Source organism: Equus asinus, chromosome 9 (genome assembly GCF_041296235.1).
Source record: "Equus asinus isolate D_3611 breed Donkey chromosome 9, EquAss-T2T_v2, whole genome shotgun sequence".
NCBI lineage: Eukaryota > Metazoa > Chordata > Mammalia > Perissodactyla > Equidae > Equus > Equus asinus.
In genome coordinates, this window is record NC_091798.1 from 8484795 (window position 1) to 8626855 (window position 142061).

General features: G+C 51.5%; 1 protein-coding gene across 2 annotated transcripts; it reads right to left on the reverse strand.

Moving 5' to 3' along the window:
* Positions 1-5545: 5545 nt before the first annotated feature.
* CPLX2 (complexin 2) lies at positions 5546-85134 on the reverse strand. 2 transcript variants are annotated; one of them, XM_014860033.3, is made up of 5 exons: positions 84923-85134; positions 73598-73678; positions 10233-10351; positions 9911-10086; positions 5546-9145 (listed from the first exon to the last, which is right to left on the reverse strand). In XM_014860033.3, the coding sequence occupies exons 3-5, from the start codon at positions 10261-10263 to the stop codon at positions 8948-8950; spliced, it is 405 nt and encodes a 134-aa protein (XP_014715519.1). In that variant the 5' UTR covers positions 10264-10351; positions 73598-73678; positions 84923-85134; the 3' UTR covers positions 5546-8947. The 2 variants fall into 2 exon arrangements, with proteins under 2 accessions (XP_014715519.1, XP_014715520.1); XM_014860034.3 differs by lacking the exons at positions 73598-73678; positions 84923-85134 and adding an exon at positions 17358-17588.
* Positions 85135-142061: the final 56927 nt, after the last annotated feature.

Sequence of the window (142061 nt, forward strand, 5' to 3'; positions counted from 1 at the left end):
TCAATTTGAGGTCTCGGCTGGAGCTGCTGATTAGGGCTGGCAGAGCCAGGGAGCCTCTGGCTGTTGGAGCCATAGCAAGGCTCGGCCAGGCCTTGGAGGAGGTGGCAGGCAGGAGCCGGGTCCGGCCTTGGGGCCCAAGAACCCAGCCTTCTCTTATGGGGCAGAGGAAGCCTAAAGGCGACTGCTGGCCAGGTTTGGGAGTGCGATCTCCATTTATTTAGAGCTGTAATATTAATAGTATTAGTCGTCATTTATTTCTAACTTGCTGTGTGCTGGGCCCTTTAATACACTGGTTGCAATAAGTAGGCAGTGCAGGTATTGTTATCCTTTTGTATGGAGGCCCTGAGGGGAAAATAATATGCTCCAGGTCAAATGGCTTCAAGGTAACAAGGCAGGCTTGGAACCAGGTCTGGGGAAAAATCCAAATGTTTGCTCCTGATGCCCTGCTGTGCGTTGGTTTGCATGTCTGGACTCTGAGCTCCCATGACCATGTCACACCCAGGTCTGAAAAGCAGCACCTCACCCAGGGTTTGGGGTGGGGACGGCTCTTGGGAAGGGTTTGCTGAAGGCTGGAGGGAAAGAGGATGTGCATAGATGAGTGGAGGAGTGTTTGCTGAGTAGGGGCTGCAGGTGGGCTGAGGTAGGCATTGTGAGGTGGCAGCCTCCACGATGGCCTCCAACCCCCAATGATCTTCCCTCCTGGTGTTAATGCCCTGTGTAGTGTCCTCCCACATTTAATCAGACCTGGTCTGTTAACCAACAGAACACTGTGTGGAGGTGATGGCGTGTGGCTTCTGAGGCTAGCTCTTAAAAGATGTTGCAGCTTCCACCTTGCTCTCTTGGATTGCTCAGTCTGGGGCAGGCTTGCTGCCATATTGTGAGGACTCTCAAGAAGCCCTCCAGAGACGCCCTCCTGGAAGAGAGCCTCCTGCTAGCAGCTGGCACCAGCTTGCCAGCAATGTGACCAGGCCATCCTGGAGGTGGATCCTCCAGCCCCAGTCAAGGCTTCGGATGAGACTGCAGCCCCAGCTGACATCTTGATGGCAACTTCATGAGAAAGCCCAATCCGGAACTACCCACTCAAGCCACTCCAGAATTTCTGACCCTCAGAAACTGTGAGAGAAAAGAAATGTTTATGGCTTTAAGCCGCTAAGTCTTGGGGTGATTTGTTATGCAGCAACAGATACCTAATAGGCATTGCTAAGTCTCTTTTGAGCTGAAGAGAGCTTCCTGGAAGAGACAGTTATTCCCTTCTGTCCCCCTTCTCTCTTGCAACCCTTGCCTCTCAGCTTGCCTTGTGTCACAGCGAAAAGACAGGAGACAGATTTGGTTTTAAATTCAGGCTTCCCAATTTACTGTTTGGATGACTTGAGGATTTTTATTGAAACTAATCTTCTCCTTATCCTTTCCACATCTTCTCTCTCCTTTCCTCTACTCATCTGGTCTTCAATCTTGCCATAGTAATAGCAGCATTTCATAGTAATGGCAGTCATGTTTTAAGTACCTGCTATGTGCCAGGCACTGTGCTAGGGGATCTACAGACATTATTTTATTTAATAACCTCAACGACCTTGGTGGTGGTGCTGGGGTTAGACATTATTATCTCAGTGCTTTTTAAAAAGATAAGGAAACCAAGGTTCAGAGCAGCTGAGTCATCTGCCCAAGACCAGACAGAAAGAATCAGGATTCAAAGACAGGTTTGTCTGAAAACCAAAGCTTATGCTCATTCCCATTTTATGCCTCTACTTCTGAGCCTCGGTGTTCTCATGTGTAAAACGGGCATAATCCTGACTTCACAGATTCCTGTCAGGATGGACAGAGGTGGGGCCTTTCAAGCAACAGCCCTGTGGATGGCCTATTGTGGGGGCCTAGTAAGTGGAGGCCCCCTTGCCCTACTTCCCTTTGCTCCCCCACTTATGAACTTTAGGGTGGGCCTCTTGACCCTCAAGGAGGCAGGGTCATGCCCAGTGCCTCTCATTCCAAGAGCAGCCAGGGGTTGATGTGGCTGAGAGCTGGAGACCACTGGGCCTGCCCCGGGATGGGGTGGGCACCCTGGACCTGGATCCAAGGAGAGGGTAACATCAGTTCTGGCCCCACCCAGCAAGTCTGTACCATGTGCCATCTCTGTGCCTGAGCACACATGGAGAGGAAAGGAGGCAGGAGTCTGCATTCACACTCAGGTCAGTGCCCACAGAGAGGCTGGTGTGTAGCAACGGCTCCTGCTGGAGGATCCTAGCTGAGAAAACACTGTCCTCGGGGGGGTATCAAATCATCTCTTAGATCAGGCAAGAAGCCCCAATTAATTAGAAGTGCTAAGTGAGTGGTCTGGAAGCAAGGTTTTGCAGTCAATTAAAGAGATGCTGGAGGAGGCTTCATTAACCCCCTGCCTCCTGGCAGCTTTTGCTGTAGGAGTCAGAAGGACCCGTCCGATGGCCAGGAGCGCCCCCGCACTGTGGGGAATCCAAGCAGAGTGTCGTCCACCAAAGACGGCGCAGGAGGGGCTCCTGGGCTGCATGGGAGGGTGGATTCGACTTCAAATCCTCTCCCCATTCCAGGCATCTTGATTTCCTGTGCTTTGATCCCTGTGGTGAAGTAAATGGTCAAGACACCGCTCCATTTGGGGGCTAGCCCACGCAAAGCACGGATTGTGCTTCTTCTGTCCTTCTCCAGCGTGGAGAGAAGACAGCCCACTGGACTCTCTCCAGGCACCTCAGTCCTACTCATTATCTTCCGCTGAACCTGTCTCCCACCAGTGTTCCGGATCTGGGAGAACCGAGCCTGATGGGGACAAAGGCAATGGCCCTCTCCCTCCTCCTCAGCTCCTGCCAGTTTGCCCCCCTGTATAGCTCTCCAATCCGCCTACTTCTCCCAGTCCCTTCACCACTGCCTGAAGTCAGGCCTCACCACCTCCAACCTTGACCTTGCACCAGCTCCTCCCTGGGCTCCCGGCTTCTAGCCTCTTACTCCCAGTTCATCTTCCTCACAGCCCTAACAATCTTCCTCAATCTGCACATCTGATCATGTTACACCTCTGCTCAAGAGCCTTCAGTGGCTCCCCATTGCCTGCAAGTTGAGCCTGAGCTCCATTGCCTGGCACCCTAGTTGATGTGCCCAACCTCTCGGCTTTTCACCAAGAACTCAGTCAGTTCCTGCAGACATCCCCAGCTTCTCCCTCCCCACTCCTGCCTCCCATGTTAGACTACTTTTGTCTCCTCCAGCCCCTCTGCCTGGAGTACCCTCCATCTCCACAGGCTCACTCCTCCCTTTGCACACGGAGCTCCCTGACTCCAAGAGTCTGGGGACCTGCTGCCCCAAGGGTGCACTGGGCCAGGGCCATGGGCAGCTCTGGGAGAACAGGCAGGAAGGGCGATGTTAGGGCACAGAAGAGGGAGGGGTCAGCTTCTGCCTCTCTTCCCCCCACCATCCATAGGCGCAGAGAGCTGAAGGGAAAGTGACTGTGGCCACTGTGTAGATGAAATGGAGACTGACTGCTTGGGCCCTGAGTCAGCACTGGGGTCCTGAGCAGCCACTCAGCGTGGGCTCGACTGTGTGGTGATGCTGGGAAGCAGGGGGCATCAGCCAGCCCCACCCTTACAGAGCCCCCAAGTTAGCGAGGGTCTGTGCAGAGATGTAACTCACAGTAGAATCTGCAGAGGGCCGTTCACCGAATGCTTGGCAGGCAGTCCTAAGAGGGTGTGTGCAGGACCCCGCTGCCTCCCCACAGCTGCAGAGGTCAGAGCAATGACTACTATTCCATTTCAGTTGGGAGCAAACACTCAGAGGGGTTAAGTGACTTGTTCAAGACCGCTTGTTTACTCTGATAGGTGCCGGAACCCACCAGCAAACCCAGCGCTATCCTAGCGCTCAGCCGTGGTGCTCTTTGTCATATAAGCACAGCAACAAACTGCTGTGGGCAGGGGCTGGGGGCTGTGTTGGGGTGGGCTTCACACAGGAGCTGATGCTGAGCTGAACCCTGAGAAGTTAGAGGGGTGTACCAGGGAGGGGAGGGCGACATTCGTTCCAGGCAGAGGGGACAGAATATGCATCACGAAACAGCATGGCATGTGTGGGGACCAGGGGTGCTTGGAGCAGAGTTGGGTGTGGGTCTGACCTAGCAGGCTGGGGTCATGTCACATAAGGCCATTTGGACAGTTTTGATGTTATCCCATAGGTCATTGAAGGGTGCTGGCTGGGGAGTGAGGTGGTTAAGTTTGTGTTTTAGCTGTTTCTTTTAGGAGAGGTGGGGTGATGGGGAATGGGTGGGGTGGGGAGAGCATGGAAGGGAAGAGGTGGAGGCTGGGAGACTAGTGTGTGGGGAGTGGGGACTACCTAGCCAAACAGAGGGAAGATGAGCCGCAGCTTAAGGCAGGGCAATGGTGTGGGGCAGCCAAGAGAGGAGGGGTATTCTGGTCTGGTCCTGACTCCTTAGCAAGGCCTGGGAAGTGTCTGTGTCAGGACCCATGCTGAGTGGTGTCCTCTCTTTGTGTCCCCAGCCTGCTGCACACTGCCTGGCAGAGCAGGAACTCCACTGACGTTTGTGGGATGACCAGTGACAGGCCTTTGCTCATCCATGTCACTTGGCAGCATGTCAGGATGCCACACCCTGAGGAGCTTTGGGGGAAGGTGGCCAGAGATGGGGTGTGGGGTGTTGTGACCAGGCTGGACCACCAGCTCCTGGAGTGTACTATTGGCTTTGGAGGGTGGGAGGTAAGTGGGCCTCAGCCTCTGGAGCCAGCTCCCACTCTAGCCTTGACTGATTCCTGGGGTTGTTTCCACAGCGTCCTGGCCAGCAGTGAGGGTAAAACTGAAGGTTCTCTGGGGCCTCTTGAGCTCTATGGGTTGCGCCCCCCCACCGCCAGTTGGTGCCCCATGTAGCTGTGGTGGTGCTGACGGACAGAAGAGGACAGACAGACAGAGGGCTGCTGTACAAGGTGTTTTCTTTGTTGTCATGATTGGTTTGGTACATCTTAGCATCTGCGTCATACAAAGGGGGAGCGACAGCCATGGCTTTTGGTCAGGTTCAGGGGGCATGAGGGAGTGTCCCTCCCCTCCCCCAGGCACTGACACATTGAAAGGAAGCAGAGCAACAAGGACACGGCACAGGTGTAGGAAAGGGATTCCCCCGCAGGAGCAGGATGGTCGTCCTCACCTGAGTCTCTCTAGGACCCCCACCCTACCCCGGGCCTGCCCGAGCACCTCCCATTCTGTCCCCGGCAAAGAGGGTGGGCAACAGGAGTGGGGACCAGGTGCAGGGAGGTACGTCCTCAGGCCTGGGAGACGTGCCCTTGTCTGAGCCAGTTGGACCCCCAGGTCCCCTGTCTAGTAAAGGCCTGTGGGACCCCAGAAAGACGGAGCAGTTGAGTGGTGGGGGTAGGCAACCCTGCCAGCTGGGTGCCGGGGGCTCTTGGGCTAAGGGTCTGCCCCATTTTACTCTAGACACAAGCCTTCGGGGAGGCTGCCTTGCCCACCAGCTGCCCCACCTGAAGGGGCCTGGGCCGAAATACTTCTGTTCTGTCTCTTTCCCCTCTGCTCTCTTTCTTTCACACACACACACACACACACACACACACACACACACACACACACACACCTCTTGACTTCCTGCGTTTGGAGGAGACCCCACACAGCTTTGCCGGTAAGGACCTTCCAGGAGCTTCTAGACCTGGAGTGGAGAATGTCCACGTGTGGAAATCCTGGCCTGTTGCCAGTGCCCAGTGTGGGAGATCCAGAGAGGTCCTGTCCCTTTGCTCTGGCGGTGAACTCCAGGCACACAAGCACGGCAGTGGCCTCCCCGGCAAGCTCACACGCCCACACTGGGTGGTGCGCACTCCCTTGCATTTTGTCCTGTTTTCACCCATGCACAATGACTGCTCCTTCCTCTCTCCCTAGCCTGGGGATGTCTCCCTATGTGTTGTGTGTGTGTATGTGCATGCTGACTTCTGGGCTCGCTCCCTCCCTGCCCCTGACTCCTAAGTGTGTCATGTGCATGTTGCCCCATTTGTGGGTGACACACTCACCCCCCTCCCACCCAGTGGATCACACTCCTCCCACCCCAGGTACGTCCTGTGAACATCCCTTCCCTGCTAGAGCATCCCACACATATTTTGTGCCCCCCTCAAATGTGCTGCACACGACATCCTCTCTGGGCCATACATTAGCTTCTCTCCACAGTCAGGTCTGTGTCAGGAATGACAGTCATCGTGTCCCCCTGGACCCAAGAATGATCACCTGGCAGTGGTTGGAGCCAGGTATGCTCCAGGCAGAAATTCCTCCCCTGTTCCCAGCTCCAGGAAGACCGCCAGTCCTGCTGCTTGAGAGTAGGCTGGAAGAGTCTGGAGGAGTCTGGGACTTGCACCAGACTAAGCCAGTCAGTCTGGAGGGCGCTCTCACATGGGTAAAGCCCTGAGCCTGCTCTGAGGGTGCAGAGGAACTGTGGAGACCACCCCCAGGGATGCCCTCTGAGGGTCTGGGGTCCCTCAGGCCCACCTGGGATATCTTGTATGGCTAGGTTCCCCTGATCACCTGAAGCTCCCTGGGCCTTAGTCTCTGCTGCCCATCTGGCACTCTCTGTGCCCTGGCACCACCTTCGAGGTCTGTGGGCCCTTGTCAAGGGGGAGACCTTTCTGAACACTTGCAATTCACTCCTGTGTCCAGGTGGGGCTCACATACAGGGTCTGGGGAGGTCTGGGGTCCCTAAACTAGGCCCTGCCTGTCTCTGCCCCAGGGCTCTAGAGAATGACCATCCTGCCCAGGATAACAGACACAAAGAGACAAGCAGACAACAGGGGTGCAAGGTGGCTCCCCATCACAGACACAGGCACAGACACAGGCCCCCTGCGGGGCAGGACACAGGGGCACAGGGGAGGGGACGGGGCGTGGGAGAAGGGCAGGTCTAGGGAGCTGGCGCTGTTGAGGCCCTGCTCCCTGAGAAGGGATAGACCAGGGGACTTTTCTGGTTCCCTAAACATATGGATTGTTTTGTCTCGTCTTTGAAGTATTGCAGTCTAACTGATATGGCTTTAACTATTGGAAACGGACAGAGGAGACACACATCTCTCTCTGAAATAAAAGCATAAATCCACTAAAATGGAAAACCTGCAGAATGCAAACTGGGGCCAATGGAGCAGGGGCTCTGGGGGCAGGCAAGTCGCCCCCTCCCTGGCCCCTGCTTTTGGGGTGGGCCCTGGCAGGGGCCCAGCATGGCTTCTTGGGGCACTGCCTGGGTCTGTCCCAGTAGACTTCTGAGGACCCAGGCAGGAACCCCTCAAGGGCAGGAGGACTCTAGGTCAAGGACAAGGTCTCCTGTTGGATGTGGCAACCTGTGACCAATGGTCTTGGGGCCCAGAGGGGGCATCTTACTCAAGTTCTTTCTCCCCAAGCACATGTCCTTCCACACAACTGCCTTTTCAGACCCACACGCATGCACACGACAGTCTCAGCACATCTCACAACTCTCTCAAATACACACATCTACAACATCTAACACATACCCATCACTCCTGACACACATGCTGTTTTGCAAACACATGTAGATACAAGCTAAAATACACGAGATGCCTAGCACACATGTATGACACAGTCTCGACTCATACACACCACCTTGAACAAGCCCACATACACAAGGCTACCTAGCGTACACAGTCTCTAACACAGGGATATGATGACCAACACACATACACAATCTCAAGACATACACACACTCTAAACATACACATATATGTACAATCTCTGGACACACAATTGCGGATGCAGTCTCTGCACTACAGACTTGTGCATGCATGGACACACACTTTCCTCTCTCATGTGCTCCATGGCCCCCCAGTTCTCACACAACTGACTGAGCAGGAGGCCTTGAGAATTTTGGGGGTGGGGGACAAATGCTAGTCTCACACATCCCAGAGGAGAGTTTGTTCTTGGCCAAGGAGATGAATGGACAGATGCCTCTGTTGAGTGGGAACTGGCTTCTCCCCAAAGGCTTAGGGTTTTGGGCAGGTAGGGTCCTCCTGGGGACCACGGGGCTCTGGAAACACATGGATAGGACAGGGTAGGAAAGAGGGGTGGATAGGAATGGGGGCAGCTTGGCTGCGCCAATGGGAGGATCCCACGGCATGGGCCATTGCTGCCCAATGGCTCCGAGTGTTTTCTGGGGGGCCTGGGCAGCCCCTTGGCTGGGCAAGCTGGGCCCAGCCTGGCAGTGGGGTCCCAGGACCTAAGTGGAGTTGGGGGGAACAAGGGGCTGCCCTACCCTGGGGCCCCTCCACAGATGAGTTAAAGTCCAAAGAGGATCCATTTGGAGGGACTGGCTTGGCAGGGGCTATGCCTCATCAGCTGGGGGAGGGGTGCTCCTGGGCTGGGTGTCTTCAGGGGGATGGAAGAATAAGAGCCCCAGCCTCCTGCCCAGACCCAGGCCTGGCCAGAATACAGTGGGGCCTCTCAGGCCGGGGCCCTCACAGTGCAGGCTTGCCCTGACTCCCTTCCTAAGAGCCAGGCCATTCAACGCCCCTGCCCTGACCTGAGGGTCAGAGGCCCAAGGTCAGCATGCTGGGCAGGGCTGGAATGTGTCATTACTTTGGCTGGCTGGGGACAGTGGTCCTCCTGGCAGTGGGGCGCATGAAGGAATGTAGGGGGGTTACCGCACTAGCATAGACCTTAGGCTTCTGGAGGGGGCCCCCTGTGCATCCCGCTTTGGGTTCCACGCCCCCTTCTGGGGAAAAGCTGTCTTCACTTTTTCTAGCGACTTGGGAGTGAGGTGGGGGCTGGATACCCTGGGATGAAGGGGGTATGAGGAAGTGCTCAAGGGGGGAGCCCCTGGCCCGGGAAGGAGGGCGGAGGCCAACTGAGGTTTTCCCCTTCAGAACTGAGACTTAACTGAATAAAAAGAAAAGAAAGAACCAAAAAAAAAAAAAAAATTAGTAACAAGTAGAGTGGGTCAGGGCAGGAGGGCCAGTTACTTCTTGAACATGTCCTGCAGCGGCCCGGGCAGGTACTTGAGCACCGTGTCCAGGATGCTCTCCTCCTCCTCCTCCTCCTCGTCCCCGCAGCCCGCAGGGATGGCCTTCTTGGGCCGAGTCAGGCTCCCCTCGCAGGGCTGCTCCAGGGCGGCCTTCTCCTCAGCCTCCTTCTCCTCCTTCTTCTTCAGCCCATACTGAGGAGGGGAGGGCAGAGAGGAGCATGAGCGGGGGCAGACAGCTGGGTTTCAAGCTCATGCAGACTTGGCTGGGGCAGCTCATGGGAACCCCGGAGCATCAGTCCTCTCATCATAAAATGGGGACAGGAACCCCTTCCTTGTAGGACTGCCCCATCCTCAGGAGGCGCTCAGTCAGAGAGACAGCACATAGCGTTTCCTTTAAAATTGACGCCTGCTCATAATAACTTCTCTGCACTTTTGAAATCCCCCGAGATCTGAAAGCTGAAAGTTCTCCCATATGTTTGCGGCCAAATTTCGGTGACAAAACACGACACGAACCATGGAAGACTACTTATAGCCGTGATTTATGGCAGTGGTGGGACCAGACACGCACTGAACTGTGTGGCACAGCGCGGCAGCCCCAGACCCACCGGGAGTGACGCGTAACTGTAACGGGTGCCCAGGGCACTATGGTACTTTCCAAAAGTCCCCAAATTCTGGACTCTAAACATATTTGGTCTCTAGGGTTTCGGGTATGTGATCGTGGGCCCGGAGCCGCAAACATTAGGGAGCACTTCCTATGTGCATCATCTTATTTAATCCCACAACCATTCTTGAGCGAGGTGTTCCTGCGACACCCATTTTTCTGATGAGAAGAGTGAGGCTCGGAGAGAGTTAGGTATAATGTGAGGGCTGGGATTCAGAGCAGCCCGAGGCCCGGGCTGGGGGGACCCGTTCTACCTCGGTGCTCCCCACTCTCTGGCGAGGGCTGGCGGTGCTGACCTTGTCTCGGATCTGCTGCCGGACCTTCTCCCGCTCGGCCTCCATGCGCGCGTGCTTGGCCTTGCGCTCTTCCTCCTGCTGCCGCAGCGCCTCCTGCCGCTCCTCCTCCTTCTTCTGCGCATCCGGGTCCTTCTCCTCCTCTCCTCCCAGCATCTTCCCCATGTCCTTGGTGGCCCCTGCGGATGGGTTGGGAAGGGAGAGGGCGGGGTCACGGTGGGCCAGGGCTGGGGATAGAGGGGCCAGGTGCCCTGGGGCATCCTTCCACCTGGGTTGGAACCCCACTTGCGGGTGAGGGGTGGGGGGCGCGGGGCGCGGGTCTCACCTCCGAGGGCCTGCTTCATGACGAAGTCCATGCCTACGACTCCGGTTAGTGTCCCCTAGCCTGCAACCAAATTTGCATGCAGCGCTCCCGGCAGGCCTGCCTCAGGGAGATGTGGCAACCTGCAAAAGAGGAGTTGGGGGTCAGGTGGGAGAGGCCTCTGCGCAGTCAGGGCTGTGGCGTTACACAGACGGCGGCCGCACCGTGCTTCAGGCACCGGCACCCTCAGTCTGGGGCCAAGACCCAGGAAACGAGACGGCAGGGGGCTGTTTCCTGAGCAGCCGCTATGTCCAGGCACGTACGTGCTGCCAAACGGCGTCTGAGTTGAAAACCTTCGTCTTGACCGTACTGCTTTAACTGGATTGAAGCCAGCAGCGTTAGAAAGAACCTGGAATTGGAGTCAGGCTGAGCTGGGTTCTAATGCCACCCTCGCTGCTTGTTTGCCATGTGACCTTCAGCCCGTTAGTGAGCCTACCCCGAGCCCCAGTTTCCTCCTCTCTAAGGTAGAAATGGCAGTGCCTCCGTTCCCAGGGCTGCTGTGCAGACTGGAGAGAATCCAGCCTGGGCCGCTGGACGAGCCCCTGGAGAGGACCAGACTGTGCTCAGGGCCCACGCACATCGGCGCGGGGGGTGGGGAAATGAGAACAGCCAGCGTGCAGGAGCACATCCAGACTCCGAAATTAGACAAAGGGAGAAATCAGTTATTTTTATTGCAGCGTACTGTAAGTTTTGTGTTTTATAGCTTAATATTGATTTTTATTTTGAATTACACATGGGGGAGGGGTTGGAGACGTGATAATGTTCTTGGGGCTTAGGGCCTTGAAAGTCCCAAGCTCGCGCCTTAGAAGCACTCAGCTTATGTTAGTTCTGCTTCCCTCTCCCTAAATCACTGACTTTCCGTTTTTATTGTATTTTTATTATTTTTTTGCCTCTGAAGATTTTCTTCAAATAAAATCTTAATGGAAATCTCAATATGCAAAATGCATAACCGTGGCACTATTCCAGTGTTGGGGGGAGGAGGGCAGAGAGCCCGGAGCCTCCCTCCCCCCAGCTTCCTTCTTCCCCTCTTCCCCATCCCTGAGAATTTGAACCATGATGTCTGACTCTTAGAGATTTCCTTTTTATTTTAACCATTCAGTTTCACTGGTTCTCTCACAGGCAAAGCCACCACAAATCCCTTCTCAGCTGTGGATGGGGACAGCCATAAGCTATCCAAAGTGTGACGTGGCTTGATGGTCAACTGAGGCCAGGCCTACCCCCCAAGGCCTTTCATTCCACACAGTCCTGGGGTCTTTATGATTTGGGAGGAGGAAAAGGGGGTCCTGGGAAATGGGGGCACAGAAGCCAGGCCAGATATTGCAGCTAGGTTGAGTTCAAGGTCACTGGGTGTTTGTTGATGGATTTTTCCTCATTTCTTTCAAAATGAGAAAATACATTGGCAGGCTGAGATCTTTTCATAAAATGGGTTCCAATAGTTTATTTGATTCTACTCATTTGATTCTATTGATAAATATTTATTTATTCCGATATTTATTTGAGGACTTCTAAACCATCAGACCACCTGATAGGTTGTTTTGAGGAGGAAAAGTCATGATGGAAGAGAAAAGCATCTCCAGGGACTTTGACGTCAGACACCTGGCTTCGATACTCCTGTGGCTGTGGCTCCCTGGGAGAGCTTCAGTTTCTTCCCTGCAAATGGGGAGTAGTAAGCCGACCCTCGTGTTGATGTTTGAAGGAGAAGGGAAGAGACTGGTCAAGTGCCTGGTGTGTAGCAGTGCTCATTACTGTTAGCTGTTGCTGACTGCATTTTTATGAGGACATGCCAAAAGGGAACAGGATTTCCAGGAAATGCAAGAGAACCCACTCTGACCCAGAATTCTGAGTTTGAAGGCGGCTCAGCTCAGTCAATCAAGATGTTTTCATTTGATTCAGAACGTTGCAAAGAGACTGCATTTCTAAGAACAGGAAATGAACCATTTAATAATCAAATGATTTCAGGAACTATTGGGTTTCTCCTCTGTGTGTACACGCAGCTCAAGGAATTGCCAGGTGGTAGTGGAGGATGCAGGACTCTAATTTGAGATGTTTCAAATTGGTCCACGGGGCACCTGGGTTTTAGGTCCAGCCTCCTCCCTGACTTGCTGCTCTGACGAGTCTCTGCTGGGCCAGATGATCTTCTGGGCCCTTTCTGCAGCACTTCTGTTAGAGCAGTTCTGCAGCTCTTGAACTGCTAGCCGCCCCACTGTATCCTCAAATGCCTCTCCTCTCCTGGTTCTGTGACTAGTTCTTTCACTTCCCCATGTCCTATTGTTCTCTCTCCTCTCCTGCTGCCTCCTCTCCCCTCCTCTTCCTCTCTCTCCCTCCCTCTTTCTCCCCCCCCCACCCCCCCCCCCCCCCCCCCCCCCCCCGCGTTTGCTGGCTCCTTTTCTTCCTCTTGTCTCTTCAATAAATGTGTTCCCCAGGACACTGACCTCAGTCCCTGCCTCTCTTCCCACACTAACCTTTCCTTGGGGGAACACATCCTTTCTAAGGGCTTTAATGGCCGCTGACACTGATGACACCTAGATGTCTTATCTGGGCTCCTGGCTCCTATATTCATTCATCCAGCAAGTAGTAGTTGAGCACCTACTATGTGTCAGGCACTGTGTTAGGCTAGTAACACGCTGGGGATATACTAGTAAGCAAGACAGACAAAGTCCTGCCCTCATGCAGATTACATTCCAGGGTGTATGTAGTGTGAGTGTGTGTGGAAGGAAATAGGCAATAAATAAGTCAAGAAGTACACTTGCCTTCCCCTTGCACACCTCCCCCTGAATGTCCCATGGGCACCACTCAAACTCAGCATGCTATCTCTCTATCACCAAGCCACCTCCTTCTCCAGACTTCCCTGCTTCCATGCATTCATTCAGCACACGCTGATTACCACCACCACCCCCGTAGGCAGAGTACATCTACTCAAGGGCTGAGTCTTCTCAGTGCTCACACCCTTATATCCCTGTTGCTCTAGGTGCCTCCTACTCGGGGCCCGCTGGGATTCTTTGGCCGAGCTTCCTGGGCCCACCCCAAAGTCCTGCTGCTGACTCCCAACATGGGCCCCTCAGCTCTTAAGCAATTTGTTCATCCTGTCAAGACTGCCCTAACCAGTTTCTCAAGGCCGGACCTACTCCAGTCCCATCCCTTTCAGCAGGTGAGTTCCCTCCCACTTCATGTGGTGCAGTGGAAGGCTCATGAGCTAGGGGGTCAGGCACGTCTGACTCGGATCCTGAATCTGCTACTTTTTAGCTGTGTGATAGTAATTCACTTAACCTCTCTGTGTCTTGGTCTTCTTTACAAAGTGAGGATTAGAGTACTACTTTGAAGGGTTAGAAATAATCTGTGGAATGTGTTTGGCACATGATAGGGGCTCAATAAATGGTGGCTATTGTCATTATCAAAAGGATTAATGCCAGCTAGTGTGAGCTCCCGGGACCTCCCCTCCTAGCCCCCAAGGAAGAGGTCTCCTTTCTTCCTGTTGAAGCCAATCCTCTGCTTGTGCTCCAGATTTTCTCTCCTCATGCCTCCTCCTTGACCCATCATCACTTCCTCTTCCTCACGTCTTCAATTTCTTCTCCATAGGTCTCTTTTATCCCCTTCCTTCTCCAACTCCTGCTCTGAACCCCACCTTTCCCTTAATCTCTGCCCTCCAACTTCATGATGGAGGGGTTTCCACTTGCTGCCTCCACTCCTTCGCCTCCCAGTCAAGCCCTCCAGCCCTGTGAGATCAGAGATCTGCTGCCTCTGCACTGCCACTGAAACTGCCCTAGTCAGAGCTGCCAGAGGCTCCTGAACGCCAGACCAAGGAGCGTTTCGCAGCCTCCTCGTCCTCCATCCCTCTGTGGCATTGGATGCTGATGATGACCCCTACCCCCACCCCTTCCACCGTCCAACCCCCATCCCAGGCCTTCCTGCTTTTTTCAGCCTGCTTCTTGAACCTCTTGAATTCCATTACATAGCACTCTGTGGGCTTCATCCTAATTTTCAGACACATCCTCTCTCTCTCCTTGGCTGACTCCTTTCCAAAATGTAGGTGTCCCCCAAGCAATCTTTCCCTCTCCTGCCCCTTCTGCTGCCCCTCCCTCTCCCATTGTCTCCCTTGGGAACCTCGCCTACCGCTATTGGTTTAGTGCCCTTCTTTAGCCATAGACAGCTCTCTCTGTCTCCCCAAACCTGCACATTTAACTCTGAAGGATACTGTCACATGGATAATCTCAAACTAAATCTGTCCAAAGATCAATTTCATACTTGCCTCCCCTACCCAACTGTCTTTTCCTCCAGCATGCCTTGTTCCAATTGCCTCAACCAGAAACTCCAGAGTCAGCAAATTCTTCATTCATTCATTCATTCACTCACTCGCACTGCCAGTATTCTTTGAGCACCTGCTCTCTGTCGGTCCCAGCATTTGCTCTCACAGCAGTCAGTGAGCTGGGAGGCAGACACTGGACAAAAACCACACAAGGAATTGGTGAGTTACAATTCATCCGGGGTGCTGAGGGAGAAGTCTGGAGACTGTAGCTTCACAGTGCTTCCTGCATTCACACCTCACTCTCCTACAGCTGCTGATGCCTTTGTTCAGGGCCTCGAGGTTCTGGATTTGTGCATAACCTCTAACTCTGTCCCTCCTTTAGCTCTCATCCATCCTCCACGTGGCTGTCTGATTAATCTTCCTAAAGGGCAGATCTGCTCATGCAAACACGCCCTGCAATGGCTCCCCGTGGCCTTGTTAAACCAGCTAGAGCCCTTGTGCTGACCTTCAAGTCCTGCACAGTCTAGCACCTGCCTGCCTTGCCATTCATTTCCCATCCCTGGCCCGTGGCTCTGCTTCAGCTACACCTCAACACATATTCTTTCCAAAAACCCCTGGGTATTTGTTCATGCTATTTCAACAGCCTTGGAACTTCTTAACCTCATCTCTGCCAGTTGAAATCCTGGCTCCACTACTTACTAAGTGACCTTGAGCAAGTGACTTAATCATTTCTCACCTGTAAAGTGGAGACAATAACGCTATGCCCAAGGTGTGTGTGAGCATTAAAGGAGAGAATGCATTAAGTGAGAGAACGCTCAGCCCAGTGTTTGACACATAGTAGGTGTTCAGTACCTATTAACTATTGTCATCATCATCGTTGTTATCATTATCGGCAGCAGCAGCAGTATTAATTTTCGAAGATTTCTCTCAAACATCACTCCCTCCAAGAAATTTCAGGGATCTCCTCCATGAGATGTGATGGTGCCCTCCTCTTCTGAGACCCATGGCACTTTCTAGAGCATCCTTGCCTGCCTTCAGCTCCTTTGCTCTGTCCAACTATGTGTCTTTCCTTTCTTGGTCACTCTGAGCTCCCTTCTGGGCAGGGCCTGTATCTGGTGCATTTCTCCTATCCTAGAGTCTACAATATTCTTGGTTCATGGTAGATCCTCAGGACATATTTGCTGGATTGAATTTAATGTATGTCAGCGAGTATGTGAGAGTGTACGCATTCAAAGTGTGATCCTGCGTATCTAACTGAACTTAGGCATCGTGTGAGTCTGCGTGAGCGTGTGTGCAGGCGTGTGTGTAGATATTTTGCCATATGGCTGTAGGAGTGCTGAGGGCCGGCAGGTTGCATACGGTTGAGGATTTTGGCCAGACCGCCAGGAGGCGCTCCTCAGCGGGTCTGCGGGAAGACTTGGTCTATCCCTGCGCGGGAAGGGTGGTGGTGGTGGTGGTGGTGGTGGTGGTGTTGGTGGGGATGCTGGGTTGGGGGCGGGGAGACGGAGAGTGGGCGGGGGAGGGATGCTGCAGCGGCACCACGTTTCCTTGCCTTCGGCGTGCCCGGGACTCAGGGCGCGTCTTCAGCTTCTTCTCCCAGACTCTCTCCCAGCCCATCCCAGCCTGAAAGCAGCGGAGGCACCTCCTCAGGCTAGGCCGTCTGAGCCCCAGGTGGTTTTCAGGACTGGGCCCCACCATCTGACAAGCAGACTGGGGCACCTGCAGTGTTTGTCCTTGTGGCTGTTTTCCTGTTTTTTATCGCTCAAGTCCGGGCTATATTCACTGCAACTCAATTTAACACTCATTTGCTTTTTGCAGGGGACCCTACGCTAATGGCGGTGGCAGAGACAGGGGATGTCCCTCTACCCCCACCCCACCCCCCAGCACGCCCCTGGAAGGGAGAAGAACTGGGGGAGGGGAAGGGGCAGTGGAGGATGGGAAGAGGTAGGGAACCGGCTCCCGCAGAAGAGCGGAAGTGGCGGGGGCTTTGCTGTTTCCCTTGCTGAAGAGGGGACAGGAATTCTGACTCCCCTCTCCCGGTCCCCCGCGGAGACCAACACAGCCAGCAGCTCTGCCCCGGAGGTGTCGGTTGGCCACTGAGAGCTCCCCTCCCCCCAACCACAGAGCTCCAACCCCAAGACCCAGCCCGGTCTCAAACTTTGCCGGGGGAGGGGGCAGAGTGGGTAGGGCGAGGGTATAAAAGAGATCGTTCCTAATGACCCCAGGCAGCGGACGTGAGCTGCCCAAACCTCGGCTCCCCGTCCTCCGAGGACAAATACTCTCCCTGGCCCCCTACTCCCAATCGACGTTTAGGTTCTCCTCCCCTCCACCTTCGGTCTGTCCGCCCCCCCCCCGCCATCCTCTGACTCACTCCTGGAGGCCGACTGTACCCCTCGGGGGCAGCTCCCTCCTCTGGGGCGAAGAGCGCCCTGGTGGCTCCGGGTTAACTACAGCCTGAGGTAGCTTAGATCGACGTCCCCCCACCCCCACCCCCGAGAGCTCGGAGTTGTTCTCTAGGTTCAGACTTGAGTCTCCCGCCGCCCTCGGGGCGGTCCTCGCTTCCCGGGAGCCGCGCTGTTTCGCGTTTCTGTCCGCGGGTCTCCGGCTGGGGCCCGCTCCTCCCTCGCGGGGAGCTGTCCTTTCAGCACCACGGCGAGCGCGCCCGGGAGGGTCCCCGCCGCTGCCGCGCAGCCTCCCATTCCCGCGCCCGGGGCAGTCTTGGGAAGCTGTCTCCCCGAAAGCGGTACTCCCCAGCTTCCCGGGCTGTCCTGTGGCCTCGAAGAGAGACCCAGGACCCTGTTGCCCACAACCCTGCTCCGCCCTCCCAGCCTGCGGCCAGCACCGACCTGGCGGTCCCCGCAACCGTCTGAGCCACTGCAGGGCTCCGGCCGACTCAGCGAGGCGGTTCCTTCTGCTATTCCAGCTCCCGCCGCCGCCTCGTGCAACTCCGCCGGGCGAGCTGGGGCCGTGGCTGCTGCCGCGGGCGGCTGCCGGAGGCGCCCTCCAATCACGCCCCTCAGCCAGGCCCTGACGTGCTACCGCTCCCCTTCCAGATGGGAAATTCAAATCTCTCTCTCTCTCTCTCTCTCTCTCTCTCTCTCTCTCTCTCTCTCTCTCTCTCTCTCTCGCTCTCTCGCTCTCTCTCGCTCTCTCTCGCTCTCTCTCTCTCTCCCCCCTCCCCCCCTCTTCCCCTCTCCCCTTCTCTTCGTCTCTTCCTCCTCCCCCTCCCTCTCCTTTTCCTATTCTCCCTTCTTTCCCCTCCTCTTTTCTCTCTCCACTCCCCTTCTTCCTCCACCTTTCACTGTCCCCTTCCACCCTGACAACCCCTCCAGCCCCCACAACCGTCTGTCCTGGCCACAGCTCTTAGGACCATGAGCTTGCTGCTTCAATGCGCTGAGGGGCACTGGGGCTCAGGGATGGAGGAAGGGTTATTTGAAGCAGAAATGTAAGGTCACCTGCTCAGGAAAGCCCCCTATTTGATTCCTCCAGGCAGGACTGATCACACTCTCCTCAGAGCTCCCACTGCCCCTAGACACACCCATGTTTCAGGGGCGCCTGTTCCTCTGCTGCATGCCTCTTGCCTGTGAGCCCCTACAGAATGGGATCACCATCAGATCATCTTTGAGGCCCTCAGCATCGTGTCCTGCCACAGGAGCACTCAAGAAACACTGATGGAACACTCATGTGAGTAAGGCCTGGTAGTGGGTAAGGAGACCTCCATGTGGACCCGGAGGGAGAAGACTGCTGCAAAAGTGCCGTGGGGCTTAGATGAGTCACTTGACAATCCCTTCTAGATCTCATATTCTGTGACGAATAAGGAGTCCTTTAGCAAACTTTATTCTAGAAGGCCATTTCTTTCTCTCCTATGGCCAGGGAATAAAAAGGAACACCGAGAGGCAAGGCAACATCTACCCCCACCCCTGCCTTTCCTCCTCTTCTCATACTCATTTTTCACTTTATTACTCTCTCCTAATGAGCCTCTCCATTCTGCCTGCCACCTTTGGGCTCTAAAATACTTCCTTTAATCCAGCCTGATGTGTAGGAAAATGGCTTCGGAGAGAAGGGACCTTGTACCAGGCCTTTGAAAGATTTGCAGGAGCTTATGCATCAATCAGGGTTATGTCAGAGTGGAGATGACTTCTGCTTCTGTAAGGGGATGGCTTCCTTCCAAGAAGGGAGCAGCAAGAGCTGCAGAAGGACAGGATCTGGAAGAGGAAGGAGGCGTGATTTTGTTCCAGCCAGGGGAGACTATTCCTTTACATATGTTCACAGCAGAGGCCTCAAAGTGGGGGACCCCCAGCAGTCACAAGCCATTGGTGAACCCACCCTCCTCACCTAAAGAGTCACCTTCTGAGGCTCATCTCTGATCTTCCCGTACAGGCAGTGGGGCTTGGGATTGGGAAGGCCTTTCCTTTATGTCTGAGTTCTCTGTTTCATGCTGTCTTGGCCTGTCAGCATGCTCATTCTTTGTTTTTCTTCTCTTTCCTGAAGCAGACACTAATGGAGGCGGGCAGAAGGGAGGCTGTTTGATTAGAGGGACTTGGACTCGCCACTCATGCCTGAGGGGAGTTCTGGGCAGGAAAACCTGACGTCGTGCCATTTCAAAAATCACGGTCCTCCTCTCCCTCTCCTTCTCTCTCCTTTCTCCTTGTTTCTAGAACAGAAGCTCTGTGAATGGGGCCTGGCTGGCAGCACTCTCAGTACATTTGGGTTTTTTCCACAACGGGCCTTGCCTTTGACATGGACGTCGAAACCCAACTTGGCCTTCAGAAAAATACTGGGCTCTGTTCTGGGCACCACAGTTTAAGAATTTAATAAGCTTGAGTATGTCTAGAAGAGAAAGGAGTGGTTTGGTGGTGGGCATCTGGAAATCAGGTCAAAAGAGGGAAGGTTGAAGGATTTGAGGATATTTCACCTGGAGGAGAGGATGCTGAAGGGGCATTAACCTTTGGAGGGCTGGCAAGTTTTCTCAACTTGTACTTCCAGCACTTAGCTTGGTGCCTGCAAAGTAGGTGCTAAGGAAATGCTTGTTGAGTGAGTAAATGTCCATTGCAAGGAAAGAGGAGTACTATTGTTTTACCAGTGCTGAAGACAGAATTAGGGCAATGGGGGAAAGGTAAAGGGAGGCAGACAGAAGCTCTAAGAGGAAGACCCTTCTACCAATTGGAGCTGTCCAGCCCTAGTATGGAGTGCCTCGTCTGAGGAGGTGAATTTCCCATCCCTGGAAGATGGCAGTTGGGTGATAGGTGACAGCTGAAACCCCTTTTGAACCCAAGCTTCTATGAGTCTATAAAAAACTGCATGAGCTGACATGAATCGTGTCTAGCTGCAGAAAATCTTACTGGTGAATAAAAAGACAGCTCAGTCAAGTTTTGGTGGCTTCATCCTTTTGAATGATTAGGGGTAAATCATGACATCAAGTTATTGATGCTTCCTGTTGAAGAAAGATGATGGGGAGATGAGTACTTGCTCCCTGTTCAGTGTTACCAGCCTGGACATGATTCCCAAATACTCTATTATCATTGCAAAGTCACTAAATATTATACACATTTCTTAACGATTGTAATATTACTAAACGTAGCAACCATTGGGGCCCCATCGTGTCTTAGGCACTCATTTTGGTGCTTTGCATGAAGTACCTTCTCCCCTTTAGTTCACATAAACCCCTATTTTCATGATGAGAAAGGAAAGGCCCAGGGAGATACAGTGAAAGAACCATGATTCCAGCCCAGGGCTGCCTGACCCTGAGCTCTGGGGTCCTTCCGCCATGCCGGGCTGCTTCTCTTCTGACACATCCCACGGCCTATGGAAATGTAACTTTTGCTCTGCAGATTTTTTTTTTATATTGACATTTATCATCTTCCCTGTTCTCCAGTTTCTCACTAAAAAAAAAGCCTACCATGAATTCACACCAGATCGGGGTCCTCATGTCACGTGGGCTGTCAGCATTTCCTTCATCTCCTGCATCTCTAACCCAGCTGCAAGTCCCCCTACCCCAGCTCGGGTCCTTGCAGAGCCTGCTCTGCAGACAGCTTCTACGAGTCACCTGGTAAAATATGGATGTGGCTCTGCTTAAGGTGTCTTACCCCGGTTGGTGCTGAATTTCCACTTTTATTTATGAGCCGGAGGCTGGGGCAGGGGGCCATATTTGAACAGATTTTTAAATGATATGTACATGCCTTGAATGTTCACTAGGAAGCCAATCGAGAGAGCTAATTTCGGTACTCTGTGTGAGGATCAGGGAACAGTGTGTGAGGAATGACAACTGTCACAGACCATAAATGCAGTGATCAGCGAGAATGGTGCTCGTACAAAGGTCAGCCCACTTCTTCCCTGCCTTGCGTCCATCCAGAGGGCATGCTGCAAGCCACTTGGAAGCTGCTGCGGGGCTGACCTCAGGTGGGAGCTGAGGTGGCGGGTGCAGGGAGGCCCTGAGGGCTCCAGACGCCCGCTCCACATCCTACCATTCTAGCTTGAGCCTGGAGGGCAGAGCTGGTCTCCGTTTGAGGGAGCGGCCACGTGCCAGGGGCAGAAACAGAATCGTGGAGGTGGTGAACAGGTAAGGGTTCTAGGCCACCTTGCTCACCTGATGAATGCCTCTCCTCTTGTCACTGATAATGGCTAGGTTGCCATGACTGTCAAGGTATGAGGTCAGGGTCCCAGTCTGTCTCCTTCAACATGGAATGACAGTGTGAAGGCAAACCTGTTGGAACGCAGTGGTGCGTTTGTGTGTGTGCCCACCAGTGCCGGACCATGCAGCATCCATGTGGAGGGACACAGGTGCTGGTAGGGCAGGTATGTGTCTGTCACCATGTGACTCTCAGTGTTTGCTGGTGTATCCCTCCTGATGTGAAGTGACTCTGATGTGAGTGTATCGTCAGGTGTAGAGCTAAGTGGTTGTTGTCACAGTGGAATGTCAATGGCAGTTTGTGACGGTTTGGGTGTAAGGCAAAGGTACCACGTACAGCTGTGCAGGTTGTGCAGTGTACAACCACAGAGGGCGCCATTTATATAGACTGTGTCATACGCAAAGGCTCTGGGAATATGTCGCCATTTCTGTGTAACGGTGTATGTGTAATTGTTGCTGTCAATGAGAGGTGACATAGGTGATAGGGTGTTACCATCAATATGAAATGGCGCCACCATTGGTGGTAAGGGTGCAGGTGTAAGTGTGTCATGATGAACTGGCACATGTCTCACTGTCATTGTGTGAGGCAGAAAGGGTGTTTATGTGCAGCCAAGAGTGTGTCATCACCACTGTGCAGGCATTCAGGCTAAATGTGTCACCAAGAGTGACTGATCCCTCCTTTTCCATTCTCCCCCCACCAGAGAGGCCCTTGGCAATCAATCTGCTGGCTCCTGCCCCACCTAGGAAGCTGCAGAAACCTTTCGCTTCTCCATTCTCCACTTTTGTTTCTCACAAAGAGCGTCCCAGGTTCCCCATCTGAACCTTACTCATTGATGGTGCATGAAGTGTGTGCGTGGGACCCTCCTGGGGAGCCCCTCTCGATCCCAGAGCCCCTCCCCAGCCCAGCATCTGCCCACCAGCCTTTCAGAGGTCCTCTGCTGCCCTTCCTCCCATTCCCACCCTCCCAGATCCAGGCACTTATTAGCATGTCAAAGCAGTCCTCTTCCAGCCCACACATTGTACCCCAGGATATCCCCGCACAGTTAGCTCGCTCTCATCTTGAGCTTTCCTGAAACCTGGCATTTTCATGTCTGCCACACCAGTCTGCATCCCCCACCACCCGGCACAGGGAGGATGTTCTGTTAATAAATCGCTTCTCCCTTGCCTCTGGTTCCTTTTTGAGCTCTCTGCTGTGATTTCTGCCTCCCCTCCTATAACCTCAGCCCTTCCAACTCTTCAGGAGGTGGTTGGACCTCCCTGTCCATCAGGAATTCTTCTCTGATGACCCCAGATGCTCATGTCACCCCTGAGCCAGCTAACGCACCTCACCAAGCCTCCTCGTTTCTGAGTCCTAGAGCTGACCTGCTCAAGAGCAATTGGTGTGGCATCAAAGTTTGATTTTTGCGCCCTCAGGAAGCTCCCCTTCCAGAATGTCCCTCCACCCTCATGATACTTCGTCCCTTTTCCCCTCCCCATGTGAAACCCATGCTCAGAAATATAGTCTTTACACGTTAGAATCCTCTCCTTAGGCGCATGGAGACAGAATGACAGAGTTCCAGAATGCTAGACTCATAAGCAGAAGGCCATTTTAGAATCACATTTAGAATCACATTTAGAATGACAGGCTCTCTACGACACTGTATGTCCAAGAGGGGCCCACGTCTACTCAGAACCACTGGGGTAGGAGATGTTAAAAAAGTTGCAGATTCTTGGGTCTCATCCCACACGCAGTGAACTGAAATCCCTGAGCCAGGAGCCCAGGAATGTAGCCCAGAAATGGCTTACTAAGCCCCAAGGTGCTCTTGTACCCCCACTGGTTGAAAACCCCTAGCCTTTAGGTCAATAGAATCTGAGAATCATGTGATCCTGGGCCCTTATTTTATAGAAAATCTGAATCATGGAATCAGAGGACATGTTAGGATTAACAGAAGCTGACTCAACTAATTGCACACATTCACTCACAACTTTAGAATCTTAAATTCCACGAACCTTCATGTCTAGACTTGTGGGTTTGTAAATGACCCTGGCGTGTGATTTTGTTCCTGTTCTAGGAGGAATTTTTCTTTTTCAGCCTCGCTGCTTCTTCTGGAAAGGAAGGCTTTTTCCCTGGTCCCTTGAAGGGCTGCCTCTATGGTGTCGCCTACATTTGTGAAGATAAATGTTCTTTCCATCTTGGCATTTAGGGAGCGAGCGAGGTGGAAATGACTTCTTTCCATTTAGGACCAGCACACCCGGCCCACAGAGCAGATCATGCTCTTTGATAAAATAAATCTGAGGGGACGTTATTGCTGTTTTATTAAAGCAGGCGTATCTGAGGAACGTGGACAACAGAGGTTAATAAGCTCATGGAGCTTCTGGTCAAGGAAATGAAAGAGAGAGAGCGCCCAGGGGCAGCACGATGCTATTTTGGAGATTGGTGTGTGTGTGTGTGTGTGTGTGTGTGTGTGTGTGTGTTGGGGAGGAGTGGAGTGAAGGGAGATGAAACATGCATACAAAGCGATGAAAATGCAATGACCATGAAAAGCAATGGCCTTTCTGATCATCTAAGCCAGTGTCCTCAATTTACAGATGGGGAACAGAGTCTCGGAAAGGGGAAGGGACCTTCTCAACGCCACACAGCGAGATAGTGGCCTCATCTCTCCTGGGCAAGGGCTTCCCAGTTACACGCGGCACACGGCTGCGCACTTCTTAACATGCCTCCCGAGGGCCAGGCCTTGGTCTAGGGATGTTACAGCTGTCGGCCCTTTAAGCTTCACCACAACCCTATGTGATGGGGAGTTTTTCACTCAACTAGTCACTTATCAAGCATGTATGGAGGGCTGAGGACACGCCACGCATTCTCCCATGCAAAGATATCTAGGAAGTTTTGGCGTTTCTTTTCCTCTCTTTACTCCACAGCGAGAGATGCAAATACTCCATAGAGAGATGACATGTGGACCAATTCATGCGCTCAAGATCCCTTCAGGTTGGAGCCTCTGGTTCGAAGCTCTCAGAAGGCGAGCGGGGGAGAGACGCCCGCAGTCCACAGTAAAACAACACGCTGAGTGCTGTCCTGTTGAAGAGGCAGCTCTGAGGAGCAGAGTCGATACACACAGTTTGCAAGCCAGATGGGATTGGAAGCCCAAAGCAGGGACGGGGCGGGGTGCCAGTGGGGCTCTGGCCACATAGAGATGTGGGTTATGTCTCAGCAGCCTCTGCTCCGTCCAGACAGTATGACTTTGAGACTCAGTTTCCTCCTTGATGAAACGGGGGAGCGACCCTGACCTCCCGTGGCGACCATGAGGCTCAGATAACGTGGCGTCTGGGACACAGCAACACCATCTCAGGGGGCACTGCTTCTCTTTCCCTCCAACACCCGAGCAAGGCGGGGTTTCTTATGGAGTTTGGGCCAGTGGGACCCTTAGGCAGAACCTCCTTTCCTAGCTTCTCGGTCAAGGAACTCTGCCTTGTGATTCCCCCAGCTTCCTCTAAGCTCGAATCAGAAATGAAAGAATGGAAAGCTTAGAGGAAAATGGAGATGTTTCTTCCACTTCTTCACTCCCCTTTTGGGCTTCCTCACTTCCTCTCCCGCTCACAAGGGGCAGGGAGATTGTGTCCCCAGATGGGAGCCGCTCAAGGGAAGCCCAGAGGGGGCTGAGACTGCAGGCCAAGAGCAGGAGGAATTTTCCACCCACAAATCTGAACGTGGCTGCTCCGCGTCGCTCAACCTCGGGTGTTTCTTTCTGGCAGAAGCACAAAATAAAACAAAACCACCCTTTATTTGGCAAACAAACAAGGGGTTGGAGAGGTCTGGGGAAGGTGGAGCCAGGGGAAGCTGAAAGGGCTGAAGAGGAAGGCATGTTCATTGACTGAGCCTCTCACTGCGGCGGCTGATTCATAGTCTTTATCTGATTTAATCCCCACACCAGCGCCTCCGTTACCTTACATGTCGTCACCTCCACTTTATATTCAGATAGAGATATTCAGACTCAGAGAGGTTAAGTGCCTCGTTCAGGGTAACACAGCCAAGAAGCAGTGGCATCAGGAGCATTTGAACTTGGTGTGTCTCTATGGGTGGCCACATTTCCAGAGGGGAATTAGGTGGGTTTCGGGAAGCTGAACCTGCGTCTGCAGCTTCAGGACAACCGGTCCCAGAGTTTGGGTGACCCTGCTAGGGAACCTGTATGGGAACCTCGCCATAGGCTGGTCCTTAACGGGCTGAGTATTCCAGACCTGAAGATGATCAAAAGTGAGGGGGGCTGTAGGTCAGGGCCCCGGAACTCTGCCCCAAGGATTTAAATAAGAAACCCCGTCTGTGGCAGCTCTTCGCTCACTTCTGCTCTGTTTGGCTCAGCCTGGCTCTTAATACCAGCCACCTACCCATTGCTCCTGACTCTGCCCCTGCCTTCGGCTTGACTTCCTGACTGGCGTCCAGATCTGTGGGAGCATCTTAGCTTTCTGAGACACGGGTCTGACTGCATCATTCCCCTCCTGGAAACACTGTGGTCACAGCTTATTTTGCCACCCGGCACCCACTCCTCACTCGTGTGGCATCAGCTTTGGAGGAGCCAGCCTGTGGATATCCTTTGGACCCATGGGTGGATCACAAGACCTGGGCTAAGCCAATCAGCACGTGTGGTCCCCCGTCCCCACAGATCAGTTAAGGGATAGGCACACCGCCAAAATCAGACCAACTGGGGCCAGAGAGACTCAATTCTGGGACTTCTGCTTGAGCTAAGGGAAGCAGACCTTCCTTTTAACTCCACTGTGATGTGATTGGGGTTCCCAGGAGCTACCACACGGAGCCTCAGAATGAGGACCAGCTCAGAGTCAGCAGAGCCAAGAAAAGAAGAGCAGGAAATCCTAGCCTCATGACATTGTTTACACCTTGATCAAGCTGTGCCTGCAGCTCTTCTAGGTCTTGTCATTTTTATGAGCCAATAACTGCCCTTTCCATTTTGTTCTTGTTAAAGCCACTTTAAGTCATTTTTTCTTTTATTCCCAACCAAAAGGATCTTAACTGATACAAAAATCCTTTAATGTCTTCCCATTGCCTTCAGGAGAAAGTTCAAGTCCTTTAAACTGGCCTTTGAGGCCCTCCATAGTCCCTGACCGCTGTCTCCAGTTCCATTAATAGCCACTTCTGCTCCATGTCGTGCTGGACACGTTGTCCTCTGGCGATGCTGAGCCTTTGCGCATGCTGTTTGCTCCTGGAGGAGTGGCCTTGTCTGCTCTGTTCACTTGCCCAGTCTTCATTCGGACCGTCACGGCTCAGCTAAAGCAGAAGAAATCCCTTCTGGGAGACGGGGCTGAACCAGGGGTTTCCTCTGTGCTCCCACGTGGACCTCTTCATTGCGGCACTGACGACCCTAAGCCTGACACTGAAGGTAGGTTTCCTCGCCTGGCTTCCTCTCTAGGTTTGAGCCCTTTGGCGATGGGGACTCACGGAGGAGGAGGGATCCATTCTGTCAGTAACACGTCCTGAGATCCACCACAAGCCAGGGCCTCCTCTGGGTGCTGGGGCAGGAGTGAACAAATATGCAAATTCCTGGCGTGTCTGGAGGGAGGCAGACGCCGCTCGAGTAGACACACGTGGGGCCGGGTCATTTCAGAAGGGGGCAGGGCTGTGACGTACTAAGACAAGGGCGTGCCTGCTTCACGTCTCTGGGCTCAGGCTGAGAGGAGAGCGAGGCTCAAAGCAGGCCCTCGGTAAGCGGCCCTTTAATGAACGAAGAAGGAACATCCCCCGACGCCCTGGTGTCTTTATGACTGCCACTCAGGACTTGCCCAGAGCCTCTCAGTGATGTATTCCCCATTTCCAGGCTGCACCCCATCTTGGGGTTCATGGTTATATAAAGGGCATTTTTGGTGGGTGGGACACTCACCTTTCCCAATGGGAGTTGAGCAAGGCAACATTCTCTTTGCACGATGCAGCTCCAGCCTCGCCTCGGTCCAGCTGAGGAAGCAGTGTGCTCCTCTGCCTGACTTTGATCAAGGCTTCCTTGGCCTTCATCTTCCCAGTCCTCACTCCTCCATCTCCCTCCACAGCCCTTTGATCATCTCTGTGACTCTCCTCTGAGCTTTATGTGGCTCCATTAGCACAATGAAGCTCCTTCTTGCTTGTGTCACTCCCATGCTCAAAAGCCTTCGATAACTCACTGTTGCCTACGCATCATGTCCAGACCCACGAGGGCCTCCCTTGACCCACCTTCTGCCCCCTTTGCAGCCTGTTTACCACGACTCGTCTCCTCCCAGCACTCACTGCTACAGAGCACCCAGCACCACTGACGTTAATTTCGTTCTTTTGTTAATTTGCACATCCAGTTGTCTCCTCCCGCTAGATCACAAGCTGCTTGAGGACAAGGACTGTGTCTTGCTCTCCCTGAATCCCCAACATCAAACCCAAGGCCTTCCCTGTTGGGAAGCTTGACGAATATTTCCAGAAGTGAAATCTGTGCATGGCATTGCCCCACCTGTTTGGGGGTGAAATGGCTTGTCCTAGCCCATGGGCCTTGAGGTCCCCACCTCAGGAGTGGGACTTGCAGACATAGGCCCCTGCTGGGCCACAGACCACAAGAACAGTGCTGGCATCCTTGTTTAAATCTTGTACTTGTCTCTCTTTTTTTTTTTTTGCATTCTCAGTCCATACGCATAACCCCACTATTTCCTGCCAAGCTTAGCCCCATCACTGTGGCATTTTGTCATTGGGATGTTTTTGGTGTCATTTGCTGTGGTGACACATTTTTGGCCTGTTTGGTCTCTCTCTAGAGTCCCTGTCCTCCCCTACTCTCAGGCTTTATGGTCTGGGTGGAGCTGACTCCACACCCCACTTCCATGGGTGGGCGTTAGATCCGTAGGCAGCCAATTAGAGCACTATTAGTTCTGGCCACAGTGACTGGCCATAAGCTAAGCCAATGAGAGTGAGCCCTGGGACTTTAGCTTGAGCCAATGGGAAAGAGGCTTTCTATTTCTATGGGATTTGTGGGGCTGGCAGAATCTCAGCCTGAGCAGCTGGACAGCTTTGCCACCACCCCGGGAGAGCCTGCCCGAGGATGACGCCAGCACAGGGAAGAGCAGAGCCAAGAGAAGGGAAGGAGACAAATTCTTGACAGTGTTTGAGTGCCCAGATCCTGATGTGCCTTTCAGCCTCATCTGCTCTCGTACTTTTCCCTCATGTGACCGATAAATGCTGCCTTTCTCCTGAGTTTGTTTGAACGAGGGTTCCGTCTCTGCCATCTGGGGATCTGTAACTTTGGAGCTGTGTGTCCCCCTCCTCCTGAAAACTTCTGATCAAGCCGGCCCTGGCCAGACGCCCGTTTACTGTTCTCACCTTCCAAGAAGGAGCTGATCCTCCTGGATTCAGCTGTCCGTCTCTAAGCCACCTCCTCACCCATGTGACACGGTCCCCACGGACACGCTGACTTCACTTGGGTCCTCACTCAGAGCTTTGCCCAAGCTCGAACTTCATGTCCACAGCTCCCAGTTCATATATCCACATCCCCTCAAAAATGCACATATTTTTGGCCCACAGCTCTGCAATTTCACCCTTGAGTGGCATCAGCGTGCTTGGGCGGGTGCCATCCGTTCCTGGCGATTTGTCTGCATCTCGTTTGTCAGTTGGAGTTGGAACATTTGCCCATCAGAGCAGCGCCTTTGGAGCCCCTGCTTCTAAGAGACAGTTTGGGAGCAGGAATTGCCCTGAGGTCCTCCTCCCTCAGATGCTCCAGGTACCTCTTTCTCATCTCTGAGCTCTCCCAGAGCTGTGATCATCAAGCATCTCGCCGGCCCTTTATCTGACCTCTTTCCATCTGATGGATTTGAAAGGCCTCTGATTTTTGGTCCGACAGTCCTTCTCAAGGTGACTTCCAGGGTGTCTCCAGACTGCATCGTTTCAAGGCCTCACTGCCCAGGTGGGCTTCCTGATTCTAAGGCATCAGTTTTTAAAGGTTTCCAAAAGCTGCCCTTTTCCTTGTGACAGCCTCTCAGATGTCTCTCCTTAGCCTGTTGTTTTGTTTTATTTTGTTTTGTTTCTCACTCTACTCGTCAGACCATGCTGGGCTGTGGTTGGAGGGAGGTGGTTCTGTGCTCTCTTCTGATGCCACCATCTCAACGTGTGGCTTCCAGGGTCACTGTGGTAGGAAGAGAGGTCCCCATGGGCCCAGCTGGGAGGTGATCTCGTGGGCTAGCTTCTGTTTGCTCCTCCAGATCCACTGCCCCCTCCTGGCCCTGCTCTGTGCCCAGGAGGCTGACCCGTATGGGCCAATTCACAGGTTCCCCTCATCCTTGGGCTCCTGGGTGGGTTTTATCAATGGGAGGCATGGGCAGGGAGTAGAGGCAGGAGGAGAGCAGGATGAGCGTGTCCCTTGGCTGAAGGCCCCCACTCCTGTCAAGTGGGCCTTCCCTCACTTGCGCCCTCTCCAGGCTTGGCAAGCCCTCCCTCCTTACCCTTCAGGCTTAGCGATGGCAATGGCTCCCACTGATGCTGGCCCTGGGCAACTGCCCTGTCCCTCGTGGGACCTGCCCGCCCAGCCCGGGCCATCAGAGAGTTCTCCTCTAATGGACCATATGGAGCGTTCCATGTTTCCTGCCAGGATTCTCACTGATATCCACACTTCTGCTCACCATTCATTGGCCAGACCTAGTGCCTTGGATAGGCCGACTGCAAGGGACTGGCAAGTGTGTGCTGCTTGAGCTCAGGGAGAGCAGTGAGCCGGGCGTGGGTGTGCTCTGGCCACCTCCACCACAGGCACACAGCTCCAGTCCTCGGCATGGTGCACTCGGGACCCCGGGAAGGTCTTCGCAAATGAGTCCTCACACCTGCTGTGGCCTACTGCTCGTCACAGCTCTGCTCCCAGGGCATGGCAGAAGGAGGGAGCTTTGGGTTCCTGTCCTGACTTGGCCAGGTCCTCACTGTGTGACTTTGGGCAAGTCAACCACCCTCTCTGAGCCTAAGTTTCCTCATTTGCATAGTGGGTATTGCCACTTTCCTTGCAAGCACACTGCAGGGCTGAGACAGTACACGCACAGGCCGTGGCATGTGGGAGGGTCGCAGGAAATGGCAGCTAGAATTAACCATCACATCCCTGCCTTGGAAAGACCGGGGTCTATACACTCATTTAACTCTGTTCCCTGAGTGCCTGCTCTGGGCTGGGCGTGTCTCGGTTCTGAAAGATGAGGTGACTGAGAGAGAGGAGGTCCCTGCCTCCTGGAGTGTCTCTGGTGGGAGTGGACACGTAATTAACACATAAATAGAAAAACAGATCATTCAGAGAGTGGCGAGTGCTCTGAAGAAGGGGAACTGGGCCATGTGAGTGAGACAGATGGGGCAGTGGTGTCGTGGAGATGACACTGAGCTTGAACCGAATGAGTGGAAGAGGTCTGAGTGAAGACCTGGGCCAGAAGGTTTGGCCTGAAGGACGCTCCCCGGAGCTGGGCGTGAGCTTGGCCTGTCCTGGGACAGGATAGAGGCCAGGTGGGGGCAGCGAGTAGAGCAGTGGGACTCACTGAGGTCAGAGAGGCTGGCGGTCCAGGTCCTGTGGGTCCTTAGCAGCCAGGGTGAGGGGCCTGGATGTTACTGAACCCGGATGGGTCCATCCACCTGGAGGCGAAACCGGCAGCAATCCCTGGTTGAATTCTCTGGTCCTCAGTCCCAAGTTCTCAGGCCTCATCTGCAAATTTCTCTAACAAATTGCCATTTTTGGAGAACTGAGAGCCTCTGTTAAGGATCCAACCTTGTTCTTCTCTCAGTTCTGGGGAAACTGAGGCCCATAGTCCCCGGGGTCAGTCCCCTCCCACTGAGGGAGACCCCCGCCGCTCCAACTCCCGCCCTGAGAAACCTGTTGTGCTGCAAGCGTGGTGCTGGCCCTGCACACACACGCGCTCTCCCGGGGAGGCTGGCGTTATCTTCTCTGTTCTGTAGATGAGGAACCTGAGGACCCAGCATCTCCCACTGCCTCCTCACCTCAGGACATCTCCCTCTCGCATGCGACAGCCCACACGGCATCCTGTAAATAACTGCATGTTCCCAACACCTCTCCTCCTTCTCCTTGGAAACATGCTCTCTCTTTGGACTCGGGCTGCTGGTTGTGAGATTCCCCGGCTTGGCTCAGCGCGGAGCGTGGCAGGAGCTCTCAGGAGCATCTGAAGGCCTGGGCACTGGCACTGGCTCTGTCGTTCACTAGCTGGGTGACTTTAGGCAAGTCACTTCACCCCTCTGAGCCTCAGTTTCCTCACCTGAAGCACAGGGCGGGTGGGCGGGGGTAGGATAGTAACTCACGTCCGTGATGGAGATTAAATGTGGGACACACTCAGGGGCTTCATGAAAGTGAGTTTCTTCTTTTCTTCCTTCCCTCATCCTCCTGTCCTTCTTTTCCTTCTCTTATCAGTTCTGCCTCCCAGGTACTTTGGGGGAGGACGGCACACTCAGATGCCTGCAGGGTCAGGCCTTGACCGACAGGGGACGCCGCTCGACTCCTCAGAAGTGTCAGGCTGGAGAGCAGTTTGGGCAGGAGCCTGAACCCTGGGGGAGGCTGGTCACGGGGAGGACGTGGCCTGAGTTGTCCAGGGGCCTCTCATGCCCCTTCTGAGGGTTCCCTCCAACTCAGGGCTGGCTGTGGCCCCCCAGACTGCAGGATCCGCTCACTTAGATTTCCTGCCGCCCCTAAATTTCACATTTACGCTTAATCTCACCAAGTGCAAGGGAGTAGACAGTGACCTTCAGCTGGATTGGGTGGATGTTCTGGAAGAAGAGGGCAGGGGCTTTGCCTGTGGGGAGGGTGAACCGACATGATCCCCAAGGTTCCGAGACTGGAGTGAAGATGACAGCAGGAGCTAAGTTCCCGGAGCTGCTCTGTGCTGGCTGCTGGTCCACGTGCTTTGTCTATACTGCCTTGTCTAAGCTGCCCAGCGACCTGAGGAGGCGGCTGTAAGTATTATACCCATTTCACAGATGAAGAAAGGCAGAGAGAGGACAGGAAATTTGTCAAGGTCACACAGCTAGAAGGTGCCACTGAGGATTTGTGTCCGGGCTGTCTGGCCCTGGAGTCTGCACTCACCTCTCTGCTCTTCTGGGACCAGGATGTCTGAGTGGGAGATGGGGCTCACTCCATAGCTGGGTGCAGGGGGAGAAGACACTGAGGGATTAGTCAGCACTGTCAGTCTGTCACTGTCTGCTGCAGCACGGTCGCCTGGTGTCTCTGCGTGATGGCCATGGTGGACACAGGTTGTCTAATTTTGTTCTAGAGCCTTTCCTCCGTATGGTACCTTCATGTTCCTTTGGGGATCCACTGTTCCCTCGTTCTCTGGCCATGTGGTTTGGATAGAGTCCTCCAATCCTCTTTGCCTTAAGCTCTAGGGGATGGCACATAAGCCAGGCCTGGTTAAATAAGTTAAGGGGTGGACACGTGACTCAAGATGGTCCAGTGAGACTCAGTCCTGGAGCTTGTTCTGGAAATGTGAGAAAAATTCTCCTTCTGTTGGAGTTACTGAGCTGAGAAAGTGTGAACCTGGAGCTGCAGGGTCATGGTGTGGAAAGAGCCTGCCCAAGAGGGAAGCCATGCCAGAGAGAAACAGAACTGATGGACAGAGAGAGAGACTGAGCCCTGATGATACTGCATGACTCCTGGATCAAGCCCTTCCTGAAATCCAAAATCTGCCCTGGAATTTTTCAGTTACACAAACAAATACATCCTTTTCTTTGCCCTTAAACCATTTTGATTGATTTTCCTATCACTTGCATCTAAAATAGGATTGACTGTTATTGTGCTCACTGCTCCACATATATTATTACACTTAATCCAAAGAGATAGTTGACACGGTGACTGTTATGCAGATGAGGGAACTGGGGATCAGAGAGCTATTATATTGGCTAAGGTGTCAGCTACTATGTGGCAGAGCTGGGATCAGACCCCGGGCGTTTTCACTCTAGATTGCACCTTGATCACTCTGCTTTCTGATAAAAGGCTGGTTTTAGCCCTGAAACAGTGAAATGTCTGCTCTCCAGATCTCATCCGACTGTCCCCCCCCCGCCTCCCCGCTCTCACCCGTTTAATCCCTGCTTCCTGGGGAAGCAGCCTTCCCCGCTGCACCCTCAGCCGAAGCTCTGTTTCCAGTCGACATTTTTATGGCACAGTGTACTTTTTCTTCTTAGCTCGACTGAACTTTAATAATGATTTGTTCCAGGTTTATCTCTTCTGCCGGGGGGAGTCCCACGGGGGCAGGGATGACGTCTTGCAGGGCTGACGCCTGGCACGGTGCCTGGCCCCTGGTGGGCACTTCATAAATGTGGGCTGAATAGTGAATCGTGCCGTTGTTTTGCTCCCACCATGGCCCTGGATCGCTGTGCACCTGTTTGCCTGCAGCGTGGGATCATCCTGATCCTGCGGAGTTTGCTCGTCCTCTGCTGCGTCGTAGGACACCTGTGCTCTTGGACGCTGACTTATATTTGTGTGCATGTGGATGGCTTTCCCTACCACACAGTGAGGTCTTGAAGACAGGCGCAGTCTCCGTAGTAATAATAGCACCAACTGTACAAGGACTAACACTGATAACGAGCACCTGCTCTCCGACAGGCGCAGCTCTAAGGCTCTGCACGCATTCACTCATGTCATCCTTACACCCATTGTGTGTGTATGTACTAGGAAGACCCCATTATACTTAAGGGCAAACTGAGGCTCAGACAGGTGAGGTGGGCTCTTTGCTTCAGCAGTCTGAGTTGGGGTTCTGTCTCATGCAATCAAAAGAGAGCCTATTTTCCCAGTGATTTTAATGGGGGAATGCCAGGCTGGGTTGGAAGGCACCAAGAGTAGCAGAAAGGCCAAAGGGGAGCTAACAGGTTGACCCACCAGATGGAGGCCTGACTGCACCCTGTTGAAAGGACAAGAGTCTTCATTGTGAAGGTCAAAGGAGGGATGAGCAGTGAGAAGAGAGGGGGAGCCTCAGGGCTTGGGAGTGGGGGTGGGGGAGAATGCAGGGGCGCTGGAGAAAGGGCACTGACATGAAGCTAGGGAGCCTGGGTTCCTCCCCCAGCCCCAGCACTTCCTGGCTGTGTGACTGGGGGCAAGGCACTGCGCCTCTCTGAGCCTCCTTTGCAGGGCTGATGATGGCAGGCTCGACAAATGCCCGGACATTGCCTAGCCAGCGTCTGACACAAGTGACAGGCACTGCGTGTGGGCACAGGCACGAGCCGGAGCTGCTGTAAGTTCTTTACCTCCACGAACTCAGGTGAGCCTCCCAACAGCCCTAGGAAGGGGGCCCTTGATGATCCCACTCTGCAGAGGAGGAGACGGGAAGAGGCTGTGCAGCCTCTGCTCAGGATCACTCGGCACGGACGAGGCCGCCGGATCTGAGCTCAGCTGTGCGGCTCCAGAACCTCCGCTTCACGTCCAGTCTTCTCAGGAAGGTCTGAGCCTGGAGGCCGGGGAGAGGAGGGCCTGGCTGAGCAGTTGCTTACTTTGTACCATTGTTGCCTCTTTTGGGTTCCAAGTTTCTGTTTTCATGGTTTTAGCCTCGAGGGACAATTCCCCTTCTCCCCAGCTCATCTCAGGGGTCAGTAGACAGACATTTGTCAGCAAATCCGTGGCAGCCTGTGCTGGCACCGGGGCCCAGAGACAAACAAGGCGGGTTCAGCAGGAGCGGGAGAGGGGACAACGGGCGGGTTTCTCAGGGGTCCCACCTGCGACGTCCAGAGATGCCGTGCAGGGCTGCGGGCAGCCAGCGTGCCAGCCTCACTCGCTCAAGTGGCACCTGCATCATTTCTGCCACAGCTACTTACCACCTCTGCCGTTTACTTCACGTTGCCCTCTAACTTCACTCGCTTGCAAAAATAAAACCCTTCCTTGCGCTTATTTAAAAAGAAAACCTCATCTTGCCACTTCACACTGGGAAAGCACGTTAGCAACAATGCACATTAGTGCGACGAGAAGGAAGCATGTGCTGGCCGGCTCGTCCAGCTCCTGCTCTGGGGGCTGAGGCTGGCCCTGCCATTGGATGGGTGGTGCTGGATTTACAGAGGGGTTGGGGACGCTCTGGCGCCAGCCAGAGCCTTTCTCATGGGTGCCACTGAGGCAGTGAAACAGGACTGAAGCGAGGGATAACTTCCTCAGCCTTCCACTCGCTGTTCAAAGAGGTGCCCGCTGACCCCTGCTGTCCCTGACGCCGGCAGACCCCCGAACTGCCCACCCTGCTTTCTCTGGGGCCATTGTCACTTCCCCTTCCGCCTGAGCCCTCCTTGGCCTCAGCTCATCCGCACGAAGGGAGCCAAAGCCTGCAGCCCCGGGGGCTGGGTGTGACACCCAGGTGGAAATGGCTCTCCTTGCAGCCCAGGGGGAGGGCCCTTTGTCTCTCTGATCCTCAGTTCCTCCATCTAGAAAATGGGGACCACAATTCCCATTGCCAGGGCTGTTTGGAAGACTAAACGAGATGCTATGTGTCCAAGTGACGTGGCACCTGGCACAGTGAGCAGGGTCTCCGGCAACATGTCTTCCTGCCCTTTGAACCTGACCTGAGCAAATTTAGAAACTGTCGGCAGCCACCATTGCCTTATTTCCACTTCCTCTCTTGCAGGCTCTTTCTTTTCCCCTGGAGAGTCTGACAGCCTCAAACTCAGTTCTCTCCTGCATCCCCTCCAGGGTCGGGTCACCTCTCTGGGCCTCAGTTTGCTCATCTTTAAAGTGGGGGTCACAGCAGCTACCTCACCAAGTTACTGGATGGGCAAGAAAATAGTTTGCCACTGGTAAAGTTTTGTACACATATAAAGACTTCTTTTTATGGTTTGTAACTCTCCGGAATGGGGGTTATCAGAGTGTTCCCGGGTTGGACAGCCTGTTCTCTGAGCAGAAATTCTGAGAGTTTGAGCCCACACTTCTGGAGTTCACGACAGGCTGCGTGCTGATGTCTCTGTTGTTGGGGGTAACGTTGTGGGCTCCAGCTGAGGCAGCTCTGTTTTTAGCTGGAATCTTTGCCGCTCAGCCCCCCGTGTGGAAAAAAGACAGAAAATAGTCCGTCCCAGGGGCTGCCCAAGAGAAGGGCTTATTTTGACTCAGGATGCTGCGGAAGCTGTGGCAGCCTTGTCAAAATACATCTGCCTCTTCTCGAGCGGCCCACGGATCCTCAGACGCGCGCCAGGATCGAAGTGCGGCCGCCAGACGTGCACATCTGGAACCCGGCCCCTGGGGGCTGACAGCCCCGGCCTCGAGGCCAGCAATAACCACCTCCTGAGCACCGGAGGGAAAGAGAGAGATAGCCTAGACCAGTGACATGAAGGAGCCCACCTTGGTCTCGAGGCATATTGATCCCTGTGGCCCCCACGGCTGGCAAAGGGCCTGGAGGGTCTGGTGAGTGGATGACGGAGTGTCCGCAGCCCTTCCTCTGTGGACCTTGCAGGGGAGGCTGCAGTGGGAGTTCTCACACCCATTTCACAGATGGGAAAGCTGAGGCCCAGGCCACACAGTGACTTCTTGTGGTGAGCCCTCACTCCAGCCATGTGTTTCCTCTCCTCTGCACCTTTGACTGCTGTGACCTCTGCCTGGGATGCCCCTCCTCCTCTTGTGATTGCTCACAACCCAGGACACACACCACCTCCCTGGACAGAGTCAGTCCCTGCCTCATTGGGACTTTGTGCAGGCTTCAAAGTGGCCCTTATTTGGCTGCCCAGTGACTTGGCACAGCTGCTTGTCTTGGAGAGGGCAGAGTCATCTCTGAGGGGCTGGGCCAAGCCGGGACCCAGGGAGGACCTGACATGTGTTTGCTGAAGGGGTGAATGGTGCTGGAGTGTTTCACTGAGGGGCTCCCCAACGCAAACCCAGGGGACTGAGGGGGCTCAGCCAGGGAAGAGAGGCTATAGAACCTCTTGCAGGCTCCCTCACCCGAGGGTATCCCAGGGAGACAAGGAAACAGGCTCATGGCCCCAGAGCGTACAGCCACCTGCCCACAGGCTCCCCCACACAAGGCACTCTGAACTGGACTCGTTCATCTCTCACCAGGACTGCCGAAGGTGGTGGCTTTGCCACCTCCTTGGTTCCTCAAGCTCAAAGCCCTGGTCAACGTGGCTGTCCAGGTCCACGTCGGACTACTCACCCCAGGCCATCTCTTGCCTCCCTCCCTCCCCGCCGCTGCCTGTGCATTCCTCAGGCCTTCCCAGCTCCTCCCTGGACCACGGCCCCCCTCCTAGTCGCGCCTCCCCGCCTGCACCTGGCTCCCTGGGCCCCATCTGCATTCACATCCCTCACAAGGGGCTGACTCATAGATCCTCTGCGAGCTCAGCTCTGACCACGCAGCTCTGACCCTGCTCAGAACGATCGACAGCTCACTCCCTTCCCTGCTGGTGTTTTTCAAAGTGGACTGTGCAGGTATTCAGAGGGGTTCTGTGAATAAGGGGGCCCTTGGTCAAGAGAGTGGGGATTTCTGGGCTAAATGAAGTCAAATAGATTTTTTCCCCGCAGGAATTCTCAGAACCTTTAATGTGCTATTGTGGATTATGATTCCCAGAGAGGCAACACAGCGCGTGGCATTTCTAGAAGCTATTTGATCACGGAAGCTTCCAGGGTGGACCATCAGGGGAAGGGGCATTCTGAGGAATGCACTGTGGGGAATGCTGGTGTGTTGGCCAGAGCCTAAAGTCCCGACCTTGGCGGTCAAGGTCCTTCACGACATGACCTGAGCCGACCTTTCCAACTGCTGCTCCAGCCAGTCTACCAACATCCAGAAAGTTCCAGCCAAAAAGAACCTGCGATGCTCGCTGTGCCTGCCGTCCTGCCTCTGTCTGCCGCCCACTCGTCCTCCTGCCAGACTCACTCTGTGCTCGCAAAGCTGCCTTGCCTTCCTGGCCCAAAGTGTCATCCCTCCCAAAGGCTTCCCAAGGTGCCGACGGTGTGGGGGACCTCCGAGAGCCCACGACCTCAAATCTGGCTGACATGGGTCATTCTGAGTGTGAGTTATTATCGGGAAATCTTTGCATCCACTCTAATTTGCTGAAAAAAAAAAATCACTTGCCAACCACAGTATTTTAATCAGCATCACTGCAGGTCCCTCTGTCACAATGCGTCTCATTGCTGACACAACTGTGCATCCCGATGCAGGGGCTGTGGCCGCCGCACAGACTGCACATTCTCCCAGGAAACACGCATGTGTGTGAGTGCCGAGCCCTCGGTTCGGGGCAAAGAGATCACACGCAAAACCATGTCTCTCATGCTCAGGATCACATGTTCGTTCCCCAAAGGACCAATTTCATTACTATTCCAGGAAGGGACTAACATTTACTGAGAGTCCACTTGGTGCAGGGCACTGAATTCGGGGCTTTATCCAGGTGATGTCATTTGATGGCCAGAGATGGGCGGGATGGGAGCTCCGAGGAGGAGCTGGAGCCCGGGAGGGGTTGAGGGACCTGCCACGGCCGACCTGACCTACGACGTGATCTCAGCCAGGTCCAGGGCCAAAGCCCAGCTTCCCCTATAGGAGCCCACCCAGAGGTCAGCTCCTCCGGGAGCCGCCCTCCCCTCGGATGAGGCTCCCGGCAGGGGCGGTGCCCCGTCCCGCGCCACTCCCAGCTCAGGCAGAGCCTCTGCTCGCATGTCACCTCCCCAAGCAGCCTGGGAGCCCCACGGGGTCAAGTGCTACTTGTTTTCACACCTCCAGCATCTCGCTGGGGTTCCACGGCGTGCATGTCGTGTGCATGAGGTGAGACAGAAACGCGTCTCAGCCTGCGGAAGATTCTGGGCCTCTGTGCGGAGTCCCAGGGTGATGGGGGCCGAGGTCCTGGGCTCTGGAGCTCACCATCAGGAGCCCCCGTGGAATCGGCAAGTGCAGTCCCTCTCTTCTTGCTCAAGGGTGGCTGGCCTGCTAGACGACAAAGAACATCGCTTCGAGCTGCAAACACCTGCCAAGAGTGGCTGGTGACGGCGGACAGGTCAGCACCACCCAAACAAGCAAACTGGCTAACTTCTGTTCTCTGTTGACACCCACTGAAACGTGGATGTCGTTACAGCATGCACAGCAACTCCAATTGGCATTAAAACACACACCAACACAGTCTCCCCCGGCATGTGGGGGAATCCTGAGAAAATGCAAATTAGATCATGGCACTCCTCTGTTTAAAACCCTTCATTAGCTTAGGATAAAACCACCACTCTCAACATGAAATCCAGTCATTTTCTGGGTCTCCAAGGCCGCCTGTGAGCCAAGCCCTCTCTCCCCTCTGCCCTCCTTGCCCACTGCTCTCCCGTCACTAGCCCCACTCCAGCCACACGGACTCTTTGTCTTCCTTGACCCGCCAAGCTGGTTGCTGCCTCAGGACCTTTGCACTTGCTCTTTCCTCTGCCTAGAACACATTTCCCCCACATCCTTCCTTGACTGGCTCCTTCCTGGTATTCACTTTTGGGCTCAAATATCCCTTCCTCAAAAAGACCATCCCTCTTTTACTCTATTTAAATTCTATTTAAATGACGACATCACTTCCCACCTCATTTAATGAGATGTCTCTGTTTAATGGTCTTCATAGCACTTGCCACTGTCTGAAATTGTTTGTTTAAATATGTTTTTTTACGTGTTTGTTGCTTGTCTCTCCCTAGGATCCCCTTAAGTCACCAGCTACTTCACTCACCATCCAACTTGTCACTAGGCCCCCCCATGTGACCAGGCCCTCTGCAGACCCTCTGGGACCATTGTCCCGGCTTCCCGGCTGGGCTGGACTTCCTGCTGCACTTTGCTCCCTTCTGTCCCCGTCATGCCCCAGCGCCCCAGAGCCGATCACTGCCCCACGGTTGCACAGAAGTCCTCAGAGCTCCTCTGGCTCTGCCTTCCGGATGAGATCTCGCCTCCTCACACGGTGGACAAGGATCTCTGCGGTCTGCTCCCTGCAACCCAGTAGGGCCTTGCTGCCCCCATGCCTCCCTCGTGAAATACTTGCAGTTTCCAGAAAACACCCCGTTGGTTCTCACCCCTGTGTCTGTGCGCCTTTGCCTGGAGCACCTTTGCACCCTCTTGTCCCCTGGCTGACGCTCACACCCTGGCCAGACTCAGCTGGCACTGCCTCAGCCCCCGGGGGGGTTTCAGCCCCAAGCAATCCATCCTCCCCTCTCTCGTGCCTCAGCCTTCCTGCATCCCATACATCCCGGGACACTCCTCGCTCTTCCTCCCCACCCCTGTACCTGCCACCCTGACGCCCAGGTCCCTGAGTGGGTATGTGGGCTCTGGGGAGCCTTCCCAGTCCCCAGCTGGACAAGATGCCCGTCCTCCTGCGGTGGCCGTGTGGGCCTCCGTCTCAGCAGCACCACCACCGCACTGCGCCTTCCCACCTCCACCGTCTGCCTGGGGGCTGTTTGAGGGCGTGTCTGAATGGCCCCGGGACCACGCCCACGGCCTGGCACAAAGCAAGCACTGGAAACAGGGTGCTGAATGAAGAGCACCATCCTCACCCTGCAAGGCAGCTCCTGGTGCGACGGGGAGCTGTGCCGCTGGCACCCATGGCTGGAAAGCCCTCTGCAGCAGGAAGGTCTGCACCTCGCAGGGCACTGCCAGCCACAGGGATGGGGACCCGGGGGGCTGGCAGCACCCCCTCCTCCAGGTGGTTGCCTGTGGCCTTCTCTTCTCCCTGCCAACTAGCGGGGCCTGGGGAAGCCGGGGTTAACTCTGTTGTGATTGGTACCGAGTAATGGGGCCTGTCAAGCTCTGCAGCCACCTGCTCACGCTCCTCCCTGGCCCAGGGGTTTGGCTGAGCAAGGCTTCCCTCTCTCATCCTGCTGAGGACTGAGGTGAGGGCAGGGGACGCCCATCAGAGGCTCAGACAGGGTTCTGGGACTGGTCCATTTCCCCTGGGGTATCTGCGACTCTGTGTGGAGGGGCACTGGACTCAGTGTCCTACAGACCTGGGTTCAAATCCCAGCTCCCCAGCTTTAGCTGTTGCCCTGAACTGGCCGGGCATGGCCCAAAGTGATGCGCAAGAAAGCGCTTTACAATTGCAAAGGGGCTCACGCAGCCCGGAAGGGGAACTGATCTGAGTTTCCCTGGAGCATGCTGGTGGCCCTGGGGTCCTGGATGCCCTCTGGGTCGGGGAAGAGGGGACCTCTGGACCGGCCCTGCTTCTCAGGTTGCCTCAGATGCTGGAGGCTGGCAGAGAGAGGGGCCTCATTTGCAAGTGTTTTCCAGGCTTACGTGCTGCTCACACTCCTCCACAGCTCCTCCAGCCCAACCTGCGCTGTACTGCCAGAAGAACCTTCCCAAAATACTCCTCACAGCATCACTCCCCTGCTCGGAAACTTCCTGCAGCGGCCTCACGTCGCCCGCATGAGCCCAACTCCTTCGCTGGCATCCAAGCCCTCCACAGCCCCACCCTCTCTGTTTACGAACTCGGGGTCCAGTCTGGAGTCTCCCTTCTGTGTCCTTTATGCTTCATTGATTCATCTCAATGTCCCCCAAAGATAAGAAGTAGCCTCTGTAGTTAGATATGAGGAAGCTGAGGCTCAGAGAGGTTGACCGGCTTGACCAAGTTTGCCCAGCTGGAGTCTAGCTGCCCTTGGACAACTCTGAGGCCGCTGAGCTCAGAGAGGCCTGCAGGGTGGAGCCAGCCTCGCTGCTCTGAGGACCTCCAGCTGTCAGGCAGCAGGTCACCCCAGCAGCCCTGGAGGGGTTCCCCACAAAAGCCAGTTTTGCAGATGGAGAAGGAAGAAGGCCTAACTCACAGGCCAGGGGCCCTTTAAGACGACCCCTCTGGCTGCTGCGTGGAGGGCAGATTGGGGGAGGGGGTGGGAGCGCAGGGAGATGAGTTCCAAGGCTCTTGCTGCTCCCCGTGAGAGACGGATGGTGGAGCATCCAGAAGCGTTCAGCCTCTTAGCGTCTCAAAGCTTGTGCTTTGTGGTCTGGAAAAGGTGACTGCCTTTGACCGCCACACAGGGCGGTTGTGAAGATAAAATGTGGAACCATACAGGAAGCTGAGCTATTGGCCGTGGAACCCGCAGCCGTGCCCTGTTGCGGGAGCCGTTGTCCCAGACCGCCTGGGAGGCCGTCTCAGGGTCTCAGGGATGATCCTCCTTAGGGGATGTGCTGGGCAGAGGGGTGGCTGGAGGCCCACCGAGCCTTGTCCCTGTGGCTGTGCCCGTCTCTTCCTTCTCTCCTAGGAGCTCCTGCTCTGAAACACTGAAACACTTTCCTAAAGCACAACCCAGCCCCGAACAGAACAGCCTCGCCTCCCAGCCCCTGCAGCTGACAAACACCGTTTGGGCCTCCTCTCGCCTGCCCACACAGTCTGTCCCATCCCCCTTCTGCAAAGGCACTTCCCCCCCACCTTTGATTCATTCACTCTATTTCGGCCTCGGGGTTCGTTCTGTTCCTCCAGGTGGGAGACGTCCATTGCCACCTTGGGGACGCCTCACCTGCTGTCCTCTCTGCCTGGGCTGTCCCTCTCCTCTTTCTTCACCTGGCAGGGGGCGTCCCATTCAGATGGAAAGACAAGCCACCCTTAGAGAGGCCTCTCTGACTTTTCTTAGTCAACATGCCACCCTCCTGGTCATGGTCGATAACGTCTCTATTTTATTTTTTCTGTGGCACTTAGTGTCCTTGGGACCATCATCAGCCTGCTTTTTGACCATCTCTTCCCACGAGACAGAAGCCTCGTGACCGCAGGCCCTGGTCCGGCCCCGTCGGCCTCTGACCCCCCAACGCCTGGGACACAGCAGCAGCTCAATAAAGGTTTGTGGAATGAATGAAGGGCCAGTTGTGTAAGATGGACACTTGTTTTCCTAAGGAAGAAACAGAAGCTTCTGGCCTCTCTGGCTGCCCCATTTCTGTTAGTGTTTCCCCCCACTAAGATTCAAAACTGTGGCACAACCATCGGCTGTTCCTCCTTGTCCCCCACCCCCGAACTCTGGCTGGCCTTTGGTCACTGCCCTCTGGCAGTGCTTTCGGCCTGCAAAGTGCTCCCGAGAGGCACTGCGGACAATGCACACTCCTGTCAGCAAGGTGCCTCAACCTCGTCCTTCAGACCAGGACATCGGGGTCAAGAGAGATGCAGGCGTACCCGAGGTCAGGAGGGCGGGGAAGGCCAGCTCTGGGGGGCACACAGGTCTTTTGCCCTCAGATCTGCCCCAATACCTCTGAGCGGACCTCAGGGAAGCAGAGATGTCTGTGCGGTCGGGGAGGGGGTCTCAGCAGTGGAGGGTGGGTGGGGCCTCCCCAGGCCTGCTCTGCCCCCCACAGCCCCTCCCCAGCACTGCTGGCCTGTCCCCAGGCCCAGGGCTTGGAGCCTGCTCCTCGAGAGGAGGGGCCACCTGCAACATCTTGAAGGGTCACCGCTTAGCGCACAAGGAGCACGACCCTGGGCCCCACAGAATGTCACCCGCTCCCTCGTTAACCATTTGCTGGTGAGGAGAGGCCTCCTTTGACCCCTCACAAGGCTTCCTCAGCCCTCTAGGTGATAGATTTAGGCGGGAAACCTGAGTGTCTTCCACACAAAAATATGAGCAAGAAGCAGGTGGTGAGTGTGCCATGGTGAGGGTGTGTGTGCCTATGCGTGTCTGAGTGTGTGCGTGTGTGGCTGTGCTTGCCTCTCTGTGGGTATGCGCATGTGTGCAACATGATACAATAAGCACATACGTGTGTGTGAGAGACAGAACACAGTGTGTGCCCCTGGGGCCATGGTTTACAGCCCAGGGGCTTTCTGGCTGATGCTCTGAGGCCCCATTAGAGGTTGAGGAAGGTCAGGCCGTCAAGCAATGCATCTGAGCTCCGTGGGTTCCCACAAGGCTGGCGGGGAAGGTGGAGATGAAGAGAGAGGCTCTGAGGAGGGTGTGAGCCGGGGCCAGCTTGTTGTAGTCTGATGAGCTGCCCCTGCCTGGCTGACTCAGAGGCGGCCCGCCGGACGCTGGGTGGCTGATGCTGTCTGCCTGGCGGACTGACCCTCCCAGGCGCTGGCCGGCTGACCCTGCGAGGCTGGTGACTCATCTGCCTCTGCAGCCCAGTCTCTGGAAAGCCTGCCCAGTCCTGGCTCAGCCTGCTGGCTGTTTGCTGTCTGAGCCTGACTCTTGACTGCGCAGACGCAGTGGGGAGAAGGGTCCTTAGACCCTTAGGATCAGCGTCCCCACGGCCTCCGGCCTTCACCTCTGGGGCCTCTGGTCTTCCTTCCCTCAGGGTCCCCCTCTGTGAAATGGTGTCACAGGTTGGATGTGTAGTGAGAACATCTAAGAAGGGCAGGGCTAGCAGAGGCTTGGGAAACGCTGCCTCAACTCTCCGAGGCCAGACCTGAGCCAGGCCACCACAGAGCCGGCGTGCCACTGCAGGTGGGCAAGCAGGGCCACGGGGGCCGAGGGCCCTCTGGGCCGGGGAGGAGAGCTGGGGCACCAGGAGCACTGCCCCCAGGGCCACCCTCTCACAGGCGCAGAGCATCTGAGGAAGCGATTATCAAGGGCCCCAGGAGGCCTACGTTCTCCACGGAAATGTGGCCCCAGCCTCAAGGTGGCTCCCGAGTCCTCCCTGTGGGCAGCCCGCTCTGCCCGGCCTCCTCTGGCCCCTACAGTGCCCCGGGGTCCCGTCCTTCACAGCACTGCCTGCTGGACACTCACTGTCTGTCCATGTCTCTGTCCTCTCTGTAGCTCTCTGAGCTCCGGGAGCGGGGGAGCATGGGAGGGGAGCTCGAGGCTGATTGCATGGTGTCAGTCTGTCTGTCTGCGGCACTGAGCAGTGAGCATTGGAAGGGCAAGGTCAAGGGGGAGTAATCAACGTTGATTCAGTTCCTACTAGATGTTCTACGTACTTTATCTCATTTCTCATTAAACCTTGCAAGGTGGCTATCATACCCCCGTTTTGCTGATGAGAAAATGGAGGCTCAGAGACAAGAGAGACTAGTTCAAGGTCACTCACAGCTGGGCGGGAGAGGAGCTGGATTCCCACCCAGTCTATGCTTGAATCATTGCCATTCTGGTCTAAGGCAAAGAAGGGAGAGCCGTGCCTTGGCCCCATGCCTGGGGCACCGAGGCGCTTCCACATGCCTGCCGCTTCAGAGGACGCCTCTGCCTCAGAGGTGCCACATGTCCCTGCTGGGCCCAGACCTCGAGCCTCTGGAGCCTGCAGGATGGAGGAGCCTTGGGGGCCCTGGAATCTAGGGATTGGAAATGGGCTTCCCCCAGCAGCAGGAGCAGGGGCCTGGGGTGCCTGCAGCACGGACAGGCTCCCTCCTCAGGTGGTCTCCACTAGCAGGCTCAGGTTGTGTGTTCCTGGTATGTGTCTCCTGTGTGTGTGCCGTCTCCACACGTGTGACTGCTCCCTGGGTGGGCCTCTGTGCGTCACCGTGTTTGTACCCACACAGGCTCGAGTGTCAGCTTCTGTGTGCACCTGCTGGCAGTTTGCACGAAGCGTGCACCTGTGCAGCCGTGAGTCCCGACTGCGCATCTGAGCGTGCGCATCCATGTGCAAATGTGCAGTTTGCGGGGATGTGTGTGGCTGTGAGGGGGGCTGGGACATAAGGTGAGAAGCCGTCAGAGGGTGTGCGTGAGAAGAGGGGCTTCCACGAGCCACACAGCTTCACCTTCCCCGTTCAAGGTCCCTGCTTCTTGAATCATTCACATAATAGCATAATCCAACAACATAGTTCAGTGCTGTCCCCGTCTCTCCCTTCAAACATTTCTGGCACAGCCTTTGTAGTTAGAGAGTTCTCAGTTCGAATTCCAGCTCCATCTGCTGTGCGGGAGCCTCGTGAGTTACCCTCTCTTCCAGGCCCCGGTTTCCTCTGTTGGACTAACGTGACGAGCGGAGATGGCACCCATGTCCCCAACGCAGAGGAGGTTCTTCGAGCTGAACGTGCTATAAGAAGAAGTCTTGTCAGAGTGGGTGCAGTCCCTCTGGCTTCCCCATGTGTGTGTAAGCAGGGGAAATTTCCCTGACATCATTGCAAGACAATCTCCCGCTTCCTGGCCGTCCTCATCCTTTTCTCTGGCACCAACTTGTGCAGAAGAGACAAGACCCCTTCAGACCAGCTGCGTCACTCAGAATAACCGCACACCTGGCACTGGGCTGACGTGGCTCGTGGGGCTTTCTAGACTGCCCTGTGTTGAACTGTGCTGGTTTTCGCCCTCTGCGGAAGGCTAGACATTAAGCTCTTAAACTAAACAGAGAGGCATCTCCTATTTTAAAATGAATGCAGTACAAGGCATTTTTGAAGCCGTGGGCTTGAGAAACTAAGGTGTGAGTGTGTTTTCAGATCTTACGGCTTCTCGGGCAGGGTTTGCCTGGTGGTGAGTCGGACATTGCAACCCAGCTCTACTCTACTTTGTTAAGGACCCAGGGGAAAAGATTCAGATTATAAAGTGCTTATCGAGTGTCTCCACCAAGCCAACCATTGCCCCGGGTTTGTCGCCGTGTGGTCTCATTTCCTCTGGTCAGACGGTAGCCCCGTATGACAGGCGCGGCACTCAGCCTGCTCGGGGTCACTTGCTATTAAGCGATAGAGTCAGAATTTAAGTCTTGGTCTCCTAACTCCAAGCCCTCTCCATGAAGACAGCTATTTTTCAATCTCTTTAAAGAAATGGAATCCTGTTTTCAGATGAATTCGATGTGGAAGCCAAATGGGTAGGAAGGTTAGAATGAAGCTGCGTGGCTGAGGTGGTAGGGGGCTTGGAGCTCCCTGTGTGGGCCCCTCTCATCCCCAAGGTGGCCCCCTGGCCTGTTGAGGAATCTCGGGGCTTCCAAGAACAGAGCTGGAAAACCACGCGTCCACAGCCCTGGGCTCCGCAGGACCGGCCTGGCTCTGTGGCCTGGGAGAGTGGGCAGCCCTGGAAACCCCGAGGAAGGGGCAAGGTGACCAATCAAAGAGGGATGTGAAAAATGCCAGAAGCAGCTGCCTCCCATGCTGGGATGGGAGGGCGGGGAGCTGCTGGGACACCATATCTGCCAGAAGATGGTAGAGTGCTCTGACCCCCCCCCCAAATTCCTCGGCCCGTGATTCTGTCCACTGCAGACATTTCCTCCACTTTGGGAGCATATCTCTGATTTCTAGATGAATGTTGCAAGAAGAGTAGGAGTCCCTTTACCACCCAGAAGCATTTTTGAGGTGCATCGTGATTAAAAAAATACGTTTACAAATAGTTTCTCAACAACCTCACTATCACCAGCTGTGATGATCTTGTTTATTTTCTTGCTATTTCTCCCTACTGTAGACTACGAGCCATGAGGGAGCGGGAACCTTGCTGTCGTGGTGGATGAGGACCCCAGGGCCCGGCCCAGGGGCCAGCATATGGTGGGCATAGGTAAACACTGGTGAACGACATACCAAACCGACGGGAACATTATTCCCATTTTACAGACAAGGAAACCAAGGCTCAGAGAGGTTCAGGGGCTGCCGGTGGTTAAGCAGCTGGTGGACAGCCAAGTCACAGTTTGGGTCCAGCTGCCGGCTTTAGCGTTAGCTGTGGAGCAACAATGAATCGGATGAATTTATTCACCCCACTCCCATCCCCCTGAGTAGGGAGGGAGATTAACCAGGCTCTCGCCCAGTGAGCTCCGAATCCACCCTCCAGCCTCCTGGTCTGGGTCCCATCAGTGTGTCTACAGAATGGGGACACAAAGACAGGATCTCTCTGGGGCCTGGGGAGGATTAATCAGCAATTAGTGTGCAAAACACTTTCCAGACAAATGTTAAGTATTATTAGTATTTAAATTTAGTTTCATTTTCCCCTGCATCCTGACAAAAGGGAACAGATGGCCCTGGCTCCAGGTGGAAGGGGGAGGGCGGGGCGCTCAGCGCTGCTAAGCGGGATGTTTTCTCGGGCTCCCAATTAGCCCCTGCCTGAGGTGGGGGCCCGGGGTGACTCGCGGTGGGTTGTGGGAGGCCTGTCCTGTAAAGACCCCGTGAAGGTCAGGGGAAAGCACAGCTTAGGGTCTGAATTCCCCTTCCCGGCTGTGTGACCTTGGCCAGGTCACAGCTCCTCTCAGAGCCTCGGATCAGCGATGCCTGCCTTGCAGGGCTGGCATGGGGAGGGACGGAGATCCAGCTGAGAAAGCCCCCGCGCCCCGCCTTCCTGCCTGACTCCTTCCGACACCCAAGCTTGGGTCTGGTTTCCTCTGGAGAGGTTTGCTGAGAACTGAAAATACCCTGGGACCTGGAACCTTGCAGACCTGCACACAAGCCCTGGGCCACCTCTTGTGTGATCGCCTTGACTCCGGATCTCGGGTTTCTTATCTGCAAAATGGGCATGACACTGGCACCGGCTCTGCCTGCCTTGCGGGGTGGACACCAGCTGAGATGGTGGCTTAGTAAACTGTAGAGGGCAGTACAGATGGGCGGCATTGCTGCTGTTTCCTGCCTGTCGTCGGCCCCAGGTCTCTGGCTTTCCGGCTCTCTGGGAACTACCACAACCCCGTTGCCTTTCGGGGGTGGTAGGAGGTAGGATGCTTGGACAAAATCCACATGTAATCCGCCCTGGCTGCACCTCAGTTCTGGGTGCCGTCCTTGCCTCTCCTCTAGCCCCTGTTCAATTAGGAGACCAGAACCCAGAACAGGAGAGTCCGCAAGTGGGCTCTGGATTCCCAAGAGCAGAGGAGCTACCCTGTGTGGACAGAGCAGTGCAGCCAAGAACGCTGTGGCACCCAAGCTCACCTCAGGGCTGGGAAGAGGCTTCAGATGCCTGGAGCACTGGGGGCACCCACGGGGCCGCCTGCTGGTGTGCAAGGGGAGGGGCTTTGGGGTTAGGCCGATCTGGGCTCACATCTGGAATCTGCCCCTTCTTTTTTCTGGGACCCTGGGCAAGGGGTTTTACCTCTCCAAGCCTCAGCTTCCTAATCTATCAAATGGAAATGATAATACCCTTCTAGAAGGGCCACAACAAGAGTCAAATCAAATGAGAGAAAATATGGAACCCAAAGTCGTAATGCCTCCTGGATGACTTTGAGCTTTCTCAGAGGAGAATAGATGGAGAAGCACTACAATTGGGTGAATCATCCCTGCCTGCCGCCATCTTCACCTCCCTGTTTTCTGTTGCCCTTCTTCTGGTAACAGCCCCTAGTTTTACTGTTTGAGGAACTTCCACAGCCCTGCCCTCCACAAGTCATGCCCATGGGATTCCTCTAGTTCACAGAGGCCACATGACCTGGGACTTCCGTGGGCATTGCCGGGAAAGGGGTCCTCCTTTCCAGCTGACTTGGAGCCTTGGACAAACACCTAGTGCTGATGGCAACATTTTGCCACCCGTGGGGCGAGTCTGCCTGAGGATGGGCCAACCCGGAGGAGAGCAGGGCTGGGAGAGGGAGAGAGCTGGCTTCTTGGGGACGTTGTTAGGAGCCCGGGGCCAGCTGTGCCTGCTTTCAGTGACACGAACCACTATTCCACGTCTTTCTTTTTACCTGAGTCAGTTTGAGTTTTTAGAAAACCACTTGCAACTGAGACTTTTTTTGGCTAACTCATCTACAGTAAATAATTTGATTCTAACAAACCTTTGGTTTCAGCAATGGGGATAGTTCAGACTTGAGCATCTGGGGCTAAAGAGCAGATGTTTGGGCTCAGTTCGCTAATGTTCTGTGAAAACGTTTGCTTCTTGTTCATGAGGGCTGTTGGTCAACGGTTTTCTTGTAATGTCTTTGGTTTTGATATCAAGCAAATGCTGGCCTCTTAAAATGAGTTGGGAAGGTTTCTTCCTGTTTTCTGAAAGGTTTTGTGTAGAATTGGTATTATTTCCTCCTTAAATGTTTGGTAGAATTCACCGGTGTAGCAGGATGCAGATTTTTGATGATATAAATTACTTAAAAAAAAAAAAAAAGAGCCATTTTGCTTACTATTCCTGTCTTATGTATTGATTGAACTATTTCCCAACATTTTGTGACCTGATTCTTGTTTGGGGCTGCACTCAGCTCCTGTAACTGGAATATGATCTAAATGTATCTGTCATGGTTTTGTGGTTTTTACTTTTTAAAAAAAATCAACAAATTGTTTGCAATCTGTTTAAAAGAAGAGAACATAATATGGTTAACTTTGATTCTTCTCCTAAAGTTGCTGTGCCCTCCTTGATTTTTAGCCTCATCTCTCACCCTTCGCGGGGCTGCACATTGGCCCCTGGGTCCCGCCTCCCAGCCTTTGCCCATGCTGTTGCCTCTATCTGGAGCTCTCTTCCCCGACCCCGCCCTGGCTCCTCCATGGGCATATCGCTTCTGCAAAACTTTTCTGGCTTCCCAGGCTGGACTAGGTGCCTCTCCTGGCTTGAGTCCTTGAGGGTAGACCCTTCTCTACTCCTTTCACTGTAAGATTCAAGCTCTGAGCAGAGAGCCTGGACATGAGCCCTTGCTGAATGCTTGCTGAGTGAATGAACATTTATTGCTGTTCATGACCACAGTGATAGCTGTAATAACCGCCTCCATGCGCACACTTCTGAACAGTTTACGAGCAGTTGTAACGTGCGTCGTCTCATTTGAATCTTCACAGCAGTTCTCTGGAGAGGGTGTCATTGCTCCATTTTATATTTGTGGACATTGAGGCCCAGAGAGACACAGTGACTTGCCAAGCTGCCTAAGTGGCAGAGCTGGCATTCCAAGGCAGGTCTTCCTGACTCCAGATACAGCAATTCTCCCCCCCGTCTGAGTCACACGCCAAGATGATTGGTTTGGGAAATGTTGTAGGCTTTACCCGTAAGCAAAATCTTGTGCTGAAACTGCAGCCAGAGAGGGTGCTCCAGGAGGAGGGCTGGGCCGTGATGGGGCTGCAGCTGAGGGCCCTGCAGAAGCCTGGCCTTCTACTTAGATGGGTCCGCAGGCGGGGAGACAAGCCGCAGAAGGCGAGCAGGGTCTGGGCAGGGTTTCCAAAGAAGGGGCGTGGCTACAGCAGAAAGGGGTGGAGAGAGTTCTCTCCAGTCTGGGGACCAACAGACTTTGGACGTGGGATCAGTTATCCACTCTTCAGCCTCCCGTCCCCACCCCAGATCCTTGTTGCCAAACCTTTCCAGAACACACTGATCAAACAGATGTGTCAAACCAGGGCTTCTAAAAGAGTCCACAGGGTGTGGTTTGAGCCTTGGGCTCGAAGCCTTGATCTATTGCTTACTATTCCTTCCCATTTCCATGTGCCTGCCTAACTTTGACTCATCCTCGCGTCTCAGCTTAGAAGTCCCCTCCTCCAGAAGCCTTTTCTGATTCTCCATGTTGGAAAAGGAGTCCTTCCTGTGCCCCCACCCCTCTACACTCTACACTTCTTTTTGTCACAGACTGAGCACCCGAGAGCCTCACGGTGTGTTCGTGTCTCTTGACCACAGGTCTTTGAGGGCAGGGACTGTGTTTTGCTCATCTCCACATCCGTAGGAGGCAGTGCTTCTCATCTGTAAAATGGAGGTGGCAGCTCCTAATTATGGGGTGGATTGTGAAGATTCAGTCATAAATGAGATTTCAAAAACCTCCCAGACGTGTAGCTGACATGCAATGTAGACGAGTCATTTTTTTCTTAGTTAATGTTAAAGAGAGTTTACTCCGGGGTGGCGGAGTGCTGAGGGTTTCCTCTGTGTGGCCTCACAGGGTCCTCTCAGTGCGCTTCCTTCTGTTGGTCTGAGCAGCAAAGAGCTCTGGGCAGAGACACATTTTGGAAGGTATGGAAGACTAAGGGGTGGAGCCATGTCCCCCCAAGATCCCCCCACTCTGACCTCACATGTATGGGGCCCACACTGGTTCCTCGGAGTGGGGATGTTTCACTCCGCTTTCTTTCAGCCCAAGGACAAACAAGCCCCCTCCTGCCTTGGGTCCCACAGCTTAGCTGGCATTTCCAAAAGGAACATAACTGAAAGCTTCAAGGACCAGTGAGGAGACGGCTAGAGGCGGAAGAACCGCAGAAACAGCAGTTTCCAAAGCCCGTGTTTCAGGTCGTGCAGGCAGTTAGCTGGGCTGGCAGAAAGAACCCAGACTCTGGAGTCCCACGGACCTGGTTCAGCTCTTAGCGCTGTGAGCAACCTCAGGTAAGTCAGTTCATCTCTCTGAGCCTCAACTTTCTTTTCTGGAAATGGGGCCACCAGGACTTAACTTTCTGCGTTGTTGTAAGGACACCCCTGGCATAGCAAGGCACTCAGTGAGCTTCTCTCCTCTTCCTCACAACCTTCTTATCCCTCACTGTGCTGAGCACAGGGCCAGCTCACAGGAAAGAAGGAGCTGCAGTGGCTGACTCAGAACTACTCCCCCCTCCTGCCCTCGGGGGCTGAGGCCCTGCTCAGCTCCCATTGGTATCTCCTGTACCGCTCTCGGGGCCGGGTACCTTTTTGGTGCCTAGGACAGACTTGCTAAAGGAATGAGGAGATTCCAGATGGTGGGAATAACAGGAGGGCAGACTAAGCAGAGTGTTAGGGTAGACCAGGGAGGAGCCGAATCTCTCTAGAACAAACTGTCAGGAAGTGGATAAGATGCCTTTGCATAAACTGTGCCCCCAACTTGGAATGCCCTTTCTCCTCAATGTCTGACATGCCTACTTGTCTCTTAAATCCCAACTCAATTGTCACCTCCTCACCAGCTTTGTTCAACCCTCTGGGCCGAATCAGTTGCCCCTGCCTTTGTGCAGAATCCTTCAGGAACTCTGTTCATGCCTCCTGTAGGCACTTTTAACCCCTTGTCATAGTTCTTGGTTTACCTGCCTGACCTCTTGCCAGGCAGTGGGTTCCTTGAGAGCAGGGACCATGGCCAGCCTCTCTGGGTTCTCCGTGGGCCCAGGGCTCAGCAGCCAGCAGGTTCGGCCTTGACTCTTCCCCCACAGCAAAGGTGCATTGAACTACTGAATGTTCTAGCCAGAGGCCAGAGCAGCTGCACTCATGTCCAGACACCTTCTCCTTCTTGGCAGCCAATTCAAAGCCCAGGCAGGATGCTGAGCCTCGCTGGCCTCACTTGCATGGAGGCAGGAAGGGAGCCACTGCCAGCCTTGGAAATGCAGCTTGTACGGGCTGACTGGGTAGACGGACTTTGACAGCCCAAAAGCAAACTGGGGTCCAGTCCTCTCTGCTGCTGGCTGAGCTTGGGCCAGTCCCTTCCCCTCTCTAAGCCGCAATTTCCCCTCTGTGACTTGAGGAGTAGGGGAAAAGGGACCGAGCTCCAGAGAAAGCTAATGCTCCTCCTACTTCTAAAATGCTATACATTTGTTTTCTGGGCTTCTTAGAGACTGACAGATGCACATAAACATTCATGTGTACACACACCTACACACAGGAACAAACAGACGCAGCTGACCCAGATGGACAGACAGACACACACACACACAAACTGACATCAACATGCTGACTTTCAGAGACACAGAGACACATGTGCCTAAATGTCACACTTGCACACGATATGGAGACAATCAGGCTGCCACAAACGTCCTTCCCCCCGCCCCCCGCCCCAATACACAAGACTCGACTTTACAACTCACAAAGATACTCAGCCTCATTGGCACCCACATTCTCTTTGAGAACCTAAGACCCCTTCCAGCTGGCAGAGTGGGGGTGACTGGAAGCAGTCACTCATCTCTTCCCCAGCAGGTGACACGTCCCCCTGCTCTCTCTCCCAGACCTGGGCCGGCAGAGGAGATGGCGGCCTCTTGGTGGAGCGGTGAGCAGGGTGAATGCCGGCCTCAGCCCACAGAGGTGAGGGTTGGCTGGGGACTCATCTCCCAGGTTACTGCCTACGGATGCAGCTTTTAAAAATAGCTTCCTGCTGCTTCCAGGAACGCTCTAGGGAATGAGGACTCCAGAGATTGGATTTTGCTGGTCCCTGGCCTCCCTGTGGTGCTATGTGCAAGGGTCCTTGCAAGAGACCACTCATGTGTGCCCAGACTCTCCGGACGTGCCCTGTGGCCGGTGGCAAAGAGGAAGAGGCTGAGTGTGGCTGGATGGCTGGGGGGTCCTTCACTGCCAAACCTCATCCTGGAGGAAGGCTGCTGGCTCCACAGTCCTGGGTGGGGGCGTCACGACCTCCTGGGGGCAGCACGATAGAGTGGTTTATACCGGGCTCTGCCACTCCCTGGCTTTGGGACCTGGGACAAGTGCTGAGCATGAGTGTTTTCTGTTGAAAAATGGGGCTAGTCACCTCTCCCTGTCTCATGAGTTGTGAAAATTGAGCCACAAAAGGTAGGTCCAGTCATCTTTCTCCCTCTTGGCTGTGCAGCCCACCCGCGCCCCCCTCCCCACCAGGGTGGGGGCAGGCCTGGTTCACGGGGCATCCCCAGGCCTGCTCTGCCTTCTCGTCCCTCTTCCTCAGCCTCCTCTGCCCACACTGCCTCTCTTCTGGACCATCAGCACCGCATATTTCTGCTTTCAGAAACTTAGATTGCACAGAGGGAGATATGCCCTGGAGGTTGGGGTCAGAGGGACCACAAGGCAGTGACCTGGGACTGGCTCAGCAGCTTTGATGGTTCAGGAATCAGACTTCAGCCACTGTTAGGAAGGGGGAGCTGGCAGCTGGTGGGGCCCGGGGCTGACAAGCGTGTCACCAGCTGAACCTCACATTTGTGAAGCCTGCAGCCTCAGGTCCTAGGCTAAGAGTCCCTGAGTTCTGGGCAGGTGCCATCAGAAAGCTAAGGGTCTGGGCCCTGTCCCTGGCTCTGTGCCTTCTTGACTGTGTGCCCTTGGGCACAAGACGCGGCTTCTCCTTTCTTCATCTGTACAATGGGACCTCTATCGCCCACTTCTCAGGCTCGTCTCAGGGTGGACAGGCCGTGGAAGATGCTTTGTCAGCCTGTGTCTGGCCAGAAAGCGTCATCCCTGCCCAGATGGAGACCTGGGAGTGAAGAGACTGAGGATGAAGGAATGCTAGAATGTCAGTGCCGGGGAGACCAAGTCTCTCCACTTACGGGTAGGGAGGTGGAGGCCCAGAGAGGGGAAAGCAGAGTTCAGAGGGCAGGTGGAAATCCAAGCTCGCCTCATCCTCTCTGTCCTTTGTCAAACACCGACAGAGAGACTTGAGGGTCTGGTCTGGCTCTTCCTAGGAGGGGGTGGTGCCTCCTTCTGGAAAGTGAGCTTCTGAGCACCCGCAGGGAATAAGTGTGGTGTGGGCAGGGGGCCTGGTCCAATACCCTCTCCGCTACTTATTTCCTGGCTGGCCTCTGACAATCATCAGCCTCTCTAAGCTTCAGATCTCCAACAAGCTGGGGATGGTAATGCCTCCCTTGCAGGGCTGTTGTAAAAATCACATGAGAGAAGCCTTAAGGCTGCTCACTAAGAGACCTGCAGGAACCGAACTTCACCTACACGGTGCTGGCGTCTGCGTCGGCCTCTGCCGTGCTTTGCCTGACCTGCTAAGGTGAGGCCAAGCCCCAGACTGGCTGTGTGTTGCGGGCCAGTCATGGGGCAGGGAGATGATGTAGCGCGAGGAGCCCGATCAGGTGTGTGGGGTGCATTCTGCCCCAGTGGTTGGTTTCCTCCCCCAGACTTCACTGTCTCCACCTGTTAGATGGGGGAGGCATCCCCATGGCTATGAGTCACAGTGTCTCTAGGAACAGAAGGTGCCTCACACCTGTGGGTTTGCTGGGTTTCTTTGCTCAGGCACTGGGAGCCTCAGAATGTGCATGGGACAAAAATCGCCAGAGTGTGCAGAGGCAGGTGTGAATGCCTGAGGCGAAGCACGTAGAGGAGGAAGAAGCTACTGGGGTATCTAGGTCACTGAGGCTCAGAGTGGGGCAGGGCTTCACCCAAGGCCACACAGCAAGATGGTGACTGAGCTAGAACTACAACCCATGGTCCAGGAATCTCCTGGTTGGAAAAGGCTGAGATCATTTGTCCAACTCCCCATCCTAGGGGGAACACTTATACACCTCCAGGGGTGAGGAGCTCACTACCTTATAGGGCAGCTTACTCGTTTTGTAATAGCTCTGGTCCTTAGATATTTCTCTTTCATATTGAGCTAAAAATCTATTTCCAGTTACTCCAACCTCTGCCCTCAGGATCAACATGCGTTGCATCGTCCACAGCTGGACGCTTGACGATAGGATCAGACGCCTCAAGTCTTCTCCAGTTTTGCAGTTTCCTATCCTAACAGGATGGACTCTCACCCTCTTAGTCAGTGAGGGAACTGCCACACCTTCCAGCACTCGGATCCAGATTGCTAAAGAATAAATCATGGAAACGCCAGAGGCTGCCCCAATGAGGATGTTCAATAAATATAATAACAATTAGGTATTTTTATTAGTGAAGACAAAATTGACTCAGAAGTAAAGGGAATTTTAAAGGCCTTTTCAATTTGTGCTTTTCATGTGAAGCAGTTAATCAAAAAGCAAATAAAAGCATCCAAGTGCCAGGAAAAATATGCAGTGAAATGTATTTTTTGGAGGGTAAGTCTGACTCTACTAAATTATCAGAGAATTGTACCTAAAATAGACTCTACTGGCTGTGGACTCCTTGGAGCAGAGGCTGGGTCTTTCTATCACTCATGGCAGCCAGAGCTGACGAGGGCACACAGGAGACCAGCGAGTACATGAATGAGTAGTTTCAGTTGTTATTTTGAATGTGCAAAAGGTCAAGTGGAACTCCCTGCTCATTTATGTCTTGGACCTCGGAGGTGTGTTGAGCAGGCCTGGGTATAAGACCAAGACATGGATGCCAAATGCTGGAAGGTATACTGGGCTCTGGGTAGCCCCAGGCTGCTGTGGAGAGAGATCAAGAGGATAGCTGGTGGTTTTGCATTCCAAACATCTATTTCCCTTTCTTTTAGTAAACACCTCCATTTCCCTTGGGGTAACTGCTCCTCCCCCAGTCTCCTTCCATAGGGTTGAGGTGGGGCTGAACCCCCAGCCTGAGGCTCCAGTAGAGGGCACATGACCAGGGTTTGACCAATCAGTGTGTTCCATTCCTCTGGCTACAGTGATTGGCTCAGGGATGGGCATGTGACTCAAAGAGGCCAATGAGATTCAGTTCTGGAACTCTTGCTGGAGCTGTTGGGGAGCCTCATTTTGTGATGGGGTGCTGAGCTAGCAGGATCTAAGTCTGTAGGGGCCACCAGGAGAAGAGAAACCAACATCGAGGAAGTCAGAGCTGAGACATGGAGAGAAACTGAGATCTGCTCTCATCATTTGAGCTGCCTGATCCAGCCGTGGTGGAAACTAACCGTTCCTTGAGCTTCTCATCACATACGCCAGTAAATTCCTCCTTTTTCTAAAGTCGTTCGCAGTGAGCTTCTTTCACTTGCAACTGGAAGTGTGTTGGCCAGTACGGTAGTACGAGAGGTAAACTTCCTCTCCAGTTTTGAGGGAGATGGCTGATAGAAAGCCCTCCTTCTCCAAGCTCTCCTGGGGCCCTGCTTTGTCCTGGACATTGGTGGATCCCGTCTCCCACCCTGAGCAGAATAGAGGGGCTGGTAGGGTCCAACAAGCAGGCTGCCATCCTGGGAGATCCCTTCCTCGCTCTCATCCCTACATCCAGTCAGCCACCAAATTCAATCCGCTCTCCATACAACCTCTCCAGCCTGGTCAGGGCCCCTCTGATTCTTGCATGGACTGTTACTCCTGCTTTGGAATGTTTGCCTCCAGTTTTGTCCTTGTGAATCTTTTTTCTACAGAGAGATCTTTCTCAAAAGCTAGTCTGACCACGGACACTCTTGTTTCATGGCTCTCCATGGCCAACAGCTGGAGTCTATTCCCTTTGGCAATGGCCTTCAAGACCTTTCACCATGTAACCCAACCTAGCCTTTCCTTTTGTCCATCCCTTGCATTCGGACAGCCTAGAGTCCTCCTTAAAATGCTCTCACGTGGTCCTATCTTTCCATCTGTCCCACTATCTGAAATTGCCTTTTCTTATCAGGCGCTGTGTAAAGGCTCATCTTCTATGAAGCCTCCCCATGCTTCTCCCCCCACCCAGTTAGCCCCAGCGTCCCCTGGGCTCCTGCAGCAGGCTGCACATCCTTCTATCACAGTCCCCGAACTGTCTGTTGTCCTAGTCTGTCTTCATGTCTGTCTCTCCCCCCAGGCTGGGAGCTCCTGGAGGGCGGGGCCAGCCCCATCCCTGAGTCCTCAGCACCCAGCTCACGCCTGGCACAGGGAGGTGCCTTACAACCCTCTGATACATTGCATCTGCCCACAGAATTGCTTAGTGCTGCTGCCCAGTTGCCAAGTTCCTTGTACTTATTCATTTAAAACCACTTCCGGGGAGGAAGTGCGAACCAGAAAGTCAATTATTCAACCTCCACATTGTCCAGAGGAGCAACTGTGGCAGGTCCAGAAGGGTCATCCACCCCAGGTGCTGGGAGCTGAGATTTCCATTGCACCTTCATTAGGCTGCCTTGGGGAAATAAATGGGGTTCCCAGAAGAGTGGTGGGAATTTTCAAGTCGTCCTCGACCCAGTGCCAACAGAAGCAGACGTGGAAGCAGATGGCGATGACCAGGAGAGCATTCACGCTGGAGAGAGCCTAGTCTCACTCTCAGCTCTCGTCTCAGAGTTACTGAACCAGAGGAGGACAGGCCATTTAATTGATAAACGGAGGGAGAACAGGGCAACGCTTTCCTAATTTACAGCCCAGGAGATCCCCCAAAGACATAAGCAATCAGATCTCTCACCCTGGCTTCTGCCGACATGGAGGGTTTTTAAGCAGGAAAGGGGAGAAGGGAGAGAGAGGATGCCATCTCTAAACACTGTGCCCCGAGCTCTGTGCTGGGGGCTTGAAACTCATTGTCTCTTCTCATCCTCCAAGGAATAAGATGCTATCCTAGTTCCCCATGTGAGGGAACGGAGGCTCAGAGAAGGTGAGATCATGAGCCAAATTCACACAGCTTGGAAGTGGTGAGCAGAACTTCAGATCTGGTCTGAATGACTGTCTCACCTTCAGCCCAGCCAGGCCAGTGAGGTAGAAAGAGTGAGAGTTTCACAGTCAGTTGGCAAACCTGCGGGAATCCAAGTCCTTCACTTTCCAGCCCAGTGGATTATGTAACCCATGGAGCCTCTTTGATGCTCAATTTCCTCCTATGCTCAAAGGGGATGATAATCCCACCTCTCAGGGCCGGTGTATGAGAACAAAGTGGGAGAATATATCTACTGGGTCTAGCGCATAGTAGGGGCACAATGGAGGCGCTGGCTATGATCACTTTTCTTCCTGCCCTGCTCTTGACTTTCGGATCCCTTGGATGACCTATCTCATCGCCAAGTTCTAAGTCAGTTGAAATTGGAGAAGTCAGGTCTCAGCCTTCAGATCCCACCGATCCTGTGACGTCAGGCAAGTCCCTTCATCCTTCAGCATCTCACCTTTTTCCTCTATGAAATGAGAGTGCTGGGCAGGATTCTTGTCCTCCAACCCGGAGTTTGGTATCAGTGGGTTTTTCCAAAGACAGTGATGGGTGGGAGATAGGGAGAGAGGGCGTCTTTCAGCAGCAAGGAGGGCCAGTTCGCAATGTTGTCATATTTCTTAGCTTTGGGTTGGAGTGATATCACCTTGTGGCTTATCTCTTGCTGATCAAAGCTCTGACTGGCAGTTAAGTGTCTTTGATTAATAAAAAATGGGGGAAATGAATTAATCATGACTTAAATGCAGTATGTTTGGGAAACAGAATCCTTAAAAATTCAAATCCACTGGGGCCAGGAGGGAAAAAAGAAGTCCTTGATGGCGAAAGGTTGAGAGCCCCTGGTGTGGGTGTCCATGGAAGCCTCCAGTTGTGGACAGAGGACCCGTGTGGCTGGGGGCCTGGTGGGTGCTGCCACTAGGTCCTGTAGGCCTGGTCCCTTTAAGGCTCCTCTCCCCCAACCAAGCCCCAGGCCTCTGCGGAGGAGGACATGCATTATTGAAAGCACATTTCAATACCTATTCACGCTCCTCCTCCTCCTGTGGGTGGCAATCACAGTTTACATAATCTGTCTCTCTGTCCTCCCCTGGCAGCTGCTCCCTCCTGGCTGAGCGGTTTGAGGAGGGGAAGGGAGGGGAGAAGGGAGAGATGTTAACTCTGTGCTGCCGCCTCAAATAGTGGCCAATAGGCTGCAGAATGAGGGAATGAGAGCAGACTTTGACATGACACAGCCCTGGGCTCAAGGGTCACTTATGTGATGTGTGACCTTGAGTGTACCACTTTGCCCTCTCCCCGGTGATCTTGATTCACTCCCGTGGCTTCCCTTACAGTCTCCATGCTAATAGCTCCTGAACTTCTGTTTCCAGCTCAGACTTCTGTCCTGAACTCCAGGTCCATCTGTCAACAGCTTGAGGGACAGATCTGTTTGTCTGTTCACAGGCAGCCTAGGCTTAGCACATCCTAAACTGATGTCACCAGTTTCTCCCAAACCATCCAGCCATCCATTTAAACGTCCATCTATCCATCAAACCATCCATCCATCCATCCATCGATTTAAACATCTATCCATCCATCCATTCATTCCTTTATCCACCCATCTATCTATTATTCATCCATCTAAACATCCAATCATCCATCCATGATCTCTACATTCAATCACTCATCCATCCATTCTTCATAAATCCATCCATCCGTCCATCCACCCACCATTTACTAAGTGTCTAGCATTTGTCAACATTGGGGGTAGGGCAAAATGCAAGACAGCATTGCCTTTGCCCTCCCAATATGTAGAGTGCTGTGAAGGAGACAGACAATAACTAGAAAGTTATAATAAATGTGATGAGTATGATGATAAGGGAAGATTAAGGTGCTGCAGGAGTGCAGAGTGGGGTACCCAACACAGCCTTGGGGTACCAACGAAGACTTTTTTGGAGGAGATGACAGCTAGGCTAAGAGATAAGAAGGAGTGAAACTTCTTTTCCCCTATGGAGGAAAAGAAGGGATTGCCCTCCACTGCCTAAGGGGATTAACACCCAGCACCCATTCCCCCGACTTCTTGTAACTTCTTGTAACAGCACCTCTTTGAGAGGACCTACTCCTTTCCCTCTCGTGGTCCTTATGGATTGGGTGGGAGGATCACGTCATTACCAGTTCCAGGGGTGAGCATGTGACCCAGGCCTGGCATAGGTTAGGGATCAGTCCCCTGAGATTCAACCCCAGAACTTTGCTGAGGCCGTTGAGAATGGGGTATCCTATCTCCATTAGGGTTGCTTAGCTGTTGGAAAGGTGGCTGCTGTGTTGACCCTCTGAGGGGAGAGCCTGCATGAGGGCGGCGCCAGTGTAGAGGGGAGTGGGAGTGGGAGGTGCAGAGTCTTGGGGCCATCCTTGGACCCCTGGATCCAGGTATGCCTGAGGCCTGCAATGTCAGACTTTCCTTTTTTACTTTAAGCCATTTTGAATTGAGTTTCTGTCACTTGAAGTCAAAAGAGCCCTCATTAACAGTAAAGAGGCTCATTAACAGGAGGAAAGCATTTTCACATCCTTTGTCTTATTTGATTTTCACAACAGCCCTGGGAGGCTGTTTACAGATGATGAAATGAAAGCTCAGAGAGTTGCATCAGTGGGACTCGGCCCGGGGTCTGTCAGACACCGAAGTCCAACGCCGACATCTGTGCTTTTTATTCAGGATATCTCGGGGGTTAAATAAGCAGGATGCTGGAGAGTGGGATTTAGATTGGAGAAGAGAAGGCACTGAGCAACTGGTCCCCAGGAGAGGACCTTCGTCCTCACAGTCAGCCCACATGCTGCCGGATGACCACGTTTCAAGGTCTGACTAAAAAGTCACCTCCACCATGAAGCCCCAGGAACCCCCCTCCTTGATGCTCTTCGGTGCCCCTCAGTGTCTCCTTTATCACCTCGGTCACTTTCAGCCTCCTTGTCTTGCTCATTTAAGTGCCTGACTCATCTTCCTTTCAGGAAGGGCCAGGCTTTACTCATCTTCCATTGGGCCGAGGCTCCTTGCCCCACGCCTGTCACCCAGTAGGGGGGCTCAATGCATTTTTTAAAAAAATAAGTATTTGAAGTAAATTGATGCCCAGATAAGAAGTACATTTAGGATGTGAATTAAAGTGACAGGGGAAAACAGAGAGGGGAAAATTGAGATGAGACACAGAGACGGAGACGTGCAGAGAAAGAGAGGATGAGTCAGTGAGGGGTAGAGCAGAGGGAGGGGAGGCTGAGAAGGAGAGATGGAGACAGAGGCCTGGCTGCAGGTATTGGGGAGGCCCTGCCGGCCGGCTGTGCCTGGGGTTGACCTTGCCCCTGGCGCTTTGTGGGGGAAGCGTCTGGAAAGGATTCTGTCTGCTCAGAATCCGGTAGAGCTGGAGGGGTAAACCCTACGACGCGGGTGGGGAGAAGCTGGTGGACCAAAGAAGACTTCCTGCGGCCCCCTCCCTGTGGCTGGGGGCAGAAGAGGCACGACAACTGAGAGGAGCCAGCAGACCTGAAAGAGCTGGTGGGACTCCACGACGAGGGAAGGGAGGGGACAAAAGAGCTGGGGGTCAGCAGCACCAGGACCTCCTGCTGCCACGTCCTGGGACCTCTCGGCCAGTGCTGGCTGTGGCGCCACCCTTCGTTCCAGGAGCTGACTTCGGAGCCCAAACCAGAGGACACACCCTCGCAGGCAGCAGGCCTGTGCGTGTCCCCACTCTGCTCCGTGACCAGGTGGTCGACCAGCTGCCTCTCTCCGTCACAGCTTCACCCTTCACCCTCTCCATGGCCCTGAGCACCCTCCAAAGTGATCCTATCTGTTGTACCCATTTGCTTGTATCTTATCCATCTCTCCCCCTGCAGGGAAAACACCGCAGGGACTGGGACCTTGTGGGTCTCCCAGTGCCCAGCACAGTAGGTGCCTGGCGTGCTCACCGAACACTGAGTGGATTAATGAATGGAAGGACCGGCAGGATGGCAGTGCCTGGCATGCGTGTGATGGGGGTGGCGGCATTGCTTGGAGGTGGCATTGACAGAGCGCTTCACCAAGCAAGGCTCCAAAAATAAAGGCGTCTGGGCTCTGAGATGAGAGCCCTCGAGAAGCGAAAGGCCCTTCTGGGGCTAATTGTGTGGCTGTCAGCCTGAGTGCGGCAGCTGCGGGGATGGAGTGCCGGGGGAGAGCACTCCTCCTGCCCCCAACACCCGCTCTCTGGCAGGGAGGAAACCCCGCTAGGGGCCTGCCCTGGCTGCAGGAGACAAAAAGATGCTGGCCCTGATGCTCAGGGAAGAGGGAGCTGGAAGACCAGGCCCTGGGCAGGACAGGGAGCCCTGCCAGTCTTAGAAGGGTCAGCGGAAGGAATGAGCACATGCCGGCTAAACTAGGGGCTATGTGGTACCAGGCACGGTGCCAGCTCACTGGCTCCTCTCCACGAGGCTCTGAGGAAGGGATTATTGAAAACGACAAAGAGTGTAAGGCCCAGAGAGGTAAAGTGACTGGTCTGGAGCTACACAGCCAGTGGTGGCAGGCCAGGATCTGACTCAGGTTGGCCCAACTCCTCCCTTCACATTGCTGGGCAGCCAGCACGATATCAGAGTTGGTGGGCACTAGGCCTCTGATGGCCGCTCACCTCGGCTAGGAGTTTTGGTGAGATGTGGGGAGAGGGGACGGAAGAGGCAGGAAAAGAGAAAAGGAGGGAGAATTTCCTCTTGGGTAAAGTAAGGAGTGAGAGAAATGCCCTCGAAGCTGCTCTTTATCTTCCCGTCTGTTCCCCTCTGTTCTGTTCCATCCCAGCCCTCGTGCTCTGGCCCGAGATTGTTGAGGAAATGAATCCACAGTCTGAGGCCTCCACTCTTGGGCTCCACTCCCAGCTCCAACCGTGAGGTCTTGGGGGAGTCATTCCCCATCTCTAAGCCCCATCCCCTCACCTGTGAAATGTTGATAACAATCTTGACCTTTCAAAGAGGCTGTGAGGTTTAAATGGGCAGAAGATCAAATGAAGCCCAGCACCTAAGTGAGGTGCTGTTGGGATCAGCCAGAGATTCCAGAGAATCCGCTTGTGCTCTCCCAGGCACCCCACTTGGCTGCCCGAGATGATTTTCTCAAATGAAATGGAGACCTTGTCCCTCCTCTTCCAGGGACATGAATAAGCAATTCAGGAAAGAGGATGTCCAATGGACCGGTCAGCATAGGCAAAGGCGTTCAACCTCATTAGTCATCAGGGAAACATAAATTACAACAGTAACCACTACATGCTCGCCAGAATGGCTAAAATGGAAATGACAGAAGATGCCAAATGTTGGAGAGGACGTGGAGCTGCTGGAACTTTCATACAGTACCTAGGGAACATAAATCAGGACTACCATCTTGGAAAAAACATTTGACAGTATCTGCTAAGGCTAACCCTGTAACCCCTATGACTCATTGGTTCTACTCCTCTGCATAAACCCAACAGGAATGTGTACATGTGTTCATCCAAAGACACATCCAGGAATCTTCATGGCGGTGCTTTTCATGAGAACCCCAAGCTGAACACAGCCAACCCAAGTGTCCGTAAACACCAGAAAGGATGAGTACAGAAGGGATGAATACCTTTTGGTGTAGTCACACAATGGAATATAATTTAGCAATGAGAATGCACAACATGAAAAAACGTAACAACGTGATGCAACATGAAAGAATCTAAACATAATCTTGAGTGAAAGAAGACAAACACTAAAGAGTATGACACTGCATGACATCATTGACGTGAAGTTCAAGAACAAGCCAACTCATGGATGGTGTTACAGGTTGAGACACTGGTTCCTTCCTAGGGGAGTGGTGACTGGGAACGGGAGCAGAGAGGGCTTTGCGTGACGTTGGTAAATTTCTGTTTCCTGATTTGGGGCTGGTTACATGGATATGTTCACTTTGTAAAAATTCATTGGGCTGTAAACTTATGATGTGAGCCCTTTTATGAAGCAGGTTATATTTCAATACAATTTTTCTGCAAAACTCCCACCCTTCTATGGCTCCCTCCTACCTGAGACTGGGTCCCAGCTCTGTGGCTGTCATTCAAGGCCCTCTGCTGCCTGCTCTGTTCCCCCTGTCAACACAGCCTGCCTTAAGCAACAGAGGACAGTGGGTAGGTCTTCCCACACAGCAGGCTGTTTCTCACCTCTCTGCCTGGCATCCTTTTCTCATCCCACTTTTGTCCACCTCCTCATCCTTTCCTGAACACCCCATCCCTAGCTGGGCCAGGTACCCCTCTTCTGAGCTCCCAGGCCCCATTCCACACTTCCCTCTATCTCAACAATCCCCATGTGGCTTTAACATTATCATCACACGCTGCCCCACTCCACCAGGTCCTGTGGCTGATTCATCTCTCTGTCCGTAGGGCTCAGCATGGGACCTGGCATGGTGGACCAACAGTGAGTGTCTGTGGAATGAGTGAGGAAACACTCATTCTTACTTTGGGCTCTTATTTACCCCTCTGTAGCTTCCCTCATTTCATCCCAGGCTGGACCTCCATCATTGTCTTATGAAGTCTTCCGAAGATTTCTCCTCTCTGGGATGAATGTCTCCGGTTCTGATCCTGTCTCCCATGTGATGGGTTTCTCTGGCTCTTCTGTATGAACCAGAAATAGACACATGTTCCCCGACCCTGAACCCCTCACCTCCTCCATTCTCACCACTCTCAGTTCCCCCAGATAGCACCTGGGGCCAAGGCAGTGACTGGTCAGCCAGTGGGGAGAGCCAGGCCAGGTGACTTTCCCTCCGACCCAAGTCCCTAGAGACCTCAGGTCCTCTCACCACAAACACCATAGGAGTGGTTCTAAAACGGAGCAGGATGCTTGGGAGGTGGGTAGTGAGCTTCTTGTCACCAGAGGCATGCAATTGGGAATTTGCTGACTACAGTCATGGGTGTCAGTCCCTCCAGCCCAAAGGCAAAGAGGAAGAGAAATGACATCAACTGAGGTCCTACTGTGCGCCAGGCCCTTTAAATGTGTAATCTCATAGACTTTTCATGATTGTTCTGGGAGGAAGGCATTATTATTTTCCCCATTTTAGAGATGAAGAAACTGAGGCTCAGAGAAATGAAGGGTCTTGCTAGGAACTTGACTTATTAGAAAAGAGCTGGAATTTGAGCCCAGGTCTTTCTGGCTCTTAATCTTGCCCTCTTTCTAGAGTACATCTAAGATCCTGTGATTCTATTCCAAGGAAATTTCTGCTGTTGCACTGCGCCCAGCTTAAGGAAGGCATGGCGAGTCCCCTTGGAGGTGCCCATTGACTCGCTGTTGGCCAAGTTCCTGGCTAAGGCTGACAGCGAGGGTCAGGACCCCTGAGCGCCCTGGCATTTGATCACCCAAGAGAGGCCCTTTGAGCAGCTGCAGTCACTCGCAGGTCACTGGGGGCCTCGACTGAGGGGCCAAGGGTCTAGGCGCTCCTTTCACTCTAAGCGGTTTGCTCATTAGCATTTGACCTCTCTTTTCTGCAACTTGATTTTCATTTCCTAGTGTTTACTGATTGGAAAAATAAAGAAAGGTGGAAAGTTCAAGCTAATGAAATTCTCTCCCCCCTCCTTGCCCACTTTTCTGGATGTCTTGAGTTAAATGTACAAATGAAGAGGTGCTTCCACGCGCTGACCATGAAGAGTCCCATGGCTACCTGTAGACGCTGGGTCCTGGCTGCCTGTGCCCTACCAGCAGCCCGAGTGCACCTCTTGGACCCTGGGGCTCCCAGCACTGCCAGCTGCAGCTCAGGGGCTGTGCTGCAGAGACGTGGACTCAGTGAATGCCATGAGCTCCCCCCATGTTTCCAGCCCCTTATAGTGAGATGGGTCATGGGACTAGTTCTGGCCAATGGGCTGAACAGAGAGCCGACAAATGTCACTTCTAGACTGAGGTACTTAAGAGTGGGAGTGAGTTCTCCACTTGCTCTCTTCCCCCGCTGCCTAATGGTGGAGCCAGCCTGGATCCCTGAGTCAGCACTTGGAAGGAAGCTGCCTGGAGAGCCGCCAGCCCCACAGCGGACCTCACACGAGGGAGAAACAGACCTTAGTTGTATCAAGCCAATGAGATTTCAGGATTAATTTGTGACCATTGTATAACCTAGCCGTCTTGACAAGTGCAGTCTCTCTAACCCCCTTTCATCGATGTCACAGTGCCTCGTGTACGTCAGGCACCGTGTGGGGCAGACGTAAGATGCAGTGGGGGCCCCTGAGGAGGCACAAAGAGCAGCAGACGAAAACATGAGCTTTTGTAATGCAGAGTGTCAGTGCTGTGATAAGGGGAAAAACACTGGGCCTGTGGGAGTCCAATGAAAGGGTAACAAGGCAGAGAGAGGGGCAAGCCACAGAAGGCTTCCTGGAGGAAGTGATTCCACAGCTGAGTTGTAGCGGGTGAATAGAAGTCAGTCTAGCGACCACGAACTCGTGGTATCTATTGTTTGGTCAGCCACAATATTTAAAATGTTTCCTGGTAGTTAATGTTTGAAAGCAAGGAGTCTCATATAAAAATCTGGATGTGGGGCTTCACTTAAAAAACCAGGGATGTTGATCAACCCTGGGGCCATATGCCTGTGTGGCAACAATTGGCTGGAGCTGGCAGTGGCATGCATATTCCAGGTCATCGCAGTTCCCTTCCCTGCCAGCCCAGCAGACAGATGGGTTTGTAACCCCTGAGTGAGTAATCCTCATTAGGCCTCCTCATCTCTGCGGGTCCTTTTCAGCTATGGGGCCGAGGATCAGGTTTGTCCAGCCATCTCCCTTCCCCAGCTGATCAGAGGCCTGAGGGGACCCTGCTCAGCTGGCTGCTGGGCCCAGCCTGGGACGGAGACCCTGGTCCAGCCAGGGTGGGAGAAAGGAAGCCCCAGGGACGGTCCCAGGGAGTCAGGCCCAGGGGACCACATCGCCTGGTCCTGCCTTGGCTCCTCTTAGCTGACATTTGCTGGTCCTGGCTGCCTGGAACTCACTCCTCCTCCTTTTAGTAACATCCCCCTGGCTTTCTTCGTGGGAACCACCCCTTCCTCAGTGTTCAAGCTGGGAGGGAGTCTCATCAAGACTGCATGCTTTCTGCTGGCCAAGAGGAGGACACGGGACCCAAGCCAGGCCCACTGGTGTCCCTCCCAGGGCTTTGAATCACAACCAGAGTGATGCAACGAGGGATAAACAGTTGTGGCTGATGCATCCTGACAGACACCTAGGAAAAACTGGCCTCAGACCCTGCTCCCAGACCCCTGGTCTGGTTCCTGTTCTTCCCTGAGTCTGATTGCCAGCCTGCCCTTTAATTCTGGGTGCCCTCTGATGAGCTCTCAGTAACCCCCGCTTCTGTTTGAGTGGGCAGATTTGGTTTCTTTTGCTGGCTGCCAACACACCCTAACTCACACACAACCCCTCTCGAAGGCTGGTGTGAACTGTGGATTCACACCAGATTCCCCTGAATTCCAAGCAGGCACAGGCTGCAGAGTGGGGGCTTGCCTGTTCCCACCCCTTAGCTCCTTCCTCTCCCTCTGCTGGAGCCCCCTCTACCAGGTCATCCTCTGCAGGCCCAGCCTTGCCGGAAACCAGAGGCCTGAGATCTCTTCCAGACCCACTCTCTAAGGGCAGCCCTGATCAGACTCACTGCCACCGGCCTCTGTCCTGGTCCCTGGGTTCCTGGCTCAGTATGGAGGCTCTGGGTCACCTGCCCATCAATCTGGCTCCTTTTCAGGATGCGGCCTCCTGTGCCCTCCCAAGGACAAGGCTTGCCCCACAGCCTGTGGCCGGGCCTGCAGACGTCCTGCTTGTGGGCCCAGCCGGGACTCTGGAGCCACGGGACACCTTGCGGTGCCTCTGCCAGGCTGGCTTTTCCCTCAGTCAAGGACCACCTTTATCTTTTCCCATGTGTACCCCTCACTTGTACTATTATTCACTTTGTACTGAACAAAAGTAACATACTTGCTTTTTAACTTTTAATACATATATTTGAAAAGGGAACATGAGATCATTCTCATAAACAGAAAATCTGTATTATGTTCTATAAATGGTAGGTAATGGTAAAAATAAATACATGGAAAATACAACATTGTTATTCAGTTTCAGCTAGATACTGTCGCCAGCTGAAGGCTGGGCATCTTTGTTGAAAAGGAAGATCAACAAGTGCTGTAGAGGGGTTAAGCAGATGCTAACCTCTGATCGAGACTTTCTCCTTGATGAATTCAAGGGGGAATTCTCTCCCCATGGTATTAATTTGCCTGAGCAACTCTTCAAATGGTCTCATGGACCACTGATGGTTGTTGCCCACTTTGTGGAAAATGCTGCCTTAGCAGCCTCTGCCTGCTCCAAGATCCTGTGGCCAGCTGCCCGCCTGGACTTGATCACTGTTGCCCAGGCTTGACCACTGCTGCCCTCCCCACGCCCACCATACACTGTATTCCAGACCGACCAGGCCTGGGCAGCTACTTCAGCTCAGTGGATGAGCTTGGTTCTAGGTCCAGGCATCTCAGGGAGTTAAAATAGAGAGAAAGATGCAAGAACTCACCTTCTGAGCCCTTCCTGAGTGACAGACACTGCAAAAGATGTTTTACGTAGATTCTCTCAATTTTCCCCATATTTCAGTCATTCATGTACCACCTTCTTGATTTCTGCCATATGAGTACTATTCATTTACTTACTCTTTTTCTTTAAATTGATTTGCTTTTAAAAAAGCATAGAATTTTATTTTAAAGTGAAATGCTATATTATTTTCATAAATCACAGAGTTTTGTGTGCCAGTTATAGTTTTCTAACATGCATCAATTGTGAGCTATTAAAATAATAATGTTCATCCATGTACCACAGAAAATCATTGTGCACACCATCAATCACACACGTGCCAGCCTTGGGGAAATACTGGAGCATCTTAGGGAATGTTTACACGTCCCTGGGAGGATGGTTTATAGGTAAGAACGCGGTGGCTCAGAAGGCTCCCTGCCCGAAGTCCCACAGGTAGAAAGGCCTGGGGCTGAGATTTCAGTCAGACAGCCTCACTCTAAACGCCTAGGCTCTTTCAACACTAGTGCTCTCCAAATGCATTTTTTTAAACTGAAAAAATCCTTTAAAAATGAAAACGTGTGTGAAAATCCAATACATAAAATACATAAAACTGGAACTTTTAAAATTTAAATGGTGTTGTTGGGTTCAGAGCTTCTTTTTGGGGGGACTTCTCTTGTCCAAACCCATTGTGTAACAGCCCTTGAGAACTCATCTCAGAAACCTGAGACTCTGAGGAACATTATTTTAAACCCACACGGCACCACCCTGTCTCTTGACTCCATTTAGTCCAATTTTTCCTGTGAGCCAAACTCCTGAGGGCCAACTTCTGGGTCTGTTATCCTTTCTGGTTGGGCTTCTCCATCTTGGACCTTTGCCATCTTGAAATCTTCAAATTTTCCATCTTGCCGTCTTGAAATCTTCCACTGGCATTGTAAGCCTTACTCTGACCTAATTATTCGTTCATTGAACACTGAGGTCTAACCTATACCCAGATTTTTAGAGGGCACCAGGGGGTACTGAAAGGAACAGATACAGTGCCTTTGAAGGATTCCCAAGCCAACACAGGAGACACACACACAAACGCAGCCAAATACAATGAGGGTTTGAGCAGCCACTGCCCCCTGAATCTCTCAGTCCCTGCCTCTCTCAGGGGCCTGGTTGTATCCTGTGACAGGCAGGCCTGACACAGGGGCAGCTGAGGGACCCTGGTGATACTGGCCACCCTCCATTTTGTGGGGCCAGGTGTCCTGTCTGATTTCCCACTCTGGTTCCTGGGTCACTGTTTTCTTCAGCAACCACTGCCTGATGAAAGTCTGGAGTTAGAGTCATACCTCACTCAGAACCCCCAACCTTCACTCCAATAAAAGGACCAATCTACAACTGTGCCGGCATCTGCAGTATGAAGTTCTTCCTGACTCCTGGCCTCAGCTTGCCTTCTCCCCTCATGGCGGAGTCTACTTGACCCCTCAAATCTAGAGATCATCTTCCACTGAAATGAGCACCCCCAAAGGACTCTTCTCTGTCAGGAAGAGAAGAATATGTTGCCCTAAAAGTATGGAAAGATCCTGGCTGAGTTCCAAGAAGTCTTAAAGATTCTTAAAGGACGTGCCCAAAGCTTTGTGGTGCCTCTGACTAAGCCAACACTGCTACCCTTTTCTCTCAGTCCTGGCTATGGCCCTGGTCCCCCCTGAGATGCCTCCATCTTTGGAAGGCACTGAGTGTCTGCAGAACGTCACTCTTGGGGTCTCCCCTGTGCTGTGGGACCTTAGTTTGGGGCTAAGCTCAAGTTCCAGGAAGCTTCTCCCTCGGTAGGCCCTGGAGTTGGGTCTATTAGCAAATTCTAAATAACTCAAGTCAATTCAAGCCAAGTCAAGTCAACTCAACTCGACATATACTTTCTGTGTCTTTCTTTGCTGATTCCATACTAGCCTGAGCCAGGCTCTGGCCGGGGAAAGTGAAACTCTAACAGTTAACAAGCCACAATCTTTACTCTCAAGGAGTTTTCTGTTTTGCACTTAGATTCCAGACTCAAAGTTTTCCTTGAGCTGAGGGAATCCCTTGCACAAGGGGCTGGAGAAAGTGCTTCCCTTTCTGACCTGAGACATCCCCACCAGCAGCCTAACCCCAGGGGTCTGCTCGCTAAGACTTCTCAAACTACCCTCCCGGGACGGGACGACTCCAAGACCAGACCGCAGAGCCTGTTGGGCCCTCACTCTTCAGGATCCGGTTCCTGTGGGTCCTGAGTCATTCATTCATTCACAAATGGACATTGAGCACTTACTTTGTGCCAGACACCTTACAGACTTTATGCCATTTAATTCTCACAGCAGTCAGGATGGACGCAGAACCAGTGCGCGGCCAGCTAGAATTTCGCCCAGCCCTGATTCCAAGGCCCGTGCTCTTTCTGTCTCATCCCACCAACTCTTAGAACAATTGAACAGAATCCATAATAAGGGATAGAGATCACCAAATGCTTCAACACGTCCTATGTGGAGGGAAAGAGTGAATTAATGAATATTTTACGTAAGGCGTAATCCCAGCTGACCAGTTTATTGGAATTCTTTGAAGAGTGAACCACACAGGGAGATAAAGGGTGATGGCACAAAAAGCCTTTGTCAAGTTTTTATCCCAAAGCCTATTAATAAAATCGATTCATTATAGGATTGGGCAGGGGTGGGTGGGGAGTGGGAGGGAGTCTATTTTTGCCTGGATAGAAAACTCTCTTAGAGACAAGAAAGAGAGGGTGGAGAGAAATGGGTGCTTTTTCAAATGAAGAACTAGGGTTCCCCAGGAATTGGTACTGGGTCAGGTCTCCTGTGACACCCAGTGCACATGCATTGAGCGCCCAGTGTGTGCAGGCCTGCGGTAAGCATGAGGGATACCCGAACAATCCAGACTCAGCTCCCCTCCTGGAGGAGGCCAAGGAAGGAAGAGCTCAGGGACATCTCCAAGTTTTCAGAGGACGGGAAGCTCCTGAGGGGCTGAAAGCCCAAGACATTGGAGGTAAGATGGAAAAAGGTGGCTGCGGGATTGGAAAGAGCCCCAGACAGCAATCAGAAGATTGGAGCTTTAGGACCAGCTCTGTCACTGACTTGCTGTGAGACACTGGGCAAGTCGCTTCCCTCTCTGGGCTCCAGTTTTCTGTCCTATACAATGAAGGGATTGGACTACATGATCTGTAAGGGTGCGGTGCTCTGGATGGAGGAAAGTGACTTGAAACAGGACCTGGTTATGAGAAAGTCTCCATTTCCTGTGGCCAATATGTCCCCTTCTGTCCCTGCACTGCGACGGGGGACATCTCTGTCTCTCTCATTTGTGAACGGTGAGGATGAGGCAGAGAGCCATGAGGTCTGTGATGCTGGGGCTCCGAGCCCAGCCTGGAATCCCTCAGTGGCATTCGCTGTGGGTGACTCAGCATCATAAATAGCTCCCATCTGGATGAGCAATGATATCTATAGCGATCGAGCGATCTCTATGTTCACACACACTCTCTCTGTGCAAATATGTGGCTCACTGTATGCTAAATACGAGGTGGCCTGGAGACGTTCCTCCTCTTAAAAGACTATTTGGTATGAAACTCAAGACTATTTATTTAAAGAAACAAGTTTACAACTATGCACGTCGGATTACTGGAAGTGGGTGCTGGGGAAGAGGCCATGTGGATGAAGGGATGCTGGGTCTGATCTGAGCTTGGGGGCGCCCTGGAAGAGCTACCCCTTCTTCCTTCTGTTTGTAGCAGGAGGGGGCAATGGACACCACACACCTGAGATGCTTGAGATCCTGGGGTGGGAGAATGCTTATCAGCACAGAAAGCCACAGTTTGCAGAAAGAGCATAGGAACTGGGAGTCACAAGAGAGCCAGGTTCCGGCCCTGCTCTGCCCTGCCATTGACCTTGAGCAGTTCATTAATTTACTCATTCATTCATCAAACATGCACCAAGCACCTACAAGATTCCTAGGCCACTTGAGGATACAGACAAGAAAAAGGAGGTTGGAATTCAGGCTTAGCCACCTACCAGCCATTTGTTTTCAGGCAAATCCGTTCCCTCTCTGAGCTTCAATTTTCTCATCTGTTAGCTGGGAACAATAATACCCACCTAAGGTTTCTGGGGGGAGTATGAATGAATAAGATAACACACAGGAAAGTCCTTCTCTGTTGTCAATGGCTCTGAAAACGCAAGCTAACACCCTTCCACCATATTGCCCAATCGATCCATCTCATTCCCACTTAGGAGCATCCTTGGCAATCATGGGAGGGGAAATGTCATCATGACCCCCCAGGAGTGAGGGGGAACTCTGAACACCACCCATGGGTGTGATCCTGGGCGTAACCTTACCTTTGCTTCCTGGCGGAGCTGGGATGTAGGGGCCTTCAGTCAATGAGCAGAGCAGACGGTGTGCCAGAGACGCACAGATTCCTGGAGGAGGGGAGAAGGTGTTGAGGAGTGAGAGGAGAGAGCTTCTAGAGGAGCTGGCTTCCTGAGCGGGCACTGAACCCCAGACCCCACTGAAGGCTGAGGTCACCACTGATCCTCTGGGTTCCAGCAAAGGGCCTGGCATCTGGCCCAACCCCTGGCCCCACCTCACTTACTCTCCTGACAGCAGCTGCCCATCACGGTCCCTGGTTCAGGCAACATTCTTTTGGTACCACTGACCACACTGCTTTTTGGCTTAAATGTGCTTTCTGACCTGTGTCAATGAACAGGATTTACTGTCAGTCATATCTGGGTTTGAATTCCGGGTGTGGGGAAATCCATTACACCGCTCTGAGCCTCAGTTTCCTCATGTGCACAATGGGGCCGCTAATAGCACCAGCCTCACCTATTAAGTACCGTGTAAGTGCTCGTTATTATTATTGTTATGGTGTTAAAGAAGATCATGTCTGTGAAGATATCTGTCACATTGTAGCCCCTCAAATTTTAGTTACCTTCTCTGCTTTCTCCCAGGAGGCACCAGCATTCCTTAAAAGGCAAAGGTTGGGTCTGACATGGCTGTTTCTGGAGTCTTGCACAAGGCCTGGTAGAAGGTGGGTACCCAGGAAATATTTATTGACTGAGCAAGGCTTGGAGAATTTGCTAGATTTGCATTCACATAGTCATGATTAGTGAGGTTGCTGTTCCACTCCCGTTTCATAGATGAGAGCACGTGCAGAGAGGGGAAATGATCTGCTCAGCATCCCACAGAGGTGAGAGTGGAGCCGGATCAGAGCCCACAGTCCTCAACCTGCCTACCCCGCTGACTGCAGGGCCCTCCTGGTTGGATGCCAAGGCCCCGGCCACAGCAGGGCCTGTCGCCTCCTCGATCATCTTCTCTTCCTTCGACAACCATAGTCTTGCTCACCGTGCCTCAAGGAAGCTGAGATTATTGTGTCATTTAGAGAGGGGGGTGCTGAGGATTTGGCCCAGATCACAGAGATGGTTTAGGGAAAGCAGGGATTCCAACAGATCAGCCGACTCAGGGTCCTTTACGTGACCCAGTCTTCTGGGACCCCCTGGGTAGCGCCTAACCCTGGCTCTTGGCTGCTCCATGGCACTATTCGCTCCTGACACAATCTCCTCCCCCTGGTCCCTCCGCTACAACAGGAGCTCAGCGAGGCAGGGCCCCACCGATTCCCCAGAGCCTGGTGCTTAGCAGAACATGACAAATATCTGCTGAGTGAGTGAATGAGTGAGTAAATAAGTGGCTGAGTGACCTTGTCAGGCCATGTTCTATGCTGGTGACAGTGAAAAGGGCAGGCAGGCTCCCTGTGCTCAGGGAGCCAACAATATTTGAATTTAAAACTAGAAACTGGACTGGAAACAGGGCAGATGTGATTGTTTCCTGACTGGCTGGGTGGGCACCTGGGGGAGGGTGTGCATGCAGGTGGAGCCTGTGGACCACCGGGGAGTGGGCATCTAGAGCAAATGTGCCCGCTACCACCCCGGCCTCAGGCAGGGCCACCTGGGAGCGGGGTCGGGAGGCTGACCTTTAAGAAGGCAAGGAAAGAAAAGAGTGGTGCGAGGAAGTCTTTAACGTCTACCTTCTGCTGAGCCCCAAGAGCCAGTGCATCGCCTGGCACATAGTAGGTACTTAATAGATTTTGTTCAGGGAATGCAGGTGGGCAGTGAACATGGCAGACTCAAGTCTAGAGGCTTGTGGGAATCAGGGTGTTAACATCAGAGTGATGACAACATGCACCCAAATGGAGCCCACTGTTTGCAGAGCCCTTGCTCACACCGGTTCTCATTCTCACCGTGCAGGTGAGGGACATTCTACACACATGTACTGGGGAACACCCTGGGTTGGGCACTGGTGGCCTCAACAGAAACGATGGCACGGCAGTGCTTTCAGTGCCTCTGCAGCGCGCCGAGCCCTTCACACCTACAGTCTCTAGTACCCGACTAGCCTGGCAGGGCCAAGGTCATGGTCCTCGCCACACAGAGGAGCACGGAGGCTCGGAGATGTCTTGATCTGGCACACATGGAACCAGGTCTTACTCGAGGAGTGAAATGTAAAAATCTCACAGCCTAATGGGGCCACAAAAGTGAAGGCAGATAGTGAAAACATGATGTGGCATCCACGAGAATGTGGGTCTCTCCAGGGTGTCTCACTGCCAGGAGGCAGCAGGGAGGGCTTCCCTGAGCAGGTGAGTCTCAGGTGGGGGCTGAGAGGGCAGTGGAGCGGGAAGGGCTTTCCAGGTAGAAGGAACAGCATCTGCAAAGGCGTGGAGGGAGGGAGCGCGTCTATGCAGGAACTTGGAGGAATTTGGTTTGGCCGGAGCCTTGGGGACAAAGATGAGGCTGGGAGGTTGTCGGGGCTGTTATGAGGGGCTTTAGCAGAGTGTGGGCTTCCCCCTGAGAGTGATGGGGGGCACTGCAGGGCTTGGCTTCGTGCCCTGGAGAGCCCCTTCTGGAGGCAGGGATGGGGGAGGCAGGAGGAGGACTAGGAGCTGTGCTTGGTGAGGTGTGGGGTAGAGGGTGGGCTGGTTTGGGTGGAGTATGGAGATGCGGGTCTGTGAGAGTCAACCCTCCATTGGCTGACCCCCTAGTGGAGTTGGAGGCCCTCCCCCAGGCCCTAAGAAGATCACTGTGGCAGGTCCCTGTCTCTGCCCAGTCCTGGCCCCAGCCAAGGCCTCCTCTGCCACCTGGCTGCTCCCAAACTGTGTCCTAGCAACCTCACAGCCCGCACCTTGGCAACGCCGCCGGCTCTGCAGGCTCCTCCTCTGCTTGGGCTGCAAGGGAAGGTGGAGCTGGGATGCATCCTGTCTGTAGACCCGCCCTGAGAGCCAGCCTGGGCTCCCGCAGCCTGTGCCCCTGGGCTCATCTGGTAGAGGCTGGCCAATCAGACGAGGGAGGTGGGTCTGGCCTGGGAGCCTGGGAGCTGACACTCTGTCTGAATGAGCTTGGATGAGTCTCTTCCCCTCCATGGGCCTCACTTTTCCCTTCTGTGAAATATGGAGGTGGGACAGCACCCTCTCTGGAGTCTAACATTGTCTTATTCCATTCTTGATCTTTTCCAGAGTTATTGGTTGGATGCTCTGTTGCTGACACAGATTTTAGTGTCAGACTCCAGGGGTTTAAATCCTGGTTTGCTTAGACAAGTCACTCCACCTCTCTGAGCCTACATTTGTTTCTCTGTAAAATGAGTGTATCTTGTGCTGTCTCACCCAAAGAGTTACGGGAGTCAGGTGAAATGGTATAAATGGAAGTGCTTTATGAAGGGCAAAGAGCTATACAAATGCTACCTATTTTGTCCCATGGGCTGTGCTCACTGACAATTTATCAACCCTCCTGCGGCCACCCCCGCCAGCAGCTACAGCCAGCACCCCAACACTTACTGGGCGGAAGCATTGTGCTGAGAGTTTTACTCATATTATCTCATCTTATCTTCACAACAACCCCACTTGCTAATATTATTTCCATTTTCCAGATGAGCCCAATGGAGGGCCTGTATGGCTATGAATAGAAAAAGCTCAGCTAGGGCCCCTGGCTTCAAAACTTGAGCATTTAAAATGCAACGCAGTGGTCACCTCAGATGTCTTCTCTCCATCCTGGGTTTTTCCTTTGGCCTAAAGTTTTCTCCAACTCGGGTTTGGTGGCACAGGGGCAGCACTATCGTTTATTGAGTATCTTCTGTGTGCCAAGTGTTACCAGCTCCTCAGACTCTCACGTGCACGCCACTCCCCGGGGGGTCTTGTTAAAATGCAGGTTCTGATTCAGTGGGCCTGGGAGGCAGCTGAGAGTCTGCATGTCTAATCAGCTTCCAGAAGGTGCTGATGTTGCTGGCCTGTGGACCACATTTTGAGTAGCTAGGTGCTAAAGGACTTCAAGCATCATCTTACTGAATCCTGGGGACTAGGTCTTATTAGCCCCAGGGTCACAGATGGGGAAACTGAGGCTTGAGAGGCAGTACACCTCACTCAGGGTCCCACAGCATACAAGAGGTGTTTGAACCTAGGCCCGCTGACATTACACAGCGCCCAGGTTGCAGGCCAAGCACCCCTCCTGGCTGTGTGGTCCCTGCTGGGCGTCTGTCTCCACTTCCAAGGCTGGCAGTGGTCTCAGAGGCCCCGACTAGAAACTCGTTTGTACTTTCAGTTTGTCATGAGCAGACTGGCTCCGGCTGCTGGTTCCCAGCGGGACCAGGGCCCTGGCGCAGGAGGTGTCCCACAGTTGAGTGAACGTCTCAGCGCCAGGATTAGATCCTGCATGTGTAAAACACCCCATTTGCTTCACCCTCAACCTGGCTGTTTTGGAATCTTGTGTTTATCCGAAAATTTTGATATTTTGTTCATCATGGATTTTTTTGCATTGCTTTCATTTCATAAAAAAGTACTGCATAAAATGTTGTATACCTTGATGGCTGAGTTTTTTAGTGCCCTGTTACATTTTGCACCGGAGGCAGGTGCCTCCCTTCCCCCCTCACCCCAGCCCCGCTGGCCCTCCCCCTCCCACCTCAGGGCATTAGAATGCTGCCCACAAGGCGCTGTGGTGCCCACCCGGCAGCCAGCCAGCCAATGGATTTATTTCCCAGCAGGGGAACGCATCACCTGGCTTGCCCTTTGGCTGACCTGCTCTAGAGATGGCAGCAGCAACTACAGGCCTGAAGGTGGGTTCAGGGGATCACTCTGACATGGGCTTTGCCCTATCAGGCTCCTTACTGGTGGGTGATGAAGGGAAGAGACCCAACCGCAGTGTAGATTATGCCACCCCCTGCTTCACCCAGTCTTCAGGGTTCTGCCTGCTCTGGCCCCTGTCAACCTCTCTGCCCTCATCTCTGCCACCCTCCCCTTCGCTCACTCGCTTTCTGTCCTGTGACTTTGCCAGGCTTCTTCCTACCCCAGGACCTTTGCGCTTTCTGTCTGGACACTTACCCAGGGCCAGCTGCTTCTCCCCATCCAGATATCAGCTCCAGTGCCTCTTCCTTCAAGTCTCCCCTGCCTGCCTTACGTAAGCAGCCCCTGCCCTCCTTAGCAACCCCTCTTTTGTCTCCCTCCTAGCACTTATATACTGGGTGGGATTATTTTGTTTGTTTACTCGCTTCTTTTCTGTCTCCCACTGAATGCGAGCTCTGCGAGAGCACAGACCATGTCTCGCCTGTTTTATTCTTCATCGTCTCTCCAGCTCCTGAAACAGTTACTGGCCCATCCTAGGTACTTAGTGAGTACTGAGGAATCAATAAGCCATACCCTGGGCTTCAGTATCCACATTTGTGAGATGGGATGAGCACCCTAACCCTGCACTGCCAGAATCAAAAGCAAAATGACCCAGTGGGGCTGGCAGCATTATCCGCATTTTATAGATGATGACCTTGAAGCTCAGAGAATTGATGGGACTTGCCCAAGGTCACCCAGCCAGGAAGTTCTGGGTTGGGATTCTCTCCAGTTTGGAGAAGCGCCTGGCCCCACGCCCTGCTCGGAGTAGGCGTTCAGCAGTGGGAGAGCTGGATCTGAGTTCCTCTGGGTCTCTTGCCATCTGCTGCCTGAACTCCAAGACCCCACTTGCCTGCCTGGCTGTCACAGCTTCTGGACAGTCAGAGACAGGGACTCTGATGGCTGGCTTTCGTTGGGCATAAAGGCCCGCCTCTTGCAAATGTGGAGGTACATTTTCTCCGCATCGGCAGTTACCACGCTCTCTGTCTAGGGAACAGTTTCCATCTTCCAGGCACTTTACCAAGATTAACTTCTGAACCCTCTGCAGCAATGTTGTTGCAGCACGAGGTGGTGTCTGGGGGAGTGTGGGCGTCAGTGTCTTCTGTCATAGGAGAAGCTGAGGTTCGGAAGGGCTTGAGGCCCCCAGGTCAACATTGCTAGGAGTTTGGTCAATTTTCCTGAGATCCGTTTCTCCATTGTCCAAAATGCGCTGACCTCAAGGATTCAAGGTTTCTGACTTTTCCTGCCCTGTCTGGTCATTGATTCAGCAATGTATCCACAAATATTTACTGAGAATATCCTAGGCATTCTTCTAGCCCTGAGGATGCAACGGGGGAACAAAATATATCCTGCCCTTGTCCTCCTACAATATTGTATCAGTAGGGAAGACAGACAAGAGTGTCCGTCCAGGAACTGACTGTGTGATGGTGGGTAAGTCCCTTTCCCTCTCTGGTCCTTTGCGTTTTGGCTTACTCTCCATCCCTTATCCCCCTGCTTAAAAGCCTTTGATGGCCCCTCTTTGCTTACAGAGCATGATGGGCCTCTTTGGTGGCCTGATCTTCAAGGCCCCTCAGAGTTGGGCTCTAGTCCACCTTCTCAGCACATGCTTCCTGCTCTCCCATCCCAATTTTGCTCCATTTTTATTTAACCAACATTCGTGTGTCACTTTCTAAGTGCCAGGCACTGTCTGAGTGCTTCACAAATTGTCACTTGTTTAATTCTCACAGAAACCCCTTGAACTAAGTACTGTGACTCTCATCGCCTCTATTTTAAAGATTTTATTTTTTTCCTTTTTCTCCCCAAAGCCCCCCAGTACATAGTTGTGTATTCTTCATTGTGGGTCCTTTTAGTTGTGGCATGTGGGACGCCGCCTCAGCGTGGTTTGATGAGCAGTGCCATGTCCGCGCCCAGGATTCGGACCAACGAAACACTGGGCCGCCTGCAGCGGAGCGCGCGAACTTAACCACTTGGCCACGGGGCCAGCCCCTCAACGCCTCTATTTTAAAGATGAGGACATTGAGACAGAGAAGTAAGTAACTTGCCTAAGTCCACACAGATGCTAAATGGCATGGCTGGGATTTGAACCCAGGCCACCTGGCTCCCAGTGCACGCACTCCACTGCTGCTGTCTTGCCTCTCTGTCTGTTCTGGGCACTGGCCCTACTAAGTTCCTTTTCCAGTTACAATTCAACAGCCATTGCCCACTTCCATGAAGCCCTCCCTGATGCTTCCCAGGCTGAATGAATTCTTCTTGTCTCTGTGTTCCAGCAATGCCTTGCATGTCCCTCCCCCTGGCAGCCCTTCCCACGAGGTGCTATTGTTCTGGTTTGTGTATCGTCTCCTCTGCCGGATGCTGAGCACCTCAGGTTGGGGGAGGAGGAGGCTGAGTCTGACCCTTTCTGTCTCCTCTGTGTCCAGCCCAGCATCCTCATATCATCCACTCTCCACGCAGCAACCAGAGACATCTTTTAAAAGCAAAACCGGTTTTTATCACTCCCCTTCTTAAAATCATCCATCGACAATCCATTTCATTTAGAATAAAATCCCAAATCCTGAACGTGACCTAGCCTTCTAGGCATGACCCAGCTCTGCACCCTCTCTGCCCTCATCTGCTGCCACTGTTCCCCTCGCTCACTCTGCTCCAGTCACACTGGCCTCCTGTCTGTTCCCAAACAGTCCAGGCTCACATTAGGGCCTCTGCCAGAGCTATTTTCTCTCTAGAATGTTCTGCCTCACATGACTGACTTCTTGTTATTCAGGCCTCAGTTCCATGTCGCCATTTCAGACAGACCACCCTATTGTTTGTTTGTATCCTTAAATGTTTTCATATTGGCTTTTTACTTGTTATTAATGACTGTTTCCGTTGCAAGTCTGTAAGCCCCACGGGAGCAGGGATCTGGGATGTCTTGTTCAGCACCTGGAACAGCGCCTGACACAGAATAGCCACTCAATGAGTTAGTGTTGGAGGAAGAGTAGATACTCACCAAGGTCCCTTTGGGATCCTACGTGTTACAATTCAACTAGGCCAGATAATATAATAGAATATATCTAAATCGGTCTCATCTCAGGCTAAAAGCTGGAATAATTTCACAAGCTGAAATTCACTATCTTTATCACGCTCCTATGTCCTGCCTGCAATCATACTCCCAAAAGTAAGGCAATTTTGTTGACCACTCTCTGCTGACTCCCCTTCACCAGGGATGCTTAGAACTCCTTACATGTGTTTTACTTTGTCCACCTAAGTCTCAGGGACACTTGTGAGATACTGCCCTCCCCATCTTTCAGGCAGGGACATCCCTGAAAAGCGAAAATGCTGACTTATGAGTGTCCAGAGCCTGATGGGAGCACACACAGCAGTCACGGCCGTCACATTTCATCAGTAACAGGAGAAACTTCATTGCTCCAGAAAGGCACAAGAGCTGAGTCCTGCCAGAGCCTGGGCCAAACACTACTCATTTAACACCTCAAAAGAATGGCGGTCTGTAGCCGAGAGGGATATGCAGCCAAATTCAGGGCAAATGGGAATAGAGAGGCTTCACATGAAGGCAACCAGAAGGGCAAACGTGCAGAAATAAGGTCTGGGTGTCCAACTGCAGAGCCTTTGCTAAAGAGAACCAAGGGGCCAGCCAGGAGATGCATGCAGAGGCCAGAATATAGGTACTACCAGCATCGACTTTCTTCAAAAGGACATGGAAGGGAAATGTGTCAAAGCATCTCAAAGACCAACTGCCATACACGGTCATCCTCTTGAGAACCAGAAAGGATGTTCCTTGCCCCACTTCCCCCTCCTCCTTCCAGCCACTTTGAGCAGAGAAGGAAATCGCTTGCTAAGTTCATGAGCTGAGAAGCTCTCAGGCCTGATCTTCCAGGCAAAATGGCAAACTGAAAAGGACTCTGGATTATGGGTGCAAAGGTCTTGGCTCTGGTCTCAGCCTGTGGAGCTTTGGATACCTCCCTCTCCATCTCTGACTCTTGCCTTCCTCACCTGTTGGATGTGCCTGTGGGGTTTGTTGATTTCCAATCAATGATTTCCATGACTTCAAGTCTTCTAGCCTCTGAGCTCATGGTTCAGACTACTTTGAAAGGGAAGCTCTCACTGTTTTCTTTTTCTTCACCGGGCTCATTTTGTCTTTTGGTTAGCCTTGCAAATAGTCGCTGGCCTCTGGCCGCAGTGTAGGTAGTGGAGATAAATAATTCTAGCTTGGTAAAACCTGTTGAGGGTTGATGTACCCCTTGTTTTTTTCTGAAATAGTGTCTCTGATGCATGTGGCTCATCACCGTAGTGCGGCCTCTCTCGAAACTTTCTGCTAAAGACAGGAATGTTCAGAACAGACTGAGGAGTGAAAGCATCACTGAGTTAGTGACTTCCAAGGTGGAACAACATTTGAATGGCAGAAGTTGTTATTGATGTTAAAATCCTTCTGCACTGAGTGGTATGATGTCTTGGGTTTGCTTCAAAATAAATTTGTGTGTGTGTGTGTGTGTGAGATGAGTGTGGGTGTGGGTATAGATGAAACAAAATTGGCCAACTGTTGAAGCTGTTTGATGGGTACGTGGGGGTTTATTATACTATTCTTTCTATTTTAAAAAAAATGTGTTTGAAATATTTCATCACAAAAGCCTCTTTGGAGACTGGCTCCAGCCTTTCTCTGCAGTCTCATTTCACAGTCCTCATCTCGAGGACCCTCTGGCACAGTGACATCACCCTACTGGCTGTGATTTCACACCTCCAGTTCCATCTGTCTGAGGTACTCTTCCTCTGCTTTCCCCACAGTTCATCACTCCTGTCTCTGAGACCCCACAGCCTTGCATACGCACCTTGATCATAGCACTTATCACATCATGTTGCAACTGTTTTCTTGTCTGCTTCCTCTGCTAGTCTGTGTCCTCCTCAGGACGCTTCTCTGTCTCCCCAGGGCACAGCCAGTACACATGTGTGGTCCTCAGTGCATGTTTACAGAGGGAATAATAGCAGGAACGACAGCTACCATTGTTTGAGCACTTATTAGGTGCCAGGCACTGCACTAAGCTCATTGCACAGGTATTTCATTAAACCCTCACCACCACGGGTACTACTAACCTGCCTTCTCAGAAGGTTGCTCGCCCAAGGTCACGTGCTAGTAAGTGACAGAGCTGAGGTTTGGACTCAGAACAGTAACCACTCTGCTCTTCTCCCTGCATCTGGGATTTTAAAAGACTTTTCTGTGAATGTTATGCAACAGGCCCAGGAGTTTGGGAGCTTGGGCTTTTAGATCCAATCTACTACTAAACTGCTGAGTGACCTTGGGCAAATCACCTCTGCCCCTTAGGCCCCATCTCCTGGTGAGACTGTCATTGAGTGAGAGTATCACATGATGCAAGGGCCCTCCCAGCTTCAGCTCCAAGAGAAAAGGTTTCCTCTTCCACATTTGGTTTCCTGCCGTTAAACTAGCTTCCCCGTTTGGGAACCTGTCAGCTTCTTATATTCATTCAACCTCTTTTCTTGTTAACTGTAACCTCCCAGAGCCAAACCTGTTCACAACCTGCTACCCAGTTCCCCCTCACCTGCTTCTCCCCTTTCGGGCTTCATCCCGGAGGTGGGGGCGGAACCCTGGACACGAGGGAGGGGGAACATGGAGCTGCCCCGTTCGTGCCGCTTCCCTACGGTTTCTCGGCTCCCTCCCCTCTCGGAAACTCAGCCTCACACTTTCTAGAGATGTTCCGGGGACAGCCAGAGTCAGTGATTGCAGCTACCAGCCTCGGGCATCTGTGTTAGGCTTTCCAAGGAAGCCCGTGGTCCTGAGCTAGGGTGGAGGTAGGGGTCTGGAGGGAAGAGGAGGAGGCTCATTCCTTCTTTCTAGCCTAGGCCCAGCCCGCCCAACTGGAGCCCGGGACCCTTCTGAGCCTGTCTCCCCTCCCACCCTCTTTCTGACTTCCAGCTGGGACCCGCCATTGCACGGCCAGGCCTTGCGAACTGCAGACCCAAGCCAGAGACGCGCGGTTGTGACTAGGCCCCCCTCCCCAGCTCGCCCCGACACCGCTCTGGGGGAAGCCGAAATCCCCCATGGATGCAACCACCCACTCCCGAGCAACGCGGAAGGCCCCAGCCCCTCGGCTTTGTTCGCGGCTCGCGGGGAAGCCGGTTGCCGGCAAGAGCTGTCCGCCGCCGCGGTGCTGACGCGGGGAGCGGAGCCCGCGGGGGAGAGGGACTGTCCTCGGCTGCCGGGCCGTGGTACTGAACCCGGACCCAACGAGGAGAGGAGCCGGCAGGGCGGCCGCTGTCCGCCTGTGCAGTGCTGACCGGGGAGAGGACCCCGCCGGGAGCGGGAGCTGTCCCCACGGCGGTGCTGAAGCGAGAAGGAGCCCCGGCGCCCTTCGCCTCGCCCCGGAAGAGCCGGCGGCGGCTGAGAGCTACCGGGAGAAGGAAGGAGGGAGGAAGCCGCCCTCAGGGAGCTCCGCAGCGCGGGGCCTATGGCTAGGGTCTCTCCGGCGAACCTGCTCCAGCGGAGGAGGTGCCGGCTCAGCAACAGAGAGCGAGCGCGCGTTCTACGAACCTGTTGGAGGCTGCAGCTCCTCCGCGGCCGACCAGGGCGCCCGGGACCGAGATTCTGGCGCGCCTCTCCCTCCCCCTCTTCCTGGACTCCTCCGCGGAGGCGCTCCCTCCCGCCTGGGCTAGCACATGTGCGCGCGGGGGGTGCCGAGCCCCTCTTAGGTCCGCCTCGAATGTCAGCCGAGCGGTAGGGCACAGAGCCGAGAGCCCTCCCCCAAGGGCAGACCCGCTCCCAGGGAGACCCAAGCTTCCTGAGAAAGAAGGCGGGGGCTAGCGACGGGGACGAGAGAGGGCGCCAGCAGAGGTGTCTCTGAAACCAAGAGGGAGACATGGGGGAGTTCCCTATACAGTGAATTCTGCCCTGAAGTTTGAAGACTTAAGAGTCCTGCTACTTAGGGGGCAAAGGGCTTCCTGCCTTGGAGATTTCTCTCGCTCTCTCTCCATTTCTGTGACCAATAACCAAATACAGGTCTGGTACCTGCTCTGTTGCAAACTCCACTCACTGCCTGTAGTACCCCATTCCAGTCCGTCATCTACCATGCCCTAGAGACAGCTTTCTAAACCTTCCATATATATAGTGCATCTATAAAATGCAAACTCTTTGGTGTGGCATTTAATTTCCTTCACCAGAAAGATTCAGGGCCTCCTGTCAAGCTGTGTTCCCACTAGGACAGATGGCCACTCATTCCGAACAGGTTCACCCCAGTACCTTAGCACCTGCTGCTCTCTTTGGCTGGAACATTCTTCTCCCTTAGTACTTATGCTTTTTATGCAAGTGTCCTAATTCTCGATGAAAATTTCCCTGATCCTTAAGGCATAATCACTTCCTCCTTGAGGCTCCTTCAGTCTTTATATCCCTCTACTAGACTTCTTATCACATTGTATTATGATTACTTATGCATCTATGTCTTCAGTTACCAGGCTCAGAAAAACTGCTTCCATATTTTATGTTTCTCTGTATCTCCACCTCCTAGCATAATGACTGGCACACTTTAGATATTGAATTATATCTGCTGAATGAATGTACAAGTGAGAAGCAGAGGTCAAAGTAACTTCCTTTTCTTTGTGTGTTTGTTCATTTGATTTATATATATACACATACATACAAATATATATATATATATGTATACATGTATATATATGCTTATCACATCCTGCAAGCCCCACATGGCAGCAACCCTGCCCAACCCTCCTGCCTCATCACTACCAACTCTGTCCTGACTCAGTCGTTCCATCCATGGTGACCTCCATTTTATACCAAGTTGCTCTTTAAAATTCTAAGGGTTTTTTTTTTTTTCTGTTTTCTCTACCTGGGCCCTCATAACCTTGAGCTTCACATGGCTGAGTCCTTCTTGTCCTTTCAGCTCAAATATCTCCTAAAGAGACATTCTCTGGCCCCCCTATCTAATGTTTGCTTCCTCTATGACATTGCCTATTTCATTTTTCTTAGTAATTACTACTCTCTGAAATGAATTTATTTGTGTGTTTACTTGTTTGTCACTGGCTTTTCCTCAACTAGAAGTGAAACTCTTCTGGGACAGGGGTCATGTCTGTCCTGCTCATTGCGGCATTCTCACTGCTTAGCATTCTGAAAGGAACTTCCCTTGCACTGGTGCATCCATGGTCCCTTTTTTCCCTGGAAAGGCTTGAGCTATTGTGCAGGTCACTGTGGAACCTTCCTCTGGGTATAAATCAACTAAGAATGTTTCAGGAAAGAGGGTCACAGAGATATTCCACGTGACTGTGAGGTGACAGGCCTGAATCCCAGCCCTTTTAACCCTGGATGGCAAAAACACAACAACACACTTCTGCACACCATACAAAGCACTTTCATGTCCACGATCTCATTTGATATTCATAACAACCTTATCTGGTAGATGTTATTCTCCCCAAGACGGAAAACATCTGAGGCTGAAAGAGGCAGACTGACTTTACAGAGGACTCATGGCTTGTAAGTGGTGACGCTGCTCCCGGAACTGTGCTACATGCTGGGAATCTAGAACCAAGAACATGACTCCTGCCCTCCAGGATTTCGTATTAGTAAGAGACACAGGCACAGAGACAATGGACCGTAATACAATTTGCTGAATAGTCAGCAGTGATTCTCAACCTGAAGATAGGTGGGGTGGGGAAGAAATGGACAGGCTTCCAGGGTCAGAATAAACTGAAATTCTTTTCAAAAACAATTACAATTTGTTCAGCACTTCCCGGGTGTCTAGTACTCTACTAAGTGTTTTGTACACTTTGGCTCAACTAACCATTCTTGCCTCTTTCTATTCCCATTTACAGGGTTAACAGAACTTTGGGTAGGTTAAGTAACTTGGCCAAGGTCATGAGGCTGGTAAACAGCTGAGCTGGGGCTTAACCTGAGTTCGTGAGACTCAATGCCTGAACTCTTAACTGCTTTGTACCCCAGACCTGCTGAATCTAAATGTCTGGTGATCAGGGATGGGCCTGGGATTTGAAGGTGATTCTTAGGTCATTCTCTTATATCTTAACCCCTATTGAGAAATACTTAGGTGGAGAGTACTGCTAAAGGAGAGGAAGGAGAGAGGAATGAACGCTACCTGTCGGGGGAAGTTACAGGAGATTGAAACCAGATCTTGAAGGATTAAGTGGGAGTTTCCAGGCAGACAAAAGGTGGAGAGTATTTCAGTCAGAGGAAACAGAATATTCAAGGACGTTGGGGTGTGGAAATGAAGGGACTGTTAGCGGTTTGGTGTGGATGGAGTGCAAGGCTGATGTAAGGGGAAGGGGATGGGAAATGAGGCTGGGATTCAGTTTGGACTTGGCTGTATTCTACAGGCGTAGAGAGCCAGGGAAAGTCCAGAGCTCTGCTTTCACAACTGCTGTCATCACCTGGATCCCCCACGGCAGCAACACTGGGTCCATCCTTGACAATTGGGAGGGTGCTTTCTAATAACAGAAATACCGCTCTGGAGTGACGTGGACCTGAATCTCCATGAAGCTATCACGACTGCGGCTTGTTCTTACTGTTCCCTAGCACCCAGCAGAGAACCTGGAGCAATGTAGGTGCCTGGTAAGTATTTGTTGAAGAGGAAGAAACTGGAGGAATCTAGTTCAGAGGCTGCTGCAATAATTCAAGTAAGAGAGCAGTGAGGAGAAGCATCGCTCAGTCCAAGAGTGCAGAATTCTTTAAACTGCTGACTCTGGGAAGTAAAAACCTATGCCCCCTAACGCTGAGCACCTTGAGGAGACTGGATCTTAGCTGGTCACCAAATAAGGGCAACAATTTCCCCCTCCAACATACAGAAAAGCATATTGGTACACAGGCGGTCAACACCCAGCTAAGCCAGGATTTCTTCCGTTTTATGCACATTATGTCTTTTGGCTCCTGGATTTTGGTCCTGATGGTCTCCATTACGGAGCAATAGCGTTACATGCCATTTTTGTTTCATTTCAGTGTTTTAAAGGGTAATCATCATGCTAATGAAACTCAGTCTTGGCTCAAGAACTAAAATCTACCTTCTGTTTTTCCACCTCTCTGGGAAGTCCACATGGGCCCTGGTAATGGCTGATTCCAGAGGGCTGATTTGTATCAGGCCCCTTTAAAGCCCTTGATATATATTACCCCTATGAGGTGGGTATGACTCTTATCCCCACTTTACAGAGAAAGAAAAAAGAAATCGAGAGGCCTGCCCACCCTTACACTCTGCCAGTGGCAGGCTCGAGCCCTGGGTGTTTGGCTTGAGTCTGCAGACTCCAACACCACATGCGACTGCCTCCCAGATGACATCTTTCCATTCTGTTTCCTTCCAGACCTGTGTAACCCTGGGCAAATCATTTCATCTCTGAGAACCTCAGTTTCCTTTTCCATATGTGGGGATCAAATGAGCCTCGAAGGAAAGTTGCTGGGGGATAAATGAGGTGATGTATGAAGGCATCTAAATGGTGCTGTTTCCTTTTCTGGTCTTCCTCATCTGGACCACTGGCTCCACATCTGCCCAGCCGCTTGGGCCACAGATCCAGGGGCCACTGTTGAGTTCTTCCTTTCCCTAAGCATCCAATCCATCAGCAAGTCATTTAAGCTCTTCCACAAAAATTCATCCACAATTTGTCTACATCTCCTCCTCTCTACCACCTTCTCTCTCATCCACACCACCATTCTCTCTTGCCTGGAGTACTACAACAGCTTCTTAACTAGTCCCTCTAGTTCCATTCTTGCTCCCTAAAGTGATTTTTAAAATATATATCCCATATAGCAAAGGACACAAATCATGTGAACGGCTTAATTAATTATCACAAAGTGAGCACAACTGTGTAACCAGCACTCAGATAGTGAAATAAGGCAATCATGACACCCTGGTTATTACCCTCTTACTCCTCCTCAAAGGTAACCACAATTCTGACTTCTGACGTTAGATTAATGTTACTGATCTATGAAATCATGCAGTGTGTACTCTTTTGTGTTTGACTTCTTTGGCTTAATGTCATGTTTGTGAGATTCATCCATGTTGTTGCTTGTGTCAACAATATGCTACTTTTTATTGCTGTATGGTATTCCACCATATGAATATATCTCAATTTGTTAATGGATTTTAGAGTTGTTTCCAAGTTTTGTAAAGATCTTTTGATACATATAGTAAGCGTTTTTGTTGGGTATATTCCCCGGAGCGTAATAAATGGGTAAGCTTTAGTAGATACTCTGAAACAGTTCTGTAAAGCAGAGATACCAATTTGCACTCTTATAAGCTGTGTTTGAGAGTTCTAGTTGCTCCATATCTTCGCCAACACTTGGTATTGCCAATTTTTACTTTTAGTCATTCTGTGTATGTAGTGAGTACGTAGTGGTTTTCATTTAAGTTTACCTCATGACTAATGAAATACTTTTCCACATGCTCACTGGCTACCTGCAAAACTTCTTTTGTGAGGTGCTTGTTCATGTCTTCTGTCAATTTCCCTATTGCGAGGTCTGTCTTTTTCTTACTGATTTACAAGGATTCTTTATATATTCTGGATAGAAATCCTTTGAGGTTATAAGTATCATAAAGTTCTTCGCCTAGCCTGCGGCTTGCCCTTTCCCCCTGTTAATGGTGTATTTTGATGAATAAAACTTGCTATTTTTATTGTAGTTTAATTTATCATTTTTTTCTTTATCGTTAGTACTTTTTGTGGTCTATTTAAGAAATTTTTGTCCAACCAAGGTCATGAAAACATTCTCCTTGTTATCTTTGAGAATCTTTATTGTTTTGCCTTTTATATTTAGATTTATAATCCAAATAGAATTGATTTTCTGTATGGTGTGAAGTTGATTAAGATTAATATTTTTTTGATCATATGGCTGGCTGTCCTATGGACACAGCACAATTTATTGAAAGAAAGACACCCCCCCCCCCAACACACACACACACACACTGTTCTGCATGCTATCTTTGTCATAAATGAAGTGTCCACATTTGTTTGGGTCCAATAAGGCTTTTAAAAGTATAAAACAGATCAAAGCTTCCTGCTAAAAACCCTTAATGGCATCTTTCCTGTTGAGCTCAGAGTAAAACCCAAACTTCCCATTGTGGCCTTCAAGGTCTTATAGGATCCAGCCCCACTTACCTTCCTGATCCTACTATTCTACCACTTCTCCTCTTGCTCATTCCACACCAGCCACAGAGTTTCTTTTCATTCCTTGAATATACACTCCTCATTCCAGCTCGGGGCTTCAGCTCTTTCTTCAGCTAAGTATTTTTCAACATTCAGGCTTTGTACTAATGTCTTCCTGGAGAAGGCTCACCTGCCCACATTCTCTAAAACAGCCCCTTCTCATGCCAAGTTACACTCTATCTGATTACCTTGTTTTATTTTTGATAGCACTTGCCGCTCTTTGAAACACCGTATTTGTTTCTTTGTTATTTTCCATTTCTCTCACCAGAATGTCATCTCCATGAGAGCAAGGACTATGTCGGTTGTGTTTATCTCTGAACCCACAGCACAGGGAAAAGGGGCTCAACAAATGTTGAATCAGTGAGAATGACGCCTTCTCCACTTGATTTTCCACATCTTCTAGTTCTAGTGTCAGTGCAATGCACGGCACCGCAAAATTTGTAGCATTGTGTGACACACAGAGTAGGCAGGTAGACAATTTCCAACATTATCAATTTCACACCTGACTTATTTTTCTATTTTTGTTGATGTTCTTAAATCCCAGTAGTCATCATTTCAGCACCTCAATTTATATTAATTTTGGAGAGTAAAAGAAGGAAAACTGATATTTCTTGAACACTTATTATATCTCATTCAATCCTCAAAACAGCCATTGAAGGGCAGCGTTGTCATCCCCAGTTTACAGATGAAGAAACAGGGACTCCGAGAGGCTGGTACAGTAAGTGCTCATAAAAGGAGTTCAAGCCGGTTGCACAGAGATCCTTCTAATGAGGCCAGTTCAAATCCACTTCAGAACATTCTACAGAAATCATGCAATTGAGGCATTTAGCAGTGGGTTTAAATATTGGCTTTGGGGAATAGAACTTGGGTTCTAGGTCTGGCCTTACGCCTCAGCAACTTTGCGACATTGGGCGAGCCATGCACAACCAAATTTCCTCCTATGTAAAATGAGGATAAAATGGACTCTACTTTTTAGAATTATTGAGAGGATTAAATGGTAATATGCCTGTGAAGTGCTTGTGTAAAAGAAGAGCTTAGCAAAGATTGGCTTCTATTATTCTTGCTGTTGCTGTTGTTTATATAGTAATTCGGTTTGCTCTTTCAAGATGTTGCTGAGAAGTTGCAATAGGAGATAAGATGCTTAGAGGTAGTTAATGTAGAACTTCAGGATTGTATGTGAAATGCTTCAAATCAGAACTTTGGAAAGTGATCCTCTTCTGATGGGGAAGAACATTCTTAGCATGTCTCTACTTCCTTGTACAGAGCAATGTAACATGCTCAGAGAGACTTGTCCAGGGTCACAGAGCTTCACTCCAAACCCAAACCCATTTGACTCTCAAGCTTTGGTGCAATTCAAGCCACAAAGGTACATGGTCCCCTCCTCTGGGTTCAGAAATTATAGCCCCTTTCCTCTCCGTTGTGTCTGCCACAAGGATATGGAAAATCCACAGATAATCCCTAAACCTCATTTGAAGCTTATAATCACATCCATTTATCTCCCCTCCAAGCTGCTTATCCCAGCGGTGGACAAGAGGTCCAACTGATCGGAGCCAGCAGACTCTCTGGGTGCTGCCTGGTTGGGGGTAGAGTATGTCCTAATGACTGGGTGGGAGGCAGAGTCCCACAGAGGAAAGAGTGGATGACCAGATCCTGACTCACTGTCTTGGAGTGGCATGCAGGGGCTGAGGGCAGAAATATCCATAGCTCTCTGGGGCAAGAGAGACAAGTACTTCATGAGCACTTACCTAGTCTCAGACCAGAGAGGAGGGACTCTCTGAGCCTCAGTTTCCCTATCTGCAAAATGAAGATGAAGACATCTGTGTTGCAGGGTCCTTGTGAATATTCATTGATAGGGCGTATGTGTAACAGGGTGTTAAAATGGACTGTTTTTCTGTCTCAGTGTCAGCTGAGGCCACAGAGGCCAGAAATAAAATATAGGTGCCAGTCACCCTCAGGCAAAGTGAGGTGCCGGCTCCCTGATGAAGGGTATATTAATTGATTCTGAAGCAAGTTTGACCAGCCCTGAAGGCATAGAATGTTGAAGTTAAAGAGGGAAGGAGAGGGGGTTTCTTTGGAAATCCTCAGTGGTTTTTTGGAAATGCTCAGTGGCGTTCTGGGTGTTTCCTTACTCACCACTGTCATGGGGTAGGGAGGGGAGCAGCTTGAGAGAGACGGACTCCAAGGAGATTCCACTGGAGAGTCCCATCTGGGCCTCCTAACCCTGGGGTGCACTGAGGCTGGTGTCACCCATGTCTGGAAATCCCTAAAGGCAAGAGAGTATGGCTAGCTGGCTGCGTTGATAGCATTCATTGGTTCAACAGATATTTATTGAACACCTACTATGTGCCAAGAACAGTTCCAGATACTTAGAACTCATCAGTGAACAAAACAGACAAAGATCCTTGCCTTTGAGGCATGTGCTTTCTTGTAGGCAGGGAGACACACAACAAACACATAAATGTGTACAACATTTGTTGTGATAATTGTTAGGGAAAAAATTAAAACAGAGTTGGGGCTGGAGATGTTGGTATTTTTTTCTGAAGGATCAGAGGAGACCTCACTCATAAGGGGATGTTTAGGCAGAAGCTTGAAGGAAGCGAGGGAACAAGCCATGTGGGTAGAGAACAGGGTCTGTAGAGGCTGAGGTGGGAGGGTGCCTGGCATATTTGAGGAGCTGGGAAGAGGCCAGTTGGCTGGAGTGAGTGAAGGAAGGGAAAGTGCTTGGAGGGAAGCTCTGGGAAACAGAGGCGGGGGCTTGATTGCTAAGGTGAGGACACTGGGTTTTAGCAGACATTTGATAAACATTGGACGGAGAAAGGCAGGAACAGAGGGAAGCACTCGCAGTCCAATGGAGCTGGTTTGGATAGCAGGGAACCCGCCCAGTGAGAAATAGCAGTATGTCCGGGGCCTGTGGGTGGGCATGTCCTCCCCTAGACTCACAGATGGTGGAACTCAGAGTTTCCAGAACCATGAACATCATACAACAGGCTGTCCAGGTGGGCATATTTGTGTGCTGAATGAAGGACAAAGACCTTGGGCTCAGTCCATGATCTGCCATTTGGTGGCAGCTTTGAGTTTGGTTTTCTAGGAACTCATCTGCTAGGAAGTCAGTGGCAGTGTCATGAAAAAATATAGAATTTAGGAGCTCAAGTCCCATCCCCGCCACTGACCAGTTACATGTTCTTGGCCTGAAACTCATTTGCTCATCTGGACATTGGGGTTACTGGTCTCTACATTTCAGAGAAAGTGTGAGGCTCCAAGGAGGTCATGGATGAAAAGGAACTCGGTAAAGAGTGGAAAGGGGTGTAGACACACATTGTTGTCACCATCTTGGGGACAGTTAACTATCTCACGTGCCCTCCATCCTGAAAGCATGTGGGACTTGTGGTCTGGAGTCAGTTTCTAGCCTTCCAGCATCCTTTTCTCCCTTTTGAAGAGGAGCTCGCGTTTGTCATCCCTGTGGTTTGGTTGGAGTTGACTCCACCCACAGAAAACGGGCTCAATTAGCTTAAACCAACCAGTGTCTCTCATCTCCCTGGTCACAGAGATGACATGAGGACCAGCCGATGACTTAATCCAAGTCAGCCACCAGGGCCAATGAGACCCAATTCTTTTTTTTTCTTGTCTAGCAATCCCCAACCTCTGCTCCCTGCTTTTAGTTGTTCCTGGAATATTTTAAAGCAAACCTCAGACATCTTATCATTTGACTTCTCAGCACATACCTCTTAACCAATAAGGACTTTTTCTTCCTTTTCAATATAACCATAATTCCATTATCACAAGAAAGAAAATTAACAATAATTTTATAAAGCTTTTTTTGACAATAGCAAACTGAAGCATGGGCTAGCAATTCCGAATAAAAACGCTGGCCGTTAGGACGTCTGCAAAGAAATGCTGATAAAGGGGACAGGATTAGGTAGTTCATAGATGGTACCATGAAAAATTATGTTGTAAAAGAATATTAATTAACGTGGAGAAAAGGTCATGATGAATGTATAGGGTAAACATTTTTTAAGTATAAGCTATGTATAATATTTTTATTATGTATAAACATATATACATATAACCTATCTCTCTCTGAATCTAGCATATATAGATATAAATATATAGATATCTAAAGAAAGGCTGAAAAAACATATATTAATATGTCCAAGATAATCTGAGGGGTGGGACAAGTGTTTATTTTTTGCTTTTCATCGCTTTATGCTTTTCAGGGTGTGTGTGTGCGTGTGCCGGAGGGCAGGGAGGGTGTTGGGGGAAGGACTGTGGCCTCTCAAATGGAGCTGAACTACTGTATCGATAAAGACTCATTTCTGAGACTGATATTGACCTGTTGGTGAGTGGACTTTACTAGTCTTTGGAGATACTGACAGATGTCCTGCGACCAAGAGAGGAGCCAGCTTCAGAATGAGGCCTTTAGGATGAGGGTATTGTTGAGAAAGCAGAGAGGAGAGATGGAATGAAATTGGATGTTTGGCGGCGTCGCTGAGTGTCTGGACCAAGCTTTCCTGAAGCTAGATCTATCTCTGCCCTGTTCAGTCTTATGAGGCAACAAATTCCCTTTATTGCTTAAACCAGTTTGAGTTGGGTTTTCTGATATTTTCAACATAAAGAATTCTAACCACCATATAGCGGGTTCTGAGCCTCCAAAGTTTGATGAAAAAAAGGTTGGATTTGAAATTTCCTGATGTGAAGTCCCATCCACATGCTTCCTGCTCCAAGACCCAGCCCCAAGGCAGGCAGCGCAAGGTTGGTCAGTCTCAGTCTTCCTTGAGTATGAGTTCATCGCTGCTTGTTTATAATTGAAGCCAGTCTCGCAGAAATGTCAGCATGGTCAGCTGGCGTTGGGGACTGGAAGGCATTGGTCTGGGGTATTTCCTGGAAGAGGCTGATATAATCCAAGTATGCATCTGGAATGAAGAGGAGAGCCAAAGACAGTGCAGGGAAGAGGATGAAGAAAGGTGAAGTACCAAGGAGGTGGAGACAAGTGGAAAAGCAGAGTGGAAGCAAGATGAGGCGGCACAGGGCACGGTGGGGCTGTGGAAAGAGGCAGCTGTCTCTGGTGCCCTTTGTAGGTGCAAGGGGGTGCTGGGTGTTTACTGAAGGATGGGCAGGCTGGGGGTGGGCGGAGATCCTGGGAGGTCGACGAGCATCCTCTTCTCTTGGCACTAAAGAAAAAGCAAGTCTGGCAGTCATGGGGCACAACAATGACACAGTACGGTCCAGGCAAAAATAAGAGGATCTTGGTGTCCTAAGCATAACTGGGGACAAGAAAAAAAACCCCTTTCAATATGAACCACTTCAAGTAGGGACCAAAGTTTGGTAGTAAACACAAGTTAGCAAATTTTACTTGGACTTTGTCAAGAGTGAAAATATGAATAAAATTAATGATATCCTGAATTTAACAAAACATAGATCATAATTGAAACTAAGTGCTGATTTTGAGGAAAAATAAGAATTAAATCAAGTATTGAATTTTTTGAGGGTGCATATTTTTTCAGTAAAATTGGACAGCTCATTATGACATTCTTTATTTTTTATTTGATTTTGCAGTACATTTATCAAGAGGCTCATTTTTGCACAAACATTTATGGATTTGAAAAACTTTCCCAAGGGTGTCTCTTAATACTTTAATACTAAAATTGCTCTCTTTGGAATGCCTTTGCAACCATTTGCATGCTGTTCCAGTTACTTTTGCTACACGGTAAGCCACTCCAAAACTTAGTGGCTTGAAAAAACAGCAATCATCTATTTAAGTCACAAATCTGCGATTTGGGCAGGGTTGGTGGGGAAGACTGGTCTCTGCTCCATGTGGCAGCAGCTGGGGATGCTGCTTGACTGGGCTGGAGGCTTCACCCCCAAGATTGCTCACTCGCACAGCTGGTAAGTTGGTGCCGACGGTCAGTCGGGAGCTGAGCTGGGACTGGGAACTCAGGGTGCCTCCGTTTCTCTCCACTTGAGCCCCTCCAGGGGCTGGTCATCCTTCCTCTTGTCTGGATTCTGAAAGTGAGCATTTCAAGAGAGAAGGCAGAAGCTGTGTGGCTTCTTCTAGTTCAGCTTCAAAAATCAAATAGCGTCACTTTTGCCATACTCTGTTGGTCAACCCATCAGTATATTTAGCCCTAATTCAAGAGGCATGGACATAGAGCCAACCTCTCGAAGCTAAGAATGTCAAAGAATTTTGGGGCCAGGGCCATGTTTTAAAACCACCACGGTCCTCCCTCTGGTCAGAAATTATTTATGTTTTTCTCCTATGCAAAATACACTCACTCCTACTAGAAATTCCTCCAAATCGCATCTATTACGTCATCAGGTGTAGGCTCAAGGTGTAGGGTCGTGTTATTTAACCAGGTTCAGGTGTGGATGAGGCTTCTCATCTGCAGAGTCTTCATAGAGTTCCAGGAGCGCCCTCCCTCTTGACTGAAAGACCAGGGACTAAACTGATGTGTTGTATGCCCCCTGCCTCCCAACCCAAATGCTGAGGCAAGCACAGGATAATTGCTACAAACACTTCCGGTCCAAAAGGGAGAAAACAAGTCAGCCCATGTTAAGCAATGGGGTAATTGGGACAAGAGATGTGATCCTGATGAATAACATTTGGCTCCAGTGAGCGGTGTTTATTTTCGAGGTCCTGTGCCTTAATCTTTGTTTGGAAAGCTTTGACATTTTTTGTTACTTTATGCACATCCAGACAACCAAAGCTCAAAAGTTCCTTTCCAGACAGATATTCTCAACATTTTGAACCAGTTGGTTAAATTCTCCCCTTTTCCATCATCCCTGCAGCAAAAATAAGGCAACTATCAAGATAACATGAATCTGGTCTATGGGGGCAAAGGATGGAGACCACGCACTACAGATTATTTTTAATGTTTTATTTGGAAATCGTTTCAATCTTGCAGAAAAATAGCAAAAATAGTACAAAAACCCCAAAAAACTCTTTACCCAGACCCAAGATGAAGAACTTCAACTAATCATCTCCCAATTCTAAAAGAGAGTTTAAGTGAAAGGAGGGCAGGATGCCTCTGAGAACATGGACTCATCTCCTGTGCCCCTCCCATTGGGCTCACCTCCGGGGACAATCTCAGCGTGACTCCCCTGGATAGTCAATAGTGGACATCTCTGACTGCTGGCCAGGAACCCTCATCCTTCCTCAATGGTAACAGGATCCCATATTTTCCTTGGAGAACCATCTCTCCCCCATTTTCAGACATGCAGTTTGCTTGAGATTGATCCCACTATGGTTCTCTTAAACCAACCAAGGAAGGGCTTGGTACCTAAGCTGGTCCAATCAGAATGCATCTGTTAGAATTATGCTAGGAATTCTGGGACAAGGAGCCATTTTTTCCTGCTGACCATAAAAGTGGAAATATAGCACTGGGAGCTACTTGAATCTATTGTGGGAACACTAGGGAAACAACCTTGGGATGAAGTCAACACTGCAGAAGACAGAGCTAACAGAGGGAAAGACACCAGATCCTTACGGACGTCATTGAGCTGCTGGATCTAGCTTTGCCTGAAGCCTGACCTACTTCTGGATTTTTTATGCCCATCTGCCAGAAAAAGTTCTTTTATTTTTAAAAGTCAGTTTGAGTGAGGCGAGGTTCTCTGTTATTTTCAACCAAAAGTTTGCTGATATGTTTACTTAATGCAGATAACCACATAAGGACTCAGGATATAAGGCCAAGGATACATTCCAGCGATGCAAACAGGTCCTAATGTCAGAAGCAGAAGTATGGTACTGTGTGTGATGTGCCTCACAGAATGGGGCTGGAGTTCTTTCAAACTTCCTGCTTTTGTCCAGAATTTGAGCAGAACTGAGTTCACGGCGTGGTGGTCAGGGGGCCTCAGCTATGTGGAGATGAGGAGTGTAAAGGCTGGGTCTGATGCTAGGTGAGGGCAGAGACCACATCTGGAGAGATCCACCTCAGAACACAGTGAAAGGGTGAAGGCAGGGGTTGGACTAAGCAAGAGGCAGGCAAGCAGGGGAGCCTCGGGCCCTCAGAAGCCCTGCCTGAGCGCCACGAGTCCCCTTCTTGGTGCGGAATGGTGTGGAAGAGGCCACACGGGAGCAGCGGCTCACAGGAATACACGGGCACCATTCAGCACTCACCTGTGACCAGGATGGTGATGACGATGGTGTTGATGATGACGATAGTGATAATAATGACGATGCTGATGAGACGACAGCATTTGTTGAAAATTAACCCCTACACGTGTCCATCAATGTGTGTTGTTTTGACACGTCTAGTAGCATCCTGATTTTCCTTTGGACACTTCTTTCTCCACAATCCGTCCTTGTTATCTGGATGGGGTCGAACTAACCTAGAATCCAGGGTTCCAAATGTGGACACATGACCCAAAATTGGCCAGTGGGAATATGGCATCTCCCTGGCCACAGTCAATGGTTGACGAGTGAACATTTAACCAGCAGGGGGCCAAGCAAAGCCCAGTAGGGCCAGTCTTACGACTATTGGTAAGGAAGCATCGTCTTTCTGCTGGTGGAGTATAAGCCTAAGGCTGCTTCACAGAAGGTTTATCAGGAAATAAACCAATTCTGGAGGGCAGTAGAACAGAGAGAAAGAAAGAAAGATATTTCTGATAACATAGTTTGAGCAGCAGATTTCTGCAGTTAGATCTGCTCCTGAACTTCTGGCACACCTTGAAGCAATAGATACTCTCTCTTTTTTCCCTTAAGTTGACATTCAATGAATGTCATTTCCAGTCAAAAGAGTCCTAATGGTTAATCTCCTGCACAATCCTTACAACAACCCTATGGAGTAGGCATTTATTTTCCCTTTTTTTGCAGATAAGGAAGCTGAAGCTCAGAGTGACAAGTGCCGGCCTCCACCCACACAGCTGGCGGAGGGCCAGGCTCACTGACAATCAAGCTTCTTCTGGCTCCGGGTTCAGTGAGTCGCACAGGCTGTGCCCTGGACGAGCTCCACGTTCCTTCCCAGCTCTCAGATTCCATCTCTCTGCTCGCTGCCCTGGAGTTGGACCGGTGCCGGGTCGGGGGCAGCAGGTAGAGGAGCAGCTGCTGCCTGGGTCAGGAGCCCAGCGTGTTCTCAAGGACACAGATGGGCTGGCAGCCTTGTGCATGGGCAGGGAGCCTGAGGCGGGGGTGGACACTGGTTCCTGGAGAAAAAGCTCATTCAAGACTCACTGATGCCCAGCACTGGGCTCGAAGCCCCCAGGGCGCGGGTTTGGCGCGACTCTTCTGCATGTGCCCCGTGCCCAGCGTGGAACGTCTGTTTGAGAGCTGCTATGTGCGTGGGGAGAACCCCTCCTTGGTGACTTCGACTGTCTGCTTGGATGAGTGTGTGTATGGCAGGGGGACAGCAGAACAAACTCGGGAAGGTCCTCTTAAATTCCCAGCACCTCCCCCAGGCCTGGGCACCCGGGGAGCCCGGGAAAGTCTTGTTGAACTGAGATGAATAGATGTCTGTTTCTCAAATCCCTTGGAGTCACCAGACCTTCCACTCCAGAATCATAATTCTTTGATTTCTGTGGGGTTGATAAAATAGTGGATGGCATTTTACAGGTCACACATAGAATACTCCTGCTAACTGCTAGTGAGCACCACTCATTGAACACCTACTATGTGCCGAGCGCTAGCTTGGTGCTCTGCAGCCATTGTCTCAGTTGCTTCTCTGTACGGTCCATGAAGAACATATTTGTATTGACTTCCACTTCATAGATGAAGAATGGGGGCTTGGAGACACGAAATCACACAGCCAAAGCCCCCCAGGATGCTAGCAGCGGAGCTGGGAATTCCTACCCACACTGGGCACATCTGAAGGCCGTGGCTTTTTCCATTGCACCTGTCCTGCTGCCAATTATTGAATCGAGCAAGAGCAATGAGACATCCTCAAGGCAGAGGGCAGTTTTCACCTGATTTAAGCAGCTGGAACAGCTCCCTTTCTAAGATGTCATCTCCTCAGTAGGTCTAATGTCTCTGGAGTTCTCCTTCTGGCTGCCTCTCAAGCACCACAAGCTTAAATGGCCAACACGGAAGGTTTCGCGATCCTGACGCCAAGCCTGTCTCTGCATCTCACCAGGCAGGCCAATGCATCAAGACAGAAACCTGGGGGTCACCAGAGACCTTTCCTCTTTCATTCCTCACGTCTAGTCCATTGTTAGATCAGGTGCCACCCCCACCTGTGTCCCCGTATTCGTTTCAGCCTCATCATCTCTGGCCCATGTGATGCAGCAGCCTCCTCGATGGTCCCCCTGCCTCTGTTCTCATGTCAACCACCCCAGGGACCTTTCTTCAGCACAGATGCAACCTCATCAGCCTCACTGCCTGTGGGATAAAGTCCCAGTGCCTTAGCCTGGTGTCCCAGATCCTCGCAACCTGGTACCTGCCCGCTTCCCGCCTCTTCCTCGGCCGGGTCCTTCTCTCTTGTCATCCCCTCAGGACGCCCTCTCTTACAACTTCCTGTCACCCCTATGAGACAGGAGACAAGAGCTGAGATCCCTGAGAGGGAGAGAGGAGAGAGCTGGCTGTGACAACGAGCTGTCCCTTTCTGGCACAGGGATCCTGCCCACCGGTAAAAAAAAAAAAAATCTGCCCAGTGTTGTGGGATCTTGCTGGTTAGTTCCTTCCCTCCTCCCAGGAGAACGAGGAGGGGGGCGAGCAGCAGGCCAGGTCCCCAGCCGATATGGTGCCATGGGAGGGGGCTCAGAAATACGAAATAGTCTCTTTCTGAAGGCCCCTTAACTATCTGTCTGCATAGACGATTCTTTCCCCAGTCCCTGGTGCCAGCCAGCAGTGTGCCGAAAATCAAGGCCGTCAGGGTACTCTCTGGTCAGGCCGACCTGCGTCTGTATTCTCCACCTTGAGCAGCTGTTCAGCAGGAATCAGCGGATTTATTCCCTTGCAATAGCTCATTCTTACAGAGTGTTTCCAGAGCGTTCAACCTAGCTTTCATCAGAGCGACCACCTCTCTTTTTTGCACTCATATTTCATCAGTCCACATCATATTTAACTAAATAATATAATTACAATAGCAAGGCCAATACAAGCAAAATATTGGAAAGAAAGCTCTATTTCTGTGACAGCTAAGTTGAAATGCTTTGAAAACTCTCCATAAAGGTCAGTGCTGAAACAACTTCTGTTCAATTATGTGTGGGCGACAGACCTGTAAAGTGTAGGAAAATAAGCACGAAGATCCAGAAGGCTTCTGCACTCGTGGTGCTTTTTCTTGTTCTGCTCTGAGGATGCCTGAAGCATACATGCTAGACATATCATGGCTGGTTTATGGGGAAAAGAGAAGGCAGAATTCTGTCAACAGGCCTGTTCTTACGGGCCTCAGAGGCCTCCATCTAAAGGTTGTTCGGGTACATGCACATCTCCATGCTTAAAGTTAAAATATGATGGTCAGGCAGTGTTCTAGACTGAATGTTTGTGTCCCCTCAAATTCATATGTTGAAATCCTAACCCCCAATGTGATGGTGTTAGGAGGTGGGTCCTTTGGTAGGTGACTAGGTCACGAGGGTGGAGCCCTTGTAAATGGCACCAATACTCTTAGAAAGAGACTCCAGAGACTTCTTTGCCCTTCTACCATGCAAGGACACGGCGGGAAGGTGCTGGCTCCCCGGTCTCAGCCTTCCATCCTCCGGAGCTGGAGGAATAAATTTCTGTCGTTTACAAGCCACGCTTATATTATAGTCTGTTGTTTATAGCAACCTGCACAGACTAAGATGCAGCATATATTTCATTATTTAAATTATTTCCTACTTTGACTTTTTTGATTAACCAGTCAACTCCCAGCCCCAGTTGTGTGAATTCAGTTATAGCCACCATCACAGTGCAGAGCAGAGCGACGGTCTTGTTCAGGGACCTGGGAGCTGGGAGACTAGAGTACGGACACAGACAGAGAGACAGACGGAGAAGCAGAAACAGAGACAGAGCTGCAGATACAGCATGTGTAGTCCCCATCCTTCCACACCCAGCTCGTGGGAGCTCTCTGTGAGGTTTGCCTGCCCCTTCCCCAGGCAAAGCCAGTCCCTCTGTCGTCTGTGCGCTTTTATTTCACTGCTCATGGTGCACGGTGACTATTTCGTTTTTGTTTTGGACTTTCCTAAGAGAGAAACTTGATGAAGGGGAAGGAGCCAAGTTTTGAGACCAGACAGCCTTAGGTTTGAATCTCAGCTCTACGCCTTACCGACTGTGTGACCTCGGGCAATACTCAAGACCCCTCTGAACCTGAGCCGTGACCTTCGACAGGAGATAATGCGCCGAATAAATAAAGGGCAGCTGTTATAGTTCTTGTTTATTACAGGCCATCCTATTGTTTTGTACATTTCTGATGAGCATCACTTTTCTCTGGAGACCCTCCAGGGCAGGACTGTGTCTTATTCAACTTTGTGTTCTCAGTGCCCCACGCTCAGAGTAAAAATGCACTGAGCGTCTGTAAAATGAAATCCTCTTGTACTTTTTTGATGTTAACAATTTTTGGCTCACCGTCAGGGGCCTTGGGGCTGCTTCCTTGAAAGTTTCAGGGGAGCTGAGGGGAAGGAGAGAGAAGGAGGCAGAATTGGGAGAAGAACAGGGAAGGGAAAGAGAGAAAGGCAGGACCTGGAGGGTCTGGGGCTGGGCCCCCACGCCCCTTGCGGCCTCGTCAGCTCTCGGCATCGTGCAGATGGAAGGAGCTGCTGTGCAGGGGTCTGGGACGCCGGGGCGGGCTCGCAGGGACGAAGCTACCCTGTCGGCCAGAATGTCAGGCCCCATCAGTCAGTCAGCTCCCCCTGGCTGGGAACGAAGCTGGTGCCAGGAGCCCAGGGGAGGCAAGGACAGATGCGTTGCTGGGGGCAGGGGAGGGAAAGATGGCATTCTCCAAGCACTCGCTGTGTTTTGGCACAGTGCTGGGCACTGTTACACTTCCACCCTGAGGAGTAAGGCAGTAATTACACAGCCAAGTTAAATACACGAAACAGAAGCCCAGAGAGGCTAAATGTTCCAGCAAAGGTCGCACAGCTAGGAAGGGGGTTTAAAACCAGATTGGCCTGAAGCTGTGGACTAGGCTTTCTTCACAAGGTGTCCTCCAGTCCATTCTGTTTGCGCAGAGCTGACCAAGACCTCAGGGTCCCGTTGAATGAACAACCTTAGGACTCTTGTAACGGAAAAGGTACTGACTTAGTCAGGAGCCCCTGCGGAGGTCCCTGCTTCCTGGCTGTGTGACCCGGTCAAGCCATTTCACCTTCCAGAGCCTCGCTCCCATCATCTGTACAATGGGGCAATGATACGCATCCTGACGACCAAGTGGGCATGCTGGAAAGATGGGGAATATTAGTAACAGTTACAGAGCCCTTGCTGTGTCAGCTTCCGTGGTGGCCTCTGCACCTATTATCCTGTTTAAACTTCACCCTCACCTAGGGGCAGGCGGTATCGTTAGCCCATCTAAACGACGTGGAGAATGAGGCTGTAAATGTTACGTGACTTTCTCCCCAGGCACGCAGCAAGTCCGAGTCGGAGCTGTGCTGCACAGCAGACAGCCTGCTCCAGCGCCTGAATGCTCCCCCTACCCTAAAGGGCAGGTCAAAGGGCCCTTTAGAACATAGAGGAAGAACAGAGATCTACCGCTTATGACAGCTATAATGTTCCAGGTCTTCTGCTTGTGGCTTGATCTGCATCGTTCCACATGCTCTCCAACTGCCCCACGAACCACGGCCCAGCACAGCGCATCTCAGAGAGGTTAGTATACCTGTCCGAGATCACACAGCAGGAAGTGGCAGAACTGAATGTGCGCCAGATGTGCCTGACCCCGAAACGCGAGGGATGATGCTCCTACTGCTGATAATGAAGATGGCGAATGGCGTGGTCCTGGGGTGGAATCCAGAAGGAGGGCCCAGCTGGAGCAGTCCCTCCTGAGCCCGGGGATGAGGTCAGGGCCTCAACAGCACTCCTGTCCTTCCACCTTGAGATGTCCCTGGGGATGCTGTTGTTGTGTTTTCCTTTTTGTATTTTCACTAATGTTTCAGCTCAGCTTTTCTGTCCCGAGGCGCTTTAATCACCAAGGGCCCTGTTCCAAACGTGCCGTGCATAAATAACGAAGGAAATAAATAATGCCTGCTGTTTCTACCACACAGCTCGCGGTGGGGGAAGCCAAAGCCGGGAAGTCGCAGAGATTTCCCGGGGTTTGAGCCCGCTCTGCCTGTGTCCTGCTGTGTGACCTCTCACAGGCCTCTTAAGCTCTCTGTGCTTCAATTTCCTAATTTGTCAAATGGGGAGAAAAGCTGTTTGGCAATGCCCCCAGAGATGGCCAGATCAGATAGTTCTGCAGAACTCTTTGGGAAAATGTGAGGCGGCGAACACGGCAGGCCGAGGGCGAGGCGGTGATGGCCCGTGCGGCTTAGTCACGGGACAGTCCATCTGCTCCTCGCCAGAATCCAGCAAGGAAGCACTAGGAGTCCCGGTTTGCGGAGACTCAGCGGAAGGGCGGTGTCCCAGAGCTGGGCTCTCGGCCGGATCTTCTGCCTCCAAAGCCAGTGCTTCTGCGTCGCGGAGGAACCCAGGAGAGCAGGTGCCCGAGGCGTCCTTCGCAGGGCCGCGGTCCTCCCTCCGGGCAGGAGGCGTTTGCCTTTGAGCAAAGGTTTGCCTTTGAGCAGAAGCCTGCGGACCCGCAAGCCCCCGCCTGCTGCAGACAGACAAGGGTCCCAGGATGTGGAGTGGGCGGCGCCTGGCGCCTCCCCGGGCCCCAAGCTGCAAACCAGACGTCCTCCCAGATACACGCGGGGGACAGGGGTGGGGCTGGCCGCGGAGGGAAACGAGCCGAAGCCAGGCCCGCTGAGAAAACAGCAAGGGCCGCCCAGGGCCTGGGGTGGGGGCGGCCGTGGGACAGGAGAGCGTCCTGCTGGCGGGGCTGGCCCTGGCCCTCTGAGCTGCTCCCTCCTCGTGCTAGTGCTCCTGCCTCCTAGGCTGGCTGTGGAGGTGGGGCGGGTATAGATCAAGGGCTTGGCGCTGTGCCTGACAAGCAGTGAGCACCAAGCAGTTTCACCTGTTATTAATGTTTGCAAAGGTGGAGTCTCGAAGTCCACCCAGGCGTATACTCATCCATCTGTCCATCCGCCCATCTGTCCTTCCACCCGTCGGTAAGTCCATCCAGCCCTCTACTCTTCATTCATTCATCCATTTATTCTGTGAGCTTTCGCTGAGCCCTGTCTATGTTCTAGGTCTTATCAGTGCCGACCACTGGGGTTCTGAGATTTAAAACAAAACTAAAACTAAAGCACACGGCTGCTGTGCTCACGGAGCCCGTATCTGAGCGGCAGGGCGGATGTGCTATCAAGTCAGGAACCTGTCGGGAGCCGTTCAGACAGGGTCCCGCGAAGGGAGCCTTTAGAACTTGGGGACCAGGTTAAGGCACTAACAGGAGGTGGTGAAGCGCCAGGGAAGCCGTTACCGCCCTCAGGGGACAGAGGACAAGAGGAAGGAGCGGTTACTGACGCTGATCTGTGGCTGAGGAGAGAGGCTGCCTGCAGAAGCTGGGCTTTGGCCGAGGAAGTCGGGCCCTGCCGAAGGGGACGGGCAGGGAGAGCCGGGACTCAACCACCTCGCTCTGCTCCCCACTCTATCCTTGGTGGTGCCCGACATTCACTGAGCCAAGCAGACTCAGAGGGTGAAGGGTCCAGCTGAGAGCAAGGTGGAGAGGGGTGGCTGGGGAGGGGCATCGATGTGGGCTGGCCGCCGTGCCCTGTAAACGGCCAGGTACGGTGTGCGCGGTTATGTGGAAGGACAACTCTGTGGGATCACAGCAGAGGGCCCTTTTTACTGGGGAGAGGTGATGAGGCCTTCCCGGAGGACAGGACGTCAGGGTCCAGGGGTGAGTGAGAGTTTTCCAGGCGGGGGGAGGCAGACAGTGTTCCTAACAGAGATGGTTTGGGCCTGAAGCATGAAGAATGGGGGGGATGGTGGAGGGTCGGAGGTGGGGGCGGTGGGTGCAAGAGAAGGGAACCTCAGAGGCCCTCTGAGTGGGGCCTGCTGGTGGTCCTGGAGCAGGCTGGGGAAGCGCTGGGATTAGACCCAGGTCCCAGGTCTCTTCCCCCTCCAGGACTGTGTTTCTCAGCTAGAGCAATTTTTGAAAAATTAATTTTTAATGACACAAGTAAGCCCCGAATATATTATTCTCGTCAAAAATGAAAGCACTTTGGAGCCATCATTCCCACAGTTGGGGCTTGGCGTGCGACTTCCAGTCCTTTGTCTGGTGGTTCTCAAGCGCTTTTTTCTTCCAGGGACATTTGGCAGTGTCTGGAGACATTGTTTCATTGTCACAACTGGGCGTTGGGGCTCTTGGCATGGCATGGACAGAGGCCAGGATGCTGCTCCTCACCCCCCAGCACACAGGACAGCCCACGCGGAAGGGTTATACAGCCACAAATGTCAACAGCCTGAGGCTGAGAAATGTTGGTCTAGGCTAGGAGTTCTTGACCATTTTTCCCCAATATTTCCCTCCTAAAGAGTTTTTTTAGACTTTTTTTTTTCCCTAAACACACTTCTTCCCACGGGAAGCATTCTAACGCTGTCGATAAATTATCTGCTTACGCCCTCTGTGTACATCTGTGCTTCACGCACAAGGACGGTAGATGCCTTAGCCCCACAAGAATCAACCTCAGATCCCTTGGGGACAATATCACCACCGCTGAGGCTGCAGGGCGCCGTGTTCACACGGGACCCACCCATGGGCATGTGCATTTTAGTGTAAGCGGCACCGCGCTGTGGGAAGAGATGGGCGACGTGGCTTTTCAGGGCAGAGGCACCTTTTCTTCTTTGGTTCTGCACAAGATTCCATTTTATGAAGCTGACATTATAGTCAACCATTCCCCTACCTAAAAACATGTAGGCTGTTTCCAATTTTTCCCCACTGTGTACAAGCAATGCTGCAAACCGTTATATTATTTTTTAATTAAACTATTAATTTTGAGATAATTGTAGAGTCGCATGTGCCTGTGAGAACAATACAGAGAGGTTCCGCGTACCCTTTGCCCAGTTTCCCCAGCGGTAACGTCTTGCATAACTATAGTACCACATCAAAATCAGGATGCTGACATTGATGCAGCTGAGATGCAGAACGCTCCATCACCACAGGGTCCCTCACATGGTCCTTTTATAGTCACATCCGCTTCCTTCCTACCTCTGCCCTCCCATGACCCTCGGCAATCACTAAACTATTGACCATCTATAACATTTTGCCATTCCTAAGATGCTACGTTAAGTGGGATCACATACTATGCAATCTTTGGGGACTGAATTTTTGCACTCGGCAAAATTCTCTGGAGATTCATCCAGGTGGCTGTGTGTAGCAATACTGGCTCCTTTTTATCTCTGAGAAGGGTTCCATGGGGTGGATGTGCCACTGTTCTTTAAACCGTTCATCCATCGCGGGATGTCTGCTTGTTTGCAGTTTGGGGCTATTATGAACAAAACTGCTATAAACGTTCCTGTACAGATTCTTGTGTAAATATAAGTTTTAATTTCTCCGGGGTAAATGGGGTATGATTGCTGGGTCATATGGTAGTTGTATGCTTAGTTCTTAAAAAGAAATTGCCAGATTGTTTTCTAGAGTGGCTGTGCAATTTTCCGCTGCCGCCAGTGATGAGCGAGTGATCCCAGTTTCTCTGCATCCTCATCAGCACTTGGCATTGTCATCATTTTTTATTTTAGCTGTTCTGATGGGCGTGTAGTGCTATCTCCCTGTGGGTTTCATTTGCATTTCCCTCATGGCTAATGATGTTGAATGTTGTTTCAGGTGCTCATTTCCCATGTGTAAGTCCTCTTCATGTCCTCTGCCTGTTTTCTAATTGGATCGTTTGTTCTTTTACTATTAAATTCTGGGAGGTTTTGTTCCCAGCAAATCAGGGAAAGATGGAGATTTATTTAATTTAAAAGAATTTTTCTGAATGTGAGAGTAATGTTGCATTATGTAAAACTATTTATTGATAATAGCATTCTATGATGCTACTGGCAAGTTTTTGTTGTTAGGTTGATTGAGGTAGAATTTTCATGCAATAAAATACATTCCTTTTAAGGTGTACAGTTCTATGAATTTCACAAACGTCTACAATCAGTGAGCCACCACTCCACAGTCGACATATAAAACGCTTCCGTCACCCCCAGATGCTCTCATGCCTCTTTTTAGTCAGCTGCACTCCCAGAAACCACTGCTCTGTTTTCTACCTGTATAGTTTTGCCTTTTCCAGAAAGTCATATAAATGGAATCGTACAGCATGCAACCTTTTAAGTCTGGCTTCTTTTGCTCAACATTATGAATTTGAGAAGCTCTGCATATATAAATTATATATGTATATACATAGTATCTAGTATATAGTATACATACAAATAATATCTATATAGTATCAATATAGTATCTAGAATACATATATATTATGTATACACTCTCTCTATGTATACAGGTGTCCCCCACACTATTTGGAAGTAGAGCGTTCCTATGAAACCTTTTGTAAGCTGAAATGGGATAAGGTGAAGAAGCAATTACCATCAACTTATACGGGAAAAATTTTTGACCGTTCTCACACCCAGAAAATAACCTACCAAAATAACTAAAGATTAAAGCACGGATGCTCACAGACGCTGTTCAAAGCTGTGGCAGCTTGGCCCTGAGATGCTGGGTGTAGTTCCCGGGGACGCCGCTTGGTGGCGCCACTCTCGCTGCTCAGGGTGCGCGCTGCCTCTAGAACGGCTCATGCGCAACAAACTGAGTCTCCTGCACGCTATTTTCACTCTTCGCCTATTTTCGCAAGAGTGGAAATCGTCTTCAGATTTCTTTTGGTTAGCAGAAACAGGTACTAATGGAGGCCTTTTGTGAAAGCAGTGGCATAAAGCGAACTTTTGGGTAACAGGAGCAGCCTGTATCTATAATGTATGTGCTCAGAATTTCCAGATACTAGTCCTTTGTTGGATGATATATGGTTGACAATATTTCCTCCTAGTGTGTAGCTTGTCTTTTCATCCTATTAACAGTCTTTCACAGAGAAGAACTTTTAAAATTTTAATGAGATCCGCCTAATTAATCAATTTTTCTTTTTAGGGATTGGACTTTTGGCACTCAGTTTAAGAACTCCTTGCCTAGCTATAGACCCTGAAGATTTTCTCCTATGTTTTCTTCCAAAAAGTTTTACATTTAAGGCCATGATTCATTTTGAGTTAATTTTTGTATAAGATGTGAAGTTTAGGTTAAGATTCTTTTTCTTCTTTTTTTTTTTTTTTGCCTAGCGATGTCCGATTGTGTCAGCCTCATCTGTTGAAATCCATTGGATTGCTTTTGCACCTTTGTCAAAAGTCCATTGGGTGTATTTGCGTGAGTCTAGTTTCGAATTCTCTATTCTGCTTCGTTGATCTGTGCGTCTATCCCTCCACCAGTACCACAGTCTTGATTACTGTAGCTATAGAGCAAGTCTTGAAATCAGGTGCAATGATTCCTCCCACTTTAGTTTTCTTTTTAAAAATTGCATTAGCTATTCGTTCCTTTGCTTTTCTACATAAATTTTAGAATAAACTAATCTATATCCACGAAAAACATTGCTTGGGTTTTGACAGTAAGTGTGTTAAGCCCGTATATTAATTTGGGGAAAAATTGACCTCTTTACTATGATGAGTCTTGCAGTCCACTAACAGAGTATGTCTTCCCATTTATTCAGATTTTCTTTGATGTCTTTCATCAGCGTTTTGTAGTTTTCAGCATGCAAGTCCCATATATGTTTTGTTAGATTTATACCTTAGTATTTCTCTTTTTTGAGTTCTGAAAAATGGTATTGTATTTTTAATTTTGGCACTCACGTGTACATTGCTAGTATATAGAAATACAATTGATTTTTGTATGTTTATCTTGTATCCTGTGATCTTGCTGAACTCACTGATTAAGTCTAGGGTTTTTTTTGTTTTTTGTTTTTTTTGTAGATTTCTAGGAATTTTTTTATGTATACAGTCATGTCATCTGCAAATACTGACAGTTTCGTTTATTGCTTTCTGATCTGTATGCCTTTTATTTCCTTTTCTGGCCTTACTCCACTGGCCAGAACTTCCAGCACTGTGTTGAATAAGAAGAGTGATGAGGTCAGACATCCTTGCCTTGTTCCTGATCTTAGGGGGCAAACGTATAATGGCCTTAAACCATTAAGCATAATGTTAGCTGTAGATTTTGTGTAGAAGCTTTTATCAAGTTGGAGAAGTTCTCCCCATTCCTATTTTTCTGGGAGTTTTGGTCATGAATGGGTGCTGAACTTTGTCAAATACTTTTTTTGCATCAGCTGGTGTATTGTGTGGTTTTTCTTCTTTAGCTTGTTAATGTGGGTTATGTTAATTGTTTTTCAAATATTAACTGGCGTTTGGTTATGGTCTATAATTTTTTTCATATACCACAAATTCTATTTGCTAATATTTTATTAAGGTATTTTTTGTGTATATTCATGAGGGATACTGGTCTGTAGGGTTTTTATTTCCAACTGTCTTTATCTACTTTTGGTATCAGGATAATACTGGCTTTATAAAATGAATTAAGAAATCTTTCCTCCTTTTCTATTTTCTGGAAGAGATTGTGTAGAATTGGTGTTAATTCTTCTCTAAACATTTGGTAGAATTTTCCAGTGACACCATCTGGCCCTGGAGATTCCTTTTTTTGGAAGTTTTAAAATTATGAATTCAATGTCCTTAATACTTTTAGAGCTATTTAAATGATTTATTAAACATTTGGCGAGTTGGAGGTAGTTTATGTTCTTCAAGGAGATGACCCATTTTATCTAAGTTGTCAAATTCATGTGTGTAGAGTTGTAGTATCCTCTTTTTATCCCTTCGATGTCTGTAGTGATAGCCTTGTCTTCATTCCTGATATTAATTGTTTGTGTCTTCTCTCTTCTTTCCTTTGTTAGTCTTCCCAGTAGTTTGTCAATTTTGTTGATCTTTTCAAGGAACCAGCTCTTTGTTTCATTGATTTTTCTCTATTGTTTTACTGTTTTCAATTTCATTGACTTCTTCTCTTATCTTTATTGTTTCCTTTTCACTGCTTGCTTTGTGTTTATTTTTCTCTCTTCTAAGTTCTTGAGGTGGGAGTTTGATTATTGATTTGAGACTTTTCTTCTTTCCTAAGCTGCATTTAGTGTTATAAATTTCCTTCTTAGCCCTATTTCAGTTGTGCCCCAAATTTTGATATATTTTGTTTTCACTCAACTCAGTGTATTTTTTGATATCTTCGAGACTACCTTTTTGACTCATGGGTTATTTAGAAGTGTGCTGTTTAGTTTCCAAATGTTTAGAGATTTTTCGATCTTTCTGTTATCGATTTCTAGTTTTACTCCTTTGTGTTTGGAGAGCATCCTCTGTATGATTTCAATTGTTTTAAATCTGTGGAAGTTGTTTTTTGTTTTGTTTTGTTTGTTTTTAATGGCCTAGGATATGGTTACTTTAGTATATGTCCTGTGGGCACTTGCAAAGAATGTGTTGAGTGGAGTGTTCCATAAATGTTGGTTAGATCTTGTTTGTTGTTGGTGGTAAGTTCTTTAACATCTTTGCTGATTTTCTCTCTCGTTGTTCTATCAGTTATTGATAGGATGTGTTAAAATCTCCAAATATATATCTGGATTTGTCTTTTTCTCCTTTCAGTTCTATCAGGTTTTGCTTCATATATTTCACAGCTGTGTTTTTTGGTGTATGCACATTTAAGATGGCTGTCTTCTTGATGGACTGGCTCTTTTATCGTTAGATAATGCCCTTCTCTGTCTCTGGTAATTTTCTTTGTTCTGAAGTCACTTTATCTGATGTTACTATCACCACTCCTGCATAATTTAGAAAACTCGAGAGGAGAAGGAAAATATGTTGTATTTACCCATATTTTGCTTACCCTGTTCTTTCTTGATATTTCAAGATTTCTTTTATCATTTCCTATCTGTTTAGAGAGGTACATTTAGACATTCTGTTTGGGTAGTTTTGTCGGTGGCAATTTCTTAGTTTTCCTCTATCTGAGAATATCTTGATTTCCCTTTCATTCCTGAAGAATATTTTCAATGCATACAGTTCTTTTCTTTCAGCTCTTGAAAACTGCGTGCCACTTCTTTCTGGCATTCGTAGTTTCTGATGAGAAATCTGCTATCATTAAGATTGTTTTTCCTCTATAGGTAAAGTGATATCCCCAATTTCATTCCTGTGGCTTGTTTGGAGTTTGGTCATCTTCTTGAATCTGTAGGTTAATGTCTCTTGCCAGGTTTGGGAAGCTTTCAGCCACTGTTTCTTCTAGTACTTTTTTGCCCCGCCCTCTTTTTCTTCTCCTTCTGGGACTCCAATGACCTGAGTGTTGGATCTTTGATATAGTTTCATATGTCCCTGCAGTTTTATTAATTATTTTTCAATCTATTTTCTCTGTATTGTTCAGATTAGGCAATTTTTATTATTCTCTATTCTAGTTTGCTGACTCCTCTGTCCTCCGCATTCTATTGCTGAGCCCATTCATTGAGTTTTTGAAAAATTTCAGCTGTATGTTTTTAGTTCTAAAATTTCCATTTGATTCTCTTTCTATGCTTTTCTATCTCTTTGCTGAGGCCCTCTATTTTTTCATTTGTTTCAAGCACGTTCATGATTGCTTGTTGAGGCATTTTTAGGATGGTTGCTTTAAAATCCTTGTCATATAGGGGCTGGCCCCGTGGCCAAGTGGTTAAGTTCGCACGCTCCGCTGCAGGCAGCCCAGTGTTTCGTTGGTTCGAATCCTGGGCGCGGACATGGCACTGCTCGTCAGACCATGCTGAGGCGGCGTCCCACATGCCACAACTAGAAGAACCCACAACAAAGAATACACAACTATGTACCAGGGGGCTTTGGGGAGAAAAAGGAAAAAATAAAATCTTTAAAAAAAATAAAAAGTAAAAAAATAAAATCCTTGTCATATAGCTCTAATATCTATGTCACATTGGTGTTGGCATCTGTTGATGCTTTTTCTCATTCAGTTTGAGGTCCTCCTCATTCTTGGTATGACAATGACTTGATTAAAACCTGGGCATTTTGGGGTATTATGTTATGAGACTCTGCATCTTATTTAAGGCTTCTGTTTTAGCTGGATTCTTCTGAAACATCCCCGGGAAGGGAAAGTGGATGCTGCCTTATTATTGCCAGATGGGAGTGGAAGTCCAGATGGCCCATGGAGTCTTCTCTGACACCCGAAGCGGGGGGAACTCCTCATTACTGCTGGGTGGCTGTGGGGGTTCCAGCTCCCTGTGTGGCCTCCACTGACTTCATAGGGAGAGGAGGCAATCATTTCTGCTCCCTGATTGGCCTTCTTTGACGTCAACTGGTGGATGCTGTGGAGGTTGGGGCACCTTCTTATAGCCTAGTGAGGATGGAGTTCTGGGCTCCCCATTTGGTTTTTACTGGTGTGGGTGAGGGTGGGACTATGGTTTTTCTGGAGTAGGGTGGTAATTGTTTAAAAATTTTCTGCCTTTCTAGGTTACCCATTTCCTGGTCCTTTGGCTAGAGAAAGCAGGCTTTTGTTGGGCCTTTTTTTGTCCGTGCCTCTGGCGTTTCTTGGTTGCTGGCTTCTTTAGCTCCAAGTCTGGGATGTATGAGGCATAAAGAAAGCCCAGGGACTCACCATTGTGTTGTTCCTTAGGTCCTGATGTCCCCCCCCCCCCCCCCCAGTCTGCCTTCTTCTCTCTGCCTTTCAGAATCTTTTAATGTTTGTCTTGATATAACATCCAGGAGTTTTAGTTGTATTTGGCAGGAGGAACAGGGGAAAGTACGTCTGCTCCATCTTCCTGGGAGAGCAAGTCGTCTTACATTGATTTATTTCTTAACATCCCTCCTTGTGCAGACATGAGGATGCTTTTGTAGGGTAGACACTGAGAAGTGGAGCTGCTTGGTCATCAGCTGTGTGTGTTTTGAAACACCCTCCAGGATGCTGTGCCCACTTACACTGCCACCAGCAGGGCGTGAGCGTGCCTTTCCCCTCACACTCTTGAGTACACACCTTTGTCAACCCTGTAACATTTTACCCACGTGGGTGAGAAAATAGCATCTCATTATTTTACTCTGCAAGTTCTTTGATTACTAGCAAGGTAAATATCCTTTTTGTGGACTTCTTGACTGATTACATGGACCTTGCGTTCTAATGAGGGAGAGAGACAAAAAGCAAGCCAGGTAGCCAGGTGATTTCAGAGAGCGAGAAATATGATGAAGACAATAAAACGGCGTCGTGAATAAGAGTCCTGGGGGCTCAAGGGGTTCTGGGGCTCGTCAAGGAAGAAGAGATGACCACAAGAGGCGGTACCACAGAAGCTTTATTGAGGGGTGCTTGGACAGGGTTGCGTGAGGGGGAAGTCCCTCACAGCAGAGTCTGTCCAGAGGCTTCTGGAGAAGGAGCCACATCCAGGAGGGGACTCCTGGGAGACGGGGCAGAACGAGGCTTCCACATCTGGCTGGTCTCGCTCAGCTGCACGGGGCGGTGGGGTGAGCCTCTGGGGCAGAGAACTCTGAAGAGCAGTAGCGGCTGGGGTTCTTATAACCACAGGCTCCGTCTCCTCAGGGGCCAGCAGAGGTTGGGTGTACTTTTGTGTCATAGGCAAAGTAGGCAGGCCCTCGGGGGCTAAAAATCAGCTTGTCTGGGCTGCTTTTAAAACAATTGAATGTGTAAAATCTGAGTGTGGCACTGGTGGGCTTTTGCACCAACGGGTCTCAATCTGCTGTGAAGAAATGACCTAAGGGCCAAAATACAGGGGCCGTCCTTGGCTAATTTATATAACAAAGAGTTACGAGGGGGTGGTGGTAAGAGGACTACTTTACATGGGCCAGTCAGGGAGAGCATCTCTGAAGAGGTGACACTTGCGCTGACACCTGAGGAATGAGGAGGCAGCGGTGGGAAGATACAACAGTAGGAGGTAGGAAAGTGTATGTGCTCAAGAGACAGAGAGAGAGAGAGCAGGGGAGCTGGAGCTGCGTGAGCAAAGATGGGGCCATGATCAATGAGACGAGGGGAGAGGCAGGCCCTGGGCTGGATGATGCTGGTGTGCATGCTAGGAGAAGGAGCCAATTTCTGCTCTAAGCCCAGCACAAAGCCATTGAAGGATTTTGATTAATATTTTAAATATTATGCTTTAGATTTGGCACACTCAGGCTGTCATGTGGAGGGAGGAGGCGGAGGGCAACGGGCAGAAGCGAGACCCGTGAGGAAGCTCTCGATGATAGAAGATGGTGGCCTGAATTGGGAGGTGAGGTGGAAACGGGGACAAACGGGCAGGTGGTGGGGGCAGGGTGGAGCGCAGCCTCGGTGATGGGTGGGATGGGAGATGTGGGGAACGGAGACAATCGAGAAGGATTCCAGGGCGGCTGGGGTTCTGTTTCCTGAGATAGAGTAGACTAGGAGAGGAGCGAGTGTGGAGGAGATCAAGAGTTGTCAGTGCGAGTTTCATGCTTTCTGCAGCGTGGGGGCTGGAGGGCAGGAGGATCAGGAACTGGCTGTTGGCTCCGAGATGACCTATTTCTGTTTGTAGATTTAACTGAGGCCTCCTCGCTGTGTGCAGAAGACTCCAGGGCACTCTGTGTAGCCAAGCAAGAAAGTGAGAAACCAGACTTTAAACTGTCATTTAATCAAGGAACAAAAATAAATTCTTAATTAGGCTTTGCTGACTGCATATCAATTACAGTTCCATTTAAAGGACTTTTTCCTGAAAGTAGGGTGGTGGTGGGGGTGGAGAACAGAGAGAGAGAAGAAAGTGGAAAGTGCCACATAATGTGCAGGGCATTGCCCTCATCGTCCTCCTCCCAGCAAGCCCATCATGTAGGTTCTGTCATCCTCCTCTTACGATGGAGAAGCTGAATCTTGGGAGGTGAAATGACTTGCCCAGGGTCCCAAAACTTGTAACCAGCACAACCCAGATCAGAACCCTGTTCTTCAGACTCCAGAGCCTGCTGCTTATTTTTCCCATCCCTGTCATGTGCCCACCAGTATATAGTTCTTCATTTTCTTTAAATTGGCTTAAATTAAAATCCAAATCCCCATCCCGCCTGACAGGTCAGAAGGTCAGGGTCAGCCATTATGGGAGCAGGCTGCCCCCCAGTTTAAGGCAAAGGTCATGAATTCTTAGGCCTTGCCAAAGGCTCTGAGAGGTCCGATCTGTCATGGGGCGTTGGTGGGGCCCATTGACCACCATGGAGATGTTCCCTGTCTTGGTTCCAGCAGAACTGATGGTTCTGTGCTTTCTACGCTACTCTCAAGACTGAAGCAGCTTTGCCAAGGTGAGACCCTTTCCCATGTTGGGGGAGCCTCTCCCACCCCTCTCCTGCCACCTTCAGCGAACTTTTCCCTGCTCGTCACTGAAGACTCAAGCACCCTTGCCTTCCTGCCCTGCCTCAGCCCCCCTGCAAGTCAGGGAGCACAAAGCCGCCAACTTGTCTGAGATGCAGGAAGGGAGAAAACACAGGAAGCGCAAAGCTTGAATGATTGTCTCCGTCAATCATCCTGGACCGCTTCTCTGCACCTCCCTCCGGCTGGGCCTGTCCCAGGTTCTGGGTGCAGCATGTTGAATCGTGTCGGAGCAGCCCACGCTGATAGAAGGCCAGAGGTCTTATTTTTATTTTTTAATGTTTTATTATAGAAATATCAAACTTATACAGAAGTAGAGAAAGCAAACTTTTGTGCATCCATCACCCCAGTTTCAACAGCTCCTGGCTGATCTCGTTTAATCTATACCTCCACCCACCCTCTCTTCCATAGGATCTTGAAGCAAATCCCAGATATCGTATCATTTCATCCATAAATATTTTAGTTTGTGTCTTTAAGAAGTAAGGAGAGATATATTTTTAAAGGAAGAAATGTTTCCCAATTGAAAACCTTGTGCTTATTTGGAATGGAAGACCCCACAGTGAGGGATGGGCGATTCCAAGCTCTGCCCGGCCCTTCCGCACTGCACGTCAATCAGGCCCGCCCCTCGCTGCTGCCCTCTTCTCACCAGCGGAATGCAAAGGAGAATCTTCACTTTGCAGATGGGAAAACTGAGACCAGAGAGGAAAGGAGATTTGTCCAACATTCCCAGACTTCATAGACTTGGGCTAGCTGGAGACAAGTGGGCCACCTAAGGAGGCTAATGCTTCAGGTCCCTTCATTTTCTAAATACTTGGTGGACATCTGTTTAGAGGTGAGGTGGGTGCTGCACGGGGAAGGGTGGAGAAAGGGGACTCTGGTGGCAGCTCAGCCTGTCCTCCACTCTCGAAATTCCAGTCGGTTCCAACTTGCATAACACACCCAGCAGACCGAAACCTGCGGTCGCCTGCCCACTCTCCTCTGACGGCGGTTTAGCAAGCTCCTTTCATTATTCAGTTTGCCCTGGGAGTCTCATTCTTCCTCCACACTGCTGCTTCAGAGACTCATCCCGATCCCACAGGTTCTTTCCTGAGATGAGTTGGGATGAACCAACCAGGACTATTTCAGGTGCAAGTGACAGAAAACCCAGCTCACTTATCTCAGCAAAAAGGGAAAGTTGTTGGTCCATGTAAGTCCAATACATTCTCCTTCAGGGTCGGTTGGATCCAGGGGAAATCTGTGGTTCTCCCCTCCCTGGTCTTGCTTTCCCTGATGTTGGCTCCCTTCTTGGATGGGCTCTGCCCCTGTGGTGCAAGATGGAGACCTAGTTCTGGCCTGCATTGTCTCCTTTTATCAGGCCAGCAGAAGGGAGAGACTCTCTTTTCTGACTCTCATTGGCTCATTTTGGGTCATGTGCCTGTGCCTGAGCCAATCACCATGGCCCGGAGTTCAGATATACTGGTTGGATTAGCGCCAGGTCATCTGGGTGTGGGTCAGCCTCTCCCAAACCGCAGAGGAGTGAGACTAGAGGAGCTGGGCTCCCAGAGGAGAATCAGTAGGCTGTTACTGAAGAAGAGGGATGGCTGCTGAGTAGGCAGGTAACGGATTTCTACTCTCTGGTTCTATTGCCAAGGATATTCAGGTGTCTTAGTGGGCCCTGGGCAGCTGCCAGCTGCTCTGTCCCTTATTGCAGCATTGCTTATGTCAGAGCTGTAATTAGAACCCGGGACTCCCGGCCCTCAGCCCAGTGCTCTTCACGTCCTTTCCCTCCCTCTTTTCAAACTGGCTTGTGTGTCCCTGGGCAGGGCCTCCTGGGGCAGGCCTGCCTCTCCTCTTGGCAAAAGCAACTCCCAGCCTCTTAGGCTGAGGAGCAGGGGGCTGTTTCCTACTGGACCTGCTGTCGGGTTTGCTATGACCTCGAGCAGGCTCTTCCCATCTCTGAGCCTCAGTTTTCTATTTTGGAACATCTGTAAAATGGAGCTAATGGTGATGCTCACCTCTCAGGGCTGTGGGAGGCTGAAATGAGCTTGTGACCTGTAAGTGGTTGTGAAAATGGAAAGAATAATACTAACCATTACTATTGCTCCCTGCTTCTTCCCTCAGGGTTGTTTTTCTCTCCACCCCCTTCCCCTCCGCTCCCCACAGGGGAGCAGCCACTTGCTCAGGGATTTGATCCAGATGAGTTTTGATGGCTTGGAAGCTTTCAGAGCCGCCCACTCTTCCTCCTCCCACCCTGCTGAGCTGACAATTTCGCATGACATCAATTCCTCTGACAGCCGTGTAAACAGATGGTGGTCCCCGCTGCCCGGGGTGCTGGGGAGCGATACCATGGTAACCCGCTAAACTGTGACAGGTGCCAGGACGGTGGGAAATCCAGGACCTTCAGACGTGAATGCACATGGCTCAGGTGGCAGGCCCTGGGTTGTGGGTTTATCTCAGCCACAGAGGGTCAGGGCTGGCTGGTTGGCAGCAAAGCATTGGGCTTGAGTACAGACCCTGCCCCTTCCTAGCCATGTGACCGTGGCTGGATTGTGTCCTCTCTCCAGGCCCATGGTGGGTAATTAGCACCATCCCAGAGTAGCAAGGGTACGTGGACCTGAAAGTGCTTGAGCTCCGGGATGGGTACATTGCTGGTGCCCAGTAAATGTTTGTTGAATGAAGAAACAATGGATGAAGGGACGTGGAGGATCAACTCCCTGGAAATGGGCTGGAAACTGGGCCCCTTGCAGGTCCTGGTTGGAAGAAGGCCAAGTGTGCAAATGGAATCTGACTGTGCAAATGGGACCGAGACGGCAGCTTCCAAGGACCGCCACCTCCTGCTCTTAATCGTCGGGACCTAATACTTTGCAAGTGGTGGGATCTCCATTCCCAAATCCCCCAGGCAGGGAGGGTAGATTAACATTCCCAGCAGGGAAACTGGTGAGTGGGCCTGGGAGGTGCTGGGCTTACGGAATCGTGGGTTTTATAACTCTGCCTGATTGCCTCAGTTTCCCAAATTGTCCTCTCATCCCTGTCATCCAGAGCTTGGAGCTCTGCTTTAAACCACGGACTATCCCAAGCTCAGAGAGGGGCAATGACTTGACTAAGGCTACACAGCCAGCCATATAAACCACCTGAGCGTGGGCAGCCTACCCCGTTCTGCAGCCAGGCGCCATTGCTGGGGGTGCTCCCAGCCTCCCATCAGCGCTGTGAGCTCTGCTCTCTCACATGCTGCCCAGGCCATCCCCACTCCCTCCTCTTTTCCACGTGCCTTGGGCTGGGTTTGCCCCCTGCCTGCACAGGAGGTATCATAAAGAAACAAGGGGAGCCCAAGCCCACATATCTGCAATGTACGTAGAAGAGTGCCTGGCGTGTAGCACAATTTCAATAAATAGCAGTGATTTTCAGTATTGTGGAGACAAGATCCCCCAGCCTATGGGAAGATTGCTTTCCACAAATGGAATTGACTTCAAGCAGGATGCAGAGTGGCAAACCTACAGTGTGGGTGACAGCTGGATGCGGGCCAGGCTGTGTGACCTTGGACAAGCCACTTACCTTCTCTGAGCATCTGTGAATGGGGCTGATGGCCTCACCTGCGGAGGTGTTGGGATTGGACGGGCCCCTGGAGCAGGGCCTGGCAGAGCGGTGCTCGTGCCTGCTGACATGATGCTGCTTGTGGTAAGTTCTCTTGGAATGAGGGTCATCTCGATGCCATTGAGTACGGAGATGACCTGAGGCTGGTGTTCTTCATACTGTCTTCCTGGAAGGTGGGAGTTTAGCCTCTGCTTGCATACCTCTAGGGACAGGAGACTCACTCCTTCCTGGTTGGACAGCTCTGCTAGAAGCTGATCCTCTATGGAGCTCAGACTTGCCTCTGCGTGGGCTTCCTCTTTGAAGTGTCTAGCTGTGCCCTTGGGGCCACCAGGACCTGGACTGCGGTGGAGGACCAGAACGTGGCTGGGCCCCACGTGAAGAGCTGAGTAGGAGCCGCACAGGCTCTTGGGCCCGGGTGTGGGTCCAGCTCCCCTGGTTATAGCCGAGTTGGGGGTGTGACAGCAATTCCTGCCTCACAGGGTTCTTCTAAGATTTAAGCGGACAGAGATATTTTAATGTCTAACATGGTTTTTGGAATCTGCTAATAATCATCTTTTTGGAGCCAGTAACCACTGAATGGGTTAATCTGTTGCAGAGAGAAGCTTCAAACGAGCCAAGTTTTTAAACATTCATTACTCTTTCGGCTTCAAGGTTTTTTTAAAAAAAATTATTTTATGCTTCTTTTAAAATTCATCATCTTGGGGCAAGCTGGCTCCCTTAATAACAGCACTAAGAAAATGTTGATAAGGCTCTGCCAATAACAGATAGTCCTCCGGCAGGGAGGCCGCATTGGCGCCGTCTCTGGACACTCCAGTCTTCCTACTTGGTCTTTTCAAGGGGCCAGACCCCTCTAGACCCTCGTCCATGGCTGTGTCCCCTGGTGTCATATGTCCCACTTTCCCTGCAGGGGACAGGGCCATCGAAGGGAGGGCAAGCAAGGACCCCGAAGAAAGAAGGAAGTGAGCCATGCTCCCACCCTACTGTGTTCCAGGTTTGGATAAAATTTGGGTTTGCTTTCCCCACTTTTGTTCTCATTCCCATCATACATTATTATACTCACAGGCATCATGGAACTCCCAGGGACAGGGCACACGGGACTCCCAGTCCTTCCCTTTCATGCTGGTCCTGAACGAGTTATGGAATCCTGAACTTAGAAGAGACCTGAGAGATTGTTCAACTGGGCTGTCTGTCCAGGAGAAGGATGCTATGGCTTAAATGTTTGTGTGTTGCCCCCCGCAATAATCCCCTAGGTGACAGTATTGGGAGGTGATTAAATCATGAGGGTGGAGCCCTCGCTATGGGGATTAGCGCTCTTATGAAAGAGACCCAGGGAGCGCCCCCTTCTTCTGCCGTGTGAGGACACGACGAGAAGTCTGCAACCTGGGAGAGGGCCCTCGCCCACCACGCTGTCTCCCTGATCGTGGACTTCCAGCCTCCAGACTTGTGAGAAATAAATTTCTGTTGTTTATAAGCCACTCAGTCTGTGGTATTTTGTTATAGCAGCTCGAACGGACTAAGACAAGGTGTTACTGCCAACAGGGGTCCCTGGAGGGGGTGCGGCGGCCCAGGGCCCCCTGCCACTCCCTCAGTGGTGGAACTCCTCACCTTGCAGAAGGACCTAGGAGAGGGGAAGGGTCATTGAAGCAAGAAGAAATGGGAGTTCCTGTCCTGCCTGCACTGCTGAGTGGCTACATGACGTTGGACAAGGTGCTGCCCCTCTCTGGGTCTCTATTTCTTCACTTGCCAGCTTGGCAGGTTGGCCCAGCTGCTGATAATAACCTAGAAGTCATCATTGCTTGGGTGCTTTGTATGCACTAGATTCTGAGTTCAGTGTATCAGGTAAGTGATCCATTTTCACTCTCCCAACAGCTCTAATTTTCTTTGGAGAATCCAAGTGTCAATAAAGATCATATTAAATTTTAGGTCTTTTGTGTGTCTGAAAGCTATTCCAGCCGCACGTTTACATATTTGCAGACATCACCCTCTTGATAAAGAGCAAGGAATTTCCAATTAGATACAGTATCAGTCAGGATTAGATATTGTTGTATGTAACAGAAATCCCAAAGTAACAAGGGCTTAAACACCTAAGGGTTTAGTTTATTGCACAAAAGTAGTCAGGAAGTTGGCAGCACAGCAGTGCAGGGCTGGTGTGGAAGCTCCAGGAATTCATCAAGGACCCAGGCTCCTTCCATCTTTATGCTCTGCTGCACAAAACTTCCATCCTCAAGGTCATCACATGATCCAAGAAGACTCCTAGAGCTCCAACCGTCGTCAACAGCTGCCCTGGAGGCAGAAGGAGAAGGAAGAGAGGAAGGGCGGAAAGAAGTGTACTTCCGCTGAGTCAGCTCCCTTTAGGCAGTCTTCCTGGAAAGTCCACACTTCACTTCCGCTTGCACGTCATTGGCCAGAGCTCAGTCCTATGGTCACATCCACCTGCAAGGGGAAGATGAGAATCGTAGTCTATTAACTGGGCACATTGCTACCCTGAATAAAATCTGGGTCCTGTTCCTAAGGAAGAAGGGAAGGAACCCTGGCTGGCAAATGGGAATCTGTTACAGATGCCTTTGTGCAAAGGACTGTATGTATAATCACAGGCCGAGTAGACCATTTTGTAGGTGTATTAATGTAGCTGTTGGAACCTGGAACATAAAATACCAATGCTTGTATCAGCCAGGATTCTTTTGGTTGCAAGTGGCAGAAATCCCATCTCTGTCTGGGTTAAACAATAAGGATGTTTACAAGCCCAGGAATTTCACTTCCAGAGGTAGGGTCAGTTTCAGGGCTGGTTGATTCACCAGCTCACCAACGTCGTGGAGCCTGGAGTCCATCCACCCATCTATTCTCTTGTGTTGGTGTTGGCTTAATCAGAGGCAACTGGCTACACTAGTTCCAAGAATTATGTCCAGACCCAATAATATCCAGGCAAAGACAAGACAACATTATTTCCAGGGAGTCTCTCTTAGGAGCTACAAAATGTTCTCGAAAGTCTCTCCTGCCTCAGTGGCCATTGGATCATAATCTACTCCTGGACGGATCATTGGCAAGGGGCAAGGGCAAAGAGACCATGTCTGGAGCTGAGATCAGCTTCTTTGAAGTCCTGGCTGCCTAGGGGAGTAGTAGATATCTGAAAAAAATTGGGGTCCTGTGAGTAGGGGCCAAAACAGGAAGCATGCTGGTAGGTGGCCAACAGTGTGCATTATAGTCTGGAGGTGACTGTTATCATTTCCGTTTTGCAGCAAGGGGATTGAGGCTGAGAGAGGTAAAGTCACTTATTCGAAGTTGAACAGCCAATGGGCAGCAGAGATAGAGCCTGAACCAGAGAGGATTGTCACAGATCTAACACCAGGCCCTGCAATCAGAGGAGGGAGGGGTCTCAGAAGTCATCCCTAGTGCTTTCCAAGCTTCAGCCATTCATCCACCACCTTTGTGATTTTTTCCCTCATATTTGCTTATATCTGCATGGTAATTTACTCAATATTTTTACTTAAATAATGTCACCTTTATAATTTTTGTTCAAATAAACTCACAAGTTTTACATAAACAATTGCATTTAAAAAGGAAACACAAAGTGACATAAATGGAAAAATAGTATTGCTTTCCGGAAATAGAAGGTAAATCATGAAAAGAAATGCAATGAAAGCAAGCCCTCTTTTTCATTTTAGAGAGATGCCATTCCATGATAGAGGTGCTGAGCTCCAGGTCTGCTCTGTCCCTGTTATGAAGAATGACCAGGAGTGATGGAAGCACTAAGGACTCACCAGCACCAGGCCAAGACCACCTCCTGGATGAAACCAGGACTCCAGGGAAGGGAGCCCAGCGGCGCGTTCTTATGATGCAATTCAATACCATGTAAGGCTCCTCCACATACGTCTGAAATCGTCCCACATACCATTCTTTTAGAAAACGGAACTTGGGTTGAAGCCTGACCGGTTAGGGACTGCCGCATTGCACGCGATGACGAGATCTCGGGGCACGCGGCAACGCGCATTCATTCTTGGAGCTCTGCCACGGAGCTGGCCCTCGGCCGATCCAGGCAGGACTTGATTAGGTGACTCTGTTGTCTAGCCGGGAATAGCGTTGGCAAGCTGTTTCTGTGAAAAGTCAGAGAGTGAACACTTTAGGCTTTGTGGACCACGCAGTCTCTGTCCCAAAGACGCCGCGCTGCCGTTGGGATGCAGAAGCAGCACAGACACCGCACGGGAATAGGCAGGCTGTGTTTCAATAAAACTTTATTTATGAACACTGACATTCGAATTTCAGATGATTTTCACATGTGAAACAGTAGTCTTCTTTTGTTTTTTGTTTTTTTCCCAACCATTTAAAGTTGTAGAAACATTCTTAGCTGTAGGGCCAAACAGAGACAGGTGCAGGAATGGAGTTGACCTGAGGACCATAGTTTGCTCACCCCTGGTCCAAAACAAAAGCTGTCACTGTCTGCCTGGCTGGCTTCCTGGGTGTGTGTCTGTGGAACTGAACAGGGCCCCGCACATAGAAGCATCCACATCTGGTTTGATGCTCTGTTGTAGCCATCTTGAAACTATTAATACTTTTTGAATAAAGGACTCCATATTTTCATTTTGCAGTGGGACCTGCAAACTATGTAGCCAGTCCTGGCCCCTACTCACGAGATGTGTGGAGCCCTGGAGAATCATCTCCCAACTGTGGTCTCACTGGTGCATGCCCCCCTCATGGTGATGGCAGAACTCAGGAAGCTAAGTGGAAACATCTAGATTTTCTTAAGGTCTAGGTCTGAAACAGGCCCACTGTCACTTCTGTCCACCTTCTGTTGGCCAAAGCAGGTCATATGGCCAAGGCCAAAGTCAAGGAAAGGGGAAATATATCCTGTTTTTTTTAATGAGAGGGACTCTAACGTCACATGACAAAGGACTTGGATAAGGGGAGAGGTGAAGAATTGAGGCCAATAATGCCATGTACCACCACCCCTGTCAGACTGTGTTAATCATTCTGGTTGTTTGCATACCTCCAGTACCAAAAAACTCATTACTTGGTCCTCTTGTCTGTAAGCTGTATTAGTCCCCTGTTCCATCAGCCCAGGCAGGCGCACGCAAAAGGCTTGTGTGCGTCCTGAGGCTCATTTTGGGGGCAGCCATCCTAAAGAGACTTTCCTTCCCCTCTAAGGGAGCAGGAAGACAAACAGCATGGGATTGATTTCATTCACCTAGAAGCAAGAGACTAGAACTAGCTGGCATTTCTAACGTATGAGCCAGCACGCCAATCTCCTCCCACAAGCTTTCAGCCGGCTCCCTTTCCTGGAAGAGGCCTCTTGGGGATCTCAGTACCTTGGATAGCACCTTCGTGCTGCAAAACAGGAGGAAAATATGTCTGGCGCACATTCTGCTTGCGGAATTCTTTCTAGGTTTTAAACACATTTGAATAAACAGAGTGAGTCCACAAACATATATCTGACTATACCACTTCCCCACTTAAAGCCCTTTTCTGGCTCCCACAGCCCACATTTGGCCTCATATCATGGCCCTCTGGGACCTGGCCACTGCCTGCCTGCACACTGCGTTTCCTGCCACAGTCTGCTCACTGTGAGCATCTGGACACAGCGGTCAGCTTCCACCTAACGGCCTTTGCACCCACTGTCATACTTTGGAGGTCACCAGTGTGATACGCCATCTCAAACACTTCTAAACCAAAAAGGGAAAAGCTATTGGCTCGTGTAATTGAATATCCAGTGCTGGAGGGAGCGTCAGGTGTGCAGAGGTGCCTTGAAGGATAGATATGCTTTCCTCTGGGTTGGCTCCATCCTCAGGCAGGCACTCCCCTCCTGGAGATCAGCATCAGCTCCAGGGGAGAAAGAAAGTCTCTTTTCCAAACTTTCCAGCGAAGGGCCCAGGGCTGACTCTCACTGGCTTATTGGGGTCATGTGTCCATTATTAAACTAAAACTGCAGGAACTGGAGTGTACCGACATCAGGCCTGAATCATAAACCCACTGCTGTATCTGGGAGGAAGCGGTTATCTTCACTTAAACCACGGGGACCTAGCGAGGAGATTCCCCAGAGGGAAATCAGGGGCTGGTTACTAAATGAAGAGCAGAGGCTGGGAAGCCCAGACAGCAGACGTCCCCGCCCTCTGGTTGCTCTGTCTGGAACGCTCCCCCACCTGGGCTTCTCTACCTGGCAAAATCCCGCTCATCCTCCTGGCCCCACCTCTAGTGTCGCCCCCTCTTCCAGACCCCTCACCACAGTCTAGAGCAAGTCACTCCCTTCTCTGTGCCTCCATCCTATCACACCACCCTCTGCTGCCACGTGTCTCATGGGGCTGCCTGCCTCTGGAAGAGGTTGATGAACTTGGCCAGACTCCTCAGTTTCACAGCCTGTGCCAGTTCATGCCCTCCCTGATTTCTGCACGTCCCTGGCTTTCCTCCCCTGTGGTCCTCAGCTCCTGCATTGTGTGTGTCATCTCAGATTGGCTACTGCTGTGCACACCTTGGTGCCTTCCCCATCTCCACACGCTCACAAAAAAACCCTATCCCACTTGTGATTTTGTGGGTTTAATAGCTTGACTGAGGACCTGAGGGTGACAGAGGAGTCACAGGGCTCACAGCAGAGCCTTTTGCCATTAGGCTGGTCCCCCACTTGCCTCCTGCCCCCTTACACCCTTCTCCTCAGAGCAGCACCCCACTGGGCCCAGCCTTGCAAGGCACAGACCTGCCAGTCGCGTCTCCACTTGCCTGCCACTCTTCCCCCCTGCCTGCTCCTTTCCCCCCTAATTCTGGTGAATCATTTACATGGTGAAAATTCTAACGGGCTGTTGAGTCCCTCTCCTCTCAGCAGGCTCTGGGCTCCTTGCATCCAGGTCCTCTCTGCGTCTCCGGTGCCTGAGACAAGGCACGGCGCGGGCAGGTGCTCAGTTTAGGCTGAATTCAAAAACTACTTTTGACAAAAAGCTGCATTTAAAAAAAAATCAGCGAGGATGTCTTTGGCTCTGCAGGGAGTGCAGAGAGTGTGGGTGACTGATGATTTCAGCAGAAATGCCACAGGACGCATGGGTGCTCAATTATTTATGGGGCGAGGAGACGTGTTCCCAGAGCATGGTGCTATATCCCGAGGATGCCAGGGCTGGGGGGTGACTCTGTTCCTCGGAGTCCCTGCAGTCCTGCTCTGCGGCTGCCAGGGAGGCGCCTTTCAGCTTCCGTTTGCAGCGATAAAGAACAGTCTGTTTCGGAGCTCAGGTCTGCTCCTGCCTGGTTACTGTCTCTCAGTGCGCTGGCAAGGGTGGCAAGGCGAGAGTAGGACAGGGGGCTCTGGGCTCAAGTCCTACTCTGCCCTGGGTCCCTCTGCGCTTCCCCCTCTCTGGGCTGCCATTTCTCATCTGTGCAGGGGAGACCAGCACCACTTCCCTGCCAGGGGACCCGGGGCTTTCAGGCGAGCAGTAACCTGCCTGGGCTCACAGCCCGACACGGGGTGCACACAGCAGGTGCCTGTTCAATGTAGTCCCATGCTCTGTCCTGGCTGAGCTGGGTCCAGCTTGACCCCGTGAGGCTCTGGGTTCTTTCAGTCTCTCATCAGGTGCAGAGTTTCCGTATGGATTTTAAAAAAAGATTTATAGAAGATTTGCTTTTCATTCGAACCAGTGGGTAAAGGTTGTATAATTATCTGCAAGGGATTTCTTCTTGTTTGTGCAAGAAAGAGTCGAAGGGTTTCAGGCAAGACGGTTTGTGCTTTTCTCAATAGCAGAGGATAGGTCAGTTCCAAGGGCAGGAGTCGTGCTGGTCCTGGGACCAGAGGGTGTGCTGGTCCTATAGGACAGTCAGGCAGTCCTGAACTCCCGCCTTGTACTTGGAGCCCCCAGAAGTGGTTGGGGATGGAGGCAGCCCCTGCAGCCTTGTCCCCATTGCTGCTGGCTCTGATTTTCCCCATGAATTTCCACGTTCGGGTACATTCTATGATGTTCATATGATGACCCCCAGACTGTGATCACAGAGCCATCCTAAGGTCTGGTCATAGGTGCTTAAGAAATGATTGTTGAGTGAATTATTCGATGAGGAAACAGCCTTGCACTTGAGGTGAGAGAGAGCCGGATGCAAATTTTGTGTGCGCTCGGCTAAGGGTCTGTTCCCTTTGAATGTCGATTTCTTTGTTTGTGAAAGTGGGTATAAAGCCATGCACTTTGCTGCGTGTTCGCGGACGCAACGCGATGGCGGTTGGAGAAGCAACGGCACGTGGTTAGCGCTCACCCAGTGGTGGTTTCTCCGGGGACTGCCTAGCTGCCTTCTTCAGAGTATTACAAGCCTCCGTTTTCCCTTTATTGTTCCCTAAATAAATAATTTTCTCCCTTAAGTACTGCCTTCTAGATAAATAAAACTCTCTTATTTAATTTGATTGTTTTCTTGTTTGTTTAATTACTACCATTAAAACCTTAATGCTTTCCTGTATTTTTCATGGCAGATGTGATATTTTAGCTCCACTTTGGGTTACCGTATTTGTCAAGTTTCTGCTGTTGCAAGTATCAGAAACCTGATTCGAAGTGGCTTACGGGAAAGGGGGCATCTCTGGGTTTCTGTGGTGAAATATTCTAGGGAGCTGCTTTACCCAAGATGGGCTGGGACGAGCTTCTGCTTCTGGCTCGGCTCTCCCTCACCCTTGGGAAGAGCAGCCTTTTGCTTCCATCCCTTCCTCTCAACAGCACCATTGAAAGAGCTTTCCCCGCGCACTAGAGACGCCAAGAGTCCTGGGGCTTGGGTCCAAACCCTGCGACTGGGGACTGGGACATGCTGGCCAGCCCTGCTGGGCTCCACGCGGGGAGCTGAGGGTGGAGGCTCGGCCCCATCTGAGCCTCGTGGACTGCGGAGGCGGGGGTGGGTCCCCTGGGGAGCCAGGGTCGGGGTTCTGCTATCCGAGCCCGGGGAACAGCAGTAAGGATTATCACCATTTCTATTTTACAGGTGAAGAAGCAACTCTGCCCACTCTGTTCCATTAGCGCCTAACTCGACCCCCTCTGATAAGCTTATTTCCTCCAAAAATGGCCCCTGGGAATCACACAGTCCACTTGTAAAGCCCCTTGGGACCCAGGCTGCTTGTGTCGACTTCAGAGTCTGTCGAGGGCCACAGATTGGGCCTGGTGGTGAGGGGCTGGGGTGGGATCGCTGAAGAAGGTCGAGATCGGCCTTTGTCACAGCCCCTTGTCAAGGGCCCGCATGGCGATCTGGTGCCGGTCCACGTCCTGGGTCTTTATTCCCTCATCTGTGAGATAGAAACAAACAGCTTTGTCCTCCTAGAGAGGTTTGGAGGACTCGCCAAGGTGGTGAGCACTGAGCAAGCACTCGGTGATCGCAGAGTTGACCCTGAATCTGTGTGACCTTAGGCAAGTTCCTTCAGCTATTTGAGCTGTAGGGGAGATAAGGACAATCCCGCATCCAGGGTTGGGCATGCAGGAGGTGCTCAATAAGGGTTTGGAGGCTGAGAGGAGAGGGGACTTTGTAAACTATAAGTACCTACCCAGTGCCAGGTGTTTTCATCCACATGATCTCACTGTTACTTAGTCTCTGCTATTTAGATGAGGAAACTGAGGCTCAGAGAGGCACACTTACTTCTCCAAGATCACACAGCTCAGGGGCTTCAAGCTTACATCCTTGACACTGTTCCAGTTGCTTCCCCAGGGAGTTGGGAGGCCGCTTCTGTACCCCTCATCCCTCAGGGCCTGGCTCAGAGATCACCTCTGGGGAGGTCTCCCTGGGGTTCCTCAGCTGGGTTGGGACCCCAGCTCGGTTTTCCCTCAGCACCCTAGGCCCCCATCGCAGCTTTCACTCCCTGGGGTTGTAATTGTCCATGTGTCTGTCCTCCCCCATGGGACTGGGGTCAGGCCTCATGTGCCTCAGAGACCCTGGCCCGTGGGGTGCTGCTGACAGCGAGGATGGAGCTCGCTAAATGCAGACACATGGTATGGTAAAGGGAGAGCTTCGGCGTCCCCCCCAGTTCTCCTGGTGGACCTTGAGCAGGGCCCCGAACCTCCTTGAGCCTCAGTTCTCATCTGGAATGGGAACAGCGGTGCCTTCTCGGCGGTGCTGTTGTCAGGACAGAAGTAGTGTGATAACAGCAGCCGACACTCTTTGACGCCTTACTCCTTCTATTGATTTTCTCCAACAATCTTTTAAGGCAGACACTCGAGTCGTGTGCATTTTATGGAGAAGAAGCAGACTGAGAGAGGGGAACCGATCTGCCCGAACTGCATGGCTGGAATCTCCACCATGGTGCTGGGCCGGCCCAAGTGGCATCTGTAACAGTGACATCTGACACAATGAGTGTGCACAGGATAAGGAATGGGGGTGCTCCACACACCTCCCCACCATGTGGGTCCCCTGGCCCTCGTTCAATACACACTTGGCCAAACGGCCTCGGGCAGGCTACTGGGCTGTAGCTGGCTGGGGGGCTTCTGGAAGGAGGGCATTTGGGTCAGAAGAGAGGTCTTACCCAGGCAGCCCTGAGAAGCAGCTGGGCTCGTCAAATCTGGTGTTCTGATCTGGAGAAATCGCTGCCCCCTCCCCCGTCTTCATTGCATCTTTCTCTTAGCAGAACCTCTTCCTTCTGGGGAAGAGCTGCAGCAGCCGCCACATTTCCCTCAGGAGCAGCCTCCGACATTGCCAGGACACTCCATCGAGGAAGGAAGGGCTGAGGGAGGTGCAGCACAGGGTGGCCCGGGCACAGGACAGCCTGGGCTCAAATCCTTGTTCTGACATTCACTGGCTGTGTGACCTTGGTTGCGTCACATTCCCTCTCAGAAGATGGGAGCAACCAGCTCTCGGGCGGGGAGTGAATGAGGCATCAGTAAAAGGCCCTGGCGCCCAGCAGGGGCTCAGAAATGCTTTCTCTGTCTTCCTCCAGCTCCGCTCTTTCCTGAGACGCCCTCCGAGAGCCTGCCAGGCCCAGATGTGGCAGAGGATCCCAGGTTCTTCAAAGCCCCGCGGTGTTTGGAGCTGGTTACACAAGTCAATGTGATTCCAGTATGAGGGCACCTCCCCTGGCTCAGTGTCCTTGTCCGGGCATAATAAGATGTCCCTCTGCCAGGGAGTGCACTGTCCTGGCCTCCTTCAGCCTGGAGGCCCCAGGTGAGAGACCCATGGTAGAGGGGTGGGTGCCTGCCTGACCCCGTGCCCCACACGCACCCCCCACCAGCCTCCTGAGGCCCCTGGATGGGGATCTTGTAGGACTCAAGGAGAGGAGGAGGTCTGAGGGTGGGGACACTTTCTTAATCTCCCTCCTCAGGCTTGGCTGAGGTCACGCACTCAGCCAGAGGCAGGTTGGAAGCTGGGGGCTCTGGAACTTTGTTTTCTGCCCTCAGAGCTGGATGACCACGTCAGGGAGCCCTCAGGGAAGAGCTGGGGAGATTCAGAGTAAGAGGGAGGGGGCAGTGGGCACATGGGTGGGGGTGGCAGTGGTGGGGGACCTGAGAGACTGTCCCCCTGCACAGCCAGAGAGTGTTGAGGCTGAGGCGGGCACTGGGGAGGGGGCAGGGAGCGGGGAGGAGAGGTGCGCAGCCAGCTTTTCCCAGAGGGCTAAAGGAAAAGTAAGTTTAGGAGACAGACTTGCACCCACTGTCAGCAAGAGAATGATTTGCCAGAGAAGTAAGCTCCCTTCTCTGGAGGCATTTAAGTAGATAGTCATGACCATCGGGCAGAGACATGGAAGGGCGAGGGCACCAGGACCCTCAAGGACCCTTCCTGATTCTCTGTGTCTGGGGCAGATGACAGATGATCTGACTGATCCTTTGTTCGGGGTGACCTTGGCCTTTCAAAGAAGACCCCAGGGAGAGAATCCCTGGGCTGGCTTTTGGGGCCCTGTGAAGGACAGGGCTCTGCAGCCCTTGGCGAGGAGTCAGTAATGCTTCTCTTTCCTCATCTCAAGGATGGCAGCTGTTGACTCTCCCGCAGCTCAGCATCTGGTTCCGACAGACTCATGGAGGGTCATGTTCCAGGAGCTGCAAGTGACCGAAGAGCAGACGGGGAGCTCATTACCTAAGACCGAAAGGACAAGGAAGGTTGGGGGGCTGTGGGAGGGCACCTGGGTGAGGTGGCCCCCTGAGAGGTTGGGATCCTATGGGAAGCATTCTAGGCACGACCAGGGGAGCCGGGAGTGTGGAGAAGCTTCCTCAGAAAGGTGGCGTGAAGCACAGTCTTGTAGGATGGGAAAAATCGGGGACGAGGGAGGAGACACATTGCAGGCAACTCCTAAGCCTGAGACCAGTGCCAGAGGCTGGATCTGTCGACACTTATTTGGTGGCAACCGCTAGAAATGGGATTAAGCTTAAATGGGATTTGTTGCTGTTTTTTTTTTCACATAATTGAGAAGTCCTGCATTGGCTTCAGGCATGGCTGGATCCAGATTCTCAAATAATGTCACCATCTCTTTCTGTTACTCAAGTCTGCTTTCCCTGCGTCTTGTCTCAAGAAATGGCCACCAGCAGCAATTTCTTCCCCAGGAGCTCCAGAATAAGTATCAAGGATGGTCTCCTTGCTTTAGCTGGGGCCATGCCCACCCTGATACCCCTTAGCATCTGACATCTCACCTCTGGTTGTCTTGCTCCACACTGGGCTCCCTCCATCACCCGAAGATGGACCACCTCCCTGGACGGCTCAGCCTGGTCTCTAGGGCTTGGTCCCCAGCAGAGCCTGGACTCAGACGGCTGCAGGATTCCCTAGAAGCCAGTCCACAAAATCCAGAGACAAAAGGGGCTTTTACCCCCAAATAAAAGGCCCTGGGCTTTTGCCACTGAAAACAAGAACCAGTTCCCCGGTCGCAAGAGGCACAAGAACAGATAACAATTTGGAAAAAATATCTTGTATTTGCCTAGTTCTACAATTTACGAAATTCTCTCATTGTTCTCTCATTTGAGGCTTCTGCCAAACTCACTAGGAAGGTGTTACTCACATTTTTCAGATGCAGAAACTGAAGCTTAAAGATGAGTGACTTGCCCAGGGTCACACGGCTAACTAGTGAGGGAGCCAGCTTGAGGCCAGCTTCTCATCTCTAGAAACCTGCTGTTTAATGACTGCGATGTGGAGGGGCCTGGTGAGTGTGGATGTGAGTGTGACTGGATGTGTGTGTGTGTGGTAGATGACTATGAGGTCCTTGCATCTCTGTAGGCCTCAGTGACCCCACGTACTGGGATTCTGCTGGACAGAGGGACTACCGAGGGCAGGTATGCTCACCCCAAAAAACCTTTACTGATGATACAGTTGAGGCCCAGAGAAGCCAGGGGCCCGCCTGAGGTTGCACAGCAAATGGCAGGTGAGCTGTGATGAACACCAGGGCTTCTGTCTGTGCCGAGGGCCCCTCTCTCTGTCTCACTCACCCTGCCCTGTCCCCCACCGGCCTTGCCTCCTCAGCGGGCTCTCATACGCCCTGAAGGAGGACTCTCACCGGCTCCCCCTACATCCTCACCTTTCCATGCTCCTGGCTGCAGGGCTGGGCCCAAGGGCCCAGGGGGAGTTACGGGGCTGGAGTCCCGGCCCAGACTTACTGTATTGCATTGTGTCGTGGACCTTTGCTGGTCTTTGGACACCCAGCCTCCCTACCCTCTTCCTGTGCTGTGGGTGGAGTCGTCCTGGGGCTGTCCATCAAGGTGTCGTGGGTTCTCCAGGCCAGGCCATGGGGGTGGCCTTACTCCAGGGTCTGAATCACAGGGAGAGGCCACCAGAGGTCCTTCATCGCAGTGGTGGCACCTGGCAGAGAGTGGGAGAGCTCCCTCCCTCTGGGTCCCCAGCGCTGCGCTGGCATTTGCTGAACTCAATCCTCCAGCTTTCCCTTCGTTTTTCTGAGCTCCCTGACTTCCTTCCAGCAGATCCAGTTCCCTCGAGTCAGGGTTTAGGGCTCGCAGCCAAGGGCTCCTGATGGTGCAGACAGAAACCCAAGTGGGTAGTGGGAGAGAAAGTATTTCCCGAAGACTTCCCCAGAGCGATGCAGTGCATACTTATTGAGCACCGACTGTGTGCCGGCCCCTGGACACTGGTTCTAGAGGGGCATCAGTCTCCCTGGCAGCCTGGAGGAGCTCGTAGTCTGTGGGCAAAGGGACAGCAGAGGGACAGGGACCAGTGTCAGCTCCGCTGGGCCCGTGTCTCCCACATAATAAACTCCCAACTGCTCATTCAGCTGTCACCCGGAGGGTTTGCTCTGCTTCCTCTCATTGCCCCCAAAAACCCAATGAACTGCTCATGATGTCTTAATGAAGAATTAACCAATAGTCAATCTGCATTTGGCAGTTTACTATTTCCAGAGACTCCTGGGGGCACCACAGAAACCCTGCAGGTGCTCGGATTTGGGAAGGAACGTGCCTAATTCACACTGCCAGGAGGGAAGTGGCAGACCAGGGGTTCGATCCTGATCTGCCTGACTCCTCGGCGCTTTAACTCTTCTGTTAAACTGTGCAGATGAGGAGCTGCAGCTCCAGGAGCTGCAGGGCGGTGGGGCTGGGCCGCGGTGTCTTCTGCAGACGGAAGGCTTAGGGACCAGCAGTGACTTGCAGGTGGAGGAGCATCCATGTTCCCGCACTGCCCCCTGGTGGCCTCCCTGTGCCCGGCCTCGGGGTGTGCGAGCATGGAGCTGGGAGTTTCAGGCTGGTAGCCGTGGGTAGTTTCCGGGAGACCCTCTTGGTGGAAAATCCCCTGCTTTTGGACAGCTGAACGTTTAAGAACAGAAAACAGATGTCCATGTATTTGCTTATTTGTGGAAAACGTGTTGCTTCATTAATTCATTCAACCCATCTCCAGAGATCTCAGGCCCCAGGCTGCAATGCTGATGACTCAGCACAGCCCTCGCCCTCGGGGAGGGTCAGACCCACGGGTAGACGCCCATGATGCAGGGAGCTGTGTGCGCCGTGAGCCACGCCCAGGGCATCCTGGGAGCCCTAACCCGGGTGGGAACGGGGAGCAGGGGCAGGCAGGGAAAGGCTGGTTAAGGACCATGGTGATAGGTGGGGTGAGTGTGGGAGGGCGACTGGGGTCAGATGGCACAGAAGGGAGAGGCTAGTCGGCTGTGAAGCCGATGGCCCGAAGCTCCAGGGGCCCTCACTTTTCAGGGCTCTGGGCTTCTTCCCCAGCCTGGCAATTAGAGCAGAACACCATTTTGTGCTCTTTTCCTTCAGGAGATCCACCCCAAATTGTGTAAGCATCAGGGGCTCCACCAAACTTGGCTCTGCCCCCGGACAAGGGGAGCCAAGGCCAGGTGCGCAAGAAAGTGGAGCAGGCAGAGCGGAGGGTGGGGTGTCGTGGCAGCGGAGCAGCCGAGGATAGAATGATAGAGGCAGAGAGCGGCAGGTAGGCTCAGCTAAGAAGCACAGCCTCTGTCCTGAGGGCAATGGGCTCCCATGAAAACCTTTTGAGCAGAGGAGTGGCCAGGCCACTTCTGAGTTAGAAAGTTCCTACAGAACAAGTAGTTCTCCCACTGCAAGCCCAGACCCGGGCAGAGGGACCTGTGCCATGGTTCCCATGGTTTGGAAGACCCCAGTCTGGTCCACTAGCCACGCTGCTCTCTATGGGCGGAGTCCATGGGCCCAGGAGGATGTGCCCACTTGGAGCCCTCGCCAACCCCCCTCTTCCAGATCACACCGTGATTCCAGGATCTGCACAGGCCTTGCCCCAGCTCCAGCCTCTGGAGCAAGGACAACACTGACCTGACAGTGTGTGCATGGCTAGGCCCAAGGACAGCTGTTTTGGGGGTGTAGAGAGGGAATTGGAGGGGGCCTTCTGGAGGGCGGCAGGCAGCTGGAGGTAGGGGAGGGTGGCTGCCTCTGTGGCTTCTCTTGGTGACCTTCCTTCTCTCCACAGTGACCTATGAACACCTGCGCCACACCGTGTGCTGGGTTCACCCAGGGCCAGGCCAGGCAGGGTCTCCTGGGCCAGCTGTGCTCTGCAGGCCTGGGTGCGACTGGCAGGAAGGGCCAGGAAGAGGTCTTGCAGGCGGTTGTGGAATCCAGAGGCACGAGGGGTGTTCTGCAAGAAGACAGGCTGAGGGTTGACCGTGCCTGGTCCAGAGACACATGGCAGAGGGAAGGGTGGGGGAGGGGGCTAGACCTGAGGCCACAGGAGGAGCCCGCTGCTCACATTTCTTGGCTCTGGGTGTGTAACACGGGAGTAGGTCAAGCGGCTTAAGAGTCCAGGGCCGGGGTAGAAAAACAAGAGGAGAAGCCACTCTCAGGGCTGGGGAGCTTCATCTGGGGGTGGTGGTGTGGCCCATCTCTGGCAGTCTGGTCTCTGGGACACAGGCCAGACTTCCTGTTCCCTCAAGCATGGGATTCCCAGTGTGTCTGCAGCCCTAGGAGGCAGCAGGAGGCTCCCCAAGGGCGGGAGGAGGCGCTCCTTGGGCCCAGCCTGGTAATTAGACCCTTCAATTGCAATTACTTTTGCAATTAGCTCAGCTGGTAATTGGAACTGGAGGTGGTAATTTCTGTCCTTCACGGAAGCTCCCACTGAATTGGCTTTGCTTATCTGTCCAGGGTGCAGGGTGGTGCTCTGGGGAGCACTGAGCTCTGGTGGGAGTGATGCACACACATCAGGGCTTGGCTCAGAGTGAAGATTTGGGTTCTGCTGGACCCTTGGGATGAAACATTCTGGGCACAGCAAGGGGGTCTTTTGTACTCTTGAGTGTGGGCTGGCCTAGTGACTTGCTTGTAACCCATAAAATATGACAAAGGTGATGGGTGTCACCTCCACGATAGATTACACAAGATCGTAACTTCTGGCTTGCTAGCAGACTCTCTTTATTGCCTCAGGCTTGCTTGCTGTGAGGACGTCAGCTGCCATGTGGGAGAGGCCTGCGCAGCGTGGCACTGATCACAGCCAGCCAGGAAGAGAATGCTGCCAAGGACCACTGAGAGCCTGGCAGCCGCTCCTTCCCTGCTGAGGCTTCAGGTGAGACCGCAGACCCTGGCTGACGCCTTGACTGCAGCCTCCTGAGAGACTGAGAAGCAGAAAGCCCAGCAGAGCAGGTCCCAGATTCCTGACCCTACAAACTCTGAGACACCAAGTGTGTGTTGTTTTCAGCTGCTAGGTTTTGGGGTAACTCATTATACAGCAATAGGAAACCGGTGCCTACACAAACTATTAAATTAAATATGCTGTGTCCTTTGACTTTGACAAAGTGTACGCTAAAAACTGCCTAGGAGCTCAGGTTCAAATCTGGAATCTTTGAAATCCTTGGAGTTCTGCATCAGAACATGGTCAAGCGGGAGAGCTGGAGCTGGGCATGAGGCTTCCCCGCTACTCTTCCCACCTTCGCTCCATCCCATACACCCCAGGTCTTCTGCATGCCTCAGGGTTAAAACTCCACACATAGCCCTCTGCACATTCCCACCCCTGGGCTGAGCCACGTGCACGCCATCAGCACGGTCTGCCCTCATAAGGCTGGATGAGGGGACGAGGCCCGCACAGGCCCTGGAGCTGGGCTTTAGCACAATTTGGCCCAGGAATCCAGGGTCCAAATTCCTCCGAGTGTGGTTTAGGAGGGAGGGATGGGCTCCCGGTGGGCACATCCTCTTCTCCTCTGGGACTCCTGACCCTGTGAGATGGAGCCTGAGGGCCAGGGCAGGATTTTCGAAAGCTCAGGGACCACAGCAGGGGCCCCTCGTGCCTCAGTCTGAGGGTGGTCCTGAGAGACCCCTTGTTCCAACCTTCTCAGACAGGGGTGAGGCAGCCCCAGGGACTTGCCAGAACCAAAGCAACCCTGGAAAGAGAGGGAGGATAGAAGGGATTAAATAGTACCAGTGCAGAGGTCATTGGGGCCCAGCCTGTGCCAAGCACTTGCCAGGCCCTGGCCATCATGGATTGGAAGGACACCGCCCCCGCTTCCCAGTTAGCAGGGGAAGATGACGCTCTAAGCGGACCTAGGCCGTCTCTCCAAGCTTGCGGGTTCTTGAATAGCAGAGGTTTTGGCTCGACGGTCTCTCATCAGTTAGAATCCGCTGAGTACCTATTACATGCCAAGAGCTGGGGATGAAGCAGGAAGGGATTTATTAGCACAGGGGCTATTAGAAAGCTCACAGATTTGTGACAGAACTGGCTGGCCAGAGCTGTGGCTGCGTCCCGCCCACCAGCCTGATGCACGGCTGCCTGAGCCCATGGCTTTCTGCACGGAGCTTATTTTTAAATCAAAGGTGCTCACTGCCTTTGATCAGGAGCTTCTAATCCAACCACGTGTCTGAACATGAGGGGCGAAGGAGGCTGGGAAAGGCAGCTGTTTAGATTCTACATTGGGCAGGAGGAATTCACAATAGGGGAAACTATGAAAAAGTGAGCGAGGGCTCGCAGATTTGGGCAGCCATGATTGACAGCTGCCTGCCACAGCAAGAAGGACGTGGAATAGCAAGCTGAGCAGGAGTAAATCCAGCAGCCTTAACTCAGCAGCATGCAGAAGTGAAGTATTTACGTTTTCTTCTAATAACATGTCACTTTTGATTTTCAGAGGCCACTGATTTGAGGAAGAAGGATGGATCTGATCTTGCCAAATAAAGGATTTTCAATCCCTTCCAATTTTTTGAAAGTCACATTCTATTTCAATTCTGGATAAATATTTAAACAACCCCACGAATGAATGCTCACTCTGGCAGTTGCCGCAGTTTATAACCTCCAGCTCAGGACTTCCTCCCCCTTCTCACTGGTTTGTCACCCTCCCCCGTCTAGCTTTTGCCTGCATATTACCATAAAAAAAAAAATTGATTCCAGAATATAAAAATAAGACTGCAAAATCAAAACCAATCAATGTTTATATTTAAACATATTCTGCAAGCAGTAACATTATGCCAGCTGGTGAACTGCACTTGAATAAAGCACTAATAGAGTCATTTAAGGCTGCGTTCAAAAACATTTTAATATGTTGATGAGCTGTGGGGCAAGTCCTTCCCAATGAGTGTATCTGAACAGAAAGGACCTTCATCAGACGTCAAACTACAGGGTTTTTTAAACCTGGAAACCTTTACTATCTTGTTTGGTGACATGGGAAATAGTGATTTACTTTAAAATTGTGTGACTTTTAAAGCAAGTATTTACTAGGTACACAGAGGTGCTGGCACTTTGTATACATGACCTCATCCGATCCTGACTCGATCCTTAGACTAATGGTCCCTCCCATTTTACAGATGGGGAAACTGAGGTACAGATGAATAAGTAACAGCCCCCAAAGTTCCCTTAGAACTTGAACTGGAGCCAGAATTCAGCTCTTAGGGTTTTGAGGTCGAGAGAGGAGTGAGGGTCCTTCTTGGTAAAAACCTTGAGACCTGCAGTTTGCGTATTTGTGCTTTCTTCTTACCTTGCGTTGAAATAGAATTTGGTTTGTCAGCAATGGGATGGTGGGCCTGGCCACACTTTCAGAGAAGTGAAGACAGGGGCCCTAATCTTCCCCCACAGCCTTAAGAGCGATTTTGGTCTGGTTCAGTTTCTTGAGCTTGAAACAGGTCGTGCTATTTTATATGTCACTTGCTGTCCATGGCAGACCAGAAGTGATACTTCTAGGTAATCAAAATCAAAATTAGAATCTTTAAAAAAATGATTAGTGAGGCTGGCCCCGTGGCCTAGTGGTTAAGTTCAGCCTGCTCCACTCCCGCAGCTGGGGTGCGGCTCCCAGGTGCGGACATATAACACTTGTTAGCAGCCATGCTGTGGCGCCAACCCACTTACAAAGGAGAAGAAGAATGGTACAGATGTAGCTCAGGGCTAATCTCCCTTAAGCAAAAAGAGGAAGACTGGTAACAGATGTTAGCTCAGGGCGAATCTTCCTCAACCAAAAAAAAAAAAAATTAATTTGTGACCTTGTGGATATGGAGATATGAAATCCCTGTTGAGACATCTTCTTTGCCTCTAGGGGTTACCATGGATACCAACCTATGAATGGATTACCCAGAAGACAGCTCAAAAACAGAACATTCTTAGTATTTCTTAGTGCCAGGTCCTCACAGCCTGAAGCAAAGATTTGATGAAGCCAAATCAGTGGAATTGCTGTTGTCACCGGGCAGGACACTCCTACCGGTATGCTTTCCCATAAAGTTTGGTGGGCTGTGCAGAAGGGGAGCTGGATCTCTTGTTGCCCAGATGGACTGCTGACTAGTGTCAAGACCGGGGCCCACCTCTGTGTCCCTGAAGCGTGACAAGGACCACAGAGAGATGGCAGAGCGTCTTGGTGATACAGGAAGTCAGTGAGAGCATGCATGTGCCCGCCTTCTCCCAGCACGTCCTAGCGAGCCCAGGTGGGCTCAGCCAGTGTTTTCATAATGTGGAGTCAATCTCATCTCAGAAATAGGGTGGGTGGACCGGCTGCCCCTCCAAGAGAATGTCCCAAGTGCATAGGTATTTTTATTTCCGTCTTACATTTGGTGAAACGACACACACAACATGCCTTCCTCTTTTGTCTTGACAGATTGACGAGATCAGAAGTCGTGACCACTAAGAACATCCCTTATTAAAAGTACTTTTTATATAATCTTGAGTTGAGCTGAGCCATGGTTGACAGGTTATACTTGGTAGACATTGAAAGTATTGTATTTTGTAGATATTTAACTAAGCATTTATTAATTTTTTTAATTTACATTTTTCTTTTCATATTTTGGAGGCTCTGAAATTTTTTTTCAGGTCCCAAGTATCTTTGTAGTCTTGGAAAATCTTGTGCCTTTAGCGACTGATCGAAGGAGTGGCCCTGCCAGTAAGGGGCATTCCTGCCCACGGGCTGTGGTTAGAAACTCAAGATTTTGTCCAAGTGTAATTTTCAGAAGATTAAAAACATGACTCGTAAAAATGTATGGTCAACACGTGACAGAGATTAACTTAACCCATTAATGAGGGAACAAGCAGGATGCTGGAGCCGGCTCAAAGAAACATCTGAGGGACAGCTGTATATCTGGAAAGGAAGAATTTTGAAATAAGATTGATAAACTAGACACAAAACTGGGCAGTGTCCTACAGGACAATAAACTGTCCCCTTTGGTGTTCTTTTCTACTGGACAGAGATCATTTGCATTTCTACTGGGTCCAAAGAAGATCATTTGCAACTTATCGATCTTCCACAAGTTAACATGTAACTTCCTGGCCCCTAATCACAGAAAATAGTAAATCTACAGAGAGACTTTCCCCTGGAGAATCAGATAAGCCTGGTTGGGCCTGCTAGATACCCTCCTGGATGACACTCAGCGGACATGCTGTCTCCTGTTAGCCTTATTTCCAAATTTTGGATAAATTTTCCCAACAAGAGAAAAGGGCTTTTCTGGGGCAAGTCCTTGCAGGGGTCAGGGCTGGCCCCCGAGAGAGGGTGCCTGGCAGGTACACGGTTTGGCAGCCCTTCAGATCTATGCCTCTCACGCTCTGGTCAACATTTATTCAGTGGAGTTGGGGAGAATGGATTTTCCTGTTAATAAAAACTATACATGGAAAGAAAGTCATTACTCCTTCCCATCATGGTCCCAGTGGAGTCAGTGCTGAAAATACTCACTGAAACATTTCTCAACTTTTTGTGGTTATTCTTCCTTCTTTAGGCTGCCTTTGAGGAGTATCCAAATCAAATAACCTAGCTGGAGGCATAGTAGAGAGTTCCAATTTTAGGTAATACATGTTTTTGGGTAAGCAGCGTGATTTTCATTGACAAGCAGCAGGGACGTCACTGTGGATGCCCAGCTCACTCTGACTGCATGTGTCTATGGCAAAATGTCCAGAAAAGGGAAT

Bases quoted from the DNA above. Each gene is read 5' to 3' on its own strand.
- CPLX2 (XM_014860033.3), bottom strand. From the start codon at position 10,263: ATGGACTTCGTCATGAAGCAGGCCCTCGGAG. The intron at 10,087-10,232 runs GTGAGACCCGCG...ACCCATCCGCAG, and splicing joins CATGAAGCAGGCCCTCGGAG to GGGCCACCAAGGACATGGGG. The intron at 9,146-9,910 runs GTCAGCACCGCC...TCCCCTCCTCAG, and splicing joins GGCAGCAGATCCGAGACAAG to TATGGGCTGAAGAAGAAGGA.